Source organism: Podarcis filfolensis (assembly GCF_964270895.1).
Source record: "Podarcis filfolensis genome assembly, chromosome: 8".
Taxonomy (NCBI): domain Eukaryota; kingdom Metazoa; phylum Chordata; class Lepidosauria; order Squamata; family Lacertidae; genus Podarcis; species Podarcis filfolensis.
The window spans coordinates 15,387,640-15,531,818 of NC_139611.1; the positions used below are offsets into that span (position 1 = coordinate 15,387,640).

The 144,179-nt window shown below is 44.1% G+C and overlaps 3 protein-coding genes and 4 long non-coding RNA genes across 20 annotated transcripts in view; 4 read left to right on the forward strand and 3 right to left on the reverse strand.

Annotated features, from left to right (window-relative positions):
* Positions 1–33,387: 33,387 nt before the first annotated feature.
* On the reverse strand, positions 33,388–90,942 carry LOC310769571. The gene is made up of 3 exons (XR_014551689.1): positions 90,822–90,942; positions 34,382–34,505; positions 33,388–33,458 (listed from the first exon to the last, which is right to left on the reverse strand). It is a non-coding gene; the product is annotated as an uncharacterized lncRNA (long non-coding RNA).
* Positions 67,664–69,914, reverse strand: LOC310769597. The gene is made up of 3 exons (XR_014551719.1): positions 69,643–69,914; positions 68,438–68,708; positions 67,664–67,799 (listed from the first exon to the last, which is right to left on the reverse strand). It is a non-coding gene; the product is annotated as an uncharacterized lncRNA (long non-coding RNA).
* Positions 83,954–87,074, forward strand: LOC310769610. The gene is made up of 2 exons (XR_014551736.1): positions 83,954–84,977; positions 86,215–87,074. It is a non-coding gene; the product is annotated as an uncharacterized lncRNA (long non-coding RNA).
* Positions 90,943–104,238: 13,296 nt separating the features above from the next.
* LOC310769599 lies at positions 104,239–106,551 on the forward strand. Its single transcript, XR_014551721.1, has 4 exons — positions 104,239–104,538; positions 104,930–105,068; positions 105,779–105,890; positions 106,357–106,551. It is a non-coding gene; the product is annotated as an uncharacterized lncRNA (long non-coding RNA).
* Positions 106,552–117,563: 11,012 nt separating this feature from the next.
* On the forward strand, positions 117,564–122,797 carry LOC310768477 (somatostatin-2-like). Its single transcript, XM_083626597.1, has 2 exons — positions 117,564–118,025; positions 120,513–122,797. The coding sequence occupies exons 1-2, from the start codon at positions 117,924–117,926 to the stop codon at positions 120,735–120,737; spliced, it is 327 nt and encodes a 108-aa protein (XP_083482723.1). The 5' UTR covers positions 117,564–117,923; the 3' UTR covers positions 120,738–122,797.
* A 9,428-nt stretch (positions 122,798–132,225) lies between these two features.
* Positions 132,226–144,179, reverse strand: part of TARDBP (TAR DNA binding protein) — a 38,206-nt gene continuing 26,252 nt past the window's right edge. For 5 of the 14 annotated variants that reach the window (XR_014551637.1, XR_014551638.1, XR_014551639.1 and 2 more), the window contains 2 exons: positions 133,294–133,372; positions 132,226–132,610 (listed from right to left, as the gene is read on the reverse strand). Coding sequence is in view for 5 of the 14 variants with exons in the window: in XM_083628832.1 (XP_083484958.1) it covers positions 132,412–132,610; positions 133,294–133,372 (278 nt within the window). In the remaining 9 variants the exon portion in view is untranslated. Of the gene's footprint in view, positions 132,611–133,264; positions 133,373–136,105; positions 136,169–136,700; positions 136,817–136,866; positions 136,908–144,179 lie in introns of those variants that run through there. The other 9 variants (XR_014551635.1, XR_014551641.1, XR_014551636.1 and 6 more) reach the window with 5 other exon arrangements.
* Positions 136,816–144,179, forward strand: part of MASP2 (MBL associated serine protease 2) — a 21,352-nt gene continuing 13,988 nt past the window's right edge. Inside the window, exons 1-4 of the mRNA XM_083628684.1 lie at positions 136,816–137,081; positions 138,251–138,473; positions 139,201–139,378; positions 140,079–140,210. Coding sequence (XP_083484810.1) covers positions 137,077–137,081; positions 138,251–138,473; positions 139,201–139,378; positions 140,079–140,210 — 538 coding nt within the window. The 5' untranslated portion in view covers positions 136,816–137,076. The remainder of the gene's footprint in view (positions 137,082–138,250; positions 138,474–139,200; positions 139,379–140,078; positions 140,211–144,179) is intronic.

Consider the following 144,179-nt stretch of genomic DNA (forward strand, 5'->3'; position numbering starts at 1 on the left):
GCCTTGGCACTCTTTGCTATAATCGCATATAACACAAGTGTAATGCAAGGAATAAAACAATTTTTGTTTTAATTTCTAAAGTATAAGCAATCAATTGTGGCAAGAGGAGAAAAGCTTTAAAAAAACTTCGATTGATGTTTTGCTTTCACATAATTAATAAAGAGGGCATTGCACGGCACACCGCTCCCTTGTGTATTTTTTCTTAAATGTGTCATATCTGTCCTTGAATTGTGAACATGCCTCCTGCTCGCCTGGCAGAGAGATGTGTGATTGCGGAAAATGTCAGAGGTTTGCAGCAGAGTTCATTCAGTGTGTAATTTAAGGGTTAACTTTGTTATGAGTAAAGTCAGCAAACCGAAATGGTGATGGTGGAGGCAATGCATTCCTTAGGCCAGCCTATCCAGACATGTAGCTACTGATGTGTTTAATGTCTTTTCCTGTTAACCTTATTATTTTTTTAAAAAAATTAAATTATTTTCAACTGGTTTCTAATGAATACACACACACACACACACACACACAGAGAGAGAGAGAGAGAGAGAGAGAGAGAGAGAGAGAGAGAGAGACCCCTTAGAGGTTTTACTACAATCAAGAGAATTTAAAAGATAAAGTGCGAGACTGGCTTCATTATTATCAAATAAGAGAGGCCTATAATTTGGATAAAAAAATTGGCTTCCAGGTGGAAAAATCAAAATTGGAAACAGAACTGTTAGATCCCAAAACTAAGATACTTTCAAGAATGTATAACTTGCTGTTAAAATGGAATATGCAGGATGAAACGGTTAAATCTGCTATGATCAAATGGGCACAAGATATTGGTCACAACATTATGTTTGCTGACTGGGAACAGTTGTGGACCACCGGTATGAAATTTACGGCATGTAATGCCTTAAGAGAGAATATTATGAAAATGATATACAGGTGGTACATGACACCAGTCAAGCTTGCAAAAATATATCATTTGCCCGATAACAAATGTTGGAAATGTAAAGAAAATGAAGGTACATTCTTTCACCTGTTAACCTTATTATTTTTTTTTAAAAAAATTAAGTTATTTTCAACTGGTTTCTAATGAATACACACACACACACACACACACACAGAGAGAGAGAGAGAGAGAGAGAGAGAGAGAGAGAGAGAGAGACCCCTTAGAGGTTTTACTACAATCAAGAGGTATATAAATTTTGTTGAATAAAAAAAGGAAACAAACCAGGGATGATCTTCAGGGAGGTAGCACTTCGTCTGCTTGGCTGCTTACTTCTAAGGGAGGTTTTCCACTGTATTGTATGTTTGGTTGCGTGTCTCACTGCCCAATGCAAGTCATGGCTTAAGAATGACCAAATAATAATAATAATAATAATAATAATAATAATAATAATAATAATAATAATAATAATTTATTATCTATACCCCGCCCATCTTGCTGGGTTTCCCCAGCCACTCTGGGAGGCTTCCAACAAAATATTAAAATACAGTAGTCTATTAAACATTAAAAGCTTCCCTAAACAGGGCTGCCTTCAGATGTCTTCTAAGAGTCTGGTAGTTGTTTTTTTCTTTGACATCTGGTGGGCGGGTGTTCCACAGGGTGGTTGCGACTACCTAGAAGGCCCTCTGCCTGGTTCCCTGTAACTTGGTTTCTCACAGTTACCTGCCAGTACCTGCCAGCGGACTGTCTCACCAGAGTGGTGCATGCTCTGGTTATCTTCCCCTTGGACTACTGCAATGCGCTCTACGTGGGGCTACCTTTGAAGGTGACCTGGAAACTACAACTAATCCAGAATGCGGCAGCTAGACTGGTGACTGGGGGCGGCCGCCGAGACCACATAACACCGGTCTTGAAAGACCTACATTGGCTCCCGGTACGTTTCTGAGCACAATTCAAAGTGATGGTGTTGACCTTTAAAGCCCTAAACGGCCTCGGCCCAGTATACCTGAAGGAGCGTCTCCACCCCCATCGTTCTGCCCGGACGCTGAAATCCAGAGAGAGCACTCCTGTCTTTCTTTCTTTTTTTAAATAATATTTATTAAAGTTTCAAAAAAGTTACAAAAATGAAAAAATGAGAAAAGAAAAAAGAAAGAAACAAAAAATACAAAATACAGAAAATACAGAAAAATAGAAACAATTAAAAACAAATCAGTCTTTCCATGTCTTATTTTTCATTTACTTGTTTCCCTGACCTCCTCACACCTCCCTTTTTTGTATTCTAGTTCAATAATTGTTTCAGCAATTGTTTCCTTACCATTTTTGCTTTTATCTTAGTAATTTATCTTAATATATTGTAGCTTTACATTCTCACCTGTTAACAATCCATTTTTACATACCCCTTTGTAGCATTACTGCTAAAACCACATAACTTCATTCCAGCATCTTTCTAACATTCCTTAATTTTACAGTGTTTCTGTAGATAGTCTTTAAATTTCTTCCAGTCTTCTTCCACCAACTCTTCTCCCTGGTCTCGGATTCTGCCAGTCATTTCCGCCAATTCCATATAGTCCATCACCTTCATCTGCCATTCTTCCAGAGTGGGTAAATCTTGTGTCTTCCAATGCTTTGCAATAAGTATTCTTGCTGCTGTTGTAGCATACATAAAGAAAGTTCTGTCCTTCTTTAGCACCAATTGGCCTACCATGCCCAGGAGAAAGGCCTCTGGTTTCTTCAGAAAGGTATATTTAAGTACCTTTTTCATTTCATTATAGATCATCTTCCAGAAAGCCTTAATCCTTGGGCACATCCACCAAAGGTGAAAGAATGTACCTTCATTTTCTTTACATTTCCAGCATTTATTATCGGGCAAATGATATATTTTTGCAAGCTTCACTGGTGTCATGTACCACCTGTATATCATTTTCATAATATTCTCTCTTAAGGCATTACATGCCGTAAATTTCATACCTGTGGTCCATAACTGTTCCCAGTCAGCCAACATAATGTTATGTCCGACATCTTGTGCCCATTTAATCATAGCAGATTTCACCGTTTCATCCTGAGTGTTCCATTTCAACAGCAAGTTATACATTCTTGATAATATCTTAGTTTTGGGATCTAACAGTTCTGTTCAGGCACTCCTGTCTTTCACTGCCTCCCGCAGTTTGGTCAAACTCATGCTGGTAGCTTCGAGAACACTGTCCAACCATCTCGTCCTCTGTCGTCCCTTTCTCCTTGTGCCCTACATCTGTCCCAACATCAGGGTCTTTTCCAGGGAGTCTTCTCTTCTCATGAGGTGGCCAAAGTATTGGAGCCTCAGCTTCACGATCTGTCCTTCCAGTAAGCACTCAGGGCTGATTTCCTTAAGAGTGGAGAGGTTTGATCTTTTCGCAGTCCATGGGACTCTCAAGAGACTCCTCCAAAGCCACTTCCGAGCTGGTGAGGAGGTGGGGTTGCTGGCCCACCCCCTCCCCACGCACGAGGGGCTGGCTCTCAGCCCCCGCGAGAGTAGGGGAATCCTCGGGCACGTCACCGACCCAGCCAGCCAATCAGCCGGCTGGGGAGGCATGGCCTAGCACATTTAAGGCTGGTGCGCCCAGGGACCGCCCTCTCTTCCCCGTTCCAGCTGCTCAGGTTTGGTCGGAGCTTTCCCTTCATTTTGCTGCGGTTTTTGCTTTTGTCTTTGCTTTGGCTTCGGCTGCTTTGAGTGGTCGAAGCTTTTTTGCGCGAGCTCAACCGTGTGGGAATTGGCTTTTGGACCTTATAGTGTTTTCGATCACCGCTACCTCCTTGCCTGCGCCTGGCCAGAGCAGAAAGAGCTGAAATCACTCTCGAGACCTCAGTCTCGGGCCTAAATCACTGAGCGCTCCGAGCGAATTCGGGCAGAAAACGGCAGGCGTGTGCACGATATGAAAGATTTCCTCTAGCGGCAAAGGACCGTAGCCCAGAAGTTAAGAAGGCTCCATGGAGGCAACGGCCGGCAGTGGACACATTGGAGTGTGGCCACGCTGTGTCGTGGAGAGTCCGCTGGGTTCCTCTTCACGTAACATCTCCAGACGGTAACGTAGTGCTGCGCTGAGGCGCGGTTACTTTGGCGTTCACACTATTAGGTCCCTCTGTCCCAGTTTTCCCTTCCTCCTGCTCGTTTAAGCCACCTTCCCCCTTGTGTTTCTACCGCCTTTGTCCTCCCGCCTTGCTCGTCCCCCTCCTTGCCTCCTGTTCTAGCGCATTGCTCTGTCCCTGTACAGTTCCGCTCTCCTTTCCCGCCAGCGCATTGCTCTGCCCCTGCACAGTTCCGCTCTCCTTTCCTGCCAGCCGCGGGCTTCCCCCCTCCCTCCACAGGGTGTCCTCACCGAACCCCCCCCCCAGGATACAAGCGGCAGCGTGGTGCTCGGGAAAGCTGGTGGGGGTTTAACCGCTTGATCAACGGTAGTGCGCGCCTGCCGCCCAATCTGGGGGGATTAGTGGAGAAGCACTAAAAGCCGGTTTGAGGCAGGCTGTAGCCACGTCTGGAGAACCCGCGTCTGGCTGTTGCCACAGTTACAGGGTCACATGGCGCTGCCATTTTAGTTAGACCACGTGGCGCACTTCGGCGGCCATTTTAAGTGAGGCAGCCCCCAGTGAAAGGGGCGTTCCAGCGTTTAGCCGGACTGCTGGTTTGGGCCACCTTTCTGATTGGCAGGGTTTGGGGGGAAGATAATCATGGGATCCCACTCTGGGCGCATGAAAGAATAGCTAATTCACACCGTAAGACGTTCAATGGAACATTAGAATGGAAGGATGGGGCGTTGGTGGAAGACGTAAAGATTTCCACCAACCTGTCTATGAATTTAAATTAGGGAACCATCTGTCCCAGAGGAAGAGGAATAAAATCCTCAATGGTGACTATGTGGATATATTCACCCTTCTCCCGCCTACCAAATTAACTGAGAAAGGGGCAAAGAAGCACACTTTTGAGAACTGGTTGGACGGGTTCCAGGTCTTCATGGGAGTAGTTTGTGCGGCTTACACCAAACGATCTATGGATCTCGTTGCTTATTTGGCTCATGTGAGGCGGGCTCTTACGCTGGCTGGTGAGACCGCGGCATTAACTTATGACGAGAATTTTCGTAGAAATGCTTCTCTCCTACCCTTCACCCGGTGGGACCTAAGGGACCCATATTACTGTGGCAAGGACATTGCATTGGCCCTTACATTGAAAAGAAGAACCAGGAACCGGTCAAGTGAGGTAAGACAAAAGCAAAATGGCGCCGCCAGTGCTGGGAGTACAACAGGGGTGTATGTTCGCGACCCTCCTGTATCTCCATGAATGTGAATGGTGCCTGGGGAACCACCCTGCCTCTGTGTGCTTTAAAGCCAAACAGCAGCCCTTTCGGGGCGGCAGAGGGTACTTCAACAACAATGGTAGGGGTGCCCCCGGATCCTCCCACCAGGGACCCGGTAACCACCAGTAACACGTCCCTTGGTCTTGTCTTCTCCCCTATCCGACTCCATCCCCTTAAAACCCTGCTAGACCTATACCCTGATAGAAAAGCTGCAGAATACCTTTGGGACGGGTTCTCCTTGGGTTTTAGAATTCCAGTAGCATTTCCCCCTAACTCTGGGGAACCCCAAAATCAAAAATCCGTAAGGGAAAGGCCCGAAATAGCTAGAAGGAAGATTCAGAAAGAAATTGAGGCAGGGAGGGTTGCAGGTCCATTTATTGAGCCCCCCCCCCGAGGGGCTGCACATATCCCCTCTGGGCATCGTCCCAAAAAAGGCACCGGGGGAGTTTCACATGATTCACAACCTCTCTTACCCAAGAGGTGGCTCTGTCAATGATGCGATTCCTCAGGATCTTTGTATTGTGAAATACGCCTCCTTTGACCAAACAGTAAAAATGATTCAAAGATTTGGAAATGGAGCACTATTGGCAAAATGTGACATCGAGTCGGCATTCCGCCTCCTGCCCGTGCATCCTAAAGATTTCCGCTGGCTGGGTTTTAGATTTGAGGGGGCGTATTTCATTGACAAAGCGATGCCCATGGGCTGCTCCATCGCATGCTCTGCATTCGAGGCCTTCAGCACTTTCCTGGAATGGGCCCTGCGCTTCAGGACAGGGTCGGTCGTGGTGTCACATTACCTGGATGACTTTATCCTGGTCGCGGATAATAGACAGCGCTGCTCTGCCCTTCTGGAGGCATTTTCAACCCTGGCAGAAGAACTGGGAATATCTCTTGCTGCAGAAAAAACTGAGGGCCCATCCACTTTGCTGGTATATCTAGGAATTGAGTTAGACACAGTAGCCCAAACTTCGAGGCTGCCTGAAGAAAAATTGCTAGCCCTAAGGCATTGATACAGCAGCTTCTGTCTCTAACGAAGGTTACCCTAAAGCAAATTCGATCGCTGTTGGGTCACTTAAATTTTGCTTGTAGGGTGGTGGCGCCGGGCCGACCCTTTTGTGGCTGCCTGGCCAGATTGTCTGCGGGCCTTCGGGCGCCCCAGCATAGGGTGCGCCTTTCCAAAGAAGTAAAGTCCGACCTGGGAGTCTGGCTAGAATTCCTGGAATGGTATAACGGTATATCATTATGTCAAGACACCTTGGTGCTCAATGCAGAATTGCAAGTCCAATCCGATGCGGCAGGTTCCTTGGGGTTCGGGGTCTATTTCAGGGGACAGTGGTGCGCTCAGAGATGGCCCACCGACTGGCAGGGCAAGCCCATTACTAGGGACCTTACATTCTTGGAATTTCCCCCGATTGTAGTGGCAGTGCATTTGTGGGTGGGACATTTCCGCAACCATAGGGTTTGTTTCAATCCAGATAACCAGGCAGTAGTAGCTGTGCTTGCCAGGCAGTCCACGCGTTCCTCCAGAGTGGGTAACCTCCTGCGGTCTTTTGTCCTCCTGTGCCTTGAGCAGAATATATATTTCTCTGCCAAATTCGTTCCTGGCGTTAATAATGACATTGCGGATGCTCTGTCTCATTTTCAGATGGATTGCTTCTGCTCATTAGCGCCGGATGCTCAACAGTCGCCGCTACCTTTCCCGGAGCATCTCTGGAGCCTTGGGAGCGAGAAGTGATGAAGGGAGTATTGGGAGCGGTTGCCCCTTCCACTATGAGATCCTATAAGAAGGCTTAGGCCGATTTCTTAAGGTTTTGCAGTAGTATGCCCAACACAAGACACGGTTCCCCACCTTCGACGAGGGAGCTCCTCCGCTACTTAGTTCACCTAAAAGAATTGGGCAGGGCACCAAAGACCCTTGACATTCAGTCTGCTGGGATTTCTTTCTTTTGTAAAGCCTTGTTTTCTACCGACCCGTGCGCCGAATTCGTGGTGCGTAACTTATGACATTCTGACCCAGTTACACAAAAGGTTAAGAACGATATGTTGGTCAAAATACGAAGCCCGTCTATTCTCCGCCGCTTATTCCATTGCCTTCTTCGGTGCTCTCCGCATAGGTGAGGTAGTTTGCAAGGGGGGATCGGCCCCCCATCAGCGGGGCATCCTCTTAAACGACTCCAGCACTGACCTAATTGTGCAAGTGCGGAGCTCCAAGACAGACCAACAAGGTAGGGGGGCCCTCCTTCGCTTACCAGTGGTGCAAGGGAGCGGACCTTGCCCGGTTAGGGATACTCGGCGTTTCCTTTACATGAGACCCAGCAACCACGGCCCTTTCTTAATACATGCGGATGGCTCACCCTTGGCCAGGCACCAGTTTACCAGAGTTATGCCCCTGGCACTGGCAGCTTGCGGCAGAATTTGCAGCCCACTCCTTCCGGATCAGTGCTGCTACCACGGCAGTTCATCTCGGGCTCTTGGCCGAAAGGATAAAGGACTTGGGCCGGTGGGAGTCCGATGCTTACAAAGCTTATGTTAGAAAGAATCTGTGACTAGCTATCTGTTGCCTGACCTCGGTTTGCCTTTCCATTTCCTTTCCAGGACGCAAGAGGGTTCGCATTTGGTTGGTGGGCCACAGCATCGTGCACTGGGCAAAGAATCGAGCCATGAGCACCGGATTGGGGCAAAGCTTAAACTTACCTCCTAATGTTGATGTGGCTTGGATGGTGCAAAGAGGGATGCGCTGGGCTGAATTCAAGCCAGCTGTGTGGGCTAGAGCAGCTTCGGAGGGCCCACCCGATGCCCTGGTCATCCAGTTGGGGGAGAACGATCTAGCATACTGCAAAGCTATAGATCTAAGATGGAACATTTTCGATGATTTTGCTGAATTAATGGCCACTTATCCCAACATTACCATCTTGTGGACCTCGCTGCTTGAATGGCGGATATGGAGGGATAGCTTGTGCCCGGTTGCAATCAATAGAGCAAGGAAAGTTTTGGAGTGGGCTGTGGCACGTAGAGTGGCAGCTCTGGGAGGGTGTGTCATATGCCACCCTAGCATCCAGTAAAGCAAGGAGGCCCTCCACAGATCCGATGGCGTGCATCTGTCTGATGCTGGAAATGACATTTGGTTGGGGGACATCATAGCAGGGATTAGGAGTTGGTTGCAGGTTTGAAGGTATTGGCGGCGAGCTTTGCTCGAGTGGCGGTTAGGCATTGGCAGGGGTTATTGTTATGCAAATGAAGGGGGGAGGAAGCGCCATCACCTTCCCCCAAGGTAAAGGGGTAGTCCATTATAGGACTCTGGGGGCGTTGCCCTGTCCAAAACCTAGGGAGGTGAGGGCCTAAGGCACGCCCCCAAGCGGTGACACCTGGGGGATCCTAGTTGGCGTACTTCAACCCTTCCCGGTCCCCATGCCGGGTAGTCGATAGGAGCCAATGCCTAAGGCCAATACCTTTCAATTCCTGTAATCAATAAAGTTGTGGCCTTTTTATTCCCATTAACCTTAAATAAAGTGTCCAGTGTCTTCATTTCACATGGGGGGAGGGTTCTTGCCATGCAACACCATAATTCAAAAGCATCAATTCTCCGTAGCGGTCAGACCCGAACTCGTGAAGAAGCCTCCCTGAGCGGAGCTCAGCAGGAGGCGGCCATTAGCGCTGGCGCCAACCGGAAGGGGAGGTATGGGGAAGTCGTTGAAAGAAGGTTTAAGGAAAAAAAGGTTAAGAAATTATACGTGTCTATATGTTTGTTTGTTGTTGTTTTGTGCTGTATTGTCGTATAATATGTGTTGAAAAACCAATAAAAAATTTATTAAAAAAAAAATCAAAAGCATCAATTCTTTGGCGATCAGCCTTCTTTATGGTCCAGCTCTCACTTCCATACATCACTACTGGGAAAACCATAGCTTTAACTATACGGATCTTTGTTGGCAAGGTGATGTCTCTGCTTTTTAAGATGCTGTCTACGTTTGTCATTGCTTTCCTCCCAAGAAGCAGGTGTCTTTTAATTTCGTGACTGCTGTCACCATCTGCAGTGATCATGGAGCCCAAGAAAGTAAAATCTCTCACTGCCTCCATTTCTTCCCTTTCTATTTGCCAGGAGGTGATGGGACCAGTGGCCATGATCTTCGTTTTTTTGATGTTGAGCTTCAGACCATATTTTGCGCTCTCCTCTTTCACCCTCATTAAAAGGTTCTTTAATTCCTCCTCACTTTCTGCCATCAAGGCTGTGTCATCTGCATATCTGAGGTTGTTGATATTTCTTCCGGCAATCTTAATTCCAGTTTGGGATTCATCCAGCACAGCCTTTCGCATGATGAATTCTGCATATAAGTTAAATAAGCAGGGAGACAATATACAGCCTTGTCGTACTCCTTTCCCGATTTTGAACCAATCAGTTGTTCCATACCCAGTTCTAACTGTTATTAATATTCTTTGTGCTTTAAAGGCTGCTTATTTCACCAAACACATGGCCCATCACAGCTACAATTCCCAAGAGACACACCCGTTGGATTTCTGCCTGTCTCGCCATGGCTAAGGAGTTCCAGAATGGCACCTGATATTTTATTTGTTACTACATTTACATCTCACATTTCCTCCAAGGAGCTCAACGCAGCATGCATGGGTTCTGCCCACTCCCCATTTTAACTTCACAACAACCCTGTGAGGTAGACTATTAAATAAATAAATAAATAAATAAATAAATAAATGGATCTTTATTTCACAGATACAGTAGTTATGTTTGGATATCATTATGACAGATTCAAATAGTTACTAGATGGAGAAGTAACTAAACAAGTGAGAAAAGTCAAACAATATATATGTGTGTGTGTGTGTGTGTGTGTGTGTGTGTGTGTGTATTATTGCTAATTACAATAACTGAAAACAAACAGAACAGACGTCAACAAAACAAAAAAGAACAAAAGAGGGGAAAAACAGCCACAAAGGAAAAAGGAAAAAGATCAATCCAGAATGCAAAAGTCCAAACAAAATTACATTAATCTTGACTTCCCTCCACCCGTATATGACATTCTTCACTCATTTTAAGTTTGATTGTTGTGTTATTAATATTATTTTATCGTTATACCTCTTGTCACCAATTCCTCCTTATCTTTACCCTGCAAACTTCATTCATTGCATATTGATATATTTATACCATATATCTAAATATAAATATTTAAACAATATTTTTTCATATACTCCTTTACACAATCCCACTCCTCTATCAATTTTTGGTCTGTTTGTCCTCTTATCACTGCCGTAAGTCTTGCCAAAACTATATATTCACAAAGACCAAATAGTTACTAGTCACTAAACAAGTGAGAAAAGTCAAATGATTTTTTTAAATATATATTTTTATTAGTTTTCCAATATAAAACTATACAAAACAAAACATCCCATTTCTCACCATCTTTTTTTTTTACTTCCATCAACATGTCTGATAATTCTCCGTCTTAATCACTTCTTGCACATTTCTTAATTTAATATTGCACTACAATAATATCTTAATTTACCTTATTTTTTAAACAATATTTCTACCATACATTTTCACAGAGCTTCCTGAAAGCTTACAAACGTTATCTGATCATCACATATACTTTTCATATAATCTGTAAATTTAATCCAGTCTTCAGTGAATCTCTGGTCTCGTCGGTTCCGGATCCTTCCTGTTAATTTATCAAGTTCTGCGTATTCCATTAATTTCATTCTCCATTCTTCAATCGTAGGTAATTCTTTTTGTTTCCATTTTTGGGCCAATAGTATTCTTGCTGCCGTTACTGCGTATAAAAATAACTTCCATTTTTCTTATTAATTTCATTTCCTATTATTCCTAGTAGAAATGCTTCTGGTTTCTTAACAAATGTATATTTCAACATCTTTTTTAACTCATTATATATCCTTTCCCAAAAGCATTTCACTTTTTTACACTCCCACCACATATGGTAAAATGTTCCTTCTTTTTCTTTACACTTCCAACATTTATTACTTACTTTATACATTTTTGCTAATTTTACTGGTGTTACGTACCATCTATATATCACATTTTCATCACATTTACCTTTATTGTAGTACACACAGTAAATTTCATTCCTTCATTCCACAATTTAACCCAGTCTTTAGATTGTATATTATATCCAAAATCTTTGGCCCAACGGATCATAACCGATTTAACCTCCGCATCCTTTGTATACCATTCCAATAATAATTTATACATTTTAGACAGAATTTTTACGTCATTATTCAATACTTCCAATTGATATTTTGATTCCTTGTCGGTAAAACCTCTTTCTAATACATCTTTTTTAAACATTTCATTAATCTGAAAATAATGCAACCAATCATTTACATATTCTTTTACTTCAACATATGGTTTCAGTTTCCATTTACTTCCTTCTTTCATTATTAAACTCCCATATGTTATCCACCTCCCCCTCATATTGATCTTCTTCACACTCATCACCTCCAACGGAGACAACCAATGTGGAATTTTTGGCTCCAATAGGTTTTTATATCTATCCCAGACTTCTATGAGAGATCTTCAAATGATGTGGTTTTCGAAACCCTTGCGCACTCGTTCTTGTCATACCATAGATATGCGTGGCAACCGAATCTGTTATCAAATCCTTCCAAATCTAACAATTCTGTGTTCTCTAATTTTATCCATTCTTTCAACCAACAGAGGCACGATGCTTCATAATATAATTTCAAGTCTAGCAGGGCGAAGCCTCCTCTATCTTTTGCATCTGTCAGTAACTTAAATTTTATTCTCGGCTTCTTACCCTGCCAGATATACCTTGAAATCATACTTTGCCACTCTTTAAATATTGCCGCCCCTTTGATTATCGGAATAATCTGAAACAGAAATAACATTTTCAGTAACACACTCATCTTTATCGTTGCAATTCTTCCCCAGAATGATAACTTCATTCTCCCCCACACCTCTAGATGTCTCTTAATTTTATTCCATATTGATATGCAATTGTTTTGAAACAGATCAATACTCTTAGGGGTTAACAAAATCCCCAAATATTTAACTTTCTTAACCACCTCTATCCCTATTTGTTGCTGCATTTTTTCAATTATTTTTTGATCCATATTTTTCACAATTATTTTTGGTTTTTTTTGTATTTAATTTAAAACCCGCAACCTGACCAAACTGTTCTATTTCTTCTAACATCTCTTTAACACTACTTATGGGATCTTCTACTGCTATGACCAAGTCATCGGCAAAGGCTTTACTTTATATTCATTTCGACCAACTGTCACTCCCTTTATTAGCTCATTACTTCTTATTGATCTTAGAAAAACCTCCAGAACCGAAATGAATAACCACAGTGAAAGAGGACACCCTTGTCTTGTGCCTTTAGTTATTACAATATTTTCTATTGTTACATTATTAACTATTAATTTCACTCTTTGATCAGTATATATCGCCCTTATACCATTAAGGAAAGATTGACCCATATCCATAAATTCAAAGTTTTTCAACATAAATTCCCATGAAATATTGTCAAACGCCTTCTCAGCATCCACAAACATTAACATCACTTGTTTATCGTTCCTGGTTGTCAGGTATTCCATTATATTTATTATATTTCTTATGTTGTCTTTCATCTGCCTACCAGGAAGAAAACCTGCTTGGTCCTTATGTATCATTTCCTTTAATATCTTTTTCATCCTATTTGCTAATATACTTGCAAACAATTTATAATCATTATTTAACAATGAAATTGGCCTATAATTTTTAACTTGGGTCAGATCAGAATCTTGTTTTGGAATAAAAGCGATATAGGCTTCTTTCCATGTTCCTGGTATTTCCTCCTTTTTAAAAATGTTATTCATCACTTCTTTCAACGGCACAAGTAGGATGTGTTTCAATTCTTTATAATATCTTGCACTGAATCCATCCGGTCCTGGTGTCTTTCCACTTTTCAACTCTTTTATTGCGCTTTTAATTTCCTCTATTTCAATTAGTTCATTCAGTTGGTCTTTTTTGTCCATCGGTATTTTCTGCACCTTTTTTTCTTTTAGAAATTCTTCTATTTTTTTATGTTGCTTCTCTCTTTTCTTTTATATAACTGTCTATAAAAGTCAACAAATCCTTTTCTAATTTCTTTCGGGTTGTCTATTTCTTGGTCTTCCACCTTAATTTTGTTAATTATGTTTTGTTCTTTCCTTTTTTTGATTTGCCAAGCCAACCATTTCCCTGATTTATTTGCAAACTCAAAATTCTTCTGTTTCATTCTTTTAATATTCCTTTCCACTTCTCTATTGATTATCATCACAAATTGAGTTTGTAGCAATTTTATGTTTTGCTCCAATTTCTTATCATTGGGCCTGGTAGTTAAATTATTCTCATTTTCCATTATTTGTTTTAAAATTTCTTTTTTCCCTTTTTCTCTGAATTTATTTTTAATTGTGTTCTGTTGAATAAAGAAACCTCTCATCACCGCTTTACTAGCGTCCCAAACAGTACTCATTTTTGTCTCTTTATTAACATTATTTACAAAGTAGTCTGCCAAACATTTTTGTGCTCCTTCCACTATTTTCTGATCGTCAAAAAGATTGTCATTTATTCTCCATCGGAAAGATTTTTCTTCATATCCTTTTAGTATACATTTTACTGCATTATGATCCGAAAGAACCTTTGGCTGTATTTCAGTCTTTAGAATTCTTGATGTTAATTCATTAGAGATCCATATCTGATCAATTCTAGACATTGATTGATTCGATTCTGAAAGGAAAGTATATTGTTTTTCTAATGGGTGTCTTAATCTCCAAATATCAATCAAATTGCAGTTCTCAACCATAGAGAAAAAGGTTTTTGGTAGTTTTCCTTCTTTTGTCCTACCCACTGCTCTTAATCTATCCATTTCCATTGAAACTACTCCATTCATATCACCCATTATTATAATCTTTTGGTCCAAATATTCAAATAACTTTTCCTCCAGATCTTTAAAAAAGTCCATTTTATTACCATTTGGTGCATATATTCCGACAATTATCAATTTTTCGCCCTGCCATTTGACTTGTACCGCTATAATTCTGCCCTCTTCATCCTTGAAGATCTGTTGAGCCTCTAATTTGTTTTTTATGTACAATACCACCCCTCTCTTCTTGCTTTTGTCAGATGAAATAAACTCATTTCCTAATTTTTTATTGATTAAAATTTTTCTATGTCGTCTCGCCACATGTGTCTCTTGCAGACAAATAATATCCAAATTCTTTTGCTTTAAATATTGTTCGATTTTATTTCGTGTTTTTTTATCGTTCATCCCATTCACATTCTATGTCCATAATTTCAGCTCCATGATGTTTTGTTTTTTTAAAAGTTCTTAATAAGTTCTTAAATCTGTTTCTCTACTTCCTCCTCTTCTTCTTCTTCCTCTTCTTCTTCCTCTTTATCCTCTCCTTCCTTTCCTCTTTTATCTTTTTTATCTCTCCTTTCTTCTTCTTCCAACTCTGAAGAATCTCCCCCGCAAGCTCCTGCTCCCGCCGTTTCTGCTTCATCTTCTTCTCTCCCCAGCTCTTTGTATCTTCTTAGAAACTTGTATGTTTCATCCACTCCAAATCAACGTCCTTAAAGTTTTTATTTATATCGGAAAGAGAAAGAGATTCTCCCTTTCCGAGAATTAAAATGGCGCTGCTTATTCTCCTGCGTCACAGAAATTGAAGCAAAAAAGAAGGGAGGGGAATACAGTCGCCAGGAAAAAGAGAAGCACTGTCAAAGTCCCATAAGTCACAAAAATAAGTAAAAATGACGAAAGAGAACAGCCTCTGTCTTCTAAAAACTTTACCACTTAATCCATCTCTCCACCATAAAAAAAATACAAGGTATATCAAAGGTCTTAGAGGCACTAGTTGTCTGTTACGCAGATCTTTTGAAATCGAAAGTAGAAAGTACAAAGGTCCATTCCCGACGTTCCCAGAAATTTCACAAAAAAGACTGTCAAAAAAAAAGCTTTTTTAATTCCTCATCCCTCTTAGCGTTAATTAAAGGTCCACAAAAAAGATTTCTAATCGCCAAAGTAAAATCCGTTTGAATTAACTTACAGTTTTGTCCCGTTCTGTGAATCCCTCCTGTGTATACTTAGAATTCCAGACGAGGCTGACCTCCTTTTCCCCACCTCGTCCTCATCGAATTGTCTCCAATTGTTGTTTTGATTTTTTAATCCTTTTAAGTCCTTTTAAATTCGAATTCTTAGTGTTTGAGAGCCAATCGCTTCTGCGCACAAGCTCAGGGCTTTGCTCCTGGAGAATAGTAATGGCTTCCCGCTGCCTGCCTTTCTACCTCCCCCCCCCCGCTCTTGTCGTCTCCAAAGGAGGTTACCTGGCGGCCGGGGGAATCGCAAAACGGCCATGCCGGGATCCTGCCCCCTGGATCTCCTTCCAGGGGTATTTTGGGGGGCTGCAGCGCCCTTGCAGCGCCCCATTTTTCCTCCCAAGAGCTGGATTCTCCAGAGAGAAATCCCGCTTGTCTTCGCTCCCGCGATGATCTTTTTTATTAGTTTGCACAGATCTGAGGAGCCAGATTCTCTCTCTCTCTCCCCACTTTCCCTTCTGAGTTGATTCCTTCCCTGCTCCATGATTCTCATTCCCTGTCCCCACGCTATCTGTGTCTTAACTCTTTCCCATCTCCTCCTCTCACCCTCTCTATCCTGGACTATCTGCAAAAAGGTCCTCCGTCCTTACCAGGGGAAGGCAGCCATCTTGTTTCCCGTCACCTGACTCACCCCCCCCCGCACCTCTCAGGCCACTCACCGCTTCCTCTCCCAGGCAGCCATGATTGAGAAGGGCAAGTGCCAGGACAGCCAGAGGCTCTGCTGCCACCAGAAGCGCAGAATCCTGCTGCTTGAGTCCCAAGCCTACAGAGAGCGGCTTTGCCGCCGCTTTGCCCCTTGCTGTAGGCTTGGGACTCGCAGATAGCTGTCAACTTACAGATTTGAAAATAAGGGACCAGCAGCCTTGAAAATAAGGGATCAGCAGCCAAAATAAGGGATTTTCCTGGTACAGGTATGTTCAACTTCTGAGCTCCTCCGAGCCAAAGGCAGAAAGCCCAGCCAGCAGCCAAACGAAGCCTCAAGCGGTGGTTCCCACATCGCAGCAATTCGGCAAAGGGGATGCAGCAAGGAAAACCACTGTCACCTCTCCGCTGGGAAGCGCTGAGCAAAGGCCAGTCCCCAGGCAACGCGGCCGATTTGATCGGCACAAGGCATGCAAGCTCCACCCCCCAGTCGTTCTTAGACTCCTTATTGGGTGAGCAACGCAGCCAAGCAACACAGTTGGAGCCTCCCTCCTCCCTGGCCGGCAGGGAGGGAGGGAGGGAGAGGAGCTGCTTTCTTTGAAACCCAGGAAATTTAAGGGACATCATCAATAAGGGACAGCAGCTGGACACAGGGCTGGGATAAGGGACTTTCCCGCCAAATAAGGGACTGTTGACAGCTATGGACTCGAGTCGTGGGGGGGGGACGAATGTCACCCCTCTTCTGGATGACACCTGGGGCAGCCCCCCCACCTTCATACGCCACTGCAGAGTTTCACTATGTGCTGCACGGTGAAATACTTTCTTTTATTGGTCCCAAATTTTTAAACTTGCCCAAGTTTGTGTTCCTTACTGCTCTCTTCATTTGGACAAGACTTCAGTTTCTTGAAGGAAGTTTCCTTGCCTCTAATAACTTCTTCCACGTTGTTTCTTATGCTTGTGTGCTCTTGGCCTTCATTGTACCTACCCTGGTTTGTGGTATAAATTCAAGTTGAGCTTCTAATATTGTATCTTTTCACAACTCCCAAGCATTTTGGAGTTATCTGACACTCTTGAATTTGCCACAGTTTAAGAAGAAAATTGATGAGCTTAAATGTGTGCAGAAGAGGGTGACCAAGATAATCAAGGGTCTGGAAACCAAGCCATATGAGGAACTGTTGAGAGAGTTGGGTATGTTTAGCCTGAATAAGAGAATGACAGGAGATATGCTAGCCATCTTTACATATCTAAATGGCTGTCACATGGAGGATGGTGTAAGCTTGTTCTCTCCAGCTCTGGAGGGTAGGTCCAGAACCGATGACTTGAAGTTACAAGGAAACAGATTCCGACTAAACATTAGGAAGTACGTTATGATGGTAAGAGCTGTTTGACAGTGGAATGGACTCCTTCAAATGGTGATGAAGCCTCCTTCCTTGGAGGGGCTGGAAAAGCATGCAAAGGCAGGGCTTTGACACTCCAACCATCATGCTGATAACCTCCTGTCAGTTAATTGACAGGTGGCGTCATGAAACACCCTATGCTCCATGTCTGCTTCAAGGAGGATGACTCAGTAGAGGGTCCCAGCAGGAGCTGGGGGGGTTGTGCCCCCTCCCGGAGTGATCAGGGAGAAGTTAACATGGAGGTGAGTGGGAGGCGTGCCCAGTACAGACAAGGGACACATGAGTCACCTGTAGTGCATTAGGTGCAAGGTGTGTCAGGTGTGTCACCTTGCATTAGGTGCAAGGTGTGTCAGGTAGTGCTGAGCTTCCACGTGCAATGATGGGATCTTGGAAACGGACTGGAAAAGAGCCCCAGTGCAGGGCTTTGACACTCCAACCATCAGTTGATGACCTCCTGATATATGGTGATTGACAGGTGGGCAGATACACCACTTGTTACATTTGGCCCACTGGGGATTGTGGAGGAAAGTATCTGACCTTTTCCCCCATCCATTTCATGAGGGAAAAAGACCCCTGTAATCCACACTGATTGCAGAAAACCTAAATTTCCTGGGATGTGCTGGAATCCATCCCATAAAACACTCTTCCACTCAGTCTGGAGAAGTCCTGCCTCTGAATGGAGGGATGGAATTGGATGGGGATGTGGGAGACTCTGCCCTTGCCTGTGTTTGCAAGTGTGGGAGAGCAGGTTGTAGGGGGTATAGGGGTGTTTTTAGTGGGTGAGGCAATTCGGTGGTTATTGAGCGATAATAATTTTATTTATTTATTTATCAGGCTTTGTAAACCATATCAGAATTCTTCCTGACACAAGAAGTGGTATAAAAGTACGGGGGTGGGGGTGGAATCATACCCACAAATCTTCACTAATCCGGCAGTTCAGATTGTAGGGGCAGGGGGGACTCTTGCTGCATTTGAAAATTAACAAGTGAAGGGGGAAATCAACCCTCACTCTGCACTTAAGGATGGAGTTGCATGACCAACGTCTTGTGTCGCTGGAGAACCAATGAGGTGGTGAGAAACGTTAGGTACCATGGGGAAGTAACCCCCTGTGCCAGGCAGAATCTTGGGAAGAAACTGAATTGGCTGTACCTACAAATGAGGCATGGAATTCATTGTTAAATGAATTAACAACCCCCACCCTGCACTTAAGGATGGAGTTGCATGACCAACGTCTCATGTTGTTGGAGAACCAATGAGGTGGTGCGAAAGATTAGGTACCATGGGGAACTAACCCCCTGTGCCAGGCAGAGTCTTGGGAATGAAGTTGAGTTCCAATGGACAGTAGAGGCTCTGTAGGCATGTGGGCAGCTCAAAACTATGTTTGCCTCTGAGGAGTACCTAGTCCATGCCACTCCTCACCAGCTGATGATCATAGAAACAGACACTTCTGATAGGGCTGTGGGGGCAGTACTGCTGCAAGAGGACAGAAACGGCACTCTACACCCTTTGCCTTCCACTCTAGCAAGTTGACTCCTGCAGAACAGAACTACACCAAATGGGAAAAGGACTTGTTGGCTATCAGACACCTTTGAAACTTGGTGACACTTCCCAGAGGGGGTACACCGACCAAAGGAACCAGGAATATTGGCAGATGACAAGACATCCCAATCAATGGCAGATTCCTTGGGCACAGTTTTTTTGGCAGGTTTGACTTTAGAGTACAGTATGTAGTGGGTAGTTGGACTCAACAGGCAGATGCTCTCTCCACAAAGCTGGAGTATCAGGAGGAAGAGCTAGTTCCAGTATATCGGCACATCCTGAAGCCAGAACAGCTGCAGTTATCACCTGGGTCAGTCACCAAAGTTTCTGAGTTCCAACGGAAGACAAGGGAGGATGGCTATGCAAAGGAGCTTTGAAGTAATGCAGGCGAAGCTGAGGGTTTTGAGGAAATGGATGGCCTTTTCTACAGTCATACAGTCTTGGGTTGCGAACGGGATTTGTGTGGGAGGCACATTCGCAACCCGCAGCGTTCACAACCCGCAGTGACGCGTCTGCGCACGAGCGTGACGTGATTTGGCACTTCTGTGCATGCACGTGATGTCATTTTGCACCTCTGCGCATGTGCGAGTGCCGAAACCCAGAAGTAACCCATTTTGGTATTTCTGGGTTCAGTGCGGTCCGCAACCCGAAAACGCGCAACCCCGCAACATTCGCAACCTGAGGTATGACTGTATAGAGGAGAAGTACTCTAAGTTATGGGGGTGGGTTGAAAGCTAAAGTCCTATGTCAGTGCCATGACAACCCCACAGCAGAACACTTTGGGCAACATAAGACGCTAGACTAAATGACCTGGCAGTTTTGGTGACCGAGGATGAGAGAGGAGGTCAAGGAGAATGTGAGAGCCTGCGAAACTTGCCAGCAGGCAAAGAGACCCAGAGAAGCACCAGCAGGTCTGCTCCAACCTCTACGTACACGGCAGGGGCCGTGGGAAGCTATAGCGATGGACGTCATTACCGATCAACCAGAGTCACAGCGACAGACATTGATCTGGCTAGGAGTAGACCAATTCATGAAGATGGCGCACTTTGTACCCTGCCGCAGGCTAATGATGGCGCAAGAGATGGCTCAGCTTTTTGTAGATCATGTTTTTAAGTTGCCTGGACTCACTCTCAGAGTATCTTCTGACAGGGGGACCCAATTCACCTTGCAGTTCTGGAAGGAACTCATGCAGCTGCTCAAGGTAGAAGTGTGCTTCACTTCGGCCAGGCACCCAGAGACAAATGATGAATCAGAGAGGACCAACGCCACTCTGCAACAGTATTTTAGGCGTTACATGAACTATCAGCAAGATGACTGGCTGTCAAAGTTGCCCTTGGCTGAGTTTGCGTACAACAATGCCCTTCACGCAGCAGACTCCCTTTTTGTTCGTCACGGGCACCATCCACACACCTTTCCTTTGAAGACAGAGAATCTATCAGTACCAGCAGTGGAAGAGTTTGTTGACGAAATGGCCGCTATGCATAGTTTGCTGCAAGAACGCTTGGATTTGGTGAAAGAGTCATACAAAAGGCAGCAGATGCCTATAGACACCCAGGGAGAGAGGCAAAAGTAGGGAACAAGGTGTGGCTGTGCACACCAGGTTTGCCCCAGAAAGGTAGATGTAGGAAATTGGATCCTCAGAGGGTGGGGCAATTTGAAGGAATAGAACAGATTTGATGGACAGATTAGTTATCTGATAAAGGGGCCCTGGATGCTTAAGCCTAGTCAACCTTAACTATGGGGTGCAGCGCTCAGCTCGCTTTTCAGGCTAAGGAAGCCGGCGTTTGTCCACAGAGAGCTTTCTGGGTCATGTGCCCAACATGACTAGACCGCTTCTGGCACAACGGAACACAGTGACGGAAGCCAGAGCGCACAGAAATGTCATTTACCTTCCCACCGCAGCAGTACCTATTTATCTACTCGTGCAGGTGTGCGTTCACATTGCTAGGTTCGCAGAAGCAGGGACGGAGCAACAGGAACTCATCCTGTCATACAGATTCAAACTGCCAAGCTTCTGATTGACAAGCCCAAGAGGTTCAGTGGTTTAGACCACAGTGCCACCTTGTATCCGCAACTTGTGGCTACTCCAAAAGTGAACATCTTCCCATTCCTGGTGTGCTTATGCTCATAAAAACAAAGTCTTTATGAATTAATTCTAAAGAATTATTCGTGTGCAGGAGAATTGATGCCTCTTTCTCAGGGGAAGAAAAAAGTTCTAGAAATCAGATGGTGAGTTTTGGCACACCTTTAATTAAAACTGCCAATGCAAAATAACATTTCCTAATTTACTGAGCAAACAGAACAAAAGCAGCGTATAATTTGAGGAGAAAGAGACATAGAGGTTGTGGTCATTCTTAAGCCAGCACTTGCACTGGGGAGGGAGACACGCAAGCAAACATACAGTGGAAAAATTCCGTTTGTACTAAGCAGCCAAGCAGACCATGTGCTACCTCCATGAAGATAATACCTGGTTTGTTTCCTTTTTTATTCAACAAAAAATCAATAGCTCTTGATTCCAGTAAAACCTCTAAGGTATGTGTGTGTGTGTGTGTGTGTGTGTGTGTGTGTGTGTGTGTGTATTCATTAGGAACCAGTTGAAAAGATTTTTTTAAAAGCATTTAAAATGTCTGGATAGGCTGGCCTAAGGAATGCGATGCCTCCACCATCACCATCTCGGTTTGCTGACTTTACTCATAACAGAGTTAACCCTTAAATTACACACTGAATGAACTCTGCTGCAAACCTCTGACATTTTCCGCAATCACACATCTCTCTGCCAGGCGAGCAGGAGGCATGTTCACAATTCAAGGACAGAAATGACAAATTTAAGAAAAAATATACAAAGGAGCGAAGTGCCGTGCAATGCCCTCTTTATTAATTATGTGAAAACAAAACATCAATCGAAGTTTTTAAAAAGATTTTCTCCTCTTGCCACAATAGATTGCTTATACTTTAGAAATTAAATTACTTTGCTTATACTTTAGAAATTATACTTTAGATTGCTTATCCTTTAGAAATTGCATTACACTTGTGTTATATGTGATTATAGCAAAGAGTGCCAAGGCCGAAAAGAAATGAAAACATCAAAGTTATTAATAGCCTTTCCCATCATTCTGGTAATCAATCAATCAATCAATCAATCAATATTTTGATCATTGGTTACACAACAGAAATTAAAACAAAGAATGTTTCATTATTTGCAGTTATATTAAGGATAGTTTCCTATGTAGAATTGTACAGTAAGGAGTGTGTAGATTGCTTGATGTCATACAGATTCTGTTAAGCTCCTCTTTCCACCACTATTGTAATGTGTAGGTTCATGTTATGTGGTTATGGCTATGCATGTTCTTTCCCTGAAATGGGCTCCAATTCAACCCCTTCCAGAGCCTTTTGGGATGGGGGGCAGAGTGGACTTGTGCATGAAATGAAGAACTCCTGCCCCCCCCCACAAATAAACCCTGGAACTGAACCGAATCCATAAGCATCAAGGTCCTCAGATATGTGGGTGGGTGGGGTCCAAAGGAACTGATTTTTAGATCAATCTGGGATTCTGCATTCTGGGTTGAGGTGCCAAGCAGGAAAATCTGCTATGAGGACTACTCTGTTGCACTGGCTCCTTGCCTTATGTGGCTTCACTGAACGATGGCACGTCTTGGATGATTGCTGTGCCCTCCTTAACGCCCTGCTGAAGGAATATCTGACTCAGCAGTCCCTATTTGTAGAAAGAAGAGAGGTTAAGGACTCACTGCTGCAGAAGTGACTTTCTACCCTCCCTACATTGACTTGCCTGTCAGTGACTTTCTTCTCCTGAACATCTTTTCAATTTGCATCAGGAAGGTCAGTGTAGTAGATGGGGGGGGGGGGACTGCTCATCGTTCTCTTTGGGCTGTATCCAATGCCATGGGCAGGAATGGGCTAAAGCCTCAGGACAAATGAGGCACAGAGCCCCATAACTTCAATCAACCTTCACCTCACCTGCCAGCTTCTTAATTACAACAGACCCAAGGGGTGGCACTTCCAGTCTGCTCCCTTCCTCTGATCTTTTGCCCTTGCAGAACTCATCTGTGTAGAGGAAGGTTGATTAGCTCTGGGGTTACTTATCCATGGCCAGGGGGCCAGGGGGCCAACAAACAAAATGGGCACCCCACACCCACCCACACCCCACACATCATATGCTGTTAAAATGTTCATGGAATCATAGAACTATACAGTTGGGACCCAGGTCCCTCCCCACTGAAACAGGTCACGATGCCACCCTTAAGAAGCCAAAAGTTTTTGCATGACACCAAAAAACAGGTAAAGATGGCCAGACATGCCTCCTGGGGAGAGCATTCCACACATGGGGGTGGGGAAGAGACACTCCTAAGAAAGCCCAAGCAAGAGATCTCAATTTTTTTTTAGAAAAAGCCAAACTGATTTTCACCAGGACCATGGATAATTTATTGGGTGTTCCAAAAAATAATACATGTGGAGCCATACATGACTCCTGTTATTCCAACTTAGAACATGTCCATTGGGTTGTATCCAATGATAGTCAAAACCACAGCTAACCCTGTGCAGGTGTGGCCTTAGACCACTGAGCATGCTCAGAAGAGCTGCCTGGCCAATCAGGAAGTAAACCCGTTTAACCCAAATAGTTGGTTGAATAATGGCCATTTGCCCTGATAAAATAAAAATAAGATCACACAAACACACACAGACACACAGACAGACACACAACATTTAGTGTTACACCTACTAATTTCTACAAGAGGGCTGTCTACGTCCTCATTCAGGTTGGGCTCATCTGCACCCATGCTGCCTGCACTGTTGGCTCCAGAGCCTCCCGATGCGCCCCTGTTGCTGCTGCCCTTGGCGTTACCAGAGGACGTACGGCGCTTCAAGATGTGCTGGACATTGGCCTGGTAAAATTTAAAAATAGTTTACTTGTTTTCCCGTCTAGAGATTCTTCATCCCTTCCTCCATGTCCTTTGTTTTCTGCCCCTCGAATACCTTTTGAGGGGGGTCAGAGTCTGAATGCAGTTAAAAATAAATAAATGCTGGGCACTTCTCTTGGTAGGGCTAAGCCCTGGTTGCCCTCTTGGACCAGCCTCCACAGAAAGCACCATTATTCAAGACATGGTGGTAGCTTCCAAGTGTCAAGACCTTCTCCCACCCACTGCTTTCCGTGTTAATTCTACTCACATCATCTAGGACGCCAGCCTGGTCCTCAATGTGGCTCTCCTCGTTAGCCAAAATACTTGTAGCACAAACCAGGATCATTACAGCTAGCAGGATAGACCATTTCATGATGGCTCAGAATCAGGGTGTCTCCCTTTGGTCAGCAGAGAGGAATAGAAGTGAGGAAGTGTTGCCTCTTGTCTTGGCTCTGCCCGAGATGGTGCTCTCTGCTTTCTTTATATAACCCTTTTTAGGCTCTGTAGGGTGATAAGATCTATCTCTGGACAAAAACAAAGTGAAGTTTGGAAGAGCAACTAGCTGTTCATGATGGCATGGAGAACACTAAGCTCCTTGCCAGGGTTGAGTGGACTTCCTTCATTCTCCTTCCTTGACTGTTCTGCTGGTTCATTCCACTCTGGTCTCACCCTTCCCGAATTTGACCATTCCTGATCCCACTGCTGAAATGGAGTCATGCACCATTAAGAACATAAGAAGAACTCTGCAGCAGCAGGCCAGAATCCCACCTAGTCCAACATCCTGTTATCAAAACCAAAGAGCAGGATTTGAGCACAAGATCCCCTCCTCTCCTGTGCTTTCCAGTAACCAGTATTGCTGCCTCCAACTGTGGTGGCAGAGCATAGCCACTTTTTCTAGTAGCCATCAATAGCCCTCTCTTCCTCCCTGAATTTGTCTAAACCTCTTTTTATATCAATCTACGTTGGTGGCCGTCATTGTCTCTTACTGGTCTTGGTAGACAACAAGCGAAACATGAGCCAAGAGTGTGACGAAACAGCAAAAAAGAAGCTAATGCTATCATAGGCTGCATCAACAGAAGTATAGTGTGCAGTTGAAGGGAAGTAATAGTACCATTTTATTCTGCCTTGGTCAGACCACACTTGAAGTATTGTGTCTTGTTATGGCTGCCACAGTTTAAGAAGAATATTGATGAGCTGGAATGTGTGCAGAGGAGTGTGACCAAGATAACCAAAGGTCTGGAAACCAGGCCTTATGAGGAACTGTTGGGGGAGTTGGGTATGTTTAGCCTGGATAAGAGAATGACAGGAGATATGCTAGCCATCTTTAAATATCTAAATGGCGGTCACATGAAGGATGGTGTAAGCTTGTTTTCACCAGCTCTGGCGGGTAAGTCCAGAAGCGATTGGGATTGTGCTCTCTGTGCAGTGATCAGGGAGATGAACATGGAGGTGAGTGGGAGGAGGCAGCGATGACTTTCGTAATCAACGCTCCAGATCATCCCCATCTGGCCAAGCTCACCCTGCCTCATTAGGCCAAGAATGGTGCATGTTCCTTGGTATGTGGTGCTAAACGAACTGAACTGGAAAGTGTGTCCACTTTGTAGTAAAGAAAGGGCATTAAACAGAGCTAATGAGGCTGCAATGACTTTAGTAATCAATGCCCCAGATTGTCCCTAACGGGCCAAGCTCACCCTGACCATTAATTTTACCTGCGTTATGGTTCATCTGTTAAATTGCATTGCTTTTTAGAACAGGACCACCTCAGCAGATTCCATGCCTCATTTGTAGGTACAACCAATTCAACTTCATTCCCAAGACTCTTCCGGGCACAGGGGGTTACTTCCCCACGGTACCTAACGTTTCCCACCTCATTGGTTCTCCAACAGCATGAGACGTTGGTCATGCAACTGTATCCTTAAGTGCAGGGTGGGGGTTGCTAATTCATTTTCCCCCTGACTTGTTATATTTGAAATGCAGCAAGAGTGGCCCCTGCCCCTGCAATCTGAACTGCCAGATTAGTGAGGATTTGTGGGTATGATTCTCTCTCCCCCCCCCGAACTTTTATACCACTTTTTGTATCAGGAAGGATTCTGATGCGGTTTACAAAGACTGGCAAATAAATAAATCAAACACTACAGTATATAGAAGACATGAAACATCAACAACCATAGAACAAGATTCTTCTCACTGAATAGTCACTGAAATACTCACCCACTAAAAACACCCCTATACCCCCTTCAACATGCTCTCCCACACTTGCAAACATGGGCAGGGACAGAGTCTCCCACATCCCCATCCAATTCCATCCCTCCATTCAGAGGCAGGACTTCTTCAGACTGAGTGGAAGAGTGTTTTATGGGATGGATTCAAGCACATCCCAGGAAATTTAGGTTTTCTGCAATCAATGTGGATTAAAGGGATCTGCTTCCCTCATGAAATGCAGTGGCGTAGCGTGGGGGGTGCAGGGGAGCCGGCTGCACCGGGCGCAACATCTGGGGGTTAGGGTTAGGGGGCGCAAATCCACGGGTTAGGGGGCGCAAATTACTTGCCTTGCCCCGGGTGCTGACAACCCACGCTACGCCACTGATGAAATGGGTCGGGGGAAAGGTCAGATACTTTTCTCCACAATCCCCCGTGGGCCAAATGTAATAAGTGGTGTGTCTGCCCACCTGTCAATCAACTTACAGTGTTACCTCAGGTTAAGAACTTAATTTGTTCTGGAGGTCCGTTCTTAACCTGAAACTGTTCTTAACCTGAGATACTTAAAATGAGGAGGTTGGGGAAAAGGGCAGAAAGGAAGGGATGAAGAATCTCTAGACGGGAAAACAAGTAAACTATTTTTAAATTTTACCAGGCCAATGTCCAGCACATCTTGAAGCGCCGTACGTCCTCCGGTAACGCCAAGGGCAGCAGCAACAGGGGCGCATCGGGAGGCTATGGAGCCAACAGTGCAGGCAGCATGGGCGCTGATGTGGCCGATTCCGGTGAGGACGTAGACAACCATATTGGAGAAATTACTAGAATTAACACTAAATGCTGTGTATCTGTTTGTGTGTGTGTGTGTGTGTGTGATCTTATTTTTATTTTATCAGGGCAAATGGCCGCAATCCAGCCAAACTATTTGGGTTAAACGGGTTTACTTCCTGATTGGCCAGGCAGCTCTTCTGAGCATGCTCAATGCTCTAAGGCCGCACCTGCACAGGGTTAGCTGTGGTTTTGACTATCATTGGAAACAACCCAACGGACATGCTCTAAGTAGGAATAGCAGGAGTCACATATGGCTCCACATGTTGAACCCCTGTGTATTATTTTTTGGAACTCCCAATAAATATTCCGTAGTCCTGGTGAAAATCAGTTTGGCTTCTTCAATAAATTATGAGATCTCTTCTTTGAGCTTTTTCAGGAGTGACTCTCCCCCACCCCCGTGTGGAATGCTCTCCCGAAGGAGGCATGTCTGGCATAATCTTTACCTGTTTTTTGGTGCCAGGCAGAAACATTTGGCTTCTTAAGGGTGGCATTGTGACCTGTTTCAGTGGGGAAGGATCTCAGAAGCTGTATTTTTAGTTAACATTGGACCTTCCAGATTGCTTTGAATGTACGGCACTATGGGTCACCCTGTGAGAAAAGCACACATGATGGTGATAGTTTAATTAAATTTATTCATTGCTTGTTAGGAGAAAAGAGATCTCCAAGTGACCTGCTAATGCCTGCATTGTGGGAGTTTAGACTAGGTGACCCATTGTGTCCCAACTGTACGGTTCTATGATTTCATGATCAACAGCATATGATTAAGGGGTGGGGGTGGGGGAGCCTATTTCATTTGTTGGACCCATGGCCATGGGTAAGTAGTTCCAGAGCCAATTACAGGCAGAACCCTTCCTCTACAGAGATGAGTTCTGCAAAGGCAAAAGATGAGAGGAAGGGAGCTGACTGGCAGTGCCACCCCTTGGGTCTGGTGTAATTAAGAAGCTGGCAGGTGAGGTGAAGGTTGATTGAGGTTATGGGGCACTGTGCCTCATTCATCCTGAGACATTAGCCCATTCTTGCCCATAGCGTTGGATACAGCCCAAGGAAAACAATGAGCAGTCCCCCCCTCCCCATCTACTACACTGACCTTCCTGAAGCAAATCGAAAAGATGTTCAGGGGAGGAAAGTTACTGATAAGCAAATCAATGTAGGGAGGGTAGAAAGCCACTTCTGCAGCAGTGAGGCCTTAACCTCTCTTCTCTCTACAAATAGGGTCTGCTGCTTCAGACAGGTATTAAGGAAAACGTGTCATCATTCAGTGAAGCCACATAAGACAAGGAGCCAGTGCAACACAGTAGTCCTCATTGCGGATCTTCCTCCTTGGCACCTCAACCCAGAATGCAGAATCCCAGATTGATCTAAAAATCAGTTCCTTTGGACCCCACCCACCCACATATCTGAGGACCTTGATGCTTATGGATTCGGTTCAGTTCCAGGGTTTATTTGTGGGGGGGGGGGGCAGGAGTTCTTCATTTCATGCACAAGTCCACTCTGCCCCCCATCCCAAAAGGCTCTGGAAGGGGTTGAATTGGAGCCCATTTCAGGGAAAGAACATGCATAGCCATAACCACATAACATGAACCTACACATTACAATAGTGGTGGAAAGAGGAGCTTAACAGAATCTGTATGACATCAAGCAATCTACACACTCCTTACTGTACAATTCTACATAGGAAACTATCCTTAATATAACTGCAAATAATGAAACATTCTTTGTTTTAATTTCTGTTGTGTAACCAATGATCAAAATATTGATTGATTGATTGATTGATTGATTACCAGAATGATGGGAAAGGCTATTAATAACTTTGATGTTTTCATTTCTTTTCGGCCTTGGCACTCTTTGCTATAATCACATATAACACAAGTGTAATGCAATTTCTAAAGGATAAGCAATCTAAAGTATAATTTCTAAAGTATAAGCAAAGTAATTTAATTTCTAAAGTATAAGCAATCTATTGTGGCAAGAGGAGAAAATCTTTTTAAAAACTTCGATTGATGTTTTGTTTTCACATAATTAATAAAGAGGGCATTGCACGGCACTTCGCTCCTTTGTATATTTTTTCTTAAATTTGTCATTTCTGTCCTTGAATTGTGAACATGCCTCCTGCTCGCCTGGCAGAGAGATGTGTGATTGCGGAAAATGTCAGAGGTTTGCAGCAGAGTTCATTCAGTGTGTAATTTAAGGGTTAACTCTGTTATGAGTAAAGTCAGCAAACCGAGATGGTGATGGTGGAGGCATCGCATTCCTTAGGCCAGCCTATCCAGACATTTTAAATGCTTTTAAAAAAATCTTTTCAACTGGTTCCTAATGAATACACACACACACACACACACACACACACACACACACATACCTTAGAGGTTTTACTGGAATCAAGAGCTATTGAAATTTTGTTGAATAAAAAAGGAAACAAACCAGGTATGATCTTCATGGAGGTAGCACATGGTCTGCTTGGCTGCTTAGTACAAAGGGAATTTTTCCACTGTATGTTTGCTTGTGTGTCTCGCTCCCCAGTGCAAGTGCTGGCTTAAGAATGACCACAACCTCTATGTCTCTTTCTCCTTAAATTAAACACGGCTTTTGTTCTGTTTGCTCAGTAAATTAGGAAATGTTATTTTCCACTGGCAGAGTTTTAATTAATGGTGTGCCAAAACCCACCATCTGATTTCTAGAACCTGTTTCTTCCCCTGAGAAAGAAGCATCAATTCTCCTGCACACGAGAAATTCTTTAGAATTAATTCATAAGGACTTCATTTTTATGAACAACAGCACACCAGCAGATAAGCAATTTTTTATTACATAGTTGGCAGGTACTGCCTTTCCCTGTACTGACAAGGGAAAAACTTAGCTGAGGATGTGATGAGGGGTTTTGAGGATGAGCAGGAAGTTGGAGAGGCATTAGCTGGCAACATCTCTCTCTCCAGGCGAAAGGATTCCTCTCAGATGACCCGTGAACACCTTTTGCCATGTTAACAGATTTGCTCTTTGCTAGGCCATCCAGGCTGGTTTTCATAAGCTAGCCCAGGGATTCCTTGTCTGACACAGTTCTGCAGTTTGTACTTTCATCCATATCCCAGTTCATCAAAATCCTACCATTTATCAGTTTCTAGGGTTTAGGGGGTTCCCCCCAAATCTATAGAAATATGTTCCTGAATATGCAGCATCCCCTGAATTGACCTGATGCTTTGCAAGGGTCACCAACTGACCTGAAAAGACCTGGCCCAGAAGTATCCTGAGCAGTAAAGTCTAGCTGCTCATTCACCAAGGAATTGGTCCATTCTAGGGAGTCCTCAACCTTGAGGCCCCCTTTCTCCCTGACAGCAAGGGAGCTATCCTTGTGGGAGTGGGACAAAGCTAGAACACTCCTGGAGGCCTCATCCACCAACCTCTCTGCCTCCCATTAGTCACCTTGGCCTCAAGGGAAATGATGCAGAATAATAGCTAAAGGAGCTGAAAGCCAAGACCAAAAAACCAAATGAAGAGATATATGAACCTTTTCCTCAATTTTGCCTTTTAGTCTCCTCTCATTTTAACTCACTCCTCCCGTTATTTCTCTCCTTCGAATCCTTTCTTTCCCTTTGTCAAATAAAGCATTTTTCTTTCTTCCCTGCACTGCCCATTACTCTATTTCCTGAATTGTCTGCATAGGTGCCAACTATGCAAGGCCCTGGGTGCCTGGGCACCCACAAATTTTAAATGAAGGGGACACCCCCAATATTCTATTGCATGGTGTGTACATGGTCCACAGGGTGTGCAATTGATGTCAGCACGCTGCGGGACGTGCCAACATCACGCACGCATGGACGCATGCCACAGTAACGTCACCTTGCCCCAGGCACCCACTGTCGTGGGGGCAAGGCAACACACCTGATTGTCTCCATTTGTGCCTTCAATACTTCACCTTTAAGAAACCCCCTTCTCTTTTAGTATTTCTGACTATTTGATCTCGTCCAGAACACAGCTGAGACAAGCCTAGTTAGCTCAGTTGGCTAGAGCGTGGTGCTGGTAATGCCAAGGTCGCAGGTTTGATTCCCGTTATATGGGACAGCTGCTTTGCAGGCGCTTGAACTAAATGATCCTCAGGGTTCCTTCCAGCTCAACCATTCTGTGATTCTACTCAAGAATACATGGATAGAAATGCACTCTGTGTGTGCTCAGAAGGGCTCTTTTAAAGCCTGCAAAAGACATGGTGCCTCCAAGAGGCAGGTGCAGGGGGACTGATCTCCAGGGCCCACAGCCAGAAGGGTACCCAGACTTGGAGCTTTCATGTTCTTTCTTTCAGAAGCCCATCTGTGTTCCTGCTGGAGACAAAGTTATGAAGGAAACCCCCACACACACCCTCTTTAGGGCAATGTTCCTTACTTGTCCTCATGTTGTAACCCTTTGAATAACCACAACAACTGTTCAGTGAGGCTTAGGCAAGAAGAAGAAGAGTTTGAACTTGATATCCCGCCTTTCACTCCCCTTAAGGAGTCTCAAAGCGGCTAACAATGTCCTTTCCCTTCCTCTCCCACAACAAATACTCTGTGAGGTGACAGATAGGTAGCCGTGTTGGTCTGCCATAGTCAAAACAAAAAAAATTTTTTTGTTTTGTCTGTGAGGTGAGTGAGGCTGAGAGACTTCAGAGAAGTGTGACTAGCCCAAGGACACCCAGCGGCTGCATGTGGAGGAGCGGGGAAGCGAACCCAGTTCACCAGATTACGAGTCCACCGCTTTTAACCACTACACCAGAAGCTAAAGACTGGGCACTCAGTGAGAACTCACAGTATATTTAGATTAATGTAAAAATGTATACATGTCTAGTTTGAACTCTCTTTGTGGCTTTAACAGATGTGTGTGTCTGGGAGAAATTCAACAGGTTAGGCTTTTCTTCTAGGAGATTCCATTCTGGAGATAAGCTTCACTACCAGGTATCAAACTATCAGTGTGTACATAAAAGGGTATATCTTGGGGCCTGACAATGCACCTAAAAGGGGGACACAACTTTGAATATGACATGAGGCATATGCATTTTTTTTGCAGAGCTTTTTCCTCTTTTCAGAGTATGTTGGAGGGCCCAGTATGTGGGGGCACCTCTGGATAAACATTTTGTAGGTTCACATTCAAGACACCAAATGTCAGGCTTGAAGACCACAATTTATTTGCAATTGCTGAATTTTGACAGGTTCCTTGAGGCAACTGGGGTGACTGCCCATGAAATCAGGGTTCAGGGCTAATGGAAGACGTGAATGGAGTGGAGGTATCAAGCAGTGAAGGTGTGCCTTTGAGATCTTTTGGTGAACCTGCTGAGCATCTGGGTTGATTGCAATCTGCTTCTCAGTTTTCTTCAGCCATAGCCGCCTCTGCATCTGTGAGGAGAAAGTAGAGGGCATGTGATTCATTACTCTGAAAGATCAGCCCTCAGGAAGGCAGGAACCACACAATTAGAGAACTGAGAGGGACTTTGGAAGTCACTGAGTCCAGTCCCTTTCACTACAAGCATCCCCAACTTGTGGCTTTCTAAAAAAAGTAGGGGCATTCTTGCTCTCTCAATCCCAAACACAAATCTGTTGGGATTGGGTCCATTGTCCCCCTGTTTTTACCATCAGGAATTGCCTCCTAACGTTCTACCAAAATCTACTTTCCTGCAAGTTAAGCCACAAGACCCACTCCTCTCCTCTGGGGCAGCAAAGGATGGTTCTTTGCCATCTTCCAATTGAGAGCCTTCCATGGATGTAAAGAGTGTTCTCCTCTCCCCCTTCACTCTTCTATTCTCTAGGCTGAACCAACTATGTGTTGTATCCAATGTTAGTGCCAGTTCAAGTAGGCCCATTGAAATTAAAGAGCATGCCTAACATAGGTCCATTAATTCCAATGGCTCTAATCGGAATATAAATCAGTTGGATATGACTATAACCTTTCCTCTGAGGGCATGCTTCTCGGGTCTCTGCTCATCCTTATTGCCCTCCCCCCAACTCATTCTGAGTCCTCTATTGACTGCCTTCTCATCTTCCTAGAGCAGCATTCACCTTGTTTAATACTTGAGCAAATGATAGACATTCAGCAAGTCAGTAACTTCCCATCATGGATACTTCTTTGTTAGCAAAGTTACACCTGCTGAATTCTAGTCTGCTAGAATTAAAGGAACAGGAGCACCTGGCATGAACAGAACAGCCAAAACAGAAAGCCATCTTGACCAGGAAGTTGCCATCCTAGGTGTTCTCTCTCACTGCCCAAATCACGTTTGAAAGGACAATTCTGCTGAAGCCCATAGAAAGGGTTGAAGCGTGCAGTTGGCCTTAGTTGATGTTTAATGCCTGAAAAACTTTTCCCTGCTCTCCCATGTGCCCTCAAGACAAGATGTTAGCGAACCATGATCAAGACCATAAATGGTGCGGATCTCATTTCTCAGTGAAGAAGGACTTTTAAATATTTCATAGGAGGAAAAGGGAAAGCTGCCAAAGCATAGAGAGTATCCAAAAGGTTCATCATCCTTTCCCCCATCCCCCAGAATCTTCCGGTCCATACCAACCTCTTTTGCTTACATAACTTCCTGTGGGTTTCCAATTTTCGTCGTAACAAATACATTCCATTTTCCCCGCACTAGAAATAGAAAGAGATGCAGCTTAAGATCTGAGTATGCATCTCCAACACATATTAAAAATGACTGAACAGCTTCCTCCACCGCAACAACCATGCCTCTGAATCCTGGAATGATTGTTTGGATATCAGCTGAAACAGCTATCCTTAAAAATTATTTAGGGGAATTCAAGGCACTCAGAAAACAATAATGCACTGTATCCCATATTAGTCCTCCTCAGAGTAGACTGAATTTGCATCAATGGACATGACTAAATAGATTCCATGAATCTAAGCCCACTATTTATAGTGTGTGTCCTTTGAGGTAGACGTAGGCTTACAGTGAAGACGTCGTAGACCATTGATGAGCAGAAAATTGACATCCATCAATTTAGTTGGTTTGCAGGTGGTTTAGCCACAATCTTACATGGGTGCAGAGTGGTTGACTGTGCAATGGCACCAGCCTTCCTGAATGCACAAAGTGCCCTCCAGGTGTTTCACACTACAGCTCCAGCCAACTTGGCCAACAGTCAGAGGTGTTGTAGCATCCAAAGGGTACCAGGTTAGGAGCATAGAGCACACTAATAACATTAATCATAATGATAATAATAGAGAATGGAGAATAGCTTCCTGCTTTCAGCACACCTATGTGATGAACACAGAGTGTTCCCGGAGCTTCACAAATCCCCACTATCTGCCTTTCCTTAGCTTTTAAACCAGGGGAGCCTCTGTACCCTTTCCCTGCTGAGAAATTTCCAGAAGGCCAACTGGGTGCCCATTTATGTCTTCCTGAGACTCCACTCTCTTTGAAGTGCTCCTTGTGGGACTCTGGTCTTCCTTTGTTTCGGATTTTATGATCTGCTACACACCAGTCTGCCATGCCTCTCCAGGTACAAGGATGTCCTCACCAAGCATCTGAAACAATTTCCTTTCCCTTTCATACTTACGCATTTGGTGTACACCTCTGACGACTGCAGCCTCCGGCCATTGCACAGCTCATGAGTGCCAGAACAGACACCAAGATCACAAGATTCTTCATGATGAATGGAGAGGGAACTGGCTTTGAATCAACTGAAAGGAGAAGCGGGAGGAACTTGCAATTATATTTTTAGTGAACTCCAGAAAACATACAGTAAGCACAAAGCAATAGAGTCCACGAGAGCAATATCTGCAACAACATTTAGAGTCATATTACAAAGGATAATATCACAAAACATCTGAGGAAGTGAATCAGAATCATAGAAATGTAGAGCTAGAAGGGACCCCGAGGATCATCTAATCCTCTGCAATGCAGGAATCTCAACATAGGCACACTTGACAGATGATTTAGAGTAAGACTTAGAGCACATCTCTGACATGAGCAAATGTTCTTGAGCAGCATGTAGGCTACTTAGGAATGCCCTCCACTGTGCAGCTGGACCCATTGGAAGTTGTAGACAATGTCCATTCTTGTTCACGTAAGATGACCAACATGCTGTGTCAGATTTGTCTTTAGAAACTTACTCCTCAATCCACCCAATTCGGATAAATTAATCTTTCTGAGAAAGCCACGTCCCATGTTTTGTCCAGCCAGCCAACCTTTCATCGAAAATCCAGTTGACTTCCATTGGCTGTCTATCTCTAGTAGTGTCATTGCCCCCCCAAAAAAGAGCCTTCAGGCCAGAGGGGAAACATTAGGGAACCCACCCACCCCTTTTTATTCTTTTATACTTAGAGAGTTTCTCAGTATACTCCTAAACAGGCAGCATCCCCTGAACAGGCCTGATGCTGTGCAACAGTCGCCAACTGACCTTAAAATACCTGGGCTGGATTGCCCCTCTTCAGATCTGAGCTCCAGGAAGAGTCAAAGCAATGTCTTATCTGCCGAAGTAACACACTAAGGGGTTGGCAAAAAGGATATCCCTTGTTTCTGGAGAGAATCCCAATCCTAATTGCTGCTGAAAACAGGAAACATTAGGGAACCCACCCCCCCTTTGAATGTTTTTATTAAAGATTGCCTTGGGTTAGTACATACATTGTTTCATAAATTTTTCTTTAGAGATCAATGATATTCTTTCTGAGACTTTAACGTATAAAGTATAAGGTTGGGGAGAAGAGCAGGGGGAAGAGATGGGGGGTTAGTGAACTTTCATTCTTTTACATAGTGCATGCACAAGGTTTTGGGTCAGCGCCACGTGGGTAGGTTCTCTTCCTTTTTTCATTTATTAGTTTTTGTTGGCACTGAGAGGCATTGGGGGGGCCTAGGGCATGGTTGATGACCCCCTTCTTTAAAGAAGAGACAGTGGTACCTTGGTTTAAGAACAGTTTAGTTTATGAATAACTTGGATTGGGAACGCTGCAAACCCAGAAGTAGGTGTTTTGGTTTGTGAACTTTTCCTTGGTTTAAGAACATGTTCCACATCCTGTTGAGAATGTTCCATTTGTAACTTGAGTCCCCCGCTGCTATGGGAAAGCATGCCTTGGTTTAAGAACGCTTTGGTTTAAGAACGGACTTCTGGAAAGGATTAAGTTCATAAACCAAGGTACCACTGTACTCACCCTCTTCTGGTGAATTCTCAGACAGGCATGCAGACAGAAATTGACTTGGCGCTTCCCAAAGCAAAAGGGACCATCTAAAACTATTAATTCAAGAGTATCAATAAAGGCAAACTTTAAAAAAGCATACATAACATATTTAAATAGAAAGATGTTTAAATAATATACTGTTAACAACTCCTTTAAACACTATTATTTATACATAAAGTTACATGATAAAAACATTTTCAGTATAGAAGAAAGGGCACTAATAAACACATTGAGCATTTGAAAAGTGCTGTAAAACCCAGCACTCCACTCAGGAGATTCTGGCCCAAATTTCCTCGTCCCTCAGAGCATTTTTGTCTGCAGTTTCTTTTTTCCAGGTATTTCTGGGGAACAGCCAGGACAGCACTGGGTTGGATCTAACTGCTGCAGGCAAAGAGAAAATGCGGTCCTTACCAAGCTAGTGGTCTTTCACTCTTTCTCCAGGGATGGAAAGAAATTCGCTTTCAGAGAAGTCAAGAGATGTGTAGAGCAGAAGAACCCACCTTTGGCTGGTTTAAATAGCCAAATGATCAGTATCTTGATCTTAATCAAGATTAAGATGCTCATTGACATTTGGAACTCACACACTCGTTCCGCCAGGGACAAGCCGTTACAGAGCACAGGGAGTTACTTCCCCGAAACACTTCACAGTTCTCATCACCTCATTGGTTCTCCAATGAGAAGAGACGTTAAGTCATGCAACTCAGTCCTTAAGTACAAGGTGGGGGTTAATATTCCCCCACAAATTTATGATAGTTCAAATGCTTCATGAGGCACCCCTGATCTGAAGTGGGAGATTAGTGGGGAATGAGTTCATTGGATAATCCCCATGCATCTGTATATCTGTTTTCGCCTCCCATGATTTAAATTGAAGTCAAAAATTGTTTCTTGCAATCCTAAAGGGCAGGAGTGGATCACTTGGGGTTAAGTTATTGGGGGGGTGATTTTTATGGAATGCTAGGGGGCAGTGAGACAATAGATCCAATTCCCTAAGGATGGATGTTTGGGGATGAGAGGGCGAGTCTGCACATAGTCTGGTTGACCAGCTGTGAGTGAGGGTATCATGCTACAGATTTCAGCCATGTGAAGGCATTAGACTAAAAGTTCCATCCAGATCTGAAATTCTGTGATTGCTGCCTGCTTGGTAGAGAAAGTTTCAGCTGATCTCTCAAAGGTATGCTTCCCCTCCCCTTTCTCCTCACAGGTGAAGAGGCGACTCTGGTCATGGAAAACTGAAAATCAGACTGGAATCAAACCAAATGCTAAGCAGGTTCACCAAAATATCTCAAAGGCCTAATGCATGCCACCTCTGCTTCCTTATTCCTTTAACTCAGAACCCAGATTTCATGGGCACCCCAAACAACACCCCATTGCCTCGGATGGCCTGCCAGAACCATGAAGTTGAAAATAAATCATGACCTTCAAACCTGCCATTTGGTGTATTGAATTTAAACCTACAATATGTCTGTCCAGAAGTGCCAACAGGTTTTTCTGGTCCCAATATGTGGGTTGGGCCATGGAACCCACTCCCAAATCAGGACACAGATTTTCCTCAAATTTCCTTGTCCTTCATGTCATATGGAGCAGGTCAAGGGAGATGAACCACAAGTTCCTAATTCGGCCCATTTGGCATCCCCATGCTGGTGGGTGGGGCAGTTCCCTTTCTCTCTGTTTATGCTGTCTCCCTTGCTCTCCAACTCCCTCTCCCACTCCCTAAGCCATCCCCTGGCCCTTCTTTCCTCTTTCATTGATACCCCTGTGAAATTAGGCTAAGGGCTGCAGGAGATTAGGCTGATTGCTGGCAGTTGTGCACCCTTCTTTTCTTGAGGTCTCCTTCTGCTCTGACTGGTCTCCTGCACTCCTGGTTGGTTGGCTGTGTGCTAATTCAGAAGAACAGGACCATACACTGGTGATGTGACTTGAAGCAGGGTGGTGATGTGGGGATAGGACTGGGGAGGAGCAGATCTGAACCAAATTCCGTATCCCTCTAACACCACAGCTACACCACAGAACTTTACATCTGCTCCACAGACTCTCCTTAACATTGATTGCCTACTTCAGGTCCCCATGAAAGCGTTCTAGAACATGCAACATGATATTTATGTTGTAAACTGGGCAGAATGGGTGTGAGCATCAGGTGGGTTGGAAACTTTTGCAATCCCAACTACCATTGAACCCAACATGTTTTGACTACCTCCCACTATGACTTTAGGCACTGTCACTGGAACTTAACCCCACCATAAGCTGAGAGTCACCTGTTCCTACAAATGAGACACGTCATCTGCTGAGGAGGTCTCATTCCAAACAGCAATGCAATTTAACAGACGAACCATAACACAGGTAGAATCAATAGCCAGGACAACCTTGGCAAGATGGGGTGATATGGGGCGTCTGTTACAGAAAGTGTTTGCAGCTTCATTGGGCCAGGAATGGTTTTGTTCCCTGCCTTGTGGTGCTTGAATGAGCTGGACATTGTCTCCACTTTGCTGCACACAGGGAAATCCAGCAGAATTGAGAACACATTGTCTTCTTCCTTGTCACCAAACAGAGGAGCAGAGGCTGTATTGATAGATGCCACATGGACTGCAGGTGGGGGAGGACCTTGGGGTGAAGGAAGACTCCAGCCCTGGATCCTATCCGTTGCCCCTCTGCCTGCCTTAAGTGCCCATGAAGAGGGCTGCTCAGCAGCTCCTGGCCACTACATGGACTCTCCTTGGTGCCTGCCAATGACAGGTTGAGGGGGGTCTCCTCCAGGTGATGCATTCAACTGAGGCTTCCTCCCAATTTCCTTCCACAAAGCTCACACAGAGGATCACACAGAGGGTCAGAGGATATCTGGCATTTATTAAGCATCCCTACAGGGTATGCTGTGTGGACAGTGCATGACAATTAGCATTCATCCCACATTCCTTCCTGATTATTTGCAGGGTATTTCTACACCTTCCATTTCATTATTTGTCCATGTCACACTTTGCAGGGCATTTTCACATTGCAGTTCTAGCCCCTAAAAGTGCATTTCTTTTCTAAAAGTTGTGTGTGTGAGAGGGCAAGGGCAAGGGAACATACATTCCAACTTATCAATATTCTTCTTTAACTGTGTTGCCCAGAACTGGACACTGTACTAGAGATCATCTTGGTCACCAGCCTCTGCGCACATTCCAGCTCATCAATACGTTTCTTGAACTTCATGAGCTAGACACAGTACTCTTAGTGTGGTCTGATCAAGGAAACATAGAGCAATACTATTACTTCCCTTGCTCGGGACACTATACTTTTGCAGATGCACACTAGGATGTCATTCACTTTTTCTACTGCAGCATCACATTGTTGACTCATGTTAAGCTTGCTGTTTACTAAGACCCTGAGATCCTTTTCACCTGTACTACTTGACAAGTCAGGTGCCCCCCACATCTCATGTTTGTGCAGCTGGTTATTCCTCCCTAAGTGTGCCAACAGGTTTTTCTGTTTCCGCCAGGGACAAGCCGTTACAGGGCACAGGGAGTTACTTCCCCAAAGCACTTCACATTTCTCATCGCCTCGTTGGTTCTCCAATGAGAAGAGACGTTAAGTCATGGATGTCTGTCCTTAAGGTGGGGGTTAATATTCCCCCACGAATTTATGATAGTTCAAATGCGGCATGAGGCACCCCTGATCTGAAGTGGGAGATTAGTGGGGAAGTGTGAGGATGATGTCAGGAGGTTATCAGCTGGTGGTTGGGACTTCCAATCCTGCCTTGGGGAGTTCCCCCTGCCCCTTTCCAAAAGCCCTTTGCTTCTCATTGAAGCTCAGCACTTGGGACTTCCAAAGGGCCACCTATCAGCTGATTGTTGGTGCTCCAGAGACCCCTTTTGCCCTCGCCCAGCCGCCTTTGCGCTTGCCCATACCTGACCTCAGATAGGATGTCAGGTGATTGGGAAGCTTGCCCAGAATTGTCTGATGGGCGAAATGGGGAGGTCTGAAGCTGAAGGTTCATCATCCTTGCCCTGGCACAATAATGTTTAGAAAAGAAACACATGTCAAAATACCCTGCAAAGTTTAACGTGAAGAAGTGGGAAAGAGGAAGATGTGGGAACACTCTGCAAAAAATATTAAGAAGGAATGCAGGATGAATGCTCCTTGTCATGTAACAGCAACACAACATGCACATCAAATATGCTTAATAAAGGCCAGGTATGCCCAATCTCCATGTGAACTTTGTTGGAGGAAATTGGGAAGAAGCCTCACTGAATGTTTCACCTGGAGGAGACCTCCCATCAAATTGTGATTGACAGGTACCAAGGAGTCCATGTGGTGGCAAGAAGCTGTTTCCTCCAAGCCCTGCTTGTGGGCTTCCTGTAGGCATCTAACCGATCCCTGTTGGGAATCAGAGCCTGGACTGGTTGGAGCCATTGACGGATTAAGCAGTGCATTTTATGTCACTCAAGGCAAGTGAAGGGGAGCATGGAGGATAGCATAGATAAAGACTCTCCTCCCTGCAAGAGAGGGGAGTGGTTGTGGGCGGGAGCCGAGCACCGCCCCTAGCAGGGGCATTAGCCCCCTGCCTCCCCCTCACCTGGCTGGCGCCCACGCCCCCTCGGCAGGCATCCAACCAGGTGCCTGGGAGGGGGCGTGTTCAGCAGCCTTTTGCTGCGGCGCCAGCCTCTCCCCGGCCTCATTCTTCGTCGTCTCGCCGCGAGTCATTGCAGGGAAAGTAATCGCAGGGAAGAGCTCAGCCACGAGGTTTGGAGTCGGGGGGTGTTTGTGTGTGTGGAGGCTGTCTGGTTCCTGGCTTGCCTTTTTAAATTTAGGAGGCTTGCGTGCACTCATTGCTTTACTGCTTTTAAAAACCTAGGCACCCAAGTTTGCCTTGCTGTCTTGCTGTGTCCTCTTTTCTGTGTAAAAACCTACATTTAACCTTTTATTTCCCCCCACTCCTGGTGCTGGATTTGTTTGGGCGGTTTAAGTGCGAATTACCTTTCTTAAGCTGCAGCTTGTTCCTTTGCCCAGCACACGGTCTCTCCACCAGCAGCGAGGTCTGAGTGTGAGTGCCGTCTTTCTATCTCCCTTGCCTCCTCACTTTCCTTCCCCGGCCTCTGCCTTGGTGGCTGTGCGTTTTATTTTAATTTTGGCCAGGGTGCCTGTATGTTTTCCCCCTCCCTTGCACTTGCCTGTTCCTCTCTAATTTTAAGTTGTGTGTGTGTGTGCTGGCAGCGTGTGTTTGTGCCTGCTGTTTGTTGATTTATTACTCTTTTAGTGTGGGTTTGATTTACCCTGCCATCCCTTCCATTGGTACCACTTAAATCGGGAGCCCCCTCTGAAATTTTAAATGATGCCGGGGCTTAGAATAGACTGTGCACTTAAACTTCACCCCTCTTACTTTACCTAGGTCACCCCCCCTCTTCGCTTGGCATTTGGGGGAAGAAATAAGGCAGGGCTTGGGGCGGACAATTCAGGGTTTCTGATCAGGGAACCATTCCTCAGCATTGTACATTTATACGTTTAGAACCTTTGAAGGTGTACCTTTGCCTGGTTCTTGTCATTGGCTTCACTTGCCAGTACAGGGTCCCTAAAGAAAACCGCTTTTAAACAAACAAACAAATAAAAAAGGTTGTGGCTTATAGACCCTTACTGAAAAGTCCAGGCTAACCCACGGTTTATATTTCCACTTCATTTTGGCTCACTGTAAAGGACAGCTATTTTCCTTTTCTTCTAAAGTTTTCCTTGCCCGGCGTGTTCATTTTACCCCCTCCTCCCCCCCAACTCCCCCCAGGCTTCTCCTCCCTCCACCCCTCCTCCCTCCCAGCACCCCCCCCACCCTCTCAGAGTTCCCTTTGCTTCTTGCCTGAGCCATCACAGTTACCAGACAGGTTTTTCAACTGCTGGGGCAGGCTTGATTGCTCTCTGAGTGACTGGCAGTTTGTTAGGCATTGTCTTTAAGCACCTGGCAGTTCAGCAGCTCTAGTTGCATTGTCAGTTTAACTAACCAGCAGTTTGAACATTTGCAGTCTTTTGTCTGTTTAAGCACCCTTATGGAGCTGACCTTGTGGGCAAAGATTTACTTTTCTTTGTTTGGCAAAGTTTCCTTTGTTTGGTAGAAGTTTTCCCAGTAGTGAGATATTCCCCTTAAGAGCAACCTCACCCCTCCTTTTCAGAGGGCCACTGGTGTGGGCCTGGAATCTTGTTGATTTCCTTTTCTCTTAATTTGGCTGCAGCTTCTGGGCATTTCCTAGTAAGCAGTTATTTTCAATTCTGTTTGATTACTTGGTGTTGCTTTGCGCCTAGATTTGCCTATCATTTAAAAGGGGCAACATTTAATTGTAGGCAATTATCTTCCAATTCTGTCTGACTGCAGTTGGGGTTTCTTTGTGTATGTGTCTGTTCCTTGGAGCCAGGTGCTAACAACTAGCTGAGCGCTGCTGCTTGAACTCTTGCTGGGTTGTGATTTAATAAATATAAATAAATACAAGTGGTGCATTTAAGTGACGTATAGCTTATTCTGTATGGGACCCCGTGCATATTCCTGCATTGCAGAGGATTGAATGAGAATTTATTTATTTATTTATTTAAAAGGCTCACTGTTCTGCTGAAATGCTGGTAGAAGGACCATTTCCTTAAGTGTATTTTTCCTACATTTTCATTTGATAGCAGTTCCTGTGTCTGTTGTTTTCTGATTGTTCTATTGTACCATCCCTCTAAATCACTAGGAGTTTTACCTGAGGAAGCAGCTCTATATAATTGATTGTGTGCATCTGCCTGAATTGTATATTGACTAACAGATACATAAATTAATAAGGAAATACGTTCTGAGCATACTATTGCATGGAATTTGCACAGTGTAGTTAATTCAGCTGAAGTTAAGAATTTATATAGCCAAGCGTTAATAATCAACTCAAGGAAACATTGTCTTTGGCAGCATTTTCCTTCTGCTGGGCCTCTAGCATTACCTTTTGTTTTGCAAAGTGTTAGTTAAAGGACATTTCCCTGAGAGCGATTTTCTTTGATTCCATTTGATTGCAGTGGGAGGGCTGCGTTGCTCTGTTGTTCCTATTGTTTCATCACTACATGCTTGTGAGTTGCTCCTCAGGAGGCAGGTTTAAATATTTAGCTGTGTCTATCCACCTGACCCATTAGTTTGGTGGCAAATAAATAAATTTATAGACATATACAAACGGATCAGTCAAGTGATGAATAATTATTTCATATCATCGTCAGTTACGGTAGACAATTGATAGTATCAGCAATTAATTCTACTTACAGTGGTAATTGATTGAACAAATAATACTGGATTAGATTTTAATAAATAACACTAATAATAAATAATAACAATAAATAAATAAATAAATAATAGAATAATAATAATAATAATAATAATAATAATAATAATAATAATAATAATTAAAATAAATGGATAAATAAAAAATTAAAATAAAGAATATTAATAATAATAATATATAATAAAAAAATAAAGAGAATAAGTGGAATGGCATCACATACCAAGATTAAATTGATTAATTAATTAATTAAATCTAAAGATAAATATATAAATAGACAAATAAAATTAATAATAATAAAAATAAAATTAATAATAAATAATTTACATATATTTCAGAACCCTCAGTTCCTTAGATCGTGGTGACAATAATGCCAAGGTTGCAGGTTCGATCCCTGTATGGAACAATTGCATATTCCTGCATTGCAAGGGGTTGGACTAAATGACCCATGGGGTCCCACACAATTCTAGAGAGCCTGGATAGCTCAACTGGTTAGAGCATGGGGCTGATAATGCCAAGGTTGCTGGTTTGATCCCTGTATGGAACAACTGCATATTCCTGCATTGCAAGGGGTTGGACTGAATGACCCTCGGGGTCCCAAACAATTCTAGAGAGCCTGGATAGCTCAACTGGTTAGAGCATAGTGCTGATAATGCCAAGGTTGCTGGTTTGATCCCTGTATGGGACCCCTGCATATTGAATGAGATATTATAATATGAAGTAGGAAGCATTATATATATATATATATATATATATATATATATAGTAATCAATAACACACACACGCACATACTAATTGGATAAACAATTGAACATTTAACCAAATACTTGGAAAAATCGTTATTTATTATAAGTAAATCAATCGTTAATTAGTACATTCGTTTCAGAATCTATAACATGTGCCTGTACAACCGCTTGTAAACAGTAGCACGTGTTTGTGGCAGTAGCTTTAGCGCGTTATCCATGGCACCTAAGAGTAAGTGCTCTGTGGTGGAATCAGGCTGCATGGGTGCCACATGGACGGGATAATAACCCCAAACCTATTTCACACTACCTAAATGCCTTTAGATCGTTCATTGATGATTATGAGCAGCATTTTTTCGAGCAATCCCTAACCCCATGCCCTCCGCTGCTACCCCTGATATGATACTAGATTCCCAGGTGGTTCTGGAGAGCCCACCTCTCACCCAGGTTGATGACCTCCCAGGCACCTCTGTCGCCCTCTTCAACGATTCTCAGTTCTCAGGCGCAGGCCCAAGCTCTCAGGCAGTAACTGCGGCAGAGCAAACTAGGCCTCTGGCCCTCAGAACTGCATTGGGTCGCCTGTGCGGAGGCCACCAGCCTGTGTCAATAACCCTGTTGCGTCCAGTTCTTCCAGTTCTTTGCAGAATAAGCAGCCCAGCAGCTGGAGGGGGAGCTTCAGACAGTTGAGGGGGGACAAACCGTCAGGCAAAAGACGCACCAAGAAGAAGCACGTGTGTAAGAAGAGCAAGTCGAAAACGGGCGACATGATGAAGAGTCAGAACAGCCTGTGTGCTTTCTGGGGTGGCCGCCACCATTAGCTATGATAAAAGTCCGAAGGAAGGCTTCCAGGATCCCTCTAGCATGCTGGGATCAAATTAAAAATGGCACCTGGTCTGTGGCGGTCGTCCCGTATGTTGAGAAGAAGCCATTAGATTCTTATTGCACGGGTAAGCCGGACCTGAGAAGGGAGCCAAAGCGCAAGGTATGTTGGGAATTCAATAAGGGGTCATGCCAAAGGCAGTCTTGTAAGTATCTGCACGAGTGCGAGAGGTATGCAGGGGTACTCCCAGCCGTAGCGTGTTACAAAGGGAAGCAGCCCTTTCGGGGAGGCGGGGTTCCAGTTCCAGAGAAGCCCCCGCAGCAGGGAACAGACGATAGGGACCCTCCGGGTCGAGCATTTTCCCTGATCCAGCTCCCTCCTCTCCGCATTCTTCGATCGAATTCTTCGATCGGGCAGGCTGTCAGTTGGTCTCAGACACCCACACCACAGGGTCCGACTTTCCAAGTCGGTTAAGGCAGACCTGGAGGTGTGGATGACATTTTTGGAATACTACAATGGGGTATCCCTATGGCAGGATGTTCTAAATTTGTCCTCAGATTTCCAGGTCCAATCAGATGCGGCAGGGTCCCTGGGCTTTGGCTTGTACTTCAGGGGACGGTGCGCGCAACGATGGCCAACGGGGTGGCAGGGCCAGGCCATCACGCGGGATCTCACCTTTCTCGAGTTTTTTTTTTCCAATAGTAGTGGCCGTTCACATCTGGACGGAGGAGTTCCAAAATCGCCGTGTGTGCTTCAGGACCGACAACCTGGCAGTGGTGGCCAGGCAGTCATCTCGGTCTGCGAGGGTCTCCTCCCTTCTGCTGGCGTTCGTTCTCCGGTGCCTTGAGTACAACATAATTTTTTCAGCCAAATTCATACCAGGGACCAATAATGATATAGCTGATGCCTTGTCTCGCTTTCAGATATCTCGCTTCCGGTCGCTAGCACCTGGAGCACAACTGTTGCCCGAACCCTTTCCAGAGCACCTGTGGAACGCTGGAGACGCAAAGTGATACAGGGAGTATTAGTGTCTGTCGCACCCTCCACTCTCAGGTCTTACAAGAAGGCCTGGTGCGATTTCCTGGGTTTCAGGTCTGGGATATCTGGGCTTTCGCATAACGTGCCACCCACCACTTATGATGTTCTGCAGTACCTTTCCCATCTTGACGATTTGGGACGTGCTCCCAAAACCTTAAAGATACACGTAGCCGCCATCAGCTTCTTTGCTAAAGCCACATTTTCCTCTGATCCGTGTAGTGACTTCCTGATCCGTAGAGCTATTGAGGGTTGGGGCAGGCTACAACCCCCCAGGGCCAAGGGCCGTAAGCCAATTTCTTATGGGTTGCTATCTCAGATACGCATAAAGCTCAGGTCAATTTGCTGGACCAAGTTTGAGGCCCGCCTCTTTTCCGCGGCGTACGCTATCGCCTTTTTTGGCGCTCTGAGAGTTGGTGAAGTTGTGGTTGAAGTTAGCGCAGGAGGTTCAACGCGCGGCCTCCTTAGGGAGGACGTGCAGTTGTCCGAATCTAGCTTGACAGTGCGGATACGTCAGTCCAAAACTGATCAGGCCGGTAGGGGTGTTCTAGTTAAGCTTACAGCGTTGGCGCAGCAGGGCCCATGCCCAGTAAAGGACACTAGGCGGTACCTCTACCTCAGACCACCCGGCCTGGGTCCGCTTCTGGTTCACGAAGTTGGGTCACCCTTATTGAGACACCAATTCACCAGGGTACTCCGCAAAGCTATTGAGGCTTGTGGTTTATCTTCCCAGGAGTATGCTGCGCACTCATTCAGGGTTGGCGCCGCAACAACAGCCGCGCACTTGGGTCTGCCTGCGGATAAGGTTAAGGAAATGGGCCAGTGGAAATCCAAGTTATATTCGCTAGAATGCACTCTGCTATATTACCCCTACTTACCTGTTTTTCTGTCCTTTCATCCTCAGCTGTTTTCAGGAGAAGTGTGTGGATTTGTGGCCACAGTATAGTCCATTGGGCCCGCGTACGGGCGATCAGCTGTGGCCTCGTGCCTAATCTTGGTTTACCACCTGGAGTTCGAGTTTCCTGGTTTTCGAGAAGAGGCATGCATTGGGAAGAGCTTATACCATTGCTGTGGGAGAGAGTAGCCACGTTCGGCCCTCCCGATATCCTTGTCATTCAGTTGGGGGAGAATGACCTTGCCAACAGAAGGAGCGTGGACTTGTTGTCAAACATAAAAAGAGACTTGAATGCGTTTGCAGCCTTATGTCCCAGAACGACGGTGTTCTGGTCCTCTTTGCTGAAGAGAATTTTTTGGCGCGGTGCGCACAGCTGTATGGCCATTGAAAAAACCAGGAAACTCGTAAATTGGGCAGTGGCCCGTTGGGTGCGCTTCATGGATGGCCGAGTCATTTATCATGACCGTATCCGGATCGGCAACCAAGCCTTATACCGGAATGACGGGGTGCATTTATCAGACCTGGGGAACGACATTTGGTTAGATAGTGTCATCAATAGCATCCGGGATTGGTTACAGCCGTAAGGGTATTGGCGGCGAGCCTTTTGGCTCGGGTGGCGGTTAGGCATTGGAATAATGTGTTGTGGTGTGTCGAAGAGCTAGGTGTGGCCATCGCCTATGCCTTCAATTTAGGGGTATTCCGTTAAAGGAATCTGGCGGTCGTGTATTTCTGTCCGATGCCTGCTTGGTGGGAGGCCATGGCACGACCCTCGGTGACATCAGGGGAGAGCCTATAGTTGGATTAGCATCAACAGGCTCCACCTACTGGTGAATAAACCCACTTGCTTGAGAGATCCAATGCCTAAGCCAATACCTTTTCACTGCTGTAATCAATAAAGTTGTGGCCTTTCCTTGCCCATTAACCTTATATAACGTGTCCTTGTGTATTCTTTCCACATTGCGGGGGTCGGGTCCTCGAACCACAAGCTGAAATATACATTCCAGTTTATCAATATTCTTCATTAACTGTGTTGCCCAGAACTAGACACCGTGCAAGAGATCAACTTCATCGCCCTCCTCTGCACACATTCCAGCTTATCAATATTTTCCCTGAACTTCTTGAACTAAACACAGTGATCTAAGTGTGGTCTGAACAAGGAAAAATAGAGCTGTAGCACAAGATACTCTAGGATCAATCAAGCATGTGTGTGTGTGTGTGTGTGTGTATCCCCAAATAGAAGCAAATAGATAATATCAAGTCAACATAAAACATCTCCCCTCCTCTCATAACAGAACAGGAGAGCAGGAGCATTAGCACCATATATACGGAAATCATACATGAATGAAAGGCAAAAATAAATGCACACAGGAATAAATGTCTGATTCAGATATCTGAAGATGCACATCAATGAGCAGCTGTTCAGAACCTTTGATTCTCCAGCTGATCAAAAACTCTGGGAGTATAGCCAGAGATAAGAGTGAGTGAGTCCGAGAGACAGGGAGTCTGACATGTGGGAGTTAACTTTTCTTGGTGAGGAATGCATTGAGGTTTTCTCCATACGAAATAATGGAAATCACTGGGCAGCTTGTTTTATAAACTGTTTCTCAGGAGCAGATTACATTCACATAGTAGGACTTGCATGTACAAGTACAGAAATAGGAGCTGGACCTCAGCCGAAGACCAGGAGAGGATGATGGAAGCCAAATTGTCTTGGTGGTTTCCAATAGAGATTCTTATCTATGTGATTCAGAAGTCTCTAAAGTAAAGTCCCACTATATAGCATTAAAGGATAATGACCTTTCTTCACCCCACAGCAAATAACAGTCTGTGGGTAATCATTTCTAAGACTGCAATGTTACTAATGTTCTTATACCATGTTTGCAAGGATAGATTGTCCAAAAGTTCCTATTGTTGTACTACTGCTTGCCTGACAGCAGCCAGTAAGAATGCTAGAAGTTCCTTGAATGGAAGCCCTTGTCTGAGTCCAGAAATAAAGGTAGTATAGATTGATCTAACAGATACCTGGTTATCATGTTGCACTGTTATATCAAAGCATCACTGTAAGCCAAAGACAGAATAGTAAATAAGGAGCTGTCCTCTTAAATTAAGATATATAATACATAATTCCCTCCATTGTTTCAAATCCAGGATTGTGATGCAGCACTACAAATCTTCCAATGGCAATGGCTGTCTTAAATTTTTAATATCTATAAGAAGACCTAATTCCCTCCACTGTTTCAGCACGTCCAGGAAATGAATATTCCTCTTAAATCCTATGTCAGACAGTGTATCCGTGCCAGAGGCATGATTTTTAGTCTTAGCCACATACCCATTGATGAGGCTGTGGATTTTGTGTAGATAAGGACAGGACTGCAGGATGTGTTTCAGGGGCTGTGTGTCTATGCATTCAGGCTATGCTATCAGATCCTTCAAGTGTCCCAATTTAATCAGGACATCCTGAATTGACAGAAGCTGCTCTGGCTTCTGATCCCAATCCGGGATGCCCTGATTTTCCCAAAATGCAGCATGGCCTGGAGCGATCTTCCTGGAGGCTGCTCTAGGCTATGGGAAAGGAAGAGGTCAGCAGCAGGGAGGCGGCGAGCGATGGAGATGGGTGGTGGGGGGGGGTGCCCTGAATTTTTTTCACAAAATGTTGAAGGGTGTATGCTAACAACAACCAAGAAATACATCAATGGGTCCAATATACATTCCTTTGGGGGGCTTTCTCCAATGTGCACATGCATATTTGTGAGATGGGTGATGGAGAAGAAAATGATTGGGGAGCTGTGCATTAGGCAATTCTGACATGGATATAGGAAATAGTCAGGATATAGGAAACAGTCAAGAAAGAGAACAGAAGACCACACAGCCTTGGCAAGGTGCGCCCTGTTCTCCACGTCAGCACAAGATGCCTAATTGCCTTCCCTAATGGCACTTGGTGTTAGTCCAGAAAGAGGTTGCATCACCCAATAGAGCTGAAGAAGGGCTATATAAAGAAAGCAGAGAGCACCATCCTGGGCACAGCAGAGACCAAAGGCAACTCTTCCTTGCCTCTATTCTTTTTGGCCAACTCAAGGAGGACACTCCAATTCTGACGCACCATGAAGTCGTGTCTCATCCTGCTAGCTGCAATGCTGCTGGTTTCGACTCTGAGCGGTTCAGATGGTGAAGATAAACTGGGCCGCGTAGTAAGTAATGTTAAATGTTTGTGGTTGTCTGTATGTGGGATGGTACGTGGGTGTGAATTGGCTACTTGCTGTATAGGGCGAAGATGTGTTCTGTTGCTTGTTCTAAAATGAAACAAATGGGTTGTGAGTAGAAGATGAGAGCCTGGGTTGTTTCCAATGGTGGTCCTCCTCAGAGCAGATCCATTGAAATGAATGGGCACAACTAACAGGCCCAGGGGGAAAACACCCCCAATTGAGCATGAGTTGAACTTAGTACAAAGTTCTGAAGTAAAAAAGGGGAGGGAGGGAGGAGAAAATGCATTGTGTCTGATGTTGGTCCTACACATTAGAACATATGAAGAACCAATGACTCATCTAATCTAGCATCCTGTTCTTCCCATAAAGCAGGAGCCAAGCACAAGAGCAGTCTCCTGTTCTGCAGTTTCCATCAATTGGGTTAGGGCTGCCATATTCCCCAAAGTGAAAGTTGCCATGCGGAGTTCCCAGAAATTTTAGTCAATTTGGTGAAATCCACCCGGATGTCATTTTGACAGTCTAATTCCCTGGAAAACTTGGATATGTGGCAGTCCTAATTTGGATGCATTTCAGCCTCTGACTGCGGACGTAGAGCAGAGTCATCCTGACTAGTAGCCATCAGAGTAGACACTACAGTTAATGAGCATGGTTAACTTAGAACCTTTAATTTCCATGGATTTCCTCTGAGCAGGACTTAGCTAGATCGCAACTCTTTGTCCAATGCTTCAGTTACAAGAGCTGGTTAATTTGTAACTCAGAAATCCTGGCGGGGGGGGGGGGAATAAAGGGAGCCAAAGTATCATCTAGTCCTGTCCCCGTCAATGCAGGAATCACAGCTCCCAAATCCCTAGCAGATGGCCATCCAACCTCTGCTTAAAAACCTCCAAGGAAGGAGAGTCCACCACCTTCTGAGGTTGTCCATTCTATTCTCAAACAGCTCTGACTATTAGGAAGCTCTTCCTGGCGTTTAATTGGAATCTCCTTTCTTGCCTTTGGAATCCACCGGTTCGAGTCCCACTCGCTGGAGCAGCAGAAAACAAGACTGCTCCTTCTTCCATGTGATATCCTGTCAAGAGGTCCATCCCACACAATGTCAGAATCAGGCCAGCACTCTCCAATTGGCAGGCGTCTCCTCTATTGTCATTTCTGTGCCCGCTACAGATGTTCTACTTTTGATAAGCATTCTAAAAGCTTTGTCTCTCTTGGATTTTCCATTGCTTTCATGGGTGTGCTATTGCTCTTTTAAAACTGCTTTTATGTTTCATATATATGGTATTATATTGTAAGTCACTTTGGGAAGTGCTTCACTAATAATAGTAGTAAAGGTAAGGTAAAGGGACCCCTGACCATTAATAATAATATTATAATAATTTATTATTTATACCCCGCCCATCTGGCTGGGCTTCCCCGGACACTCTGGGCGGCTTCCAAAAAAATATTAGAATACTGTAATACATCAAACATTAAAAGCTTCCCTAAACAGTCATGGACGACTCTGGGATTCTAGCGCTCATCTCACTTTATTGGCCTAGGGAGCCGGTGTACAGCTTCCGGGTCATGTGGCCAGCATGACTAAGCCGCTTCTGGAAAACCAGAGCGGCATACGGAAACATCGTTTACCTTCCCACCAGAGCGGTACCTATTTATCTACAGTGGTACTTCAGGTTACATACGCTTCAGGTTACAGACTCCGCTAACCCAGAAATATTACCTCGGGTTAAGAACTTTGCTTCAGGATGAGAACAGAAATCGTGCGGCGGTGGCAGCGCAGCGGCAGCAGGAGGCCCCATTAGCTAAAGTGGTACCTCAGGTTAAGAACAGCTTCAGGTTAAGAGCGGACCTCCAGACCGAATTAAGTTTTTAACCCGAGGTACCACTGTACTTCTCCTAGCAGTTCGAAAGCACGTCAAAGTGCAAGTAGATAAATAGGTACCGCTCCGACGGGAAAGTAAACAGCGTTTCCGTGCGCTGCTCTGGTTCACCAGAAGCAACTTAGTCATGCTGGCCACATGACCTGGAACCTGTACGCCAGCTCCCTCGGCCAATAAAGCGAGATGAGCGCCGCAACCCCAGAGTCGGTCACAACTGGACCTAACGGTCAGGGGTCCCTTTACCTAAAAATGTTTTAACTAACAAGTAACATTGTAGTGGGAAGCGGGTGGCGCTTTGGGTTAAACCACAGAGCCTAGGACTTGCCGATCAGAAGGTCTTTGAATCCCCGTGATGGGGTGAGCTCCCATTGCTCAGTTCCTGCTCCTGCCCACCTAGCAGTTCGAAAGCACGTCAAAGTGCAAGTAGATAAATAGGTACCGCTCCGGCGGGAAGGTAAACGGCGTTTCCGTGTGCTGCTCTGGTTCGCCAGAAGCAGCTTAGTCATGCTGGCCACATGACCCGGAAGCTGTATGCCGGCTCCTCGGCCAATAAAGCAAGATGAGCGTCGCAACCCCAGAGTCGGTCACCACTGGACCTAACGGTCAGGGGTCCCTTTACCTTTACCTAACATTGTAGAATGACATAACTACTATTGTTCTAATAGGCAAAAATAATGTTAAATAGGTCAGTGTAGATCCATCCTTGGATACATTTCTCTTCCTCTCCCTCTCTCTGACCAGGGCAATGACAAAAACGTCTTCAAGCGCAAAGTAGTCTATATGAAAGACAGGATAAAGTCTGCGGCCAAAGCAGAAATGCTGGGAAAAGCTGCCAAAAACAGTTTGTTTCCTGATGACTCCGATGATGATGATGGTGAGGACCTAGACAACCTTATTATAGAAGTTAGAAGAAGTAATACTAAATGTACTCTCTCTCCCTCTCCCTCTCTCTCTCTCTGTGTGTGTGTGTGTGTGCGCAATCTTATTTTTATTTTGTCAGGGCAAATGGCCACTATCCAGCCAAACTATTTGGGTTAAACGGGTTTACTTCCTCATTGACCATGCAGCTCTTCTGAGCATGCTCAACGCTCTAAGGCCACACCTGCACACCGTTAGCTATCCTATGGGTATGATTATCAGTGAATACAACCCAACGGACAATCTCTGAGTAGGAATAGCAAGAGACATATATGGCTTCACATGTTTCACCCCCGTGTATTATTTTTTGGAACTCCCAATAAATCATCCGTGGTCCTGGTGAAAATCAGTTTGGCTTTTTCTAATATTTTTTTTGAAATCTCTTGCTTGGGCTTTTTCCGGGGTGACTCTCCCCCACCCCCATATGTGGAATGCGGTCCCCAAGGAGGCATGTCTGGCATAATCTTTACCTGTTTTGTTTTTTTTATGCCAGGCAAAAACATTTGGCTTCTTAAGGGTGGCATTGTGACCTGTTTCAGTGGGGAGGGATCTGGGAAGCTGTATTTTTTGTTTAAATTGGATCTTCCAGATTGTTTTTAATGTAGAAGAAGAAGAAGAAGAGTTTGGATTTGATATCCCGCCTTTCACTCCCTTTAAGGAGTCTCAAAGCGGCTAACATTCTCCTTTCCCTTCCTCCCCCACAACAAACACTCTGCGAGGTGAGTGGGGCTGAGAGACTTCAAAGAAGTGTGACTGGCCCAAGGTCACCCAGCAGCTGCATGTGGAGGAGCGGAGACGCGAACCCGGTTCCCCAGATTAGGAGACTACCGCTCTTAACCACTACGCCACTTTGGGTCACCCTGCGAGAAAAACAAATAACACATGACAGTTGTGGTTTAATTCAATTTATTAATTGCTTGTTAGGGGGGAAAAGAGATCTCCAAGTGACTTGCTACATGCCTGCATTGCAGGAACTTAGACTAGATAACCCATTGGATCCCCACTGTACGGTTCTATGATTTCATGAACATTTTAAACATCATGTGGTTAAGGTGTGTGTGTCTGTGTGTGTGGTGCCTATTTCATTTGTTGGACCCATGGCCATGAGTAAGTAGCTCCAGAGCCAATTGTAGGCAGAGCCCTTCCTCTACACAGATGCAAGGGCAAAAGATCGGAGGAAGGGAGAGGACTGGCAGTGCCATCCCTTGGGTCAGTTAAAATTAAGAAGCTGGCAGGTGAGGGTAAGGTTGATTGAGGTTATGGGGCACTGTGCCTCATTCGTCCTGAGGCATTAGCCCATTCCTGTGCATAGCTTTGGGTACAGCCCAAAGCAGTCCCTTCCCCCCATCTACTCCTCTGACCTTCGCAATGCAATTCAATTTTTTAAATACTTTTTTATTATTTTGCACAATACTTAAATTATCATTACGTATACCATAAATAAAATCAAATTCTAAATAAAAAGAAAAAGGGAAATGGAAAGGGGGGAAAGGAAAAAAGGAAAGAAATGGAAAATGGGAAAATGGGAAAAAATGAAAACAAAGCATTTTCATTCCATATTATGTCCATATTTTGGGATTATGCAAATCCCTTGACTTCCTTCCATTCCCTCCCCTGGTTCTTTTGTAATTTTTTATATTATACATGTCTATAATTTTCTTATCATTAATTTTTCTGATTTTGTACAAGCGTTTTCTAAAACCCTACTATTGTATTTATTTTGTTACAAAGCTTTAGTAAATATGCAATAAACATTTAGTAAATATGCAATAAACATTTTTTATAATTGTTGTCTTCTTGATTTCGTAGTCTTCCAGTTAATCTAGCCACTTTTTTAGTTGGGGCTTGTTCTTCTTTCCACTGTTGGGCTATCAATGTCCGTGCAGCTGTTGTTGCATACATAAATAAACTTTTGTGTTCTTTTGGTATATCCATTCCAATTATATCTATTAAGAAAGCTTCCAGGGGCTTTAACGAAGGTTATTTTTAACATTTTTTTCAACTCATAGATCATTTCTCCCAAACTTTTAATAATCTTACATTTACACTACATATGGAAGAATGAACCTTCTACTTCTTTACACTTCCAACACTTATTATCTTTTGTTTTGTACATTTTTGATAATTTAACTGGAGTTGAATACCATCATTTCACCATACATGCAGTAAATTTTATATCATTTTTCCATAGTCTTTTCCAGTCCTCCATTTGTATATTATGTCCCATGTCTTTTGCCCATTTTATCATTACACATTTGACCTCCTCATCCTTTGTTTCCCATTCCAACAAAATAATCTGCATTTTTTATAGTAATTTATATTCACTATCTAGTATTTCTCTGTTGAATCTTGAAATTTTGTATGTAAATCCTTTCTTTTTATCATTTTAAAATATTTAATTTAATTGAAAATATCGTAGCCAGTCTGTTACCTTTTCTTTTTATCATTATATTCTTTTAATTTTAATTTATTGTCCAATTCCGTTAAACGCTCTCAATATGTTACCCAATTGGATTTTATATTTACTTTTCTCAATGCTATTGCTTCCAGTGGCAAAAGCCACCATGGTGTTTTTTGTTTTAATAAATCTTTATATTTTTCCCAAACTTTGAAAATCCCCTTTCTCATTATATGATTCTGGAAGCTTCTACGTACCTTGGCCTTCTGACACCACAAGTATGCATGCCAACCAAATCTGTTGTTGTGTCCTTCTAAATCTAATAAGTCTACATTCTTCAATGTTATCCAATCCCGTATCTAGCACAAACAAGAGGCTTTATAGTACAATTTTATATCTGGTAGCGAGAAGCCTCCTCTTTCTTTTAGATGTGTTAATAATTTATATTTTATTCTTGGCTTCTTGCCCCTCCAGATAAATCTTGTAATATCTCTCTGCCACTCTTTAAAACAGTTTACATTACTTATTACCAGGATTGATTGAAATAGAAATAACATTTTTGCCAATACATTCATCTTTATTGCTGCTATCCTGCCTAATAGGGATAGATTCATAGATTCTAGTTTCTTTTTATTTCTTTCATATTTTTTCATAATTATATTTACATATATTAATATTTTTTGCTGTTAACCATATTCCCAAATATTTCACTTTTTTATATGTATTTATATCTGTCACCAGCTGTAACTTTTTTTTATCTTGTTCTAGCATATTTTTTTACTAGGAGCTTTGGTTTATTTTTATTTAATTTAAAGTCTGTTATCTGTCCAACATTTTGTATTTTTTCTATTTCCTTTACTAATGAATTGGTTGGGTCTTCCACCGTGATCACTAAATTATCTGCAAATGCCTTTAATTTATATGACTTATTTCCTACCGTTATTCCTCTAATCTCATCATCTACTCTTATATCTCTCACCACTACTTCTAGAACTAAAATAAACAACAGAGGCAGCAAGGGACATCCCTGTCTTGTTCCATTTAGTAATTTTAGACTTTTCTGCAATTACATTATTAATTATTAATCTTGCTTGTTGCTCTGAATATATGACTTCTATTCTTTTAAATGTTTCTCCAAAATCCATTTCTTCCAGAACCTTTAACATAAAGGTACAGGAAATATTATCTTTTTTTTCCCTTATAAATTTTTATTGGTTTTCCATTAATTATACATATATACAGTCTGGATTACATAAGTTGCATATAACATAGCTGTTACAAGAATCATATATATAATACACAGTTATTTTGGGCTCCGCCGAGCCTCGGACTTCCCTTCACTTCGTTGGTAGGTATCAGATCATTTCTAAAGTTACGTGTTTTATCTCCTTTACATATTTGCCAAACACTGTTAGAGTTGTTCTAACCCTGCCAGAGTCATCGAAGTTCTATACTTATCTCTTATATATGTCAGATATTTGTTCCAATTTTCATGAAACTTCTGGTCATCCTGGTCTCTTAGTCTTCCTGTTATTCTAGCTAGTTCAGCATAATTTATCATCTTGGTCTGCCAGTCATTTATAGTAGGTATTAATTCCATTTTCCAACTTTGAGCTAACATAGTTCTAGCGGCCGTTGTGGCATATAGAAACAGATTTTTATCCTCTTTTTTTATTTCCTTGCCAACTATTCCTAGCAGGAAAGCTTCAGGCTTTTTGGGGAAAGTATACTTTTTTTTTTTTTTTAGTTCGTTGTAAATCAGTTCCCAAAAGCCTTTTACTTTACTGCATGTCCACCACATATGATACCGTTCTATCAAAGGTACAGGAAATATTATCAAATGCTTTTTCTGCATCTACAAACATCAATGCCACCTGTTTCTCATTCCTTACTTCCAGGTACTCAATAATATCAATTACATTCTGACATAGGAAGAAAAATGGGGTCTCGTCAAGAAATTCAGCTTCTTAGGGAAGACTGGACCTTCAGAAAGAGCACATTTTTGAGGCTCAAACCGGTCGGGAAATAAACAGAGACCAGGCCAGGCTATACGGAAAGCAAATCGGCAATAAGCCTGATCTTTATTTTTAAAAAACAGGACTGTTGGCAACAGTGTTCACACTCACATAACAGGTGACAGAGAGAACCCAGAACAAAAGGTATTCTTACTATTATACCCTTTAATTTCTATACAGATTTATGGTAATCACAAACAGAAGACGTCAGAAGAGTCACAGTGAGGGGATTAGAACAGGTAAGTGGTGTGTCGGAAGGGGGTAGAAACTTGGTAATGGTGGTGTCATTATTTGTGAATGTTGTAAACAAAAGGCTTGGGCTGGTTCCTGCTTCCCAGCAATACTGTTAATGGTCAGGTTTTTCCTTTATTTACAGGAAAACTGCGGAGCTGTCTGGGGCTTCTCGATAAGGAAATTGAAGACAGGGTTTGGGAGTTACTTATTTGTATGGGTGTGATGCCCTAGTCTACATTTCTTTATTTGAATAAAAACATCTAGACTTGTGTATTTGTGTGTGTTCATTGCAGACTCAGTAGATGGCACTGGATGGTAGTCTGACAGTTTGTAAGCGGCAGGAAGCCAATTTTCCAATTCGGGTACAAAGTTTGATACAAAGTTATAAAAAACATAGTACATAACGATACAAATTTATATAAAAACATAAAAATCACTAAGCAGTTGGGAAATCGATACAGAGATTGAACTACGTTTAACTACACTCAAAGAGATAACATACACAAAAGTAGCAGTTTTAAAGATACAGCTACATAGAGTTACAGGTACATAGCAGATGGTAAAGGCAATAGGCATAAGGGCATAGTTTGGTCTGTATATAAATTTATTTAGGGGTCCCCGCTTTGGTAGTTGATTCTCTTATTCCTTATATTCCTTATATTCCTCCACACATTCCTTATATTATCTTTCATTTGTCTTCCTGGTAGAAATCCTGTTTGATCTTGATTAATTATTTCTAATAATATATTTTTCATTCTATTAGCTAATATATTTGCATACAATTTATAATCAGCTCGGAGGAATATATTTGCATACAATTTCCTTCCAGCTCGGAGGAATCTGTCTACATCAGCAGGGAGTATCCGATCGAAGTGGTCCAATACTAGACCCGAGGACAGTCGAGGGGCCTCCAGTTCAGCTACTGTATCCAAATTGGCAGGGAGGTCATGGCGGAGCAGCAAGACTTTCTCCACAAAAAAGCTTGCAAATGCCTCACAGCTATGGGTCAAATTCATATTTAAATTTGGCAGTTCCTCTAGGGTTGTTAGAGACCTAATTATTCTAAAAAGTTGTGCCGGGCGAGAGCTAGTGGATGCAATGGAAGCTGAGAAGTAAAACTTCTTTGCAGCTTTCACTGCCATCTCATAGGCTTTCATAAGCATCCTATAAGATGTCCTTGAGGCTCCGTCACGAGCACATCACCATTCTCGTTCTAGCCATCTGAGTTCCTGCGTCATTTTCCGGAGCTCCTCAGTGAACCAGGGGGCCTGGTTTCGGTGGGGTCGCAGAGGGTGCTTAGGTGCAATCTCATTGATGGCCACCAAGAGCCGGTTATTCCAGTTCTTGACAAGCTCATCTAGTGAGCCACCAGGGGGGGCAGGGTCCCGCAAGGCCTGATGAAATCCATCAGGATCCACCAGCCTTCGCAGGCCAGACCAAATAGGCTCGCCACCCAAGCGGGTTGGGGGCGGGAAGTCAGAGCGTAGTGATTAGACCATGGCACTTCCACAAGTGAGGACATGATCACATCTATACCCGCAGCAAAAATCAAATCCAGCGTGTGGCCTGCTTGGTGTGTGGGACCCAAAAGAAACTGGGAGAGCCCTAATGTCACCATGGAAGACACCAGGTCCAGAGCCCATGAGGAGGGGTGGCATCAGTATGGACAATGAAGTCCCCCAAAACCAGTAGGTTAGGGAACTCCAAGGCCCAGCCTGTCACCACATCCAACAGGCCTGACAGGGTGGCTGCTGGTGTGCTAGGTGGTTGGTACAGCAGCCAGACAGCCAAGCTCTCCTTGGTGCCCCACACTAGGCCAACACATTCAGTGCCGGAGATTGATGGTGATGGCAGAGCCCTGAAAGAGCAATCCTTCCGGATTAACAACGCTACCCGTCCCCCCGTCCCCGACCCACAGTCCACGACAGGTGGAGGACGGAGAAACCCAGGGGTGCTATCTCATGCAGTGTGACTACTTTGCCTTCAAGCACCCAGGCCTCCATCACACAAGCCAGGTCAACCCCCAGTGAGATAAAAAAAAGTCTCTCATGGTGGCGGTTTTATTGCCTCTAGACCGGGCATTGCACAATACCAGTGATGGAGGTGGATAATCCCTGCTCACCCTACCCTTGTCCCTCGGGATGGGGCATAGATTGGAAGGGGTTTGAGCATCAACACATCTCAAAATCCTTTGCCTGTAGTATCTACCCCCACCACCATACCTCCCTTGCCCTTCAACAGTGGTGATCCCAAACCCCATGTTTGCCTCCTCTATAAAGAAGTGATATCCCCTCACTAACAAGTTGTCCCTGGACCAGGTCTCCTGAATCAGAAGGGTACAATGTTGAGATACAAAATCTGCAGGACAAACATCCCCAATAGGTGCAGCCCATCCCGCCACACCCCAGGCAAGGAGGGTGGCCCCACAGTGGCCCACTAGCTGTCAATTCCTCCCTCCCTCATGGGATGGCCGAGGGGCTGTTAACTGAGGCTGCAGCAACTGCAGCTAGCAGCTGCCTCTGTAGCAGAGATCTCCGAATTCCAAAAACAGACAGCAGTGGATGAGTTCGCAAAAAAACAACAACACACAAGCTAGGGGTGCTGAGAGGAGATGAAGGCAGTGCTGAGGGGTTTGTGGAAAAGGGTGGCTCTATGTTCCAGAGGGGGAATTACGAGCCAAGGTCTGAGGTTAGTGCCATGACAACCCCACAACCCCACAGTCTGGCATTTCAGGCTGCATAGGATGCTATACCAGGTGATGAGGCAGTTTTGGTGGCTGAGGGTGAAAGAGGAGACAAAGAAGTATGTACGAGCCTGTTAGTGGGTGAAGAGGCCCACGGAAGCACCTGCAGGATTTCTCCAACCACTACCGACCCCACATGGACCATGGGAGACGATAGCTATGGATTTCATCACTGATCTACCAGAGTCACAGCGGCAGACAGTGATGTGGCTGGTGGTAGACCTGTTCTCAAAGATGGCACACTTGGTGCCATGCAAGAAGCTGCCAATAGCACAGGAGACAGCACAGCTCGTTGTGGATCATGTGTTCAAACTGCAAGGATTACCCTTGAGGGTAATCTCAGATTGACGAGCTCAGTTTACCTGGCAATTTTGGAAGAAGGTCGTTCAGCTGCTTGAGGTAGAGGTGTGCCTCACTTTGACAAGGCACCCACAGACAAACAGGAAATCAGAAAGGACGAATGCCATGTTGCAGCAGTACCTCAGGTGCTATGTGAATTATCAAAAAGATGACTGGGTGTCCAAGTTACCCGTGGCGGAGTTTGTGTACAACAATGCCCTTCATGCATCTTGGCAGCAAACTCGCTTTTTGCCAGTCGCAGGTGCCTTTCCATCACAGGTAGACAGTCTTTCAGTGCAAGCTGTGGAAGAGTTCGTTGAAAAGATGGCAGCTATGCAGAGTTGGTTAAAGGAGCAATTGGACTTGACTAAAGATTCGTACAAGAAAGGGGCAGATAAGCATAGCAACCAGGTAGAGAGATAAAGGTGTGGTTGTCCACAAGAGATTTGCCCCAGAAAGGTAGATGCAGGCAGTTGGATCCTCAGCATGTGGGGCCCTTTGAAGTAATAGAACAGATCAATCTGGTGACGTTCCAGCTTAGGTTACCAGCTTCCATGAAAATACACCCTGTGTTCCACAGAGCACTGTTATCACCAGAACTTTCTGCACACCTTTACCAGAACCCTAGGGAAGCTGTAGTGGTGGAGGGAGAAGAGGAGTTCAAAGTGGTGCAGATTTTGGACTCTTGCTGGAGGAAGAGGAAGCTTACAGTATCTGATAGAGTGGAAGGGTTATGGACCAGGAGATAGATCCTGGGAATTTGCAGAGCACATCCATGCTCCAGAACTATAGAGAGAATTTCACCACAGCCACCCCAACAAACCTAGACCCAGAGGGTGGAGGGGGGGAGAAGAGGAGGAGGAGAGCTATGTAGGGGGTGGTTGTGTCAGGAACATGGCTCAGCCGAGCACAGGGTAACAGGCAGAGTTGAGCCAAGTGAGAGAGAGACCTTTCTGCAGACGAAAGTTGGCTGTTAGAGATGGGAAGGGAGAACTCGACCCCCTCTTCATGAAGAAGTCACTGACAGAGATAGCTCTTAAGCAGGGGGAGAGTTAGGAGGCAGTCAGAGTGTTACTAGGCAACCAGAAGAGAGGCAGAGGACAGAGACTGTGTCTTGTGGAAGTGGGGAGGGGGAAGTCCAACCTCTCACTCCTCGTTCTCGGAAACTGGACAAGGACAAAGTGCAATGGAAAGTCAAGAGGTGAAGGGTGGGAATCTGCTGTCCTTCCTTCTGTGAGAGGGGGCAGATTCAGACTGATCAACTCCTTTAATGAGAGGAGGCTAGAAGCCATGCTCTGGATGTGTTTTTGTAAATAAAAATACCATAAAACTGCCGGAGTGTCATTAATTTTTATCGATGGTTGTTTGCCTGCCTGAGATCAGTACACCTGTGATTCTCCAGCTGATCAAAAACTATGGAAGTATAGCCAGAGATAAGAGTGAGTTTTTTCTTGGTATGAACTTTCATGTGCATGCATGAAGAAGTGTACATGCACACAAAAGCTCATACCAAGAACAAACTTAGTTGGTCACTAAGCTGCTACAGGACATTCTGTTTATTTATTTATTTATTTATTTATTTATTTTAATTTTATATATATTACACATACCCATTGAACTTGATGAGGCTGTGGATTTTATGTAGATAAGCGCAGGACTGCAGGATGTGTTTCAGGGGCTATGTGTCTATTATTGCTGTACTACTGTTTGCCTGACAGCTTCCAGTAAAAATGCCAGAAGTTCCTTAGAATGGAAGCTCTTGTCTGAGCCCTGAAATAAAGGTAGTATGGATTGATCTAACAGATACCTACTTATCATGTTGCATTGTTATATCAAAGCATCATTGTAAGCCAAAGACAGAATAGCAAATAAGGAGCTGTCCTCTTAAATTAAGATATATAATACATAATTCCCCCCCCCCATTGTTTCAAATCCAGGATTGTGATGCAGCACAACAAATCTTCCAATGGCAATGGCATTGAAGACCTAATTGCCTCCATTGTTTCAGCATGTCCAGGAAACAAATATGCCTCTTAAATCCTATGTCAGACAGTGTATCCATGCCAGAGGTAACATTTCATTTGCAGTCTTATCCACATACTCATTGAACTCAATGAGAGTGTGGATTTTGTGTAGCTAAGCACAGGACTGCAGGATGTGTTTCAGGGGCTGTGTGTCTAGGCATTCAGGCTATGCTATCAGATCCTTCAAAGGTCCCAATTTAATCAGGATATCCTGAATTGACAGAAGCTGCTCCGGCTTCTGATCCCACTCCGGGATGTCCTGATTTCCCCAGAGGCCACTCTGAGCTGTGCTGCATCTCAAAATGCAGCATGGGCTGGAGCGATCTTCCTGGAGGCTGCTCTAGGCTATGGGAAAGGAAGATGTCAGCAGCAGGGAGGCAGCGAGCGACGGAGATGGGTGGTCAATGGATCCAATACACATTCCTTTGGGGGGCTTTCTCCAATGTGCACATTCATATTTGAGAGTTGGACGAGGAAGAAGAAAATGACTGGGGAGCTGTGCATTATGAAATTCTGACATGGATATAGGAAACAGTCAGGATATAGGAAACAAAGGAACAGTCAAGAAAGAGAACAGAAGACCACACAGCCTTGGCAAGGTGCGCCCTGTTCTCCACGTCAGCACAAGATGCCTAATTGCCTTCCCTAATGCCACTTGGTCTTAGTCCAGAAAGAGGTTGCATCACCCAATAGAGTTGAAGAAGGGCTATATAAAGAAAGCAGAGAGCACCATCCTGGGCACAGCAGGGACCAAAGGCAACTCTTCCTCGCCTCTATTCTTTTGTGGAGGACACTCCAGTTCTGACGCATCATGAAGTCGTGTCTCATTCTGCTAGCTGCAATGCTGCTGGTTTCGACTCTGAGCGGTTCGGATGGTGAAGATAAACTGGGCCGCGTAGTAAGTAATGTTAAATGTTTGTGGGTGTCTGTATGTGGGATGGTATGTGGGTGTGAATTGGCTCCTTGCTGTATAGGGCGAAGATGTGTTCTGTTTCTTGTTCTAAAAGGAAACAAATAGGGTGTGAGTAGAAGATGAGAGCCTGGGTTCTTTCCAATGGTGGTCCTCCTCAGAGCAGACCCATTGAAATTAATGGGTGTGACTAACAGGCCCGGGGGGGGGAACAACCCAAATTGTGCATGAGTTGAACTTTGTACAAAGTTCCAAAGCAAAAAGGGGGACGGAGAGTGGGGGGGGGGAATGCATTGTGTCTGATGTTGGCCCTACACATAAGAACATATGAAGAACCAATGACCTAGCATCCTGTTCTAGCTTCCTGTTCTTCCCATAAAGCAGGAGCCAAACACAAGAGCAGTCTCCTCTCCTGCAGTTTCCATCAATTGGGTTAGGGCTGCCATATTCCCAAAAGTGAAAGTTGCCATATGGGTTTTCCCAGACATTTTGCCAATTTGGTGAAAACCCACCCAGATGTCATTTTGACAGTCCGATTCCTGGGAAAACACAGTCATATGGCAGTCCTAACTTGGATGCATTTCTGTCCCTGACTGTGGAAGCAGAGCAGGGTCATCCTAACTAGTACCCATCAGAGTAGACCCACTGCAGTTAATGAGCATGGTTAACATGCTCGTTCTTCCATGTGACATCCTGTCAAGAGGTCCATCCCACACAATGTCAGAATCAGGCCAGCACCCTCCAATTGGCAGGCGTCTCCTCTATTGTCATTTCTGTGCCCGCTACAGATGTTCTACTTTTGACAAACCTTCTAAAAGCTTTGTCTCTCTTGGATTTTCCATTGCTTTCATGGGTGTGCTATTGTTCTTTTAAAAATGCTTTTATGTTTAATATATAGATATGGTATTAGACTGTAAGTTACTTTGGGAAGTGCTTCGTTAATAATAGTAGTAGCAACAATGAAAAACAACAACCCACTTTTCCCCAGATTTCTCCGTCTCCTGATCTTCCCAATCCAGTACTAAAGAGGATTGAGGGGATGGCACATCAATATGGGAAAGGTCCAAGAGGCACCTACTCCTGGTGATAAACCTAACCTGCCTCCTTCTTCCTACAGATCAGGGCTACTTGCAAAACATTGACCCAGCAGATCCCAGTTGGGCACAATCCCCCCCAACTCCTGCTGGGACCCTAGTCATCCTCCTTGAAGCAAACATGGAGCATGGGGCATTCCATGATGCCAACTGTCAATCAACTGACAGGAGGTTATCAGTATGATGGTTGGAGCATCAAAGCCCTGCCTTTGCATGCTTTTCCACTCCCTGCAAGGAAGGAGGCTTCATCACCATTTGAAGGAGTCCATTCCACTGTTAAACAGCTCTAACCATCACAACGTACTTCCTAATGTTGAGTTAGAATCTGCTTCCTTGTAACTTGAAGCCATCAGTTCTGGACCTACCCTCCAGAGCTGGAGAGAACAAGCTTACACCATCCTCCATGTGACAGCCATTTAGTTTAGCCATCTGGCTAGCATATCTCCTGTCATTCTCTTATCCAGGCTAAACATACCCAACTTCCTCAACAGTTCCTCATAAGGCTTGGTTTCCAGAGCCTTGATTATCTTGGTCACTCTCCTCTGCACACACTCCAGCTCAGCAATATTCTTCTTAAACTGTGGCACCCATAACATGACACAATACTTCAGGTGTGGTCTGACCAAGGCAAAATAAAATGGCACTATTACTTCCCTTAAATGGCACACTATACTTTGGTTGATGCAGCCTAGGATAGCATTAGCTTCTTTTTTTGCTGTTGTGTCACACTCTTGGCTCATGTTTAGCTTGTTGTCTACCAAGACCCCTAGATCCTTTTCACATGTAGTATTGGCAAGCCAGGTCACCACCACCATCACCAAATTTCATCTGATTTAAAAAGGGGGAAGTTCCCTAAAATGAGGAGGTTGTGGAAAAGGAAACAGAAAGGCAAAGTCAAGAGGGTGAAATAACTCCAAAATGCTTGGGAGTTGTTTAAAGATACAATATTAGAAGCTCAACTTGAGTTTATACAGCAAACCAGGGTAGGTACAATGAGGGCCAAGAGCAAACAGGCATAAGAAGCAAAGTGGAAGAAGCTATTGGAGGCAAGGAAGCTTCCTTCAAAAAACTGAAGTCTTGTCCAAAGGAAGAGATTAGTAAGGAATACAAACTCGGGCAAGTTGAAAGATTTGTTACCAATAAAAGAAAGTATTTCACCATGCAGCACATAGTAAGAGACAATGACGGCCACCAACCTAGATTTCTATAAAAGAGGTTTAGATAAATTTATGAAGGAAGAGAGGGCTACTGATGGCTACTAGACATTGTGGCTATGCTCTACCACCACAGTTGGAGGCAGCAATACTGGTTACTGGAAAGCACAGGAGGGGATTGGGCTCTTGTGCTCAAATCCTGCTCTTTGGTTCTAAGAACAGGATGCTGGACTAGGTGGGATTCTGGCCTGATGCAACAGAGTTCTTCTTATGTTCTTAATGGTGCATGACTCCATTTCAGCAGTGGGATCAGGAATGGTCAAATTCGGGAAGGGTGAGACCCAGAGCGGAATGAACCAGAAGAACAGTCAAGGAAGGAGAATGAAGGAATTCCACTCAGCCCTGGCAAGGAGCTTAGTGTTCTCCATGCCATCATGAAGCAGCTAGTTGCTCTTCCAAACTTCACTTTGTTTTTGACCGGAAATAGATAGTATAACCAAACAGAGCTCAAAAAGGGTTAATAAAGAAAGCAAAGAGCACCATCTCAGGCAGAGCTGAGACAAGGGGCAACTCTTCCTCAAGAAGGAATCTGCCTCTATTCATTTCTGCTGACCAAACGGAGACACCCTGATTCTGAGTCATCATGAAATGGTCTGTCCTGCTAGCTGTAATGATCCTGGTTTGTGCTACAAGAATTTTGGGTAACGAGGAGAACCACATTGAGGACCAGGCTGACGTCCTAGATAATGTGAGTAGAATTAACACTAAAAGCAGTGGGTGGGAGAAGGTCTTGACACTTGGAAGCTACCACCATGTCTTGAGTAATGGTGCTTTCTGTGGAGGCTGGTCCAAGAGGGCAACTAGGGCTTAGCCCTACCAAGAGAAATGCCCAGCATTTATTTATTTTTAACTGCATTCAAACTCCGACCCCCCTCAAAAGGTATTCGAGGGGCAGAAAACAAAGGATATGGAGAGAGGGAAGAAGAAAGGGAAGGAGGTATAATTAAAATGTGACACCAGGAGGGAGCAGTGCGAACATTGACCAGCAGCAGGTGGGTGAAACCGTGTTTTGGAAAATAGAGTTGCTGAGTATCACTTACATATAATGGAAATAAACCAAGGCAAAAAATGTTTTAACTAACAGGTAACGTTGTGGAATGACATATCTAAGATTGTTCTACTAGGGGGAAAAATGTTAAATAGGTCAGTGTAGATCCATCCTTGGATACTTTTCTGTTCCGCCTTCCTCTCTCTGGCCACTCAGCTCTCAGCAACACTCAGCAGTATCATTCGAACAGGATTGCTATTGTCATGAATCTCTAGACAGAAAAAAACTTTAATATTTATTTTACCAGGGCAATGTCAAGTACGTCTTCAAGCGCAAGGCGGTCCCTTTCAAAACCAAGGTCAAGAGGTCATTCATGGGCCTACTCATGGGAGTTACTGTTGTTGACGGTGTGTTGCCTGATATACCTGACGAGGCCATTCAGGGTGAGGACCTAGACAACCTTACTGGAGAAGTTAGAAGAAGTAACACTATATGCGCTCTCTCTCTCTCTCTCTCTCTCTCTCTCTCTCTCTCTCTCTCTCTGTTTGTGTGTGATCTTATTTTTATTTTATCAGGGCAAATGGCCATTATCCAGCCAAACTATTTGGGTTAAACGGGTTTACTTCCTCATTGGCCAGGCAGCTCTTCTGAGCATGCTCAACGCTCTAAGGCCACACCTGTACACCGTTAGCTATCCTATGGGTATGACTATCAGTGAATACAACCCAACAGACAATCTCTGAGTAGGAATAGCAAGAGACACATATGGCTTCACATGTTTCACCCCCGTGTATTATTTTTTGGAACTCCCAATAAATCATCCATGGTCCTGGCGAAAATCAGTTTGGCTTCTTCAAATAAATTTTGAGATCTCTTGCTTGGGCTTTTTCAGGGGTGACTCTCCCCCACCCCCCTATGTGGAATGCTCTCCCCCAGGGAGGCATGTCTAACATAATCTTTACCTGTTTTTTTGGTGCCAGGCAAAGACGTTTGTCTTTTAAAGGGTGGCGCTGTGACCTGTTTCAGTGGGGAAGGATCTCAGAAGCTGTATTTTTAGTTTACATTGGATCTTCCAGATTGCTTTTAATGTACGGCACTATGGGTCACCCTGTGAGAAAAGCAAATAACACATGGTGGTGATGGTTAAATTTATTCATTGCTTGTTAGAGATCTCCAAGTGACTTGCTACATGTCTGCATTGCAGGAGCTTAGACTAGATGACCCATTGTGTCCCAACTGAATGGTTCTCTATGACTCCATGAACATTGTAACAGCATATGATTAAGGGGTGGGGGTGCCCATTTCATTTGTTGGACCCATGGCCATGGGTAAGAAGCTCCAGAGCCAATCACCCTTCCTCTACACAGATGAGTTCTGCAAGGGCAAAAGATCAGAGGAAGGGAGCTGACTGGCAGTGCCACCTCTTGGGTCTGTTGTAATTAAGAAGCTGGCAGGTGAGGTGAAGGTTGATTGAGGTTATGGGGCACTGTGCCTCATTCGTCCTGAGGCTTTAGCCCATTCCTGCCCATGGCATTGGATACAGCCCAAGGAAAACAATGAACAGTCCCCCCCCCCATCTACTACACTGACCTTCCCTAGGTAAATCTAAAAGCAGTTCAGGGCAAGGAGGCCACTGACAGGCAAGTCAGTGTAGGGAGGGCTTGAAAGCCACTACTGCAGCAATGAGGCCTTAATCTCTTTTCTTTCTACAAATAGAGTATTTTGATTTTTGATTACGAACCGTACCTCATTCGTCTACCCGATGCCAAAGTTCAGTGAAGCCACGTAAGACGACGAGCCTGTGCAGCAAAGCAGTCCTCATTGCGGATGTTCCTCCTCAGCACCACAAACCCAGAATGTAGAATCCCAGATTGAGCGAAAGATAAGTTCCTTTGGACCCCAACCCACCAATATATCTGAGGAGCATGATACTTATAAATTCGGTTCAGCTCCAGGTTTCTTTTGAGGGAGAGGTGGGCAGTAGTTCTTCATTTCACACTCAAATCCACACAGGAAACTGCAAATAATGAAGCATTCTTTGTTTTAATTTCTGTTGTGCAACCAATGATCAAAGTATTGATTAATTACCACAACAGTAGGAAAGGTTTTTCATAACTTTGATGTTTTCATTTCTTTTCCTCCTTGGCAATCTTTGCTATAACTGCATATAACACAAGTGTAATGCAAGTAATAAAACATGCTTTGTTTTAATTTCTAAAGTATAAGCAATCAATTGTGGCAAGAGAAGAAAACTTTAAATAACTTCAATTGTTGTTTTATTTTTACATAATTAATAAAGAGGGCATTGCATCGCACATCGCTCTTTTGTCTATTTTTCCTTTAGTGTGTCATTTCTGTAAATTTTAATGCCCCCAGGAGAGGAGAGGGGAATATTTACAGAGGAAAAAAGTTGATAATGCTTAAATCACAATTAAACTAAAAGGTGAAACAGGACAATTTGAAACTTGTATTCCTGGGGGTGAGCAGAGCCTCACCAGGTCCCCTCTGAAACCCAGAGACAGACTTTGGATTCTGAAGGGACCACAGCCATGGAAATTTGCTACCCACCTCATAAAGAAATAAATATGTAACATCAGCAAAACAAATAAAAAGCATGATAAATCAGGTCACTAAGTTTCCCTGAACCTTCGAAGCGCTTTTAATAAAACACAACTTATTTCAGTTCTCCTCCAGGATTTTTACTCACAATTTAGCCAGATGTGCAAGGATATCACAATCTAATGATCCCTGGCATGCAAACCGTCTGATAAGCAGTAATGAGTCTCCGTCAGCTTTTTGTACATTTAATTACAAGAAAGACACATCCAGGGCTTCCCACCTCCTCTCAGCGAAGGAGTTGCTCAGCCTAAATCAGAATCCCACCCGCAACAGGAAGGATGCCAGAACCCTGCTTTTCTCCTCCTTCCCTTCCACAGTTCTCTGAGCCTCACCCATCTCCCTGTGCCAGGACTGATTGGTTGGCCTATCTCTTCCCCAGGAAACACAGACTCCGGCTTATTTGATGGTTGCCTGGCAACGCTTTGGCCGGCTTCCAACTCTTCCACTCCTTGTGAACTAACGGCTTCTTCCCTGGGAAGGAGGGCTGTCCTGTCTGGAATCTAACAGTTCTTCATCATATGCCAAGTCAACCTCTTGTTCACTCAGCTCAAATTCTGAGTCTGAACCTTCTACTGCACCCTGGAGGGCCAAGTTCCTAACACACAAGATACTCTAGGATTGATCAAGCAGATGTTTTAAAATATAATATATATCATCATTAACAACAACAACCTTTATTACGGTCCAGAGACCCAACAATTCATACAGCCTACCTCCAGGTTAAACAAGCATTTTGTTCAGAATATAAGGATCATTGGTTCTTGCAACCACCGATAAAAACTTTGCCACTGCTAATGTTCTAGCATTTGTCCGGTCTTCCAATAGGAACCCGACATAGTGAGCCTCTGATTTTCCCGGGAAAGGTACTAGAAAGGGTAATATCAGTTCAGCCCTGGCTTGCTCATATTTTGCACAGTACAACAAAATATGTTTTATGGAATCGATGTCTTGAGCACATGAGCAAAGTCTGTCCTGGTAGGGAACTCCTCTCAACTTGCCATCCAACACTGCAGAAGGAAAGACGTTTAGTTTACACAGCTGAATATGAAGCAAACAGAGAATATCAAGTCTGCATAAAACATTTCTCCTCCCCTCATAACAGAACAGGAGAGCAGGAGCATTAGCACCATATATACGGTAATCATACATAAATGAAAGACACACAAAAAAATACGCACAGGTCCTGCTATGTGAATGTTCAATACACAAACCATCTGGGATAGCTCAGTCCATGAGACTCTTAACCCAAGGATCATGGCTTCAAGCCTCACCTTAGGCAAAAAAATCCCTGCATTTCAGGGGGTTGGACTTGGACTAGAAGACTGACATGGTTCCTTCCAACTCTACAATTCTATAATTCTAGGAACCTTAAGTCACCCATACACAAAGGGTTTCTACCCTAATGTCACAATAGAAATGCCTGATTCAGATATCCGAACATACCCATCAGCGAGCAGCTGTTCAGCACCTGTTGTCAGGGATGTGGATCAACCCAGCTCAGGGGAACAGGCAGACTCAGAAATTGAGTCAAGTGATTGAGAGACTGGCTCTGCAAACAAAAGCTGGCTGGATGTGTTTTTGTAAATAAAAGTACCATAAAACTGCCAGAGAGTCATTAATTCTAATCCAGGCTTGCTTTCCTGCCTGAGATCATTACAGCTTGGTCAGTCTCCAACTCCTCACATCAAAGGATGGGAAAGGAGGCAAAGATGTCTGAGGAGCAACACGCTGGAACCTGGAACACACAGAGATGCAACTAGTGAGCTACAGGTACTATTTCAACAGAATTCAGTACTAAAGACTCAAATTGACCAGTTAGCAGGGGTGTTAAATCAACAATGGCTAGAACTGTTGGAAGAAAAAGATAGAAGAACCACCAGATCACCTATTGGGCCCCCCTCCAAGTTTTCAAGGGGGAACTCTGAATACCTAGTGTTCAAAACCAGTTTGAAATGGTTTCTGGAGCTGAGAGAGAGAGAATTCCAGAGTGAAAGTGAAAAGGTGTTTTTCGTGGTCAGTTTGCTGGAAGGGGAGGCCAAGCGCTAGGTGACTCCTCTCCTTGTTGATGGACATCAGGGCTTGTCAGATCTGGACTCATTCTTGAAACTAATGGATGCTATTTTCCAGAACCCACAGTGAGACGCCACCACATCCCAACAATTACTGAGTCTAAAGCAAGGGTGTAAAACCATGATGCAGTACACCATGGAATTTAATACGTTATCTCAACAATTGGAATGGGGGAGAGAAGGCACACAAGACGTTATATCGAGCCAGGCTGAACGGGGACCTAATCGAAAAGCTAGCCAGGATGCCCCCGCCCTTCTTCCTTGGAAAGTCTGATACAGACATCACTACAATTGGATCAATGAGCGATTGAAAGCAAGGCAGAGAGGAGCAGGCTGGGCAAGCAGTCATTCAAGATGGCCGACATTCCTTTAAAAACAAATAAAAAAATATTAAGTACAAATTAGAAAACATACATATTTACAACAAAAGAAAATACAAAAGAAAAAGAAAATACATATAACCAAAAAATTAATAATAATTAGAGAATACTTTGTCTCTTTTCATATTACAGTTATTTATACCTCTATAAAATGCTATTCACAATAAAGGAGTGAAATGAAAGGTAAGATATCAGAAAAAAGAAGAACAAAAAAAATATAAAGAAGTAAAAGAAAAAGATCATAAGTGAAAATTTTTAAAAGTAGATAAGTATTCACTATACATAGCCGTTTCCCATCTATATTTATATTTGATTGTATAATTTCATCTTATCCTTATCTACCTTAAATAAAATGTTTTTTAAAAGACTTCCACCGTTTGCCTCACGCGTTTTTAATAATCTGTTCGTCAGATCCTCTGTTCTTCATATTTTCCCTTTGGATTTCCTTTTTATATATATATATAAGATATTTATTAAGATTTTTTATAATATTACAATAAAATAAAAAAAGAAAAAACAGAATAACAACAATACAGAATAAAGAAACTTTTTAAGAAAAAAAACACACATACATTTTCAATTACTTATTTTCTTTTAACTTGTTTCCCGGACCTCCTCATACCTCCCTTTTTTGTATTCCACCCCAATTTGTTAGTTCAGCAATGGATTTCCTTGATGTCTCACTTTGTATTTTTTATATTACACACAAGATTATTCTAAACACAAGCAGATTTTTGTCGTCGAGCCCTGGTTTTGTAAATAATCATTTAAGAACTCCCATTGCTTCATAACCATAGTTTTGGATTTTCTCCTTATTATAGCCGTCAGTTTTGCTAGTTCCAGGTACTCACAAGTTTCCCCAACCATTCTCTTTTTGTTGGGATGCTGTCCTCTTTGACGGCCGACATTCCTGACATCCCTGTGCAGAGGTTTGGCAGTATGCCCAGAGAGGACCTGGGGGAGGAACTCATGCAATTTGACTCAGTGGGAGGCAGACTCCAGACAGTTCCATCTGAGAGAGAGCGGAGGGGAAGAGAGAGGCTGTGCTTCATCTGTGGCAAAGCAAATCACATAGTGAGGCAGTGCTCCAGCAGAGTGGTGTTGGGTTCACTTTCAGGAGCAAGCGTGGGGGAGAAGCCTGACCCTAAGGAGAAGCAGGTGGGAAAGGAAAGTTCCCAGTCCCTCTAGGAGGCCCAGGACTGGGAGTAAAGTTAGCCAAAGGGTCTCAACTGGGTCCAGTGATTCCGCCCCGCCAGGCACCCGCCACTTAAACGGACTTTGCAAGGGGGGTAAGGAAAAGAGTGCATGAAAATCCAAAGCCTGGGAGCAGAGGAAGAAAGCCTCTTAAAGTGGCAGGCAGCTCTTTAGAACGCCAGGGGTGTGAGTGTGAAGAGCGACTTAAATACGCCCGGGATGTTGTAAGAAGGTGCCCTCTAATTCATTTTTTTTAAAAGATATTTATTGAAGTACAAAAGTACAAAAGTACAAAAGTACAAAAGTACAAAAAACATAAATTTACAAAATGTAAAAAGGTCATATAAAAAGAAAGAAATACAAAAAAAAACATAGAAAAATACATGAAAAAGAAAAAAGAAGAATAAAAATACAAAACACAGAAGACAAATACCTAAAAAAGAATTAAAAACAAATCCATTTTTTGTAACTTTAAACTCATTATCTTATTTCCTTGGCCTCCTCACACCTCCCCTTTTTGTATTCCCATTTAAGTAATCAAATCAGCAAATCCTTACCCTCTTTCATTTGTCTTAACTCTGTATCTTAACATATTATAACTCTATATTTTCATCCATTATCAATTCAATTTTGCATATTCTTGTTAACTTTGTTGCTAATGCCACTTATTTTCAATCCAACATCATTTTAACATTCATTAATTTTACAGTATTTCTGAAGATAGTCTTTAAATTTCTTCCAGTCTTCTTCCACCAACTCTTCTCCCAGGTCTCGGATTCTGCCAGTCATTTCCGCTAATTCCATATAGTCCATCACCTTCATCTGCCACTCTTCCAGGGTGGGTAAATCTTGTGTCTTCCAATACTTTGCAATGAGTATTCTTGCTGCTGTTGTTGCATACATGAAGAAAGTTCTATCCTTCTTTGGCACCAATTGGCCGACTATGCCCAGGAGAAAGGCCTCTGGTTTCTTCAGGAAGGTATATTTAAATACCTTTTTCATTTCATTATAGATCATCTCCCAGAAAGCCTTAATCTTTGGGCACGTCCACCAAAGGTGAAAGAATGTACCTTCATTTTCTTTACATTTCCAACATTTGTTATCGGGCAAATGATATATTTTTGCAAGCTTGACTGGTGTCATGTACCACCTGTATATCATTTTCATAATATTCTCTCTTAAGGCATTACATGCCGTAAATTTCATACCTGTGGTCCATAACTGTTCCCAGTCAGCCAACATAATGTTATGTCTGACATCTTGTGCCCATTTAATCATAGCAGATTTCACCGTTTCATCCTGAGTGTTCCATTTCAACAGCAAGTTATACATTCTTGAAAGTATCTTAGTTTTGGGATCTAACAATTCTGTTTCCAATTTTGATTTTTCCACCTGGAAGCCAATTTTTTTGTCCAAATTATAGGCCTCTCTTATTTGATAATAATGAAGCCAGTCTCGCACTTTATCTTTTAATTTCTCAAAACTCTGCAATTTCAATTTATCTCCTTCTTGTTCCAGTATTTCCCAATATTTCGGCCATTTGGCCTCCATACTGAGCTTTTTCTGAGCCTTCGCTTCCACTGGTGACAACCACCTTGGGGTTTTATTTTCCAGTAAGTCTTTGTATCTTATCCAGACATTGAACAATGCTTTCCTGACAATATGGTTTTTAAATGCTTTATGTGCTTTAACCTTGTCGTACCACAAATATGCATGCCACCCAAAAACATTGTTAAAACCTTCTAGGTCCAAAATGTCCGTGTTCTCAAGAAGCAGCCAGTCTTTCAACCAGCAGAATGCTGCTGATTCATAGTAAAGTTTAAGGTCTGGCAGGGCAAATCCGCCTCTTTCTTTTGCATCAGTTAATATTTTGAATTTTATTCTGGGCTTCTTGCCCTGCCAGACAAATCTACAAATATCTCTCTGCCACTTCTTGAAACAGTCCATCTTGTACAAAATTTGCAATGATTGAAATAAAAATAACATTTTTGGCAATACATTCATCTTTATAGCTGCAATTCGACCCAACAAGGAAAGCTTCAAATTTGACCATATTTCTAAGTCTTTTTTCACTTCTGTCCAGCATTTCTCATAGTTATCTTTAAATAAGTTTAAGTTCTTAGCAGTCATATTAACCCCCAAATATTTTACTTTCTTAGCTAATGTTAAACCAGTCTCCTTCTGAAACCTCTCTTTCTCAATTGGTGTTAAATTTTTCTCAAGAACTTTAGTTTTTGACTTGTTCAGTTTAAATCCTGCCACATGACCAAATTCTTGAATCAGTTCTAATACTCTTTTCGTACTAGATTCTGGCTCCTGTAACGTCAAAACTAGGTCATCTGCAAAAGCCTTCAATTTGTATTGTTTGGCTCCGACCTGAATACCTTTAATCAGATGGTCCCTTCTAATCATATTTAACAAAACCTCCAGGACCAAAATAAAAAGCAATGGGGAAATTGGGCAGCCTTGTCGTGTCCCTTTCTCTATCTTAAATTCCTCTGTCATCACATTATTGACTATTAGCTTAGCCTTTTGTTCTGAATAAATTGCACTTATACCATTTTCAAACCCTTGGCCCACCCCCATTCCCTGAAGATTTTTCTTCATAAAATTCCAAGAAATATTATCAAAAGCTTTTTCCGCATCTATAAAAATTAAAACTGCTTTGGTATTGATGTTCACTTGCAGCTTCTCCAAAATATTAATTATATTCCTCGTATTGTCAGACAAATGTCTACCTGGGAGAAAGCCGGCTTGATCTTTATGTATCTCATCGCTTCTCGGCCTTTTGGCTAAGATCAAGTGTAGGATCTTTATGTATCTCTTCAACTAATACCTTTTTTAATCTATTAGCCAAAATATCAGCAAAAATTTTGTAATCCACATTAAGCAGGGATATGGGGCGGTAGTTCTTAAGTTGTGTCTTTTCAGACTCAGTTTTCGGTATAAGTGTAATGTAAGCTTCCTTCCACGACTCTGGCGCCTTTTTCCCCTCCAGAATTTCATTGCAGACCTCCTTTAGTGGCTGAATTAACCAGTCTTTCAAAGATCTATAGTATTTGGAGGTTAGACCATCCAGCCCTGGAGGTTTACCCAGCTGCATGTTCTGAATGGCACCTTCGACCTCCTGTTCTGTAATTTTGTGATTCAACATTATCCTGTTTTCTTGAGAGATTTTTTGTAATCCATTTGTTCTTAAAAATTGGTCTAAATCAGTCTCTTTCTGTGGCCCTTGTGTATATAATTGTTTAAAATATCTCTGGAAGCACTTTCTAATCTCCAATGGATTCTGTATGTTTTTTTCCTTCCACATCCAAATTTGTGATGGTGTTTAATTTTTGTCTTTTTTTCATCTGCCAGGCTAGCAGTTTCCCGCATTTATTAGCCGATTCAAATGTCTTTTGTCTCATCTGCTTAATTTTCCATTCTACTTCCTGATTTATCATTTTCATGTATTGTACTTGATATAGCTTTATTTCTCTCAGAATCTCTTGCGACTTTGGTTTCGCTCTTAATTTCTTCTCTCCTTTTATTTTTTCCAAGATTTTATCTTTTTTCTCATTTTGAGTTCTCTTCTTTATTGCATTCTGTTGAATCAGAAACCCTCTCATTGAGATAAATTTGGTATTCAAATTTATCTCAAAATAATCTCTCAAGATTTTTTGGGCCTTCTTGGTAACCTCTTGATCTCTAAATAAGGTGTCATTCATCCTCCATCTGAAGGAACCAATTGGTGTTAGTTTCATCTCCATCTTCACTGCATTATGGTCGGAGCAAGTTTTTGGGCAAATTTCCACTTTTCGAGTCTTAGGTGCCAGTCCTCTAGTTATCCATATTTGTTCAATTCTTGTCCATGTCATATTGGCTTCAGAGAAGAATGTTCCCTCTCTTCCAAGGGGGTTCTTGGTTCTCCAAATGTCAATCAAGTCCATATTGTCAGTCAGTTCAAAAAAGGTTTTTGGTAGTCTGCCATCTTTAGTTACAACTTGTCTCTGCGACTTATCCATGTTTGTAGATACCACTCCATTCATATCTCCCATCAAGATAATGTTATAGTCCATGTAGTCAAGCAATGTCTCATGCAATTTCCTGAAGAATTCAGATTTCCTCTCATTTGGTGCATAAACTCCTACAATCAAAAATTTTTCTCCTTGTGATTGAATCTCAATTGCCACCAATCTTCCTTGTTCATCTTTAAAAACAAATTTCGGTGATAGGCTCTCTTTGGCATAAATAACAACTCCTCTCTTTTTAACCTTGTCCGATGAAATAAACTCTTGACCCAATCTTTTATTAATCAGTACTTTCCTGTGAAGCCTTATCACATGAGTTTCCTGTAAACAAATTAAGTCCAATTGTTCCTTTTTCAATAAATGAAAGACTTTCTTCCTCTTCTCCGGGGAATTAAATCCATGGATATTCCAACTTAATAATTGCAGAGACATGATGTAGTTATTCTATTTTCCTCCAACTGCTCCCAAAAGTTCTTCTTGTTCTGACGGTGGTATCACTTTTTTTTGTTTGTCCAGTCCCAAAGGTGGTGGTGCTATGTCTAGTACTCCTGATCTTAAAGCTCTTAGCTCTTCTAGTACTTCTTTTTGTAGGTCTTCTTCGTGGTCTCTCAAAATTTTTTCCTTATCTTCCAATGATCTTATTTTGAACTTTTTCCCTTTAAAGGTAAAAGATAGTCCCTGGGGGAATTCCCACCTGAAAACAATTCTGTTTCTTCTCAGTAGGGCCACCAGATCTCTGTAGTTGGTTCTAAGATTCAATAGATGTTTCGGTACATCCTTAAAAATCTCCACTCTTGAGTCGTTAATCTCCAAAGTCTTCTGGAAGTGCGCACTCAGTATTTTATCTCTCTCTTCTTTCATTCGGAGGGTAACCAAACAGTCTCTCACCCTGTTTTTTCTTCCTCCTCTTCCAAGTCTGAACACACTTACTATCTTAAAGTCTTTCTCCAACTCCAAATTCCAAAATTTTCCAAATTCCTGCGTAAGATAGTCACTTAGGTTATCTTTTTCAAGTTCTGGTACTGCCCTGATCCTCAGATTGGTCTGTTTCTCCCTCAGTTCAATCATAGACAGAAGTGACTGATGATCCCCAATCTGTTTACGCATAGGTTTTATTTCTTCCTCTACAGCCACTGCTTTTTCTTTTGCTTCCTCAGCTATTTTTCGATTAGACGCAGATTCTTCCAGCAGTTTTTCAATAGATTCTGTATTGGAATTCACCTTCTGTCCCAAATTATCTATTATAGTTGATTGTTCCGTAACTTGTTTGCTTAGGCCTTCCAATTTTTCAAAAATTTTATTTAACACAGAAGTAAAATCCCCTTCTGATGCCATTCCTTTTGACTCAACTTGTGCAAAATCTTCCCCCTGTGTCACAGGAGGGCCGGGGACAGATGGTCTGCGTTGCTGGGAAACTATACTGGGCTGCTGCACTCTGGCCTTGCCCGATCTTGTTGTCTTATCCGTCATCACACTTTTGTCTATGAGTCAAGGTCGTTCCCACGGTCAAATCTTGCCGTGGAAAATCCCCAAAGTCCAGAGTGGAAAAATCCCCCAGCTGGGTGTACAACTTCAATGTTCCTCTAGGGGGACACTGTAGCAGTCATTCAATTTACAATAAAAAATCTTTTCCATCTTTCTTAAGTCCCCTCAAAAAAAATGCAAGCAACAGTTTCAAGTCCAGAGAGGACCTTCAACAAGTATCTCCTTTGCAGAGTTAACCATTAAAAAGTTACAATGTCTATAAATAGTGCAACTCTTGGATTTAGAGCTTTAAAAGCACCGCTCTCCAGGTCTTAGCTTTGAAGCGTCTTTGCTTTGATCTGTGTACAGAAACGGAAGGCGGACTTCCTGTTTACGCCTTCCCGCTTCAGTGCCAAATTAATCCCTTTTTTCTTCCTTTAGTCCCAATTTCTTAAGCTTCACCTACTCACGGGTAGTTGTTTAGCAGCCGAATTGTCACAGGAAAAAGGCGCCCTCTAATTCACTCTAAGAAGGACGTTGCTCTCTAAGCTCACCAAATGCTGCCCAATCCCTGCTCGATACAGAGGCGATTAGAAAGCAACGATGAGGGGTAGAGCACCAAAGGGGGGGCGGATACCGCAGCTCAGAAGCCCCTGTTTCCACCCAAGAGAAGGCTGTGAATGAGGACGCGAGGATCACTCACAGCCCCACTGAAACAGTGCAAAGCCACAATGCTGAATAAATAAACTATGTCACTCAACTCTGCCTGCTCCCCCGCAGAAAACCACAAACCTTGACAATGTCCTGCAAACACCTACCATCCACTGCTTCACTTGCGCGCACACACGCAGCCCCCCAACTCCCACGCTACAAGAGAAACCTTTTGCAATCAGCGCGGCAATGCATGCTCTTGCCATCTTTATTGCCCTTTTTTATAATATTTTTTATTAATTTTTAACATACTAAAATTTTAGACATACCGCACAAATTATTTTACATATATCCTTATTTGGACTTCCTTCACCATCTCTGATAGCCTTCCGTCTTAATTATTTCTCCTGCAGTTCTTAACATAATATTGCCTTTACATTTTCTAACAAATTATTTCTTCCTTTCGATTTTTACAATATTTCATAATTACTCCTCACAGAGCACCTACCACCCACTGCTTCACTTGCACACATACACGCAGCCCCCCAACTCCCACGCTACAAGAGTAACCTTTTGCAATCAGCGCAGCAATGTACGATCTTGCCATCTTTATTGCCCTTGAGGGAGCAGCGCCCGGAGATCCTGATGCAAGGGCTGGAGCCGCGTGGAGGGAGGCGAGGAGCAGGTGATTAAGCAGCAGCAGGAGCTGAAACGACTGAGAGATGCGTGGTGTGAGGCTGAAAGGGAAGCCTCGGATTTGTGCCAAGGCTTAAATCAGCCCCGGCCACGCCCCCAAGCGACCTGATTGGCTGCCTGGCAATGTGGCATGGCTGGGGTCTCCACCACGTGAGATGCTGTCCCACCCCCATGCTGTGAAGGGAGTCTAGGCAGCCTGTCCGCAACCCAGCCCCACCCAGAAGTGGAGCAGATTTCCTGGACTCACATTGCTTGCCGTGCTACTGTTCCCAGACGAGAGTAGGATGCAGTTTAGAGCCCTCATAGATTCAGGGGCTTCTACCGACTTTATAGATCAGGACTTTGTAGAGGAATACGGTCTACAAACACAGAGACTGGCGCCACCCCTCAAGTGCAAACCATAGATGGGAGGCCTCTGGTGTCAGGGACAGTTTCATTTTTTTTTAAAAAAATTAATTTTTATTAACAAACCAATCAAATCACATTAGTTCCAAATTACAAAACCAAATTTTAAATTTTTTTTGTTGGGGGTACCCATGCTTCGAGCTCAGAAAGGGTCCAATCCTCTCATATTTCTGCTGCTTTGATGTTCACAGTTCTGTCCATTCATCTCTTTGTTGTTTTCCTTTACAAATCATCTTTCAATTTTCTTGTTGTTATCGTATTTTTTCCCTTTCTTTATAACCTCTGAAAGTCTCCACAAGTGAGTTGAAATGAACGTTGTTGTAATTCTGTGTAGATTTTCACATTAATCCAAAAGTCGTATTCACATGGCAGGTGCCATTACAGCATTTCCATAAAATACAGTCTCAGCGTCTGCTCATTAACTTTCTCAGACCTGTTGCTCCGACATCAATCTTTTTCAGGGGAGTTCTGCCAGATCAAACGCAGAGTCAAATATGATAACAAAGCCATGGCTTCCTCCCCCTCTTGACCGTCAATCCTGCAACAGAGCCTGTCTTGTCCTGGCGATTTGCTTTTAGAACTACGTCATCCCAAAAGCCTTCCATTTCCTTTCTAGATCTTCCACAAAGCAAAGCCTTTAGTTAATGAATTTATTTCCACATAGTTCATTATTCCGTCTCACTTGTTATCGGTCATTGCAACGATTCTTCTTGGGGGGGGGGGTTGTTAGGTAATCACATAGAGAAAAAAAAGAAAAGTTTTCCCCCCCTTTCTGCCCCATTCCGACATACCGACATCTTTGATGTTGATATAATTTCTTGTTCAGTCCAACCCGTCACTCAGCATCACAGAGGTTGTTTCAGTTAGCAATCAATACTCCCTTTATTCACTCGAAACATATGCATTTGCTGTTCTCTAATTATTTATCTTGAGCTCCTGCAACCAGGTCGCGCGATCAGAAATAGTGTCCGGAAGAGCGAAAAACACACACAAGGGCTTTACGTCTAGTGCCCTCACCCCCTCCTTCTTTCAAACTCGGGGGTGATTTATGTGCATCCGCAGACGAGGCAGTGTTTTCCCATTCCCCCTGGGAAAACTCGGGAGGCTAATTACTCCCATATTAGCCTCTTAATTACCTCGTGTGTGCCGGAGAGATGGTACTGTCGGCCATCTTCCAATGCGCCCCTAGCGGCCCCCCTGGTGTCAGGGACAGTCTCACATGCAAGTGTGCCACTGGTTTTGGAAGTGCCTGGCCACAGGGAACAAGCCACATTTCACATCACGAAATTAGCCACCTACCCTCTTGTGTTGGGAATGACGTGGTTATCCAAACATGATCCAGTGATGGCCTGGGGGCAGCGATCCATAAAAATTGCTTCAGCTTATTGCCACCTGCATTGTTTATGTATTGAGGGCCCAGTAGTGGCGGCTGCAAGGGGGCGGAGGCATTGGGACCCCTAACTGGAGAGGAAGGGCAGTTGCCTCCCCAGTACAAGCTCTACCAGGATGTTCTCTCTGAGAAGGATGCAGACTGGTTGTCCCCCACCCCCAGGCCTTATGACTATAAAATAGACCTCCTGCCAGGGGCTCAGATGCGCACAAGTCCACTCTATTCTATCTCTGAGACAGAGCTGGTTGCTTTGAAGGAGTTTCTAGAGAGGAATCTGGCATGGACCTTCATCAGGCCATCCAAGGTGCCTGGAGGCTCCCCTGTGCTCTTTGTGAAGAAAAGGGGGACCTCTGAATTTAGACTTTGTGTTGATTACAGAAAGATAAACAGCATAATGGAGCCAAACTGCTACCCCTTACCATGCACTGGGGATTTGCTGGAGAGTCTGAGGTCTGTGGAGATTTTCACAAAGCGGGATTTAAGGGGGGCTTACAACTTGATACGTGTGAGAGAGGCAGATGAGCGGAAGACAACATTTTGCATCAGGTATGGCAGCTTTGAATACTTGGTCTTGCCTTTTTGGTTGGAGTCAGGGACAGTGACTTTCCAAGCATTCATCAACCACGTTTTAGGTGGGTTGGTGGACCAGTTTGTGATCAGTTACTTGGATGACTTGCTGATCTACTCTGAGAGCATGGAGCATCACATGCGGCAAGTGACGGAGGTGCAACAGATGCTGAGAGAGCTCTATGTGAAGTTGGATACATGCCAATTCCATGTCACAGAAGTAGAGTTCCCGGGGTGCCGCATAACGCCAGAGGAAAAGCACGTGGATCCAGCCACAGTGCAGAGTGTGGTGTCATGGCAGGACCCCCAAACTAAGAAGTACTTGAAGAGGTTTTGGGGGTTCATGAACTACTACCGCAAGTTTATGTCAGGCTACTCCAGGCTCACAGCTCCTCTCTCAGATTGCTTGAGAAGGAAAAGGCCTTCCTCTGGACAGTAGAGGCCCAGCAGGCATTCAAACAAGGAGCTGCTTGCTATCAGAGACTCATTTGAAGTGTGGAGACATTTTTGACAGGGTGCACAACACCAAGTAGAAGTATGCACTGATCACCGAAATCTAGAGTATTGGGAAACAGTGAGATGCCTCAATCAAAGGCAGATTCGGTGGGCAAAGTTCTTTGCCAGATTTGACTTTAGAGTACAGTATGTGGCCGGCAGTCAGAATCAGAGGGTGGATGCCATTTCCAGGAAGCTGGAGTATCAGGAAAAAGAGTCAGCATATCCTGAAGCTGCAGCAACTGCAGTTAGCAGCTGGCTCTGTAGCATAGACCCCTGAATTCCAACAGAAGACAGCAGAGAATGAATGCATTGGGATTTTCTCCATATGTAATAATGGAAATCACTGGGCAGTGTCAGGCTGGAGCCAGCAAGCGAGCAACAGCAGCTGCCAGACTTGGACGGCAGCCCAGGGGACAAAGAGAGGTTTGTTAAGGGAAGATCAGAGCAGTGAAGAGGGAGGAATTCACAGCTCAGAGAAACACAGGACTTAGCAGACAATAGCTTGTCTGAGTCAGTTTGCAAACCCCTCAGCGTGCAAGAATGCAGAAGAGGAGGGCTACAAGAAAAGGGGAAATTGACATCACAGAAGCGACGGAAGAGATTCGTTTTCAAGCGTTGTTTCCGGAGGAAGAGGAAAAACGCTGAGGATTTAATTGAGTCATCATCAGGGTAGCCATAAGTCACGCCGGCAGAGAGCTCCAGACGAGTGGCATGCTTTTTCCGGAATAAAACCAACTTTTAATTGACTGTACGTGTACACATCTTGCTGCCACTACAGGCAGCTTGACTTATGAACCATTTCTTAGGAGCAGATTCCATTCGCATAGTAGGACTTGCATGTACAAGTAAAGAAATAGAAGCTGGACCTTTGCAGAAGACTAGGAGAGGATGATGGAAGCCAAATTGTCTTCGTGGTTTCCAACAGAGATTCTTATCTAGGTGATTCAGAAGTCTTTTCCAAGACTGCAATGTTCCTAATGTTCTTATACTGTGCTTACAAGAATAGATTGTTCAAGAGTTCCCATTGCTGTACTACTGTTTGCCTGACAGCTGCCAATAAAAATGCCAGAAGTTCCTTAGAATGGAAGCCCTTGTCTGAGCCCTGAAATAAAGGTAGTATTGCTTGATCTAATAGATACCTAATTATCATGTTGCACTGCTATATCAAAGCATCATTGTAAGGCCAAGGACAGAATAGCAAATAAGGAGCTGTCCTCTTAAATTAAGATATATAATACATAAGTCCCTCCATTGTTTCAAATCCAGGATTGTGATGCAGCACAACAAATCTTCCAATGGCAATGGCTGTCTTAAATTTTTACCATATATAAGAAGACCTAATTGCCTCCATTGTGTCAGTATGTCCAGGGAACAAATATGCCTCTTAAATCCTATGTCAGACAGTGTATCCTTGCCAGAGGTAAAACTTAATTTGCAGTCTTATCCACATACTCATTGAACTCGATGTGAGTGTGGATTTTGTGTAGCTAAGCACAGGACTGCAGGATGTGTTTCAGGGGCTGTGTGTCTAGGCATTCAGGCTATGCTATCAGATCCTTCAAGGGTCCCAATTTAATCAGGACTTCTTCAATTGGCAGAAGCTGCTCCAGCTTCTGATCCCAATCCGGGATGCCCTGATTTTCCCAGAGGCCACTCTAAGCTGTGCTGCATCTCAAAATGCGTCACAGGCTGGAGCGATCTGGGAAAGGAAGAGGTCAGCAGCAGGTAAGGGGCAAGCGACGGAGATGGGGGGTGGACGGTGCCCCAAATTTTTTCACGAAATGTTGGAGGGTGTGCACTAACAGCAACCAAGAAATAAGTCAATGGATCCAATATACATTCCTTTGGGGTCCTTTTTCCAATGCGCACATTCATATTTGTGAGATGGATGATGGAGAAGAAAATGACTGGGGAGCTGTGCATTAGGCAATTCTGACATGGATATAAGAAATGGTGAACTTCAGGAAGCATAGGACACAGAATGGAATGAAGAAGAGAAACAGTCAAGAAAGAGAACAGAAGACCACACAGCCTTGGCAAGGTGCACCCTGTTCTCCACGACAGCACAAGATGACTAATTGCCTTCCCCAATGGCACTTGGCCATAGTCCAGAAGGAGGTTGCATCACCCAACAGAGCTGAAGAAGGGCTATATAAAGAAAGCAGAGAGCACCATCCTGGGCACAGCAGAGACCAAAGGCAACTCTTCCTCGCCTCTATTCTTTTGTGGAGGACACTCCAATTCTGACGCACCATGAAGTCATGTCTCATCCTGCTAGCTGCAATGCTGCTGGTTTCGACGCTGAGTGGTTCAGATGGTGAAGATAAACTGGGCCGCGTAGTAAGTAATGTTAAATGTTTGTGGGTGTCTGTATGTGGGATGGTATGTGGGTGTGAATTGGCTCCTTGCTGTATATGGCAAAGATGTGTTCTGTTGCTTGTTCTAAAACGAAACAAATGGGTTGTGAGTAGAAGATGAGAGCCTGGGTTGTTTCCAATGGTGGTCCTCCTCAGAGCAGACCCATTGAAATGAATGGGCACAACTAACAGGCCCAGGGGGGAAACACCCCCAATTGAGCATGAGTTGAACTTTGTACAAAGTTCTGAAGCAAAAAGGGGGGCGGGGGGGGGGGAGAAAATGCATTGTGTCTGATGTTGGTCCTACACATAAGAACATATGAAGAACCAATGACCCATCTGGTCTAGCATCCTGTTCTTCCCATAAAGCAGGAGCCAAACACAAGAGCAGTCTCCTCTCCTGCAGTTTCCATCAATTGGGTTAGGGCTGCCATATTCCCAAAAGTGAAAGTTGCCATATGGGTTTTCCCAGACATTTTTCCAATTTGGTGAAAACCCGCCCAGATGTCATTTTGACAGTCTGATCCCCAGGAAAACATGGACATATGGCAGTCCTAACTTGGATGCATTTCTGTCTCTGACTGTGGAAGCAGAGCAGAGTCATCCTAAATAGTACCCATCAGAGGAGACCCACTGCAGTTAATGAGCATGGTTAACATGTTCCTTCTTCCATGTGACATCCTGTCAAGAGGTCCATCCCACACAATGTCAGAATCAGGCCAGCACCCTCCAATTGGCAGGCGTCTCCTCTATTGTCATTTCTGTGCCCGCTACAGATGTTCTACTTTTGACAAACCTTCTAAAAGCTTTGTCTCTCTTGGATTTTTCATTGCTTTCATGGGTGTGTTATTGCTCTTTTAAAACTGCTGTTATATTTCGTAATTGTGTCTGTGTGTTTCGTAGTTGTTTGTGTGTTTTTTAAATGATTTTATATATGGATTCATTTTTCAAAAACAGTTTTAGTGTATGTATCTGTTATATACAGTATATGGTCTTATACTTCAAGCCACTTTGGGATGCCTCACGGGAACTGAGTCGTTAATAATAATAGTAGCAACAATGAAGAAACAACAACCCACCTTTTCCCAGATTTCTCCTCCTGTGTTAATCTTCCCAATCCAATGCTAAAGAGGGTTGAGGGGATGACACATCAATATGGGAAGGGTCCGAGAAGCAGCTGCTCCAAATGCTAAGTCTTACCTGCCTCTTTTTTCCTACAGGTCAGGAATAACTTGAAAAACATTGATGCAGAAGATCCCAATTTATTCAAGAATAATAGAAAACCACTACGTTTCGTGCCAAAAGAGCGAAGAGCGTTGCCAGTGAAGTAAAGAAGTCCTCATGTCTGGACGGGTGTGGACATTCCTCCTTGGCCTCTCGACCTCTCAACCCAAATCGCAGACTCCCAAATTGGAGGTGGACCAGAGATCAACTTCCCCTTCACTGGATTGCCCACTGTCTAAACCACGGTTGCGGCACTCTATACCTCTCTCCTTCTCTCTTGGGATTCTTATGGGCCTTGCTCTTCCCCCGCAGTTTGATTGCTTTTGCCTGACTAAATGTTTTCCTTGAATCGTGATCATGCCTCTTGCTCACCCAGTGGGTGGTTGTGGAAACTGTCAGAAATGTAGCAGCAGAGATCATTCAGTGTGTTATTTAAGGGTTAATTCTGTTATGAGTAAAGTCAGCTAACCAAAAAGGTGGTGGTGAAGGTATTGCATTCCTTAGGCCAGCCTATCTAGACAAATAGATACTGATGTGTTTGATTCTCTTTTAATGTTAATCCTAATTGTTTTAAAATGTTTTTAATTCTTTTAAACTGCTTTTTAATGATTATATAAATTTGTAACCCCCTTAAAGGTTTTACTACAATCAAGAGGGATATACATTTTGTTAAACTAAAAATGGAAACAAACCAGATATGATCTCCATGGAGGTAGCACATGGTCTGCTTGGCTGCATAGTTCTAAGGGAGGTTTTCCACTGTATGTTTGGTTGCGTGTCTCGCTGCCCTGTGCAAGTCCTGTCTTAAATTATATGCTGCTTTTGTTCTGTTTGCTCAGTAAATTAGGAAACGTTATTTCCTGTTTGCAGAGTTTTAATTAATGGTGTGCCAAAACCCACCATCTGATTTCTAGAACCTGTTTCTTCCCCTGAGAAAGAGACCTCAGTTTTCCTGCACATGAGAAATTCTTTAGAATTAATTCATAAAGACTTCATTTTTATGAACAACAGCACACCAGGGGTGGGAAGATGTTCACTTTTGGAGAAGCCACAAGATGCCTTCATAAGAAAACCCCACCTGGGTTTGTTTTAATAGCCAATAGATTGGTATCTGTCCTGAGGGTGGCAGGTAGTGCTGTGGTCTAAATCACTGAGCCTCTTCGGCTTGCTAAACAGAAGTTTGGCTGTTTGAATCTGTGTGACAGGGTGAACACCTGTTGCTCTGTCCCAACTTCTGCGAACCTAGCAGTTTGAAAGCATACCAGCAAGAGTAGATAAATAGGTACAGCTGTGTCAGGAAGGTAAATGGCATTTCTGTGTGTTCTGACACTCGTCACCGTGTCCCGTTGCACCAGAAGCTGGTTAGTCATGCTGGCCACAAGTGGTGTGTCTGCCCACCTGTCAATCAACTTATATCAGGAGGTCATCAACTGATGGTTGGAGTGTCAAAGCCCTGCATTGGAGCTCTTTTACAGCCCCTTTCAAAGATCCCTTCATTGTGTGGGAATTTTGTGGATAGTAGGAGAGTATATATTGATTAAATATTATCCTTCTCAACTCACACTAGTGAGTCTCTCATATGTGTGTGAGTGTATAGATAGGTAAAGGTAAAGGTAAAGGTAAAGGGGACCTCTGACCATTAGGTCCAGTCGTGGCCGACTCTGGGGTTGCGGCCGTCATCTCGCTTTATTGGCTGAGGGAGCCGGCATACAGCTTCCGGGTCATGTGGCCAGCATGACTAAGCTGCTTCTGGCGAACCAGAGCAGCACACGGAAACACTGTTTACCTTCCCGCCGGAGCAGTACCTATTAATCTACTTGCACTTTGATGTGCTTTCGAACTGCTAGGTTGGCAGGAGCTGGGACTGAACAACGGGAGCTCACCCCGTCGCGGGGCTTTGAACCGCCGACCTTCTGATTGGCAAGTCCTAGGCTCTGTGGTTTAACCCACAGCGCCACCTGCATCTCAGAGGTATAGATAGATAGATACAGAGATAAATAGATTGAAAGATAGACAGGCAGACAGATAGATAGATATGAGAGAGAGTTTATTCCCGCTTTACACAGCAAGAGTCTAGTTGCATATTTGTTTCAATCTCTTTAGTTAAAGAATCCTATCTGGCAGTTTATTCCTGGTAAGACCCCTTTGATTCCCTCGTAAAAGAATAAAGACACAAGAGTCTTCCGTATAAGTATTAAAGGTTTACTCACATTCAATTCTCAGATCCCTGAAAGCAAGCTTTAGCTTGTAGTGACAGATACAGTGTGGCTTACATCCTTGTTAGGATGGGCTCATGGGCTGCTGGCAGAGAGCCAGCAGTGCAATACAAGAGAAGAAATGGCATCAAAAATGAGCAGCATCAAAAGAAGCTGACTACATGACTGGGCCATTTGTGGGGTCTGCAAGGGTCATGTCCACCTACCTGGTCACATGCAGAGGGAGGATACCTGAGACCAGGTGTAACAGGAAGTTCAACTGACTGGAGTAGCATCCCCTGCTTGTGTCCACTCTAGGCAAACAGGAAATGTAGTATTTGTCTGCTCCAATGGATTACATCCCACCCATTGCATGTGGAAGCTCAGCACTACCTGACACACCTAGCACCTAATGGGCTACAGGTGATTAATGTGTCCCTTGTCTGCACTGGGCACTCCTCTGCAAGGAGCACAATCGCCCCAGCTCCTGCAGGACTTTATACCGAGTTGTCCTCCTTGAAGCAGACATGGAGGATGGGGCGTTCCATGATGCCACCTGTCAATCAACTGACAGGAGGTTTTCAGCATGATGGTTGGAGCGTCAAAGCCCTGCATTTGCATGCTTTTCCAGCCCCTCCAAGGAAGGAGGCTTCATCACCACTTGAAGGAGTCCATTCCACTGTCAAACTGCTCTTTCCATCACAATGTACTTCCTAATGTTGAGTCAGAATCTGCTTCCTTGTAACATGTTGCCATCGGTTCTGGACCTACCCTACAGAGCTGGAGAGAACAAGCTTGCACCATCCTCCATGTGACAGCCATTTAGCTATTTAAAGATGGCTAGCATATCTCCTGTCATTCTCTTATGCAAGCTAAACATACCCAACTCCCTCAACAGTTCCTCATAAGGCCTGGTTTCCAGACCCTTGATTATCTTGGACACCCTCTTCTGCACACATTCCAGCTCATCAATATTCTTCTTCAACTGTGGCACCCATAACAAGACACAATACATCAGGTGTGGTCTGACCGAGGCAAAATAAAATGGCACTACTACTTCACTTCAACTGCACACTATACTTCTGTTGATGCAGCCTAGAATAGCATTAGCTTTTTTTGCCGTTACATCACTCTCTTGGCTCATGTTTAGCTTGTTGTCTACCAAGACCCCTAGATCCTTTTCACATGTTGTACTGGCAAGCAAAGTCCTGCCCCCACCAAATTTTACGTATGTGCAGCTGCTTATTTCTACCTACAGTAAGTGCAAAACCTTGTATTTGTTTATATTGAAACTCATTTTGTTAGTTTTGGCCCAGTTCTTCAAACTATTAAGATCATACTGAATCCCAATTCTGTCATCTGGGGTGTTAGTTACCACACCCAGGTTGGTGTCACCTGCAAATTTGATTAGCATCCTCTCAATTCCTTCCTGAAAGTTATTTCTGAGGAAATTGAACAAGGTGCCTAGGACAGAATCCTGCAGAACCCCACTTATCCCCCTTTCCCAGGATAACGAGGAAGCAATAGTGAGCCCTCTTTGGGTTTAGTCAGTCAATTAGCTCATCTGGAAGATCCTTAGGCAGCCACCCGGGTTTCATTAGATGCCTTCCACTTTCTTTTCTTGTTGGAATGGTTTGCATGGGTGCCAACTATGCTGGGTCCTGAGTGCCTGAGCACCCACAAATTTTAAATGAAGGGGACATCCCTCAAGGTTCGATTACATGGTGCATACATGGCCCACAGGATGTGTGATTGACATCAGCATACTGTGGGACATGCCGACAACACACGTGCACACACGCATGCCATGGTAACGTCAGAATGTTGCGGGCACCCACAGTCGTGGGGGCAAAGCGACGCGCCTGATTGTGTCTATTTGTGCCTTCAATAGTTCACCTTTAAGAAACTCCCATCCATCATGGGCTCCCTTCTCTTTTAGTATTTCTGACTATTTGATCTCGTCCAGAACACAGCTGAGACAAGCCTAGTTAGCTCAGTTGTCTAGAGCGTGGTGCTGGTAATGCCAAGGTTGCAGGTTTGATTCCCGTTATATGGGAAAGCTGCTTGGCAGGGGCTTGAACTAGCTGATCCTCAGGGTTCCTTCCAGCTCAACAATTCTGTGATTCTACTCAAGAATATATGGATAGAAATGCACCCTGTGTGTGCTCAGAAGGGCTCTTTTAAAGCCTGCAAAAGACATGGTGCCTCCAAGAGGCAGGTACAGGGGGACTGATGTCCAGGGCCCAAAGCCGGAAGGGAACACAGACCTGGAGCTTTCATGTTCTTTCTTTCAGAAGCCAATCTGTGTTCCCACTGGAAACGAAGTTATGAAGCAGAACCCCCACCCCTCAAGTGCATTGTTCTTGTCCTGAAGTTGTAACCCTTTGAATAACCACAATTTGTATTACCCAGAGCGGAAAATGAAAATAATTGTATCCTCTCCCTTTGTATCATAAAAATGGAGTCTGGCAGTTCCCCGCTGGGAGGTCCACTTCCAAAAAGCAAGAGTCTTTTCTGATCTTTTAACAGAAAAGGAGTCGCTATGGGTACCCACCGGAACACCAGGTCCTCAGAGCTCTCAATCTGAGGTTTTTAACGGGGTGCTGCAACGCTCTTGCAGTCACCCCCAGTCTCAATGCACAGAGCTTTTTCACCTGAAAGAGTTCCTGTCTGCCATGAAAGGGCGACCAACCCGGAAGTCAGAACGAATTAAGTTCTTAACCCGAGGTACCACTGTATTTTGAGAATGTCACGTTCCATGGTTTTTTCCAGCCAGCGAACCTTTCATAGAAAATCCAGCTGACTTCCAGTGGCTCTCTGTCTCTATCTGGAGCCATCAGGACAGAGGGACTGCGCTAAGGGTCACCAGGAAATTGAATCATTCAAAGTGCTAGTGCTGGATCAGGTGGAGAGGGTTTCCTAAACTGGCAGCATCCCCTGACTTGACCTGATGCTGTGCAAGGGTCCCCAACTAACCTTAAAAGACCTGGCCTGGGTTGCTCTTCTGCTTACCTAAACTCCAGGGAGAGTGAAAGTAACGTCTTGTCTGCAGAACAAGACACACCAAGGGTTTGGCAAAGATGAGATCCCATGTTGCTAGAGAGAATCTCAATTCCAATTGCTGCTGAAAACAGGAACCATAAGGAAACCTCACACCCCCTTTTTGAATGTTTTTATTAAATACTGACCCTCTTCTGGTGAATTTTCAGACAGGCATGTAGACAGAAATTGACTTGTTGCTTCCCTAAGCAAAAGGAACCATCTAAAACTATTCATTAAAGAGTATCAATAAATAGAAGCATACATAAATAGAAGCATACATAACATTTTTAAATAGAAAGATGTTTAAATAATAGATTGTTAATGACTCCTTTAAACACAGCTATACATAACGTTGCATGATAAAATCATTTTCAGTATAGAAGAAAGGTCACTAATAAACACATTGGGCATTTGAAAAGTGCCGTAAAACCCAGCACTCCACTCAGGAGATTCTGGCCCAAATTTCCTCATCTCTCAGAGCATTTCCATCTGCAGTTTCTTTTTTCCAGGTATTTCTGGGGAACAGCCAGGACAGCACTGGGTTGGATCTAACTGCTGCAGGCAAAGAGAAAATGCGGTCCTTACCAAGCTAGTGGTCTTTCACTCTTTCTCAAGGGATGGAAAGAAGTTTGCTTTCAGAGAAGTCAAGAGATGAGTTGAGCTGAAGAACCCACCTTTGGCTGGTTTAAATAGCCAAATGATTAGTATTTTAATCTTAATCAAGATTAAGATGCTCATTGATGTTTGGAACTCACAAACTCGTTCCGCCAGGGACAAGCCGTTACAGAGCACAGGGAGTTACTTCACCGAAACACTTCACAGTTCTCATCACCTCATAGGTTCTCCAATGAGAAGAGACATTAAGTCATGAATCTCTGTCCTTAAGTACAAGGTGGGGGTTAATATTCCCCCACCAATTTATGATAGTTGAAATGCAGCATGAGGCACCCCTATCTGAATTGGGAGATTAGCGGGGAATGAATTTATTGGATAATCCCCATGCATCTGTATATCTGCTTTCGCCTCCCATGACTTAAATTGAAGTCAAAAATTGTTCCTTGCAATCCTAAAGGGCAGGAGTGGATCACATGGGGTTAAGTTATTGGGGGGGAGTGTGATTATGATGGAATGCTAGGGGGCAGTGAGACAATAGATCCAATTCCCTAGGGATGGATGTTTGGGGATGAGAGGGCGAGTCTGCACATAGTCTGGTTAACCAGCTGTGAGTGAGGGTATCATGCTACAGATTTTGCATCAGAGGACCTGCCAGAACCCTGAAGTTGAAAATAAATCATGGCCTTCAAACCTGCCATTTGGTGTATTGAATGTAAACCTACAATATGTCTGTCCGGAAGTGCCAACAGGTTTTTCTGGTCCCAATATGTGGCTTGGGCCCTGGAACCCACTCCCAAATCAGGACACAGATTTTCTTCAAATTTGCTTGTCCTTCATGTCATATGGAGCAGGTCAAGGGAGGTGAACCACAAGTTCCTAATTCGGCCTATTTGGCATCCCGTCTGGGCCAGTCAGGCCATTCTGAGCAAGTCACACCCAGCTGCCAATCAATTGATATCACATATGCACTTTTATTCTGCCTAACTTCCCCAAGGAGCCCAGGGAGAGCAATTTGAAAAGCAGGGCAATGCAAAGACATTCTAAAACAGTGAAATATCACCCAGTCCACCAAAGTCCTGGTATGCTATGTGCCCCATGCTGGTGGGTGGGGCAGTTCCCTTTCTCTCTGTTTATGCCATCTCCTTCTCTCCCTTGCTCTCCAACTCCCACTCCCACCCCCTAAGCCATCCCCTTACCCTTCTTTCCTCTTTCATTGATACCCCTGTGAATTGAGGCTAAGGGCTGCAGGAGATTAGGCTGATTGCTGGCAGTTGTTCACCCTTCTTTTCTTGAGGTCTCCTTCTGCTCTGGCTGGTCTCCTACACTCCTGGTTGGTTGGCTGTGTGCTAATTCAGAAGGACAGGACCATATGCTGGTGATGTGACTTGAAGCAGGGTGGTGATGTGGGGATAGGACTGGGGAGGAGCAGATCTGAACCAAATTCCGTATCCCTCTAACACCACAGCTACACCACAAAACTTTACATCTGCGCCACAGACTCTCCTTAACATTGATTGCCTACTTCAGGTACCCATGAAAGAGTTCTAGAACAGGCAACATGAAACTTACGTTGTAAACTGGGCAGAATGGGTGTGGGCATCAGGTGGGTTGGAAACTTTTTCAGTCCCAACTACCATTGAACCCAACATGTTTTGACTACCTCCCATTTTGTCTTTAGGCACTGTCACTGGAACTTAACCCCACCATAAGTTGAGAGTCACCTGTACCTACAAATGAGACACGTCATCTGCTGAGGAGGTCTCATTCCAAACAGCAATGCAATTTAACAGACGAACCATAACACAGGTAGAATCAATAGCCAGGACAACCTTGGCAAGATGGGGTGATATGGGGCGTCTGTTACAGAAAGTGTTTGCAGCTTCATTGGGCCAGGAATGGTTTTGTTCCCTGCCTTGTGGTGCTTGAATGAGCTGGACATTGTCTCCACTTTGCTGCACACAGGGAAATCCAGCAGAATTGAGAACACATTGTCTTCTTCCTTGTCACCAAACAGAGGAGCAGAGGCCCATGAAGAGAGCTGCTCAACAGCTCCTAGCCACTACATGGACTCTCCTTGGTGCCTGCCAATCACAGGTTGAGGGGGGTCTCCTCCAGGTGACGCATTCAACTGAGGCTTCCTCCCAATTTCCTTCCACAAAGCTCACACAGAGGATCACACAGAGGGTCAGAGGATATCTGCCATTTATTAAGCATCCCTACAGGGGATGCTGTGTGGACAGTGCATGACAATTAGCATTCATCCCACATTCCTTCCTGATTATTTGCAGGGTATTTCTACACCTTCCATTGCATTATTTGTCCCTGTCACACTTTGCAGGGCATTTTCACATTGCAGTTCTAGCCCCTAAAAGTGCATTTCTTTTCTAAAAGGTGTGTGAGAGAGAGGGCAAGGGCAAGGGAACATACATTCCAACTTATCAATATTCTTTTTTAACTGTATTGCCCAGAACTAGACACCGTACTGGAGATCATCTTGGCCACCCTCCTCTGAGTACATTCCAGCTTATCAATACGTTTCTTGAACTTCATGAGCTAGACACAGTACTCTTAGTGTGGTCTGATCAAGGAAACATAGAGCGATACTATTACTTCCCTTGCTCGGGACACTATACTTTTGCAGATGCACACTAGGATGTCATTCACTTTTTCTACTGCAGCATCACATTGTTGACTCATGTTAAGCTTGTTGTTTACTAAGACCCTGAGATCCTATTCACTACTTGATAAATCAGGCGCCCCCCCACATCTCATGTTTGTGCAGCTGGTTATTTATTCCTCCCAAAGTGTACAACTTTGCATTTGTCCCTATTTAAATTCATTTTGTTAGTGTTTGACCCAGTTCCACAAACCGTTGAGATCATTTTGAATCCTGATTCTGTCTTCCTTGGCATACTACCTCCCTGTTTGGTGTCATCAGCAAATCTGATGAGCATCCCCTAAGTTCCTTCCCTTTTATAAATATATTTATATTTATATATTTATATTAATATAATATATTTATAAATATAAATATATTGAACAACGACATGCATTTCTACCTTCAATAGTTCACCTTTAAGAAACTCCTGTCCAGCTTGAACTCCCTTCTCTTCAAGTATTTCCAGTGCTTTTTTTTCCTGCGAGGACACAGGGGTTCGCATGCCCCTAAACATTTTGTGAATCTAAGTTTCTAACGTCAATAACACCGGTGCTACTCTAATGTCTTTAAGTTTCTGCAATGCTCCTTCAAATGTGCTATAAAATTCCTCCATTCTGTTTTGAATTCATTGTCCTCTTGGTGTCTGATCTTCCCAGTCATTTTCGCCATTTCAGCCTAGTCCATTGATTTCATTATCCATTCTTCTTTCGATGGGGTCATTTCTACCTTTCAGCTCTGGGCATATAACATTCTTGCCACTGTCGTTGCATACATAAATAGGACCTTTATATTCTTTGGAATTTCTTCTCCTATTATACCTAATAAAAAAGCTTCTGGTTTTTTAATAAAAGTTATTTTAAACATTTTCTTTAGCTCCTTATATATCATTTCCCAATAAGCTTTTGCTGATTTACAGGTCCACCACATAGGTAAAAATGTACCCTCATTATCTTTACATTTCCAATACTTATTCAAAATTTTTTGGTACATTTTTGCAAGTTTGACTGGAATTAAATACCATGTATGCATCACTTTCATATAATTTTCCTTTCACGCACAGCATGCTGTAAACTTTAAATCAACCTTCCATAACTTTTCTCATGCCTCAAATTGTATATTATGCCCCACATCTTTTGCCCAATGTATCATTACTGATTTCACTTCTTCATCTTTTGTCTCCCACTCCAACAGCAATTTATATACTTTTGATAGAACCTTTTCATTATTCTCCAACAAATCTTTTTGTAGTCTTGAGATTTCTTTCCCAAAGCCTACCTTTTTATCTCTTTTAAATATATCATTTACTTATTGATATTGGATCACGTCCGTAAACATATGCTTTATATTTTCATATTTCTCAAATTTCAACTGGTTTTCCTCCTCTATAAACAACTCACTATAAGTCAACCATCTTCTTTCCATATTTAATTTTTTAACTGCTAATACTTCTAGTGGTGATATCCACCACAGGGTCTTGTTTTCCAATAAATTCTTACACTTTTCTCACGTAAAATATAATGATTTTCTTACTATATGATTCAGAAACCATTTGTGTATTTTCACCTTCTCACACCACAGATAGGCGTGCCACCCAAACCTATTATCAGATCCTTCCAAATCCAATATATCTGGATTTTCCAAACCTATCTATTCTTTAAGCCAACAGATACAGGAAGCTTCATAATATAATTTTAAGTCTGGCAGGGCAAGTCTTCCTCTTTCTTTTACATCTGTTAACAATTTATATTTAATCCTAGGTTTCTTGCCTTGCCATACAAATTTTGATATATCCCTTTGCCATTGTTTGAAGTGTCCTTTTCCATGAGCTATCGGAATTGTTTGAAACAAAAATAACATTCTTGGTAGCATGTTCATCTTTAGCGTTGAGATAGTTTCACTCTTTGTGGTCTCTCCCACAACCGCGAGATGACTCTGGCTGTTAATTATTTATTGCTAAAAGAACAAACTAGGACGGTGCTCCTCTACTCATCATCCTCCCCAGAAAATGGAGTTGCCCGGACTGAGCTCCTCCCGCTTCCCCAGCATGGAAGCCGCCACCTTCTCTTCCAGTATCTTTCACGCGTTTCTGCCACTTTTGAGATCCTTCGCAATTCGGTTTCCTGCATTCCAACGTCTGGCTCACTATCAGAGCTCTCACACAGCTGTCTGTCCCTTTTGTCAGAGCTCAGATTACAGCTGCTCTCCCTCTCCTCTCTGCTTTCTGCTGCTAACTGTTCTCTCCCTGTCAGCATCTGAGCTTCGCTGACCTTATATTTCCATATTCCACACTTTTACATTGTTATCTTGAAATGAATTTCTATTTTTTGATGTTAACCAGACGCCTAGATGTTTCACTTTCTTTTCCATCTTTAATTCTGTCATTTGTTCCTATTCTTTTTTGTTTTGTTCTGTCATATTTTTAACCAGCATTTTGGTTTTCCCTTTATTTAACTTAAAACCTTCCACTTGGCCAAATTCATTCAGTCTCTCTAATACTTTTGGTACCAATTCCAAAGGATTTTCTACTGTTAAAACTAAACCATCTGCAAATGCCTTCAGTTTATATGCCCTAGTTCCAATTGTGATGCCATCATTGAGTATTTCTGACTGTTACGGAAATTGGGGGTTACATATTAAAGGGTTAAAGTTACATATTACATATATTATGCCTGAATGTATCCTTCCAACTTGACAGCTCAGGGAAGTTACCTAGCTTTAAAATAATATAAAATCATCTCCTTCCCCAGTTTCTTCCATTCCAAAGCTATTTTCCCCTTGAAAAAGGACTCCAGGAAGTTCCCAGAGGTGAAAATTGCTGGGCTCATTGTTAGCCAAAGGAAGCCAAATCTCATCACCTGACTCGCCTCAGGCTCCAGACATGCAAAGGAACTTCTATTGTACTTTTGGGTGGTGGTACTTAAGACATATTTGTCTATGCTAATCTTATACCTGAGTCTTGCCCTGCCATGTCTGCTTATGCTAATCTTGTACCAAGGACTTGTCTGGACATGTTTGCCAAGGTTAACCCCTCCCCTTCGAACTGTATTCTGGGATGTGGTGGGAAAGTTTTAAAAGTCTTTGTCACCCCATCCTCGGGGTTCAAAATTTGCTCTTTGAACCTATTGCGCAATAAACTTTGGTCTACAGCTATTTGCTGGCTGGACTCCTTCCTTTATTCTGCAGGGACCCGCAGGCTCTGCCCGACGAGCTGGGTGACTGAGCAGCCTCACACCTAGATTTTTCTTTAACACTGACCATGGGATCTCACCTGGTACAGTGGTGAGGGAAATGCACGCTTTGCATGCTCAGAAAGTCAGAGGGCATAAGATTTCCTGGGAATTGGGGGGGAAAGGAGGTTTCTTGTGGCTTTAACTGATGTGTGTGTCTGGGAGAAATTCAACAGGTTGCACATTTCTTTTAGCAGATTCACTTCTAGAAAAAAGCTCCACCTGTCCTCAGTCTGTCTACCAGGTATAAAAACTATCAGTGTGGACAGACAGAGCCATACTTTCAGGCCCACTAATGCACCTTTGAAGGGAACTCAACTTAGAATATGACATGAAGCGTTTTCAAATTCTCTGCACATCTGTGTCCTCTTTTCAGAGCGTGTTGGAGGGCTGAGTATGTGGGTGCACCTCTAGATAAACATATTGTTTCATTCAAGATATAAAACAACAGGATTCAAGGCCATGATTTATTTGCAGTTGCTGGGTTTTGACAGGTCACTTGAGGTAACTGGGGTTACTGCCAATGAAATCTGGGTTCAGGGCTAAAGGAAGACAGGAGTAGAGTGGAGGTGTCAGGCCGTGAAGATGTGCCTTTGAGATCTTTTGGTGAACCTGCTGAGCATCTGGCTTGATTGCAGTCTTCTCAGGGTTTTACGTCTTTTTTACTTCTGAGGAGAAAGTAGAGGGCATTCCTCTGAGCAGCCAGTTACCAAGAAGGCAGCAAGCACAGAATTTGAGAGCTGTGAAGGACTTTGGAAGTTACTTAGTCCAGCCTCTTCCCAACACAGGAGTCTTGAAACTCCACAAGATGTGGCTGTCTGGACAATTTGCATACTTGTTTTCTCACTCCAAAACACCACTCTCTTTGGGTTGAGTCCACTATCCCACTGATTTTACTCTCAGGAATTGCCTCCAAATATTCCCCCAAAATCAACCCTCCTGTAACTTATGCCTGCAAGACCCATCCCTCCCCTTTGACCAGGAAACGATGAGTCTTTGCCATCTTCCAACTGACAGCCCTCCATGGATGCAAAGAGTGCTCTTCTCTCCCCCTTCACTCTTCCCTTCTCTAGGCTAAACCAAGACTGTTGTAGCCAATGAATGGGTACCAACTTAAATAAAATATGGAGGGCAAGACGATCACAAGGTGTGGCACACGCATACCATTTGAATGGCTACGCCCATCAACTATGAGACAGCACGGCCCCCCTCAGATTTTTTATTTGGGAGGGTGAAGGAACCTTGGCCCCTAGGAGTAGGCTCCAATAATCCAATGTTAGTCCTAATTGAAGTAGGCCCACTGATGTTAAAGAACATGCCTAGCTTAGGTCTATGAATTCCAGTGGCTTTTAGTTGGTTATGACCTTCCATTGCTACAACCCTTCCTCCTAGGTCTTTGCTCACACTCATTACCCTCCTCCAAACCCCTTCTATTGATTGCCTTCTCATCTTCCTAGAACAGCTTCCGCTTTGTTTAATCTCTGAGCAAACGTCCTAAATTCAGCAAGTCAATAAACTCCCATCATGGATACTTCTTTGCTAGGGAAGCTACACCTGCTGAATTGTTGTCTGCTGCACCACAGCTAGAGGAACAGGATGAATTGGGATGAGCAGAACAGTGCAAAAAGAGGGCCACATTCATCAAGATGCCACCATGCCTGGGTTCCGGTGTCCATTCCAACGCCCAACAGCATGCTGAAAGGACATTTCTTCTGAAGCCCATAGAATGGATTGAAGTGTGCAGGTGGCCTTTGTGAGTGTGTTATGCCTGCAACACTTTCCCCTGCTGTCTCATGTGCCTTCAGGACAAATATATTTGGGGACTCCTGATCAGGACCAAAAGGGTGGTGCTGATCTCATTTCTCAATGGGGAAGGGCATTATTATTATTATTATTATTATTATTATTATTATTATTATTATTATTATTCACTGGAGGAGAAAGGAAATATGACAAAGCAGGGAGACTATCCCAAAAGCTCACTATCATTTCACCCCATCCCCTACAATCTTCCAGCCAAAACCAACCTTTGCCACGTTTTCCAACCTTATACACCCTATCTCCAGAGCGACATATGTTTACACCCTAGAGATAGAAAGAGACACAGCTTAAGTCCTGAAAATGTAGGTTTACATTGGATATAGGTTTACAGTGAAGACGTCGTGGACCACTGATGAGCAAGAAATGGACACCCATTGAAATAATTGGTTTGCAGATGGATTAGCCACGATCTTACATTGAAGCCGAGTGGTTGATTGTGCAATAGCAGCAGCCCTCCTGAATGCACAAAGTGCCCTCCAGATGTTTTGCACTACGGCTCCAGCCAGCTTGGCCAACAGCCAGAGGTGTTGTAGGATCCACAGAATCTGAAGAGCACCAGGCTACGGAGCATGGCCATACTAAGTGCAGTAATCACAATAGATGATAACAGATAACAGTAGAGAATGGAGAATAGTTTCCTGCTTTGAGCACACATATGTCATGAAGACGGAGTTTTCCTGGAGCTCAACAAATCCCTACTATCGGCCTTTTCTGAGCTTTAAAACCAGGAGAGCCTCTGTACCATTTTCCTGCTGCAAAAGTTCCTGAAGGCCAACTGACTGCAGTTTCCTGAGTCACTGAGCCTCTACCCTATTTGAATGTCTCCTAGTGGGACTCTGGCCTTCTTTTGTTTTGGATTTTATCATCTGTCTGCCATGTCTGCCAGTCTGCCATGCCTCTCCACAGTCCTATCCTTCTAGAAAAAGAAGTGCCGGAACTCATTTTGAACACCTCCCTTGTTCTCTTCTAGTGACAATGGCACCCACCTAGAGGTGCCAGAACTAAGTTCAGGTGAACCTCAGGTACAAGGATGTCCCCACCAAGTATGTGAAAGGATTTCCTTTGCCTTTCATACTTACAGCCGCCCTCGTACAGGCCGCTCCACCCACACGTGGCATATAGTTCACGAGTGCCAGAACAGACAGCAAGATCACAAGACGCTTCATGATGGATGGAGCTGGTGCTGGTGCTGGCTTTGGATCAACTGAAAGGAGAAGGGGGAGGAACTTGCAATTATATTTTGACTGAGATTCAGAAAACAAGGAGCAATAGAAGCCACAAGAGTAACATCCAGAACAGCATTTAGAGTCATACTACAAAGGATAATATCACAAAACATCTAAGGAAGTGAATCATAGAATTGCAAGGAACCCTGACGATCATCCAATCCTCTGCAATGCAGGAATCTCAACTAAATCATACTTGACTGATGATTTAGAGTAAGACGTAGAACACATCTCTGATATGAGCAAAAGTTCTTGTGCAGCATGTAGGCTACTGAGGGATGCCCTCCATTCTGCGGCCTGACTCATTGGAGGTTGTAGTCCATGTGCATTCTTGTTCATGTAAAGAGTAGAAGGCAAATAAGCTGTATCAGATTTGCCTTTAGAAACTTTCTCATCATTCCACACAATTCCAGTAAGCTAATCTTTCTGAGAATGCCACGTCCCTTGTTTTGTCTAGACAGCCATACTTTCATAGAAAATCCAGCTGACCTCCAGTGGCTCTCTATCTCTAGCAGTGCCATTGCCCCCCAAAGAGCCTTCAGGCCAGAGGGAGTGAGCTGAGGGTCGCCAGGAGATCAAATCATTCAAAGTGCTAATGCTGGATCAGGTGGCTGTGCAAGGGTCGCCAACCAACCTTAAAAGACCTGGCCTGAATTGCTCTTCAACCTACCTAAACTCCAGGAAGAGTCAATGTGACGTCTTATCTGCAGAACAAAACACACTAAGGGGTTGGCAAAGATGAGATCCCTTGTAGCTGGAGACAATCCCGATTCCAATTGCTTCTGAAAACAGGAACCATAACGCAGAGCTGGGAAGCAGTTGGCCTAATCTTAGGCACATATAACGTTAATCAGTCATTTTACCCAAATTATGTATAATTATGTATTATGTATAACTTGGGTAGAATGACTGGTTAACGTTATATGTGAGACATGATATAATCATTTTCTTGAGTTAGTACATACACCAGTTCTGTTTTCAGATCAGAAAGTCTGCAAAACTATATATCCTTTGATCTGACTTTATATTCTTTGTGAGACTTTAATGTGTACAGTATAAGTTTTGGGGAGAAGAGTGGGGAGGAGATGAGGGGGTAGTGAACTTTTACATAGTGTATGCGCAAGGTTTTGGGTCAGCACCATGTGGATATGTTCTCTTTCTGTTATGTACTGAAGTTCTCACCCTGGGCCAGCAGGGGGATACTGTAGATAGTTATGTAAATAAGGGATCGAAAGTTACGTTCATTTGGCAGGTTGGTAGTTCCCTGCATCTTCTGCTTTTCCCCTTGTGAAGATGGGGACAACATTTGCCTGCCTCCAATCTGGTTGATGGCCCCCTTCTCTAAAGAAAATACTGACCCTCTTCTGGTGAATTCTCAGACAGGCATGCAGACAGAAACTGACTTGGTGCTTCCTAAGCAAAAGGGACCATCTAAAACTATTCATTAAAGAGCATCAATAAAGGGAAACTTTAAAAAGAAGCATACATAACATATTTAAATAGAAAGATGTTTAAGTAATATGCTGTTAATCACTAATTTAAACACAATTATACAGAAAGTTGCATGATAAAATCATTTTCAGTATAGAAGAAAGGGCATTAATAAACACATCAGGCATTTGAGAAGTGCCGTAAAACCCAGCACTCCACTCAAGAGATATTTGCTCACATTTCCTCGTCCCTCAGAGCATTTCTGTCTGCAATTTCTTTTTTCCAGTTATTTCTGTGGAACTGCCAAGACAGCACTGGGTTGAATCTAACTGCTGAGGGAAAGAGAAAATGGGATTCTTATCAAGCTAGTGGTCTTTCACTCTTTCTCCAGGGATGGAAAGAAGTTTGCTTTCAGAGAAGTCAAGAGATGTGTTGAGCTGAAGAACCCACCTTTGGTTGTTTTAAATATCAAGATTAAGATATCAAGATTAAGATGCTCATTGATGTTTGAAACTCACACACTCGTTCCACCAGGGACAAGCTGTTACAGAGCACAGGGAGTTACTTCCCCAAAGCACTTCACATTTCTCATCACCTCATTGGTTCTCCAATGACAAGAGACGTTAGTCATGCAACCCTGTCCTTAAGTACAGTGGTACCTCAGGTTAAGAACTTAATTCGTTCTGGAGGTCCGTTCTTAACCTGAAACTGTTCTTAACCTGAGGTACCACTTTAGCTAATGGGGTCTCCTGCTGCCGCCGGAGTCTGTAACTTGAAGCATCTGTAAGCTGAAGTGTCTGTAACCCAAGGTACAACGGTACAAGCTGGGGGTTAATATTCCCCCACCAATTTGTGATATTTCAAATGCACCATGAGGCACCCCGATCAGAAGTGGGAGATTAGTGGGGAATTGTGAAGATGATGTTGGGAGGTTACACGCTGGTTTTGGGGGCTTCCAAGTCCTGCATTGGGGGGTTTCCCCTGCCCCTTTCAAAAGCCCTTTGCTTCACGCTGAAGCTCAGCACTTGGGGCTTCCAAAGGGACACGGATCAGCTGATAGTTGGTGCTCCAGAGACCCCTTTTGCCCCCGCCCAGCCACCTTTGCATCTGTCCATACCTGACATCTTAGATAAGATGTCAGGTGAATGGGAAGTTTGCCCAGAATGGGTGAAATGGGGTGGGCCTCCTTGGGGCTGAAGGTTCCTCATCTTTGCCATGGCACAATAATGTTTGGAAAAGAAACACATGTTTTGCAGCTTGAAACGAAATGTCAAAATACCCTGCAATGTTTAGCCTGAAGAAGTGCAGAATAGAAAGATGCAGGAACACTCTAAAAAAATATATATTCAGAAGGAATGCAGGATGAATGCTCCTTGTCGTGTAACATCAACACAACATGCACACCAAGGATGGTTAATAAAGGCCAGATATGCCCAATCTCTGTGTAGAGAATGCTATAACAAGAGGCAACCCAGATCTGAAGAGGGAGATTAGTCAGGATTTGCACGTATGATCTTTTTTTTCTCATTTATTTCCATTGCTTTTATGGGTCTACTCTGTAGTGGCTCCCCAAGGTTTGTCTGGCACCTTCATTATAGATTTTTAGGCACCAAGCCAAAAGCTCCCTCTTCAAACAGGCCTTCGGTGGATTAAAAATCTACAGCCTTTTAAATGTATCTGTGGGAAGGTGAGTTTATTGTTTTGCTATTTTGATTTACTTATTTACTGGTTTTTAATCCTGCCTGAGATCTTACAACAAAGGGTGGTATATAAATCTAATCAAACAACAACAACATTACTGGTTTCTGCAGCCACAGCAGGCACCGTGATTCTCCAGCGGCTTAGCTTTACTCTTGAACAGATGCCAACAAGTGATGTGAATGTGTTGTTTGGCCTTTGGGGTGCAGAACCAACAATTAGAAGGCCTTTAGACCAGCAAGTCATAGGACGCTCCCTAACATGTCTTCCTGCTCGAGTGAGCACCAATCTTTCGCAGTTGCTTGACTAGGGAACCCAGGCAAAGGTAGATTTCTTTGTTTGAGAAGTCTGCCGGCTTCTGCCAAAGCAGTCGTGTTTCATCCCTAGAAGAAACAGCACTTGCTTGGTAAGAAATCCTTCCTTCCTTCCTTCCTTCCTTCCTTCCTTCCTTCCTTCCTTCCTTCCTTCCTTCTGCTGGCTCAACTAGTGCTGTGCTGAGAATTCCTCCTGCCTTCCACCCATCCCTATCCCAAACAGTCTCCTTTTGTTCATTCTGCAAGCCCTTTTATAATGCTGCGATGTTTTTATTGATTTTATTATCTGTATTTTAACAGATTTTGTTTTAATTCTATTGCAGTTTAATTGCTTGTTAATGAAAACCCTTCATATGTCTTAGCTCTCCTTATTTTATTTGTGTTTTGCATTTTTATCTGTAAGCCACCTTGGGGGTGGGGTGGGATATAAATCACCATCACCACTAGGATCATATTAAGACTCCCCCCGCCTCTCCCTCTTAGCTTCCTTTCAGCTGATCTGAAGCAGGATCCATTTCCATCCACCATGAAGCATCTGATGATCTTATTTGTTCTGGCTGTCATCTGCAGTGTAAGGACTCAGGTAACCCCAGAGCCGGTGACTTTGAAAAAGAAGGAGCCAGTAAGTATGAAATAAAAAAACCATCCTTTCAGACCATTGGTTGGGGCATCCACCTTCCTTGAGAGGCACAATACTTTTTTTTTCAAATATAATTTTATTTTTCATTTTCAGTTTTTACAAATATTTTGACAAGAAAAACAGAACCTTTGTAGAATTTACCTTCTCCTCGATTTCTCTCCTCTCTTTCTGCGTTTATTTATTTCATATCTTTTTATTACTGCATATCAAATTCAAATATATTTACAGATTCTCCCTTAACCGCCAATATTTTAATTTGTTTAGAATGTGTCTTCAAACAGGCAATAAATTTACCCCATTCTATTTTAAGAAGTCTCTCTTCTTGATTTCTTATTCTTCCAATGAGTTTTGCCATTTCTGCATATTCCCTTAATTTTAATTGCCAATCTTCCTTGAGAGGCACAATATTCTGGTGTGTAACTGGTTAAAGAAAACTCCAAACACCGGACACTAAAGTGTTCTGAGGAGCTGTCAAAAGAGCTGTCTGTGTTTCACCTGAAGAATAAATTATTAAGAGGAGCAGCAGTAGCTGTTGGGTGGGGGGTCAGTCTAGATGATGTCCATGGGTCCCTTCTGGGCATGTGATTCTGTACACAGTGAAGCTTAGAATCTAGAAGAAGAAGCTGAAGCAGTCAAACCATCTTGAAATATGTGACTCACAGGCATTAAGTGGTATCTCTCCCTACTTAAAGGGTTGTCCTTTTGGTACTTACCGAAGATCAGCTGCTGAGGGAGAAGATATGAGTGGCATTTCAAAGGCTGAGAATGACAAGGACCTCAAGTTCTGATGAGAGCATGGAGCAGGTTGGTCTGGACTGGTAGATTGTGTGGGACGGGGTACAGGGATAATTAGTGCATTGAATAATCTCCATGCATCCGTAAATCTGCCTTTGCCTCCCATGATTAAAATTGAGGCCAAAAATTGTTCCTTGCAATCCTAAAGGGCAAGAGTGGATCTCATGGGGTTAAGTTATGGGGGGGGGTGATTTTGACGGAATGCTAGGGGGCAATTTGTGGTGGTAAAAGCATTGAGACAATGGATCTAATTCCCTAAGGGTGGATGTTTGGGGATGAGAAGGCGAGTCTGCACCTAGTCTGGTTGACCAGCTGTGAGTGAGGGTATCATGCTACAGATTTCTGCCATGGGAAGGCATTAGACTAAAAGTCCCACCCAGATCTCAGATTCTGTGATTGCCGCCTGCTTGGGAGAGATAGTTTCAGCTGATCTCTGGGAGGTATGCCTCCCCTCCCCTCTTCTTTTTCCTCACAGGTGAAGAGGCAACTCTGGTCATGGAAAACTGAAAAGCAGACTGGAATCAACCCATATGCTAAGCAGGTTCATCAAAATATCTCAAAGGCCTAATGCATGCCACCTCTGCTTCCTTCTTCCTTTAACCCAAAACCCAGATTTCATGGGCACCCCAAACAATACCCCATTGCCTCAGAGAACCTGCCAGAACCATGAAATGGCAAATAAATCATGGCCTTCAAACCTGCCGTTTGGTGTATTGAATTTAAACCTACAATATGTCTGTCCAGGAGTGCCAACAGGTTTTTCTGGTCCCACAGACTCTCCTTAACATTGATTGCCTACTTCAGGTCCCCACGAAAGAGTTCTAGAACAGGCAACTTGAAACTTACATTGCAAAATGGGCAGAATGGGTGTGGGCATCAGGTGGGTTGGAAACTTTTGCAATCCCAACTACCATTGAACCCAACATGTTTTGACTACCTCCCATTTTGACTTTAGGCACTGTCACTGGAACTTAACCCCACCATAAGTTGAGAGTCACCTGTACCTACAAATGAGACACGTCATCTGCTGAGGAGGTCTCATTCCAAACAGCAATGCAATTTAACAGGCGAACCATAACACAGGTAGAATCAATAGCCAGGACAACCTTGGCAAGATGGGGTGATATGGGGCATCTGTTACAGAAAGTGTTTGCAGCTTCATTGGGCCAGGAATGGTTTTGTTCCCTGCCTTGTGGTGCTTGAATGAGCTGGACATTGTCTCCACTTTGCTGCACACAGGGAAATCCAGCAGAATTGAGAACACATTGTCTTCTTCCTTGTCACCAAACAGAGGAGCAGAGGCTGTATTGATAGATGCCACATGGACTGCAGGTGGGGGAGGATCTTGGGGTGAAGGATGACTCCAGCCCTGGATCCTATCTATTGCCCCTCTGTCCATGAAGAGAGCTGCTTAACAGCTCCAGGCCACTACATGGACTCTCCTTGGTGCCTGCCAATCACAGGTTGATGGGGGTCTCCTCCAGGTGATGCATTCAATTGAAGCTTCCTCCCAATTTCCTTCCACAAAGCTCCGAACTTAAATGTCAAAAATCCCTGGTAGAGGACAAGGATCCTGAGATCACGTTAAGGGTAGCTAAATTCTGTGCTATTGCCAGAAAACTTAGGAAATAAGCTGTGCTATCATAATAATTAAGGTTTTAAATGATAATTTTAGGTTATATGTTAGTGACTAAGTTTTAATTTATATATATTTTTTAACTGTTGCTATATCTGTATTGTACCTGTTATACCTAATTGCAAATTCAAAGGTATCCCTATCGTGTTTTATGACTCCCTTTATACCGTATGTGGTCTGGAACTGGTCTGTGACCGAAATAATAAAATTCATTCATTCAATAATAATAATAATAATAATAATAATAATAATAATAATAATAATAATAATAATTTATTTATACCCCGCCCATCTGGCTGTGTTTCCCCAGCCACTCTGGGTGGATCCCAATCAAGTATTAAAAACAATACAGCATTAAATATTAAAAACTTCCCTGAGCCTTCAGCTCACACAGAGGTCAGAGGATATCTGGCATTTATTAAGCACCCCTATTGGGGATGTTGTGTGGACAGTGCATGACAATTAGCATTCACCTCACATTCCTTCCTGATTTTTTTGCAAGGTATTTCTACACCTTCCATTTCATTATTTGTCCATGCCACACTTTGCAGGGCATTTTCACGTTGCAGTTCTAGCCACAAAAAGTGCATTTCTTTTCTAAAAATTGTGTGTTTGTGTGTGTGTGTGTGTGTTTGTGTGCCAGGGCAAGGGCAAGGGCAAGGGCAAGGGTGGCGACTCTCCAGCCCCAATGAAGCCCACTCAGACTCCCCATTTGGTCGGTGACACCATTCTGGGCTAGCCCAGTGGCGTAGCGTGGGTTGTCAGCACCTGGGGCAAGGCAAGTAATTTGCGCCCCCTAACCCGTGGATTTGCGCCCCCTAACCCTAACCCCCAGATGTTGCACCCGGTGCGGCCGGCCCCCCCTGCACCCCCCACGCTACGCCACTGGGCTAGCCACACCTTTTAGCAAATGCAAAGGTGGCTGGGAGGGGCCAAAGAGAGTGTCTAAAGGACTGGCAATCAGCTGATCGGTGGCCCTATGGAAGCCACAACTGTTGAGCTTCAACATGCAGAAAACCAGGAAGTGTCTCTTGATGTTCAGCTGAGCTCTCCCCTCCTCTAGCTTCATTCCATAAGATGTAGCCCTGCTGTCTCTAGACAGAGCAGAAGAGAACAAACCTCCCCCCTTTTCTATGATTCTATGATTCTAAGATGGTCAAGGGTCTAGAAACTGAGCCTTATGAGGAGCGGTTGAAGGAGCTGGGTGTGTTTAGCCTGGAAAAGAGGAGAGTGAGAGGAGATACGATTGCCACCTTCAGATATCTCAAGGCTCTATCACATGGATAAGGGAGCAAGCTTGTTTTCTCCTGCTCTGGAGGGTAGGACTCGAACCAATGGCTTCAAGTTACAAGAAAGTACAGTCTGACTAAACATTCAGAAAAACGTTCTGGCAGTAAGAGCTGTTCGGCAGTGGAACAGACTCCCATGAAGGGGTGTGCTCTCTTTCCTTGAGGTTTTTAAACAGATGTTGGATGGCCACCCATCATGGATGCTTTAGCTGAGATTCCTGCTTTGCAGGGGGTTGGACTAGATGACCCTTGGGGTCCCTTCCATCTCAAAGATTGTGTGATTGTGTGTGATTCTCTTCGTTGGGTCCTTGTGTTTTTGAAGCATGCAATCACCGCTCCCTCTTCATCTTCTCTTCTCCAGGGGGAAACGTGCCCAGTTGCTCCAGGTTTCCTAAACCACTAACCGTGTCATTATTTCCATACCTCTGAACGTCTCAAATAACACTTCAAGCTGACAAACACAACAACAACAACAACAACAACAACAACAACAACAACAACTCTATAGTATCTTTATTAACCTCTGAGTCACTCTGGATTTCCCTTCAGATAAGGAAAAACACCACCTAAATTGTAGAATAACATGCAACTATAGCAAAGAGGGGACCCAGTTCCTTAGCATAATGAGCATGGATTATTATTAATATTAATATTATTCCATATGAAAATGAAACACAAAAGTAATATTGATTAAAGTATAAATATAAATTAACCTGCCTCCCTCCATGAACTGTATTTCAGGATTCAGAATACATTTCTTTAAAGCACAATAAATTCTACAAGTAGGATTAATAATCTTCTATTTAACATTACATTCAATCTCCTGTAATTTATAAGACTAACTTTTCCTTGACAGCATTCATTGTTTTCTATAACATATAATCAAAACAAATGTCCCCATTAATTAGATCCACCAAATGTTATCTTAATTCGTCTAACTCTTTTGGGTCCTCTTTTTTCTCCTTAAAATACCAAAGTACTGTATGTTATATACATAGTTGGAGCTGCTTTACCAGATTCCTGGCTATTTATAAAATCAATACACAAATGCCAGTCCGCCCCAAACTTGTCTCTTGTTCTTATTACTATGACGTCTATAATTTTAGCTCATTGCCTACTCTTCATTCTGAGGTCCCAGGGCATGTTGCAACAATTGAAAATGCAGTTGTAAAACTTACAGTTACAAATAGACTTGGTCCTGAATGTGTTATGATCAGCCTCATATAACCAACAACCTTAACTCTAATTAGTGCATGAAGGGGTTAAGACCATAGAGTAAGCTGTCTGTTAGGTCACTCCCCATCACAATAGGAGGAAGTGTTATCAAACCCTTTGTTCCCCCATTCCACCAGGTGAACTCTACCAGTAAGGATGTCTAACCTGGCTGCTCTAAGCTTAGACCACATAGCTTAAGCAAGCCATCTTTGTGTTTCTATACAAATACAAATAATTTGGAAACTCTCACCACTTTGGAACATAAATCTTACTGCCTGTGTTTTCTTGCTGCAGTATGGAAAAACATGTGAATCTGACTTTTGAAGAGTTTGCAAGTAAACAATTTTTAACTTTGGAAAGAACTTGGTAGGGGGTATTTTAAAGGTCTAATAGTCTATATTTTCATGCTTGACTTTGCTGCATATTTTGTGATTTTAAATCTCTGCTGGGATTCTCTCACCAAAGACCTGGATCTAGGCATCCAAGGAATGCTCCCTTTTATTATTTTAACCAGAATCTTTTTTAAAAAACAAAAACAAAACAACAGCAGCAGCAACAACAACATTGAAAACGTACATCACAGGTGTCAAAGACCAAGGTAAAGAGGTACGGCTTCACTGCAAACTGTATAATGAGCTTGCCCTCTGTGGGGAGGGAGTTCCACATCCCTCTGTGGGGAGGGAGAGCCAGTGTGGTGTAGTGGTTAAGAGCGGTAGTCACGTAATCTGGGGAACCGGGTTCACGTCTCCGCTCCTCCACCTGCAGCTGCTGGGTGACCTTGGGCCAGTCACACTTCTGTGAAGTCTCTCAGCCTCACTCACCTCACAGAGTGTTTGTTGTGGGGGAGGAAGGGAAAGGAGATTGTTAGCCGCTTTGAGACTCCTGAAGGGGAGTGAAAGGCGGGATATCAAATCCAAACTCTTCCTCTTCTTCTTCATCTTAGGGGCTGCCACAGAGAAGGCCCTTTCCCAGGCCACCACCCCGCGAACCTCTGAGGGTGGTGGAAGTACCGATACCAAGAGGGCCCCACTGCACCTGAGAGTTTCTGTAGGAAAGGAGGCAGTATTTCAGTTATTTGGGGCCTGAGCACCTTGAATTGAGCCTGGAAATGAACCACCAAACCAATGCAGCTGTTTTCAGATGGGAGTTATATGTGATTTAAACAGAACTCCAGCCTGTAATCTGGACACTGCATTTGGGGACCAATTGAGGTTTCTGAGTTGGAGGTGGGTTAAGTTCCTTCACTCCACACCTGCTGTGACCCTAATAATTATCGGGGACACCCTCAACCCAGCCTCTGGCTAATGCTCCCGTCCTTATTATTTTTAAACCTGTATGTCAAATGCGAAAAAATGCATTGAACTTGCTCATCTCGTCAACAAGAGCTTTCTTCCTTTCTTCTGTGGGAGGGGAGTGAAGCAGCTCTCTCCAAGGTGCTGAAACTCTGTAATTTCAAAGACTGCTATCGCATTGCCTTTGGGGCGTCTTAACTGTGGGAGTCTCTTATCTTGACACTGCTGTGGAATGGAACAGGAGGCAATATGCGACAAAACAGCACAAATCCGACTCTAGACCTAGACCAGGGCTGGCTAGATTGACTTCTGGTACAAAATCACAACACATCACAAAATCAGCATCACGTTAAGCAGAAAGTTTTACCTCCAGTCTACTCAGTGCTTCAACATTGTTTCAATGTGTGTTTTAAAGGATGGATGTTTGCATTTTCACGTTTGTTCAATGGATTGTTAGAATTCATAAATGGCTCAGAAGCCTGCCATCAAGTGATATATACATTCATAGTTTTATTGATTTATTTCATCTACCAAAATTTATATACTGCTTGGTTGTAAAATAAATATATAAAGAAGCCTCTAGGCAATTTGCAACAATATGAAATAAAACATTAAAGTTATTGATTAAAACAGGTATTAATAATATCTAAAAGATTATTAAAATCGACAGTGGCTAAAAACAATAACAAAGCAGCAACAAAGGCCACCGTGTAACCTTTACATGTCTGGATAAAGGTAAAGGTAAAGGGACCCCTGACCATTAGGTCTAGTCGTGGCCAACTCTGGGGTTGTGGCGCTCATCTCATTTTATTGGCTGAGGGCTGAGGCTGAGGGAGCCGGTGTACAGCTTCCGGTTTTAACTGTTTGCAATGGTCTTTAAGATAAGTTATAAATTTTTCCCATTCCTTATTAAAATTTTGGTCTTCTTGATTTCTGATTCTTCCCATCGTTTTAGCCATTTCAGCATAGTCCATCAACTTCATCTGCCATTCTTCTCTGGTGGTGACTTTGTCCTCTTTCCATCTCTGGGCCAATAACATCCACGCAGCCATGGTCGCATACATAAATAGTCTTTTCTGCTCCCTTGGGATTTCAGCACCAGGCCCAGTATTGTCTACACTGACTGGCAGCAGCTCGCCAATGTTTCTTTCACAGCACTACCTGGCTGCAGACTTTTAGCCTTTGGCTAAAGTCTCCAATTTAAGTGCTCTAAACAAATACCTTGTTAAGCGAAGGATCCTTCAGAAGCACAACTGGCTCCCCCTTCAGACTTCGCTGGTTGGGACAGTGCCAGATGAGCAGGCACAATGTCAGGAGTGGTGCCCCACGCACTGCAAGCAGATTAAGGTTTTGCACATGGAATAACTCTCAGAAGGCACCGCAATAGTGTGTGTGTGTGTGTGTGTGTCAGGGAAAAGAAACTCAATTTAACATCCTACTGGGACATCTTAGGTAACTTCCTCTCATTTCCAGGCCTCCAGTTATTGAGTATTTAAAATTTACATTGCAATCACGAAGAGGACAATATTCTTTTAAACCTCTATTTATATGCAAGTGCAATTAGCTTTCATATGCTCTTTTTTAATAAAAATAATAATAATAACTTCAGCAGCCAGGCCTTGGATATCCTTTGCTTCATTTCACATACTTAATATTCACAACAGGAAGCACAGTAGTAGTTTTAAAAATTAAAAAAACAACAACAGGTGCCATCGTGGTGCAGATGAAGAGGGGAGCAGGGGCCAGTGGGGTGTTCATGGATGCAGAAAAACAAACCTAGGCATTGCTCTCAAAATATTTCCAGCCTAAGGGGGAGATTGGCAGATTACAGAGCCTCTGTTGCACATTAAAGAGAGATGGTTTGAATTGTGGGTGGGCTTAAAGCAGTCTTCCCCAACCAACCTCCCTCCCTGGCCATTGCGACAGTATCTTGAGGGCCCCAGGGTTCTCCAGCCTTGCTCAATCCAGATTGAGTGCCTGCCAGATCTTTTGGACTACTGCCTCTATCCGCCCCAGCCAGCACAAGCATCTGGAGGGTGCCTGGTTGCCTAAGGCTGATGCAAAAGAATGAAGTATGTGAGGTTTCATTGGTAGATCAATAAAAAAGAGGCTAGTTGCTGGATCAGGCCAGTTGCCCATCTAGTCCAACATCCTATTCTCACCATGGCCAACCAGATACCTGTAGGAAGCTCACAAGCAGGACCTGTGCAACAAGAACTCTCCCAGCCTGCAGCTCCCAGCAACTGAAATTCAGAAGCAAATTGCCTTCAACAGTAGAGGTAGAACACAGCTATTGCGGCTAGTAGCCATCAATAGCCCTCCCCTCCTCCATGAATTTGCCTCATCCTCTTTCAAAGCATCCCAGTCGGAGGCCATCACTACATCTTGTGGGAGTGAACGTCATCATTCAACAATGCTTTTTAATTACTCCTGAATTAAAACCCAGAAGCAGGCTTTCAAAGGACACAGCCCGAAAAAAGAAAACAACAGCAATCAACCTAACAGAGAAGAGAGGAAGGAAGTTTGCAAAGTCTGGGGCGACATACCCCAGTGGCAGTCAGGGGTATAAATATACTGAGCTAAGAGTGTGTCTGCTGAAGAGAAGAGCGCTAACCTTCAAAGGGGGGAGTGGTTCTGAACACAAGAGCCACACTGCATTCTCCAAAAGCACTTGGGAACACATGGAAGTTTAGGCATGGATCTGCACAGAAGGGTATCTCTGTCCCAAGGGGGAAAGCACATGTGTTCTGTTGCAGTTAGATATCACAAACAGGCAGCCCACTGGAGAATGTTCAAATCAAATATCTTTAATACGGTCAGTGACCAGGAAGCAATTTATAAAAATAAAAATATGACATTAAAAGCAGTATTGTGCTACAAATAACAGTAGAAATATGGCCAATTCACAGAATTGGTGCTTATATTTATGACCAGGTTTCGACTTCTAAAGTTTTAAAAATTCAATTCAGGTGTCGCTACTGTTTATTATCGTTCCTTCGATGTTTACAATTTGAACTCCGTTGTTGACATCATTGCTCGTCTTACTCTTGTTGCAATGTAGCAGTACTTTGCCACGGACCTGTTAATTTCGGGCTCTTTGTCAGCTAAGAGGTGTCTGATATAGGTGTCGTCTGTACTACGAGGTATTTTCCTCAGAATCGGTTCGATCAGCTCTTTTCTTGAGTCTCGATATAATGGGCAGTATAAGATGACATGCCCAATGGTTTCGATTTCATTGCTGTTACAGGAACACAATCTTTGTTCGATCGGTATTTTATTGTATCTTCCCTCTAGAAGAGCTGAAGGGAGAGCGTTAAAGCGGGCCCTGGAAAATGCCCATCGGAGAATGTTATTATCAGATCCTGGGGTGAAAAAGAGGTCCCTAGACAGGCAGCAACACCTATGGGGCAGCAAACAAAGCAGTATCCAGGGCCCATCCAAGATCAGAGTAAGCAGAGTCCAGGTTAGTGTCAAAGTCAGAGCAGTCCATGGTTGGGTTGTGCACAGAAGTGATACAGAGACTTTGTTCCAACAACTCTTCCATTTCTGCCCTGGGGTTTTTGATGTGGAGCTACTAAAGCCACACCCCAACTCCTGTCAACTCCCTTCTCTCCAGAGGTCTCCTTAAGAGGAAGGCCCTACTCCCAATGAGTCCTTACCTGTAGTTGGGCATTCCTCTGGCTAGGCTGAGTTCCCATCCACCCTTCCCTTGTGCTTGGGACCAATTCTGCTTCGATGAAGGAATGAAACTTTATTAGCGTCAGCCATAGGCCATAGCAACAAAAGAACATTGCAATATACACAGAACAGAAATAAAAAGTTGATTATATAAAACACAGCTTAGGGTCCTGAATCAGCAAATGGTGGATCTTATTCTGATTGCCCCAGCTAAAAACCTTGCAACCTGCTCATCTTGATCTGCCAAGAGAAAGGACACCGTGGCAGTGGTTGGGCGACCCAGAATGGACAATAAAAGAGGGGTGATAATCTCATTCCTCAAGTCTTTATAAAGAATGCAAGCCAGAAGGGGATGCGCCACCGATTCAGTACTGCCATCTTCACAGGGACATAAGCATTTTTCGTGTGGAATCTGTTGGAATCATCCCTCAAGTATAATACATTCAATCTTGCGAGAGTAAAAGCGCGTCTATATTTTGGAATTGCTAGGTTATGCAGATAGGATGCCAGAGAATCAAAATGGGAAGGCATGCCTTTCTCTGATGTCATTACAGATAAGGAGTGAGCTGTACATAGCAAATAAGCGAAGGGGAAATGGCTGCTGAGCTGCACCCACCATTGTGAGGCCTGAGGAGGTGATGATGATGATGCCTCTCCAGCTGCTGTTATTGGCTGTGGATGCCCTGTGATGTCACATAAGCACATGGCAGCTCAGTGGATATACAAAAGCGGCCCAAGGGGAAACCCAAGGCAAAGCTTGAAAAGAACACAGTGGACAACAGTTGTGTTATTCAGTACTTGGTGATCTCCTTCCGCATGGAGGTGAAGTGTCAAATGGAAGGAGGCCATCATCCATCAATGAGATGCCATGGAGCAACGAGAAGGCAAGTGTACCTGCTGAGCAGGACCGCGGCTTGAAAGCAGCAGATATCCATGGTTGGAAGCTGGTGATGGACCTGGCAGAAGCTGTGATTAGCATGTGGAAGCCCGGGATGCCGCAGGGCTGAAGGAGGCTGAAGTTTGTGCACGTAAGCTGGTTGAAATTCACCTTCAGAAGGCCACTGACAAAAGCTGTGTGGATATTTGTGGGCTAATTTTGCTGAGCTTTTAGATGTGCGTTGTTTTATGTTGCTTTGATACTGCTTCGATGTCTGAGGCTGAACTCACCCTGTGTGCAGTTGGCCCCTACTTAGCCTCATTGCAGGATCCCAGCTTCTCACTTGCAGATGGAGCCTGAACCAAGGTAAGGGCAGAGCCTCCTGGACTCCCACTCCTCAGCTGAGACCTGGCAGGAGGCAGCAGCTAGTTCTGCAAGTGGTGGCACAAGAAAGGCTGTGATCCATTGCAGGCTTACCTGGGAGCAACCCTCAATGAGCACAAGGGGACTTACTTTGGACCAGTCTTGCTCTGTACTAACCTGTATGTGTAACCTAGATGGGCTATTGGTCTGATCCAGCAGCCAGACTTATTATGTTCTTACACAGAAAAGAAGGTAGGACTTTCTCATAATACTGTGGAGGAACCATCCAAAGAAGCTGAATGTTGGAAGGTTCAGGGCAGGAAAAAGTAAGTATTCCTTCACATGATGCATAGCTAAACTCTGGAACTCCCTCCCACAAGATGCAATGAAGACCACCAGCTTGAATGGCTTTAAAAGAGTGTTAGGCAAAGTAATGGAAGGTGAGACTATCAGCTAACCATGATGGCTATGTTCTGCTATCACTCTAAGAGGCAGTATGCCTCTGCATGCCAGTGTCTGGGAATCACAGGTGGGCAGAGAGCTCTCATGCTCAGGTCCTGCTTGCAAGCTTCCTACTACGGCACTTGGTTGGCTCCTGAGAGATCAGGATGCTGGACCAGAGAGACTTTTGTCCTGATGCAGGTTCTTCTCATGAGTCTGATTGCTTCTCGCAACTCAGCAAGATATGCATACCCTCAAAGCATCCCAGTTTTCCCGGGACCATCAGGGACTTATGAAAGCCATCCTAGCTTCAGATTTGATCCCGGAATGTCCCTATTTCTCCCACCAGTGATGCCTCTGCTGAACTTGGGAAGGAGGTGGTGACGACTGTGAGGGAGCACCCTGTTGCCTCTCCATGGCCACTGCTGCCAGCCTCCTCCCTTGGGCAGCTTGTAGAGGTGAAGAGGATGAGAGGCTGCGGCCACTGAGGCCCAGCCCCATGTGAGGGCCAGCTCTGAGGAGCAGACAGAGGGCAGGGCCACTCTGGGGTGGGAAGAAAGGGGGAGTGGAGCAGAGCAGAAGGAGTCTTGATTTGTATTTATTTTAAAAAATGCTTTGTGCAGCCACGTCTGATCTTGCCCTCTTCTAAAATTTATCTGTCGGTGTGTGTTTTCCTTTTTTGTAAACCTACCGAAGAATACAATGAAATGAGGGTAAGGGGTTTTTCTCAGGATGGTGGAGGGTGTGTGTGCTGTGTCCCATTGGTGTAGTAGCCCTTCTTCTGATAGGAAATGCTGTGCAGGGGGGTGGACAAAGAAATGGGGGTTGAGGGGGGGGTCTGTTGGGGGTGAGTGAGAAATGTCCCAATTTTCATCTGAGCAGCGTTGGAGGGCACGGCTATGCAACCTCTTTCCAACTTCCGATGCATTTTAGGAGAGGCTAAGTAAAATAAAACGATTGCACGTCTCCCTCTGTTGTTGTTTTCCCTTCTTTCGATTCAAAATGTGCCCCTGGACTTGTCATTCCTCCGGATCACTAGTCTTCACCCACGGAGAGGCTCATGCTGACTACCCACTAAAGTGCCATTGGCTTGCCGGGTGGATTTGACTGCCTGCGTCACTCAGGCACAGCTCAGGGAGGGCTTTATAAAAAGCAGGTGCCGCATCCTGCTCTTGAGGAGAAGACTGGACTAGGGAACAGCTCTGTCCCTCTCAGCCTTAGAACCAAGGAGCTTCCGGGGGAACCTCCGCCATGCAGCTGGTGGCCAGGCTGATCGCTGTTCTTCTGCTGGTGTGGAGCATGAGAGCATCCGCCTTGCCCGGGGAGGATAAGTTTTCTGTACAGAGCAGCAGGGTGAGTTGAAAAGGGACAGCGTTCCTTAAAAATTCTAGGGTTTTGTGCAGAAGGCTTTTAAGGTTTCTGGTGCTTTAAAAGATGGGCAAATCCGCCTGGTGGAGGAGAGGAGACTGTGCACAAGAGGGAGGCTTTTTGGAGAGGATGGAAAGGGAATGGGAATACGAACAGATGTAAATAATGGGGAGATCTGAGGAATAAAGAAAGTGAGCAAAAGGGGAGTAAGTCAAATACCGAAGAAGGGTTTTTCCCCCCAAGGTTACTGTCTTCTTTTCTTGAGTAAATAATACCAAACTCAAACTAAGGACTAGCATCGGAATGCAGAGAGAACGAAATATTTTGCAGCGCAACCCCAGAGTCCTGCCTGGCTCAATTAGCAGGACTTATTCCCAGGTAAGTGGAGGCTGGATAGCAGGCTAAGGGAAGGAAGGAGAGGAGAAGAAACAGAAAGAAGGAGAGGGAAGGAGAGTGGGTCCATCAAAGCAAGAGAGAGGTGAGAAGGGCTTTTAGTTAAATGCATGCCTCTTGTTTAGAAAGGATGTCAGCAGTGGCAAAACAGTCCTCTGGGGGGACGCTGCAGCTGAGTGGTAGAGCATCATCTTCGCATGCCGGAGTTCCCAGGTGGAATCTCTGGCATCTCCAGGAAGGGCTGGGAATATCCCCTGCCTGAAACCCTGGATAACTTCTGCCAGTCAGTGTAGACAATACTGAGCTAGACAGACCAAAGGTCTGATTCAAGATAAGGCAGTGTTCTTCTAATGACTACCGTTTGTTTTCTCCTTTTCCTGATCGAAATCCAACAGGTGTGGTTCCCCCAAAAATTTTTTTAGAGAGGTGGGGACTACACCTGTTACATTTCTCCCTGTGGTTAAATGCACCACTGGGAAGTATGTGGGCAGGAGGGGGTACGCAGTACAGTCCTAAACATGTCGACTCGAATGTCCTATTGAAATCAATAGAGTTTGCTCTCAGCTGTTTGAGATTGCAACCATAATTTACAAAGGCACAAAGGGCTAAAATAAAAATTGACTCACGTATACTAAGGGTAATTAGTGATATTAGCTTACTGTTGTGTGCCAGGGAATGAGCTAAGCTATTACTATTTCCAATTTTAAATGCCTTTTTTCGCTGTCACGCTGCGCAAATTAGCTCTGTCTCTTATGAGCTAGCATCTTTATTTGATCAGGGAGATTAAACTACTAGGCAGTGAAGCCTGCATTCCATTTCCCTTCCACCACACATGCATTCTTTGCTAAGCATTAAGTCTATGAATCCTTAACAGCAGGGTGAAATGCAGAAACCCCATCTATGTAGCTTCCTGGGGGCATTGCCTGTGTCAAATCCCTGTCTGCTGTGCTGTTCTGAAATTTTATTTATGTTTATAAAAAACCATTTGCATGTTTCTTCTCAGTCCAAAAAAGCAGCCCCCACCAAAGTGGCTCAAGTGAGGGAGGTGGGTGGATATATTCTATAGGATAAAACCAGGAACAGGATAAAACAAGCAAAGCATGAATATCAGGCACAAACTTCAAAGGAAGCTAAAAGTGAGGGGGGGGAGGAAGTCTTGAGGAAGGGCTGTAGCTTAGTGGTTAGAGCAGAACTTTTCAAACTAGAGCATCTGCTTTACATGAAGAAGGGCCCCAGCACTGATCCCTGGCATCACCAGGTAGGACTGGCCCCATGCCTGAAATTGCTTGAGAGCTGCTGCCAGTCAGTGCAGACAATACTGAGCTAGGCAGGCCAAGGATCTCGCTTGGTATAAGGCGGCACCCTATGTTTCTGTGTCTTCAGGGAAGGGCCATAGCTCATGCTTTGCATGCAGAAGGTCCTAGGTTAAACCTGTGGCATCTCCAGGTATACCCTCTGCCTGGAGAGATGCTGCCAGTCAGTGCAGGCAGTACTGAGATAGATGGACCAACAACCTGATGCAGTATTGCAAAAGGCTGCAGTTCAATGGCAGAGCACCTGCCTTGCATTAAGAAGGTTTCAGATTCTATCCTGGCATCTCCAGTTTTAAAATATCAGGTAGAAGGAGAAGTGAGCATCCGGCTGATGCCAATTATGATAATATATTTCAATCCCACCTTCCTTCCAAGTAGCCATACCTGGCTCGTCTCCCCACCCCATTTCATCCTCACAACAACCCTGTGAGGTGGGTTAGGCTGAGAGAAGACAGGTAACCTAGTGAGCTTCATGGGCAAGTGGAGATTCGAACCCAGGTTGCCCAGGTCCTAGTCCAGCACTCAAACCACTACACCACACTGGCTCTCAGCCTTTGTATGACCTGGCTGACCTTTCTGGGTGCTAGACAGTGATGGATCTTTGGTCTGATCCAGCAACCAGACGCTTCTTACGTTCTCCATGTATTTTATTTCCCACGGTGACTCTCTGTTTTTAAAACACCTTTACACTCTCCGGCAAAGGGGGGGAAGGGACTTTCCTGCTTTCTCTTTGCCCTCTGCCCTACTGCTTGCTTTGTGATTGCAGGAGCAAACCAAAGCCCGAAAAGGTCTGATCCTGAAAATGCTGGCAGATCTACTGGACGGGGTGGACGTGAGCCATGATGGGACGGCTTCCTCCGATGCGGAAGACCTGTTCGAAAGCAACCTGGAGGAAGAGCCCTCTGTGTTGGGGAGGTTACCCCAGCTCACCCAGAGGGATCGCAAAGCCCCCTGTAAAAACTTCTTCTGGAAAACGTTCACTGCCTGCTAACACCACCAGCACCAAGCACTCATTCCCCAGCCTTCCCCTTGTATTTGCTCGTGGATCTGGGGGGGGGGGGCTCCGACTCTTCTCTCACTGTGTAGGGTTGCCAACTTGGTGGCAGGGGTGGGTGGGGATTAATAGGCCTGGCCTGCTCCCGTCTCTTTAACAGAAGTTTGATCTGCAGCTCTTCCTCCTCCCCCCTAGTCCCTCTTTCCTTTTGTGCTATGTATTTAAAACTGTAAGCCTGAGGGCAGGGATCGTCTTGTTTCAATTAGTTCTATGAAAGCTGTTCTTGGAAGACTTCTTGGCTGGACAATGGGGTACAAACGCTCTAAAAAAATAACAATGATAATAAATTGCGTCCAACATTAACTCCACCCAGAGTAGATCTGATTTGCACTTTCCAAAACAATGTGTGACCCGAAACACAGTCGTCTTTCAAAATTTGCACTTCCCTGAATTTTGGAAATGCAGTTCTCCAGCCAAGAATGCTTGCAAATATGTTATATCGGGGCAAAGTGTGCATTTAAAAAATGTATTGTTTTACTGAAAAAAGCATATAAAAACACTATAAAAATATTAGGAACAATTCCTTTGCAAAATGCTTGTATCAGACAAAACCATGTACAAAAAATGTGTATATCAGAAGAAATTTGCACCCAAATGCTGTTGAATGTTCACGGAAACTTGTAGTGTGCTCACCATAAACTAATGTGGCAAATGAAACACAAGAAAAATAAGAAACAGTGAGAAACTGAAATTGACAATTTCACCCATTCCTCAGGCTAAAATTATTATTTGGTTGTAATTACGGTAATCATGCAACCCATGGACTGTAGGCCCCTAGCCATAGAAACGTAAGGGAAAGTAATGCATTTGCAGAAATTGTTTCCCTCCACTGAACGAAGAAAGAAACCTTTCTGGCTGGTGATGTCCCATCAGAGCTGCCAACTTTGTTACCAAACTATGCTCCTCTGCCTTTAACCGTTGTTTGATGTGCAGGCATTGGTATACAGCGCTGCTTATCTCCATGCTGCAAAAAGCTTTCGCCCACTGCTTTCTGCACATCAACAGGTGCTGTTAAAGACATAGGAGAATTCCAGATTATTTCCCCCTATGAATTGGCAACATTATCTTCTACACGGCTCCTCAATTCCCACATCTGGGATAAATCACTGGACTAGGGGTATTCAGGATTTGTGGGTTGCAGTCAACTTTTACTTAGAGTAGACCCACTGGAATGTAAAAGCATGACTAAAGCCACATTCACATATTTGAAGCACTATGATACCACTTTAAGCAGTCATGGCTTCCCGCAAAGAATTCTGGGAGCTGTAGTTTGTTAAGGGTACTGAAAATTGTTAGGAGACCCCTATTCCCCTCTTGGATCTACAATTCCTAGAGTGGTTTAACAATCAAGAGGGAACTCTGCAAACTGCAGCTCTGGGAGGGGAAGAGGGGTCTGCTAAGAACCCTCAATTCCCTTAACAAACTACAACTCCCAGGATTCTTTCGGGGAAGCCAATGACTGTTTAAAGTGGTATGATACTGTTATGATAGGAAGGTGGCCTAATTTAGGTCCATGCATTTCAGTAAGTGTACACCAAACAAAATTTAAAGACGTCCCACTATTTTTAATAGAAATCCATAGATGAGTGTGTGTACTTTTGTGACAGAGACTGAAATGGATTTCTTTTAGCTGGCATGGAGCAGACGGAGGGTTGTCACTGGGGGCCTTTGCAACACAGAGCGGAAAATAACCGACCACATGTCAGTCTCTGCAGATCAAACAGGGCTGTTGAAAGGAACATGGAAACAAGGGAGCAGTTGAGACAATGGCTCTGCCCCACATTGTGCATCATCTCTGGCCTCACTAAATTACTGTACAAAAAAAAAAACACTCAACCAGCCATTGTTTTAAAAAGCATCTGTCCATCTTGTGGGGTTTCGTTTGCTCTCTCCCTTTTTTTTAAGAAATAAAAAATCTTCATCCGATGTTTCAAACTTTTGGTTTCATGATGGTTCCATCCACAAATAAAGCATGACCTATGGGCGCCTTGGGAATACGACCTGAAATTTGTTTTTTCCTTTTTTTCCTTACTACCGTGGCACGTCCTTCGAAAGCCTGCTTCCAGGCTTGGATTCCGGACAGATCAAAACGCACAGAGTAAAATGATAATGTTTGCTCCCATGAGAGGGAGCAATGGCCACCACCTTGGATGGCTTTAAAAGACATGACCAATTCATGGAGGAGGGAAAGGCTATCAGCTCTGGCTATGCTCTACTGTCCAAGGCAGTTGGCCTCCATTTGTCTCACCAGACAATGGAGTATGCTTCTGCATTAGCAGTGGCCTTCCTGGGGTGCGAGCCTGGGCAGCGTATATGAAGGTCCTGGGCTGCCCAGACAACAAGACCCCCTCTTGGCCTCACTGATGTGGTCCAAAGGAAAGCAGAGCAGTACATTTGGCAACAGCTTGGCTGCAGGACCTGCTGATAGGAGGCATACAATCATCTTAGGGACTCTACTCCAGATTTGTGAAGGTTTATGCGTTAGTCTTTTCTTCTCCTGAAGATATCCCTCAAGGCAGCAGAGGTTTAGGATCAGAGTTTTCCTTCTCCTATTAGGGCTTTCTTCCCAGGTTGATGAGCCCCATCTGCCCCCCACTTCCCTTTACAGCATGTGCAGAAACCACCTACTTGACTGTTAGACCCACTATTGGTGTGATGGCCTGGGATTCGGAGTCAGGTGCTGAACCTGAGGAATCCCAGCCTGCACAGGGTTCCCCGCCTCCAGAACCAGCTGAGCCGGGTCTGGAGCTTGAGCCTGAAGGGTCCTCACCTGTGCTGGATCCTCAGGTGCAGGCACCAGCTGAGTCTGCTCTGGCTCCTGAGGTGATGGAGGACCCATTGCCTGCAGGTGCTCCACTCTCAGCCCCGTCAGAGGAAGCTGAGGTTGCCTCTGGGTCCAGTAACCCTCCAGCCTCTCCTGGGCTGCAGAGGCTTAGGGCAGAGAGGCGGGGGGAACTAAGTTCCCTCAGGAGAAGTGCTCGCCTCCAGGCCAGGAGAGGCAAGTCACCTGAGGATCATGGCCGTCCTATGCCTCGGGGCAGATAAAAGCCAGCCAGCCCCAGTCTCAAGTTGTGGAAGCAACATTGTTGGTCACCAGTTCCTGCCTGAACCCTGCCCTGCACCCAGCCTCAGCTTTTACGGACTGCTTCCATATTGCTCCTTCAACCTCAGACTGGACTAGGACCTCGTCTCTCAATCTGCCCATGGAACCAGCACAATTGGCCTTGTCTGCTCAATTCTCCAGAGACTGGATTTACATGCAAGGGAAGTCCCTAACTCATTGAGTGTTTGAGACCCATCAGATACCCCTCACCTGGTTTAGCTGGTCATTCAAAGCCGTTCCCAGGGTGTGGCCACTGCCACATGCTGACAGCTTCTTGGAGCCATAGGTGAGTGAGAGCTGAGTGCAGGGTGAGGACCTAAAGGGGACAAACTACCCCAGAAGGAGCACAATGTGCCCCCCCCCAACCAGAGGTACTATCCCTCCCCTAACATCCCATACTGCCCATAGCCTCTGAATACCAGCCGTAGGGAGCTGTTGGACTTATGTGATGCTTTCAGGTTTCCCAGAAGAGACACCTGGTTGACCACTGTGAAAATAGACTGCTGGAACCGGCAGCCAAGCTCTTCTTATGTTCTTAAGTTGGCTGGCTTTTTGGAGCCTCTCCAGACAGAAGGCTGAAAGAAATTGCTCATTCTCCCCCATGCTAGGGAGAAGGGTGTTCCCAGGTAGCTACCAGAAATAAATGGACCCATAGGCAGCCAACTTCCAAATTCCAGTTGTTGGGAATCACAAGTATAGTGTTATTGTGACAAAGGTTCATCTTTTCCAACATCTGGGTTGCAGCTGCAAAGAGCTGCAAAAATACGTAGTGTGGGGACTTTCAAAGCATATCCCGAGGACTAGGAAGAGGGAGGGATGGAAGAACACATTTTCATCCGTTTCGTTACAGCAATGGCTGGGTTAGTTTCTGGCCCTCCTGATGTTGCAAAACCCACCATTCCTGACCATGCTGGCTGGGGTTAATGGGAACTGTAAAGGGTGTGCTTATTTCTCAAGCATTTCAGCTCCAATTATCACTGACTGTAATTTCTGTATTCCATTGCCATTCAGCTCCCACCTGAGTTTGCAATCCTTGTGAACGATACTGATGCCAACAAAGGAAACACACTGAATGTTAATTCACCACGGACAATGAACCAGCAGCTACAGACAAAGGACATTACACACACACACACACACATACCAGCAGCAGCAACAGCAGCATCCCCACCACTTTTGCCTTGTCCCTCTCATGTTTGCCTAAAAACCTACACAGAAACCAGTGCCAGGATGGAAACGCTCTTCAGCAGCCTCCTCCCGAGAGGCAGAAGAACCGCACAGCCAGAATCAACGAGGCATCGAAAAAGCAGCCTGACAACCAGCAAAGTGCCAATGAGAAATGTGCCCTTTGCAAAGGAAGACAGGTGGTGTGTGTGAGGGGAGGTGGTCACATTAGTAGGAATTGCTCATCACCCTAGGGGTGAAGTCAGGAGCCTTGCAGCCAACGCAGATGACACTGAAGGTGACGGAAGGCTTGTAGTGATCCACGCCTCCCTCTGCCCAGCGCTGGGCCATAGGGCTTTTGCATAGTCAGTTTCATGTGAAGAGAAAATACCAGAGTTGTGTTTTTTTTTAATGTGCACTTCCAAGTTACTTTCATTTTCTTTCTTTTTTTATATAATTTTTTATTGAGTTTTACAATTTAACAATCAACCAAACAACATGTAACAATTATAAAGGAGAAGAAAACTCTTCCCCATGGCTTCCCTCGGCTTTCCCTTCTGATTCTTTAAATATTTACTACTTCTGCTTGTTATCTTACCTTTATGATCTTACACCTAAATGCTCTATATTCTAATCATCTTCATCCCAAATTTTCTTTCATAATTACATCTTGCACTCAGTTACATTCCATATTATTATTTCTTGACCTTTGAACTTACTTTCTTGTTTGTAAGTGTTTAGTCAAACCCTGCTAGTGAGTCCAATTCTTTGCAGTATTTCTGTAAGTACAATATGAAACCTTCCCAGTCTTTTTTAAAGCCTTCATTGTCATTGTCTCTGATTCTAGTTGCTTTCATTTTCAAAGCGAATTCCTCCAAATCATTGAATGGTTATAGCTCCCATTAGTAGAGCATGATTCTCTTCATCGCAGAGTTGTGGGTTCCAGCATCACATTGGGCAAAAGATCCCTGCATTACAGGGGGTTGGACTAGATGACCCTCATGGTCCCTTCCCACTCTGCAATTCTATTATTCTAAGAAAACTCAGCTAGTATGAGGTTAAATGCTTTTAAAGGTAAAGGGTAAAGGGACCCCTGACCATTAGGTCCAGTCGTGGCCGACTCTGGGGTTGCGGTGCTCATCTCGCTTTATTGGCCGAGGGAGCAGGCGTACAGCTCCCAGGTCATGTGGCCAGCATGACTAAACCGCTTCTGGTGAACCAGAGCAGCGCACGGAAATGCAGTTTACCTTCCCGCTGGAGCGGTACCTATTTATCTACTTGCACTTTGACGTGCTTTCGAACGGCTAGGTTGGCAGGAGCAGGGACCAAGCAACGGGAGCTAACCCTGTCGCAGGGATTTGAACCGCCAGCCTTCTGATTGCCAAGCCCTAGGCTGCTGCCTTATCCTGAGTCAGACCATTGGCTCCATCTAACTCAATATTGTCAATATTGACTGGCAGGCAGCAGTCTGAGTTTCAGACAAAGGACTCTCTCTTAGCCCTACCTAGATATGCTGATAATTGAACCCAGGATTTTTTGTATGCAAAGCAGATGCTCTGCCACTGAGCTATGACCCTTCCCCGAGAAAAGACGTCCTCTCTCCCCATCACTGTATCCATTTCCAAATTCCAGTCATAGTCCCAGGTGAGCAAACGAATCACCAAAATGATAGGGGAGGGGGGCAAGAATCTGATCTCGAACCTGTGCTTCAGCACAAGGCCTGCGAGAAGGCAGGCTGCCTCACCCACCCACCACTGGGAGCTAGCAGAGTGGAAAAAGCTGCCTGATCCCTCTTGCAGAGCAGAAAATCCAGGCCAACACTGAGCCGGGGATCAGCTGGCAAGGATGTGGGTTGGTGAAATCCAGGAAGGACTGAGCTGGGGAAGGCTGTTTAGTGTCCCCAGGAATGCAGCTTGAATCGCAGGCGAGAGATCCAAAGGGACCTGCACAACAAAGACATAAACTTCTGCAGCTTGTGAACACAGCAGGATGGAGGGAGGGTAGAAGGTCGCCCCATCGCACTATTTCCCCCCAGTATGGCTGGAGAGCTGCATCTGAATAGCAAAAGGCTTTCCAGATGACACAGGAGTCTTCCTTTTGCGGGAGCAGGAGAAAACAAGAGACTTGGGTTATTACCGAAGTCATCCTGCTAATCTGAAAGGCTTCACGCAGAGCGAGCTCCAGGCATGATATAAGGCCAGAAGAGGAGCCCTGCTGGATCAGCTCAGAGGCCCTCCTGGTCCAGCATCCTGGTCTCAAAGCAGCCAATCATGGGGCGGGCACTAACAGGAAGCTCAGAAGTGGAGTGCAACCGCAGTGCCCCTGCCTGCTGTTTGATGCTCCTTAAAAGTCATAAGAACCTAAGAAGAGGCTGTTGGATCAGGTCAAGGGAACATCGGAGTCCAGCTTCCTGTTCCCGGGGTGGCCCACTAAATACCTCCTGAAGCCCAGAGGCAGATCATGAAGGAAACAGCCCCTCTCCCACAGATACCCATAAGAAGAGCTCGGTTGGCCCATCTAATCCAGCATCCTGTTCTCAAAGCAGCCAGCCAAATGCGCCCAAAGGAAGCCGTCAAGCAAGACCTGAGTGGAGGGTCACAGATACCCCCATCCTTACCCTAGAGAGACTCATTCCGGAGGGTAACCATATTAGTTTCCTGTAGTGAACACACACACCTTTTTGTCTCTCAAGGAGCAAAAAACATTCCTCCTTATGTATGCATGTTTGCTCCTTTGGATAGTGGAAAGAGAGTGGAAAGAGGGTGCCGTTTTCTACCAGGGACGGGACAAAGGGAGATTTTGGAAAAAGAGAAGAGGAGAAGCAGCAGCTAGACCATCATTCTTGTTGACACCGGATTAATCTCTCCCCGCTTCTCATCTGGGCTCTACTTAACAGCACCGTAATGACCAGAAATTGCCTCTGATAAATCAGTGGTGAGGTTTGCCTAGTCGCAGCTGCCATGCCGATGGACGAGTCATTATTCTTTCAATTTAGCCCCCTGATGCCTCTTAGCATGCCTTTCGGGCTCCCCGTATGGCGCTCCTTAGCCTGGCTTGACCCCCAAGGCTGACCCCCTCCACCCACACCCTGGAGAACGGCCTAATGAGAATGAATGGAAAGCCCTTTCACAGCAAATGGGACGCAGGTGGCTCAAAATGGCTTTTTTTCTTGGCCACTTTAAAACTGGAAGAGGGGGGAAGGGGGAGGGAGGCAAAACTATTCACACCATATATTGGAGGCACTCAGATACCACTTTAACCAGTAATGGCCTCCCACCCGCCCCCCGAATTCTGGGAGCTGCAGTTTGTAAAGGTGCTGAGAGGTGTTCAGAGGCACCCTATTCCCCCACCGTACCCTCCAACCTTTCTCTGCTGAAAACAGGGACGGTCTGAGGAAAAGCAGGACATTCTGGGATCAAATCAGAAACTGGGACGGCTTCTGCAAATCCGGGACTGTCCCTGGTAAAATAGGGATGCTTGGAGGGTCTGCCACCCCAGAGTTACAATTCCCATAGTGGTTTAACAATTAACTCTTCTTCATGGGGAACTCTGGGGACTGTAGCTCCATGAAGGTCTCCTAAGGAAAGCACACACCCTCACCTATGGATTTCTATTAATATGACTAGGTCATCAACAATGAAGTTTTACTCAGCATAGAGCCACTGAAATAAAAGAAACTAAGTGAGGACACATTCACCCCATACATTTAAGGCACTATACCATGTTAAACAGCCATGGTTTCCTGCTCCCTCAAAACAAAACAAAACAAAACAAAACAAAACAAAGTATTATGGGAGCTGTGGTTTATCACAGGTGCTGAGAGTTGAGGAGACTCCTATTCCCCTTACAGCGTTACAATTCTCTGGGAAAAGGGATTAAGGGATTGACTATTAAGCTACTCTAGGAATTGAAGCTGGGCTCTTCCTGACCGGAAGAGTCCACGACCAGGAGAAGGAGGAGTATCAGGAAGAATGGAAGAAATTTAATGATTATTTAGTTAAATTTGTTAAGTTAAACTAACTGGAAATAGCTTGCAGATACTTAATGGGTTTAGGATTTTATTTATGTTAAGTGATGAATTAATATGTTTAATTCTGTAAGGTGAAGATTTAAGGATGTTAAGTTTAAGTTAAATTTCATAAAAATTGGGATTTGGAAAACCGTTAAAAGGACATGCAATGAAATTCAACCAAGGGGATGCGAGGAAGTCACTTAACAAAGTTAACAACTGTATTTTTTAATAAGGCTATGATTTATGTTTATTTTGATTGTTTGTCTTGTGTGTTTGTTTGTTCGTTTATAATATTGTGAAAACCAATAAAAAAAATTGGGGGGGGGGGAATAGGAATTGAAGCTGGGGTGGGGAGATAAGGATAAGGGGATAACTCTCAACAACTGTAACAAACTACAACTCCCAGAATGCTTTTGGGGGAAGCCATGGCTGTTCAAAGCAGTATCATAGTGCTTTAAAAGCATGGGTTGAATGTGTCCTGAGTTCCTCAAGCATCCCTAGATTGCTCAGCTCCCACAAATCCTTCTGGCAGTCCAGCATGCAGCACCTAGCACATCCCTGATCCTAAGACTCCTTTTCAGCTGCAACAGGATCAAGAGTCATTTTGCAACACAGAATCCCCATTAGCTACGAAGTTGAAGCCCATCTTATTCTTTCTGCCTGTGACACTTCATTTTCATCACATATATATTTTCCCCGAGAAAGCTTCTGCCTCGAAGGTGCGAAATTGCAATTATACACTTCAGAAGTTGTTTTGAGGAGCAGCAAAGTGTGTGTGTTGGGCGGGGTGGGGGGAATGATGGCTCTCAGATCTTTCAGATTCCATTACGGTCCTTCTGTGAAAACACATCGACTCCCATTAGAGGGATGCCACTCACCCACAGAACCTCCATTTCAAGGCTGAGAAAAGTGATTAAGAAAAGTTGAAAGAAACAGCCTCTCTCTCAGCCAGTCTGGATCTCCTTGACCTGCCAAACGAAGGTGGTAAGTGGTAGGGTAGTGGAACCTTCAGAAGCGCAGAGTCCCTTGATGATGATTTTATTATTTATATGCCGCCCATCTGACTGGATTGCCACAGCCACACACCCTCGCAGGCGAAGCCAGGACCAGTCCTGCTACTAGGCAGTGAGATGATTGCCTCAGGCGGCATATGCTGGGAGATGGTGGTGCTCCTCAACTCTTCCTCCTGAGCTCATTAACCATACCTTTCTGTTGGAAAAGAAAGCTGTGCCTTGCATCTAGCTCTGCACATTCATGGATCTTGCATCTTGCCCTCCACCTCCACCTCCACCTTGCTGATCTCCCTCAGGGGCAGTGCAGTGCCATGCTGCTAGTATTGAAGTAGGATACAGAACTATAGCCACAGGTGGGGGTGTCATTCTTTCCTTTGCCTCAGGCAGCAAAATGTATTGGGCTGGTCTTGACTGCACCCTTTCATAACTGCACCCCCTTCTAAGATTATACAACCTTCTGAAATTATACAATATTCTTAGAATTCTACAATAACTAGAGATGCATTGCAACAATCAAGAAGATCGCCATGTGTTGCCTTTCAGCTGCAGCTTTTATTTTTCTGTGCACATGGGCAAATGATTCCGAGTGCCCCAATATCTTCTTCTGTTGTGAATTAACTTGTGTTTTCCATGAAATTCCATTGTGCATAGCAGAACTCACACATCATTTTCTTGAAACTGAAGGATCCTGTGTTTTCCTTAATTGCTTAGCGTTGGAGCAAAGCTTTGTTCTAACTCCTCCTCAGTGTTTTCTCTGCACACCTATTCCCCTCCCAGAGCTACAATTCCTAGAGTTCCCTGTGAAGAAGGTTCGATTCTTAAATCACTCTGGGGACTGTAGCTCTGGCAGGGGACTAGGGGCCTCCTAACAACCTTCAGAACCCTTAACAGAATACAGCTCCCAGAAATAGCAGGTGGAACAATGGAATGTATCTAATGCTAGCCTCGCTAAAGCAGCAGAAGAAGAAGAGTTTGGATTTGATATCCCGCTTTATCACTACCCTAAGGAGTCTCAAAGCGGCTAACATTCTCCTTTCCCTTCCTCCCCCACAACAAACACTCTGTGAGGTGAGTGGGGCTGAGAGACTTCAGAGAAGTGTGACTAGCCCAAGATCACCCAGCAGCTGCATGTGGAGGAGCCGAGACGCGAACCCGGTTCCCCAGATTACGAATCTACCGCTCTTAACCACTACACCACACTGGCTCTCCAAGCAGGCCCATCCAAGCTAATAGACATGGCTAATTTAGTTCAATTAATCTCAGTAGGTCTACTCGGAGAAGGACTTAGTTGGATACAACCAAGTGGGGGGCAGGCGGAAGGGAGGGAGGGAGGGAGGTATATGAAATCAGGCACAAGTGTTGGTCTGGATCCCACCCCCTTTGAAATTTTGCACTACACAGGCTGGCTTCTCGGGCGGTGATCTATAGAGTTTGTGCATGAAGTATTTATGTGACCATCAGACACTTGGCACTCCAAGGCACCTCTTCCACATGCTTCAATGTTACGACTTGCCATCAAAAGCATCCATCTGTTTAAAACCTGGATGCCAAGTCTGGTGTGGGAGCCAAGTCAACAGATCAAATGCAAGTGTGATGTTTGCTCCTCCGCTCCGCTTTATGATGATTTAACGATTGGGATGAAAGCTTGCAGAGCTGGATTCTGACTTACAGTAGCAGATCATAAGAGTACAAGGCTTAATTTGAGTCCCCATGAACTCAGAACCCAAAGGAGAGAAAGGACAGGCTCAATTTCCAGAGTCTGTCATGCTCTGCTATCTTGGTTGCGCCTAGAAAGGGCAGAGACTTCAGCAAAGAAATATAGAGGATTTAAACTGCATTGGGAGGGAGGGGTTAGAAACAGAATCAATAGCAAACCCCTACATCAATAACTACTCAACAATTTGGAAAATCTGGAGTAAAAATAATAATAAGTGATACGTTTCTGCAGTTTGTGCATTGGGAAGAAGTTGGTTGTCCATACCACTCAATGTACTTGTATATAGGACTTAACCCTAAAGCTAACAAGCTGTTAGAAACCTCGTTAAGGAATAATACAATTACCAGGTTTCAATTACATCAAGTCAAACATTTTATAACAATACCCAGTATCACAAGCCAAGCCACTAGACATCCTTTCAACTTGCGAAACATTTATTGCTCAGACCATAAAGAATGGAAAGTGTATGGTTTCGGCAATCTATAACATTTTGTTGGGTGAAAGTATAAGCATTCACAATGGATTTTAAGTCATCTGGGGACAGGACTTACAACTGAACACTGATGAAACTTTATAGAGGTGTAGAAGCGAAAAGGCGCCGTTTAAATCTGTCTCTGCCAGTTGAGAGAGAATGCTTTAAAAACAGTGTTCTTCTGGGACCTCATTCCCCACACTCTGAGCAGAATAAACAATATGCTTTTTTCCCCAGCGTTGGAAAGAGGTGTGGGGAGCAAGGTGGGGAGTGAGGTACCTTTTTCCATATGTGGTAGCCATACAATGGCATTCTTCCATTCCGGAATGCTGTATGTGAAGAAATCAACAAAATCGCCCGTCAGTCACTGCAGCTATATCCACAACTAGTTTTGCTTGTAATCTAAATCAGCAATACACAAAGACTTGGTAATCTGTCTGTTAACTGCTGTAAGACTTCTTATGGCCCCGAATGGGAAAGTCCTTGAACCGAACACACTATTCCCGGTCTCCTAACTTTGGAAATGTCATTATCTACATTGGACCTTCCATATTAGTTTCCTCTACCACCACCACCCCTCAGTTTGTGTGCAGTTTGCATGTATGAGCAGAGACCAACTGTGAGCGATGATGGAATGCAAAAGAGACAAAGTTCTGCATTGCAAGTTTCCTACACTAGAGTGGTATAGTGCTTGCAATGTTGGGAGACTGTGGTTCTAAGTCCCCTACTCAGCCATGAAGCTCAGTGGGTGACCTTAGCCCAGCCTCTGTCTCTCAACCTAAACTTACAGGGTTGTTGTGAAGATAAATGGGAAGAGGAAAAACATGTATGCCTTTTTGAGCTCCTTGGAGGAAAGGTGGAATATAAATGCAATCAATCAATCAATCAATCAATCAATCAAACAAAGCTGATACCAAGAAGTGTGGACATCAGCACTAACACATAAACCAAAAGCAATAATAAAATGAACAGAGTCAAGCATATTTCAGAAGACTTGTTATTGCTTTATTACTTGTGCAAATAGGGAAGAAAATAGTTGGCAGCCACTGGCAGCTCATGGACAACTTTGGCTGGGAGATCAGGGGCGGTTCCTGTAAAAACACAAAGAGATGCACATGAATTTCTAAACTGAACTTGTGACCCAACAAGGTCATGCCAATGTTACATTGTAAGTCCCTCCCTCATAATGTACAATTATGGTACAATTCAGCTAAAAACATCCTCCCCCCCCCCCCCGAAAAAAGTTAACTATGTTCTGTATTTAATGTAGACCCACTGAAATTTATGGGCATCACCATTGATTTCAATGTGTCTATCTGAGTAAAACTTGGGTACAACCCAGTATCTGCCCAAAAACCCACAAGTGAAAACTGCATCCTTTTACAAAAATCTTCTATATGGGCTCTATTAGCTCCCCCCCTCCCCGATCACTAGTTGCCTTTTAAAAGTAATGCAATGCTACAAACAGCAAAAGCAAATAAATGAATCATAACCCAATATAGCAAGACACGCAAAATAAAATTTAAAATGTGCTTAGAAATGTACACTTTGGGGGAAAAAAACATTTGAAACACTTTCTTTTTTAAGGAAATGTCTTTATTGCTTCAACAACAGAACAGAATAACTTAAAATGCCCACATATCTCAATGCAAATGTTTCAAATTCACAGATGATTGTACTGTCGAGGGCTGATGGGAGTTGTAGTTCAGAACATCTGGAGGGCACTGGGTTGCGAAAGGTTGCTTTAGGCATGAAAATTATCTGGAAACTTATTCCTCTGTATACTTGGAACAGAATTTTCTGCTTATCATCGGCATCATTATTAGCGATCAGTTCTCAAATATTTTCCCTCTGGTGAAAAATATCAACTTGCTTCTCCGAGCTGAAGGGCAGAGGAGGCTGGCACAAATCTGCAGGTGACAGGCAGTGTTTGCTGCCTCACAAAACAGACACCTCGGATAACAAGGGCTGACTGTGATAAGCTGGAAGTGTAATTACAGGATATCTCGGTGCAATTCATCTCTGGAGCAAGGCGGTAGCTGTCACTGTAAGTCAGAATCTCTCTCCATCGGACCTTCTGAGCATGTGGGCGTAGAGAGGAAACAGGCGATAATGCGCAGGAGATTATGTTCAAGTAATTAGAAACGTGGCCTCTGTAAATAAGAAGGGGTGTGGGCGCAGTGGCAGAGCACCTGCTTTGCATGCAGAAGGTCCCAGGTTCAATCCACAGCATATCCAAGTAGGAGTGCGGAAGTCTCCTGCCTTAAACCATGGAGAACCATTGCTACAAGTCAGGAAAGGTAATACTGAGATAGACGGATCTACTCAATGCACAGCAGCTTTTTGATGTCTCGGGGGAAGGATCATAGGTGTCCTGCAGATCACACTTTGTACACAAAAGGTCTGCGGTTCAATCACCAGCATCTCCATGTAATGTCCGCTGGAGAGCCACTGCCAGTCATTGCAGGCAATGCTGAGCTAAATGGATCAATAGTCTGACTTGGTATAAGACAGGTTCCAGTGTTTATTGGGCGTATCCACAGCTCACTGGTAGAGCATCTCCTTTGCAGGCAGAAGGCCCCAGATTCAATCTCCAGCACCTCCAAACCAGACGGGTAAAGACTCCTGTCTGAAAAATTGGTCATCCTTGACTACTGGCCACAGTGGCTGGGGATGATGGGAGTTGTAATACATCAACATCTGGAATGTACTAAGCTGGAGAGGACTGCCACAGGGATGTGGAGCCTCTGACATGCAAGAGAAATAGACTAACATATCCATCCCAAATCGGTATAAGGCAGAACTAATACTTTCACTTTTCTTTTTCTTTTGTAGGTATGTACGCATATAAACATGTAATTATTATTAATTTTCAGCTAGATTTGTGATCAATGGTGAATAAAGTAGTTAGTCAGTACATTACATTACATGTAAAAAGGAATTGTTAATATTTACACTGTCTACTCAATTTTCAAAACTCAGATCATAGCTATACCTTGCCAGTATCACTGCATAGTTCCTTTATTAATTCTAGCTTAATACCAACTGATAGCACCGAATACTACCACGTACACTACAAGCATAATGTAGTAAAGTGTCATATAGGCCAAGATTATAAATGCAATCATTGGACGCAACAACCCATTAATATTGTTTTTAGTTAGCTTGAAGAAAATATGGCAGTTAATATCTATTCCATATCTGATTGTCAAAAAGTTTATAAATCAGACCCAATCACCCTTAAAGTATTGGGAAGGGAGCTCCCTGCCACCTTGTAACTGAATGTGCTCTGTATCTTTTGCCATGAATTGGGGAAACCTTTTTTTCAGGCTGAGGACCACATTCTGTTCTGGGCAATGCTCTGGGGGGGGGGGGCACATGTCAGTGGTGGGTGGGGCTAGAGACAAAAGGAGGTAGAGCAACAAATGTAAACGTTACCTTCATACAACAGACTAGTCTCTATACACACATGCACACAAATCCCCCTCCAAGCAAGCAGGAGGCATTATCAAAGTTCAGAGACACATTTCCACCCATGGAGGGTGTGAAGCTGAGGCAGTGAGGAGCATGGCCTGAGGTTTGCCCTGTGTAGGGGAAATTAGCCATGCTTTGCATCCAATATTGGGTCATACGCAGAGCAGGCCAATTGAAAATAATGGGCATGACTTAGTTCCGTTCATTTCAATGGATCTACTCTGAACCGGTGCGGTGTAGTGGTTAGGGTGCTGGACTAGGACCTGGGAGTCCAGGGTTCAAATCCTCACTCGGCCAAAAAGCTCACTGGGGTGTCCTTGGCCCAGTCACTCCTTCTCAGCCTAACCTACCTCACAGGGCTGTTGAGGGGATTACTTGAGGAGGGGGGAAACCACACACACCACACTTGGGCTCTGTGGAGAAAAAGAGAAGATACAAATGTGATAAAATAACTAACTAACTAACTAACTAACTAACTCACAGCTGGATATAATCCTTTTCTTCCTTTTTCGCAACTGAGGGACTGAAAGTACTGTGTTTAAAATAGCTAAACATGCAAAGTCTGCCTTCCGGTTGTGAATAGCACAGCTGAGGCTACACAATCAGCTTTTCCTCCCCTATTACCCAGTAAAAGTCATGGTGGTTGAAAAGATCAGGGCTTTATTCCCAGGCTTTGTGAAGGGAGTCAACTTCTTAAGTGTGAGAGCACACATAATCTGGTGCCAGGTATATTTGTCTCTTTTCCTTAATATTTTTTTCTTTTCCTTTTCCTGTACTTGGTTGCAGAACATTGGATATATTTCTCGCTGTGTTTACCCATCTTGCACAAGAATGGGGAAGACCCGGCTGGCGAAACAGAGCTGCTATTGCCTCATATGCCTCTGCTTTGTCCTCTCCCAGCCAACCACCAGAACAAATCACGCGCTTCTCTACATCTCTCCCCACCTTTTTAGCCTCCTGACTCTGCTTTCCACTACACGGCTCAGCTCAACTTTTTCTCTGAAAACCTTTTAAACTCAGCACTTGCCCTTCGACTGTGTCCCACCTGAACTTTTCATTTTCTAAGAGAGAGAGACAGAGAGAAAGCAGATTGAGGAGTGCACATGCTTACTTCCAACTATCAGTCGTGTTTCATGGAAGCTATTGACCAGTCTGATGGGAAAGGAAGAGATAAAGGTTGGAGTTCAAAAGAAAGATAAATAACTGCTGAACAAACAGAAGGGTGGTTTGGTGTGTGTTTTCCCCCCAAAACAGTGCAAACATACAAGAGACAGCTGTTGATCCCAGAACACAAAAGGACATAAAAAGGGGCATTGCAAGAATGAGGTAAGTTCTACCCAAGATATCTTTCTGAAAGGGATCTGGAACACTACTCGATGTAATTTTGACAGCAAAGTGGAATTGATCCTTGTAGGACTGCTGCAAAATTATGAGACAATCAGGACTTTGCAGTCTGCTCTGTGGCAAATTGAAGTATGGGTTGCATAGATTAAATTCACTCAGATTTCTTGGGCAAACCCTTAATCTGAGAATCCTGCAGAGCAGTGGTCTGTTTCTTGAAGTGAAGGGATAGACTGTACCTCTGCTGTAAGTAGCACACTAAAGGAAGATCCAATTTCGCAGCTCAGCATGCAGTTTGCAAAACGGAACTGGTAGTTCAAATCTCTTTTTGTTATCATTATAGTTCATCAGAACCCACTGATCAGATGTTTATTTAAGAAATAACTGACATACCTCCTTTTTTGTGAAGTATAAGCTTATTAATAGCTACCACTGGTCATGATAATTATGGTGTATGCATCTGAACACCAGATCCCAACAGTTGGGAGACTGTTGCTGTTGTGCTTAGGCCCTGCTTTGGGGGCTGATCCAGCAGTTAGGTTCTTTTAATATTCTTATTGCTCACCAAGTTGGGCCCTTCTGCTATTTTATTTTATTTTTAATCATAGTCACAAAACAACACAACAATGTTTCAACTGACAGAAGGGCAATATTTGGCAAAAACGATAGGTTTGATGGTAGTTGTAGTCCAACATGTTGGCTGCTCCTGGTGTAAACAGTTTTCCAAAGAAAATGCACGTGCATATCAGGAATGAGGAGCAAATCCATTTGGTTCACATTTTAATTGTTCTATAGATTTCACAGATCTGTAAGTCGGGGCACTGCATTTTGGGCAACCACCATGGGTGAGAGCTTAGCTCGGCTTCCATTTAAAGCAGCGCTGGTGCTCACCCCACTGCTAAAAGGCTGCCCAGGGGGCAGCAGGGAGGGTGAGTGGGGGGTTGTTGTTGCCACTGCAATAAAATACTGCATGGTCGTGTGCCCATGATGGGGCCCTGCAGCAGCACTATGCTGGGGAGCCCCTGAAGTCCGTTGCCAACTCTGCCTAAGTCTGGGTGCAAAAGGACGGTGTTAATAGGTCAGCCCACTTGGATGTGCATCTTGGGTTGAGTCAGCTTGGCCTCACCACCCTTTCTTCATTGTCTCCCCCGCAGACTTTGCCTCTTCCTCTTCGCCTTTTCCCATGGGGTGCTCAGTGACCTCGTCCAACTGGAGAAAATGTATGGAAGGATTGCATCCCCCGACTTCCCGAACATATACCCCAATGGCAAGGAGAGGACATGGAACATTACTGTGCCCCCTGGCTATGGTATCCGCCTCTACTTTACCCACTTCAATCTAGAGCTTTCCTACCAGTGCGAATATGACTATGTGAAGGTATGTGACATCATGTGAGCATGCTTTTAACGGGTAGTGTCAGGATTGCTGCCCAGGAAGCTCATTCAATTCAGACCCAAGCAACCAACCAAAGTGATATCCTTCACGCCTTGTTAATTTCCAAAGGACTCTTGTTTTCTCTGATCTCTTTGAATTCTTGCAAGGTTATTCCCCTCTTTGTGTGCAGAGGTCCCAGGTTCAATCCCAAGCAACATGTCCAGGCAGAATATACCTTGCCGTATGTCAGTGTAGATTATACTGTGCTTTGTGGTCCAATAATCTAACTCAACTTCTTCATGCAGCACGTATTTAAACTGTGGAACTCGCTCCCACAGGAAGCAGTAATGACCAACCTGGATGGCTTTAGAAGAGGATTGGGCAAATTCATGGAGGTGGTCATCAATGGCTACTAGCTGTGCTGTTTATGCTCTGCCTCCATGGTCAGTGGGAACAATGCTTCTGAATACAAGCTGCTGGAAACTACAGGAGAGTGCTCTCATGCTCAGGTCCTCCTTGGTTTCCCATAGGCATATGGTTGGCTACTGAGAACAGGATGCTGAACTAGATGGGCCATTGGTTTGATCCAGTAGGCTCTTCTTATGTTCTTATAGTATAAGGCAGCTTCCCATTTTCCTGGGATAACCAATGGCAGGTCCACTTAAGGGCAGGCAAAGCATCATTGCATTTATATATAGATATGTATCTCATTCATCTCCCTGCTTTCCAGTTGCGTTCAGGAGGGACAGTCTTGGCCACCCTGTGTGGACATCAGAGCACAGACACTGAGGAAGTCCCAGGGGACAGGACGTACCACTCCATCAACAACAACCTAGCTGTGACTTTCCGATCAGACTATTCCAACGAGAAAGAATTCACTGGATTTGAGGCCTTTTATGCTGCTGAAGGTGAGAGGTTGGAGGTGACGTTCCTCTTCCATGCAAGCAAGGCAGAACGGGCATGTCAATGGCAAGAGGTCATCATAGCTGAGTGGTAGAGCACATGCAGTGCATTTAGGAGGTCCCATGTTCAGTCCTCAGCACCTTCAGGAAGAACTAAAATTTTCTTCTTGAAACCCTGGAGTTTCACTGGCATCTTTAGGTAGGGCTGGAAGAGACACTCGTATGAAATCTCAGAGAGCTGCTGTGCATCAGCGTAGAAAATATTGAGCTAGACGGACCAATGGCATGACTCAGTATTCAGTACTCAGAACCAGCTTTGGGTGTTCGTATGTTTTTCTTTGCCCAGAAGAGGCCTGATTCTGCCATTACCCTATTTCCAAAGGGACCTGAGACACTTTTCTCATGTGGTCTAAGACAAAAAGATACATGCACCATGTTTTCCAGGGCTAATGCAGATCTAAACGTGCAAAAAATGTCCCAACTATGTTTTACAGAGTAGACCCATTGAAATTAAAGGCCATTAGCCATGTCAGCCCTTAGTGGGGCTGGCATTAGGTGCAACCCTCCGTCTTTCCACCCGTGGCACCATCTCAGCCCCTGCGTCACATATGTGTCCACGCCCGCTTCCAGAAATCCCTCACCAAAATAGTTGCAACTTGCTTTGGGAGAGCTATATCCAAGCCCGTTTCTCCTCCCTTTCCTCCAGACATTGATGAGTGTGAACAGCTCCCTGACAGCGAGCCACTTTGCGATCATCGTTGCCACAATTACCTGGGCGGCTTCTACTGCAGCTGTAAAATCGGCTACCGTCTACACAAAGACAAAAGGACCTGTACAGGTGAGTCTCTTGGGAGCTGGTGAGAGCTGCTTACAAGTGGGTTTTTAAAACAAACAAGCAAACAAAAACCTGTTTCCTTGACCAGTATATGTTGGAGCTGTGCTTTATTTAGGTATTTGCTGGTTGTTTACTTGTTTTGTTTAAACTTAAGGTGAGGAACTTTAGACCTGGGGGCTAAATGTGGCCCTCTTGGCTGTTCTGTCTGGCCTTTCAAACTCTCCCTACACCTCTCACTGGCCCTGCCTCGCACAGCAAGTACATTTGCCTGGCTAGGATGTATTGTTGGATTCTGATAATGCCTCTTGCTTGACTGGATGGACAGAGACTGGGGTGTGTGAATATGTGTATAAGCTGGCCTACTGTATTAAAGTCAAACATACAGTTGTTGCTCCACCCACTTTTGGCTCCAGCCCTGCCCACCAGGGACATGTGGCCCCTGGAGAGTTGCCTAGAAGGAAATGTGGCTCTCAGGCTGAAAAACGGTTTTCCACTCCAGTTTCAAAATTGTTATATGGTGCTCCCCAGCAGAGCTTCCAAGGCACTCCACAAAATTCAGATAAACTAACACAAATAAAATCTCAACATTTAGAAAGAAAATACATTAAACTACACTAAAAGCCACAGGTTGATTACCGGTTTCATTTTTGTTTTATAAATTAAGTTTCTAGGCCTTAAGACTGTAGGGATATTTGGAATACCTGAGGTCCAGAAAAAAAGCTTTGAATTGTGTCGGGAAACCAATCAGCAGCCAATAGGTTGCATCCAACGGCAGCCCTATGTTTTAAGTCTGCAGTATGCTAGGCGCAGTCTTTGATTTTTCTGCCACCCACTCAGGAAGGCTAATTATTCACCAGCTCTTTTTTCTCTTTCCTTTCTTCTCCCTCTCTCCTCCCTTCTTTATTTTCCAACATGAAATAAATAAATTCGCTTCTTCGCGGCTTAGGGAGAGATGGAGCTAGACGTGTCAACATTCCCTCCTGAACTGCCTGTAGCATCGTGTGCAATCATACAGAGCGCTATGCTTGATCCGTGACTAGCTTGTGTCTTCTTCCTCTTCCTCCTGCCTAGCACTGTCTCCTGCAGCAAATAAAATGGCTTTCTCTGTTTCTCCCAAGCTTTCTGCAAACCTTTCCTCTGCAGCCTCCGAAAGAACATAGAAAGTTGTAATCTATTGAGTCCAACCCATTGGTCCATAGTACGGCTTACACCAGGCTTTCTCAACCTCAGCCCTCCAGATGTTTTGAGACTACAGTTCCCATCATCCCTGACCACTGGCCCTGCTAGCTAGGGATCATGGGAGTTGTAGGCCAAAAACATCTGGAGGGCTGAGGTTGAGGAAGCCTGGCATACACTGACTGGCTGCTGTTCTCCACGGTCTCAGGCAGAGAGTCTCTCCCAAGCCTACCTGGCACTCTCTTCCAGGAGCTATGATTTAGAGGCAGACTGCCTCCAACAGTGGAGGTGGAATGTAGCCATCATGTTTAGTAGACATTGTTTGCCTAACTTTTAAAGTCCATAAGCACACTGGAATTTTTGACTGCCTAGGGCACCACTTTTCTCCCCCCTTCCCCTCCCCTGGATAAGTCACCCTACAAAGAGACAAGAAGTGTACAAGTACAACTTCATTTCCCCAAGAGATCTGGGTAAAAGTTGTATCCAGTAGAATTAATCTAAGCCTTGAAAAGCACAAGGAGCCATAAAAAGGAAGTGGGAAAGGGCGTCATTTTTCCAACTTTTGCTTTCGCATGCAGGTTGTCCCAAGTTCAACCTCTGGCATCTCCAGCTAAAACAGGGGTGCTGAACCTGTGGCCTTGTTGGGTTCAGCAGTTAGGGATGATGGGAGTTGTAGTCCAACAAAAGCTGGAGGGCATGAGATTCCCCTGTCCCTGTGTTAAAATGATCAGATTAAGGGAAACACTATTCTGATGTCCTGGCGGGTCCACTGCAAGCTGGAGTAAGATAATGCTAGACTGTGTGAACAAATAGTCTGATCTAAGGAAGCTTCTGAGCAGCAGTGACACTTTTAAAAACGTAAAATGTGTTCATTTTAAAACTTTGCTCCTTTTCACAAATTGGTCTTCAGGGCAACAGGCTGAGAATCATGTCTTTAAACAGAAACACACACACATAGAAAAATAGAATGTCAAGGAGTAGCCTTTTATATGCACCAGCTATCTATATCAGAAAGGTAATTTAAACATGGAACTTCTCCCTGCCTGCAATGAAATGGCAAAAGCCATGCACATCACCCACCCACTCCCACTTTGCTTCCACTCTTCAAACTCGCAGCAACTTCTCAGTTACTCACTAATGTAATTCACAGCCTACTGTTAATTTTGGACCTAATGATCCAGCCATCCAGCCATCACGAGTTCACCAGTTGAGGCAGGCTCCTTCCTCAGAGTTCAAGTCTCTCGTGGGCAGTATAGTGTTACTCTAATAAAAATATAGGCCTAAGTGTAATTGAACACTCTCCTGGCGCCCCTAAAGCCCAACTAAAGTTTACAGCCGAGGACAGCGTGAAAAATTGTCCCATTTCTCTTGTGCAAGCCATTTTTTCTTTTTAAAAAAACTGCTTTATAGATTTTTCTTGCCTGCAGATCTGTGAAATAAAAATACAGCCCATAATAAAGGCAGCTCCCTGTGGCCATATCCAAAGAGCTATAAAACACAGGAGAGCCAGTTCAAGCCGTTCCATTGTCGTGACCGCAAGAAGCTGTCTGTTCTCACTGTGTAACAGCCGGGGAGAGCTGGTCCCACTTTGTCCCATCAATTGTGACAAGGAGTGCTCTACAGAGCACGGCAGCATGAGCATCACAGGCACATATCGGGGAATGCTGTGACACCACTTGTGCCAATTGGGTAGCATATGTGATGTCCCTTCCTCATTAGTGCCGGTTCAAGAATGACTGTGATGGAACAGGCATGTATTGCACAATTGCTACAAACTATGATGGCTATGTTCTATCGCCACTGTCAGAGGTAGAATACCCTCTGAATACCAGATGGTGGGAATCCCAAGTGGTGAGAGCTGATGTTGCACTCAGGACCTGCTTGCAGGCTTCCTATTAGAGCATCTGGTTGGCCACTGTGAGAACCAGATGCTGGATGTGGTTCAGGCCTTCAGGGCTCTACTTATTATCAGTATTGTCTACACTGACGGACCAGTAGCTCTTTAAGGTCTGGCTGGAGAGATTTTCAACCCTACCTGAAGATGCTAGGCATTGAACCTGAGGCCCCCGGAAAGTTGCTCAGAACAGAATGCGGCCCTCAGGGTGAAAAAAAAGATTCCCAAACACTGCACTAAATCCTCTTGTGATGTTGGCAGGATATTTGAAAGTCACAGTAAAGAAAGAACTGCATGACTGTCGACTGTCAGAAAGTCAGAGACAAAACAGAAGCTAACACCAGCATTTAAAATGTGGTTGGGTAAAGCTTGTTGAAATGGCACAAGTTGCAGAATACATTCAGTTATGCAATAGAAGGAGGGGAATCTCAGAAAGTCTGAAGGACAATCGGGTCTTATTTACAAACACTATGATGAATAGATATGGATTAGATATCAACTGCTACAATTCACTGAAACTAATTTAAAGCAGTATTAATGAGTTGTTATGAAGGCCAGTGTTTGCACTTAAATATTTCAGTGCGTATCTGCATTGTGCCAAGTTGTTGGAAGAGCTAGGTACACCCCTGCCGACAAGAAAATAAAACTTTTTCTTTCCAAGGTTATATGTGGTCAAGGGGGAAAGAAGCAAAATAGAGGGAGTGGGGGAGAAGAGGCTTAGTACTTGAATGCCTTTCTGATTTTGAGTCATCTCGAGCTGCACCACTGCGAAGGCAGAAAATATTCCTGGCCTACATCTGTCAACCCCTTGCTCCATCCTCCTCCATAAATCAGCAAGGAAGTTGCTGCAGTTCAGATTCAGAACCTGCAGCTGCCTGGCCCTAGCCAAATACCAGGCGCTG

Excerpts from the sequence above, each read along its gene's own strand:
- LOC310768477 (XM_083626597.1), top strand. The coding sequence starts at position 117,924 with ATGCAGCTGGTGGCCAGGCTGATCGCTGTTCTTCTGCTGGTGTGGAGC. Across the intron at positions 118,026-120,512 it reads TTTCTGTACAGAGCAGCAGG|GAGCAAACCAAAGCCCGAAA; the intron begins GTGAGTTGAAAA and ends TTGTGATTGCAG.